General features: G+C 41.6%; 7 protein-coding genes across 15 annotated transcripts in view; 3 read left to right on the forward strand and 4 right to left on the reverse strand.

The window, feature by feature from the left end:
* The window catches only part of chrd (chordin), a 7336-nt gene extending 4827 nt beyond the window's left edge, over window positions 1-2509 (forward strand). The window contains exons 14-21 of the mRNA XM_028962064.1: window positions 7-120; window positions 316-513; window positions 657-750; window positions 841-897; window positions 1003-1106; window positions 1266-1523; window positions 1678-1771; window positions 1948-2509. Of these exons, the coding sequence (XP_028817897.1) occupies window positions 7-120; window positions 316-513; window positions 657-750; window positions 841-897; window positions 1003-1106; window positions 1266-1523; window positions 1678-1771; window positions 1948-2015 (987 nt within the window). The 3' untranslated portion in view covers window positions 2016-2509. The remainder of the gene's footprint in view (window positions 1-6; window positions 121-315; window positions 514-656; window positions 751-840; window positions 898-1002; window positions 1107-1265; window positions 1524-1677; window positions 1772-1947) is intronic.
* Window positions 2510-25567: 23058 nt separating this feature from the next.
* On the forward strand, window positions 25568-69998 carry LOC114769669 (chloride channel protein 2-like). 3 transcript variants are annotated; one of them, XM_028962878.1, is made up of 24 exons: window positions 25568-25799; window positions 46769-46922; window positions 53867-53998; window positions 54109-54237; window positions 54347-54480; window positions 54755-54832; window positions 55173-55184; window positions 56728-56806; window positions 56884-57009; window positions 57288-57372; window positions 57794-57895; window positions 58084-58168; window positions 58702-58857; window positions 59362-59431; window positions 59773-59883; window positions 60658-60871; window positions 61867-62000; window positions 65294-65463; window positions 65561-65666; window positions 65909-65976; window positions 67255-67293; window positions 67369-67473; window positions 67578-67664; window positions 68116-69998. In XM_028962878.1, exons 1-24 carry the CDS (start codon window positions 25749-25751, stop codon window positions 68308-68310), a joined length of 2622 nt encoding a protein of 873 aa, XP_028818711.1. In that variant the 5' UTR covers window positions 25568-25748; the 3' UTR covers window positions 68311-69998. The 3 variants fall into 3 exon arrangements, with proteins under 3 accessions (XP_028818711.1, XP_028818712.1, XP_028818713.1); XM_028962879.1 differs by lacking the exon at window positions 55173-55184; XM_028962880.1 differs by lacking the exons at window positions 25568-25799; window positions 46769-46922 and having other exon boundaries at window positions 53891-54027.
* On the reverse strand, window positions 69176-73054 carry hspb12 (heat shock protein, alpha-crystallin-related, b12). 2 transcript variants are annotated; one of them, XM_028962887.1, is made up of 3 exons: window positions 72085-73054; window positions 71520-71677; window positions 69176-70419 (listed from the first exon to the last, which is right to left on the reverse strand). In XM_028962887.1, exons 1-3 carry the CDS (start codon window positions 72239-72241, stop codon window positions 70180-70182), a joined length of 555 nt encoding a protein of 184 aa, XP_028818720.1. In that variant the 5' UTR covers window positions 72242-73054; the 3' UTR covers window positions 69176-70179. The 2 variants fall into 2 exon arrangements, 1 of the variants encoding a protein (XP_028818720.1); XR_003743241.1 differs by having other exon boundaries at window positions 70303-70419; window positions 70551-72223.
* Window positions 73055-73197: 143 nt separating this feature from the next.
* fam131ab (family with sequence similarity 131 member Ab) lies at window positions 73198-86684 on the reverse strand. Of its 5 annotated transcripts, none has more exons than XM_028962886.1 (8): window positions 86510-86684; window positions 85112-85144; window positions 80554-80702; window positions 77931-77987; window positions 77060-77153; window positions 76794-76976; window positions 75045-75176; window positions 73198-74487 (listed from the first exon to the last, which is right to left on the reverse strand). In XM_028962886.1, exons 2-8 carry the CDS (start codon window positions 85140-85142, stop codon window positions 74069-74071), a joined length of 1065 nt encoding a protein of 354 aa, XP_028818719.1. In that variant the 5' UTR covers window positions 85143-85144; window positions 86510-86684; the 3' UTR covers window positions 73198-74068. The 5 variants fall into 5 exon arrangements, with proteins under 5 accessions (XP_028818719.1, XP_028818714.1, XP_028818715.1 ...); XM_028962881.1 differs by having other exon boundaries at window positions 73198-74574; XM_028962882.1 differs by having other exon boundaries at window positions 73198-74544; window positions 86510-86679.
* Window positions 86685-92515: 5831 nt separating this feature from the next.
* Window positions 92516-127927, reverse strand: eif4g1b (eukaryotic translation initiation factor 4 gamma, 1b). 2 transcript variants are annotated; one of them, XM_028961678.1, is made up of 31 exons: window positions 127833-127927; window positions 126140-126205; window positions 125809-125935; window positions 125072-125155; window positions 124090-124287; window positions 123912-123996; window positions 120697-120836; window positions 118955-119041; window positions 117477-117522; window positions 114614-115420; window positions 114229-114317; window positions 113955-114153; window positions 113694-113827; window positions 113471-113590; window positions 110369-110749; window positions 109205-109351; window positions 108692-108928; window positions 107369-107473; window positions 106745-107002; window positions 102648-102759; window positions 102244-102340; window positions 101921-102150; window positions 100797-100918; window positions 100543-100715; window positions 100330-100455; window positions 100149-100230; window positions 99970-100068; window positions 99555-99692; window positions 99314-99395; window positions 94279-94419; window positions 92516-92697 (listed from the first exon to the last, which is right to left on the reverse strand). In XM_028961678.1, the coding sequence occupies exons 3-31, from the start codon at window positions 125890-125892 to the stop codon at window positions 92516-92518; spliced, it is 4785 nt and encodes a 1594-aa protein (XP_028817511.1). In that variant the 5' UTR covers window positions 125893-125935; window positions 126140-126205; window positions 127833-127927. The 2 variants fall into 2 exon arrangements, with proteins under 2 accessions (XP_028817511.1, XP_028817512.1); XM_028961679.1 differs by lacking the exons at window positions 120697-120836; window positions 123912-123996; window positions 124090-124287; ... (2 more) ...; window positions 126140-126205; window positions 127833-127927 and adding an exon at window positions 119336-120143.
* Window positions 127928-131258: 3331 nt separating this feature from the next.
* On the reverse strand, window positions 131259-140910 carry psmd2 (proteasome 26S subunit ubiquitin receptor, non-ATPase 2). Its single transcript, XM_028961920.1, has 21 exons — window positions 140751-140910; window positions 139522-139578; window positions 138873-139037; window positions 138415-138536; window positions 138107-138331; window positions 137863-138021; window positions 137424-137568; window positions 137254-137314; window positions 137028-137174; window positions 136834-136940; window positions 136624-136751; window positions 136462-136549; window positions 133654-133816; window positions 133335-133436; window positions 133095-133240; window positions 132822-132905; window positions 132570-132738; window positions 132335-132429; window positions 132126-132252; window positions 131839-131957; window positions 131259-131678 (listed from the first exon to the last, which is right to left on the reverse strand). Exons 1-21 carry the CDS (start codon window positions 140853-140855, stop codon window positions 131496-131498), a joined length of 2697 nt encoding a protein of 898 aa, XP_028817753.1. The 5' UTR covers window positions 140856-140910; the 3' UTR covers window positions 131259-131495.
* Window positions 140911-142940: 2030 nt separating this feature from the next.
* prss59 (serine protease 59, putative) overlaps window positions 142941-144179 on the forward strand; it is a 4900-nt gene continuing 3661 nt past the window's right edge. The window contains exons 1-3 of the mRNA XM_028961921.1: window positions 142941-143218; window positions 143292-143473; window positions 144014-144179. The exon at window positions 144014-144179 is cut by the window's right edge and continues 67 nt beyond it. Coding sequence (XP_028817754.1) covers window positions 143003-143218; window positions 143292-143473; window positions 144014-144179 — 564 coding nt within the window. The 5' untranslated portion in view covers window positions 142941-143002. The remainder of the gene's footprint in view (window positions 143219-143291; window positions 143474-144013) is intronic.

The following is a 144179-nucleotide window of genomic DNA, read 5'->3' on the forward strand; positions in this document are numbered from 1 at the left end:
TCTCAGGCTCAAGGAGTGCTGAAAGACTTGAGTGTGGAGTTGCTTAGGCATCTTGATCAGGGCACGGCCTTCATCCAGGTCAGCACCAAACTGAATCCTCGAGGAGAAATTCGTGGACGGGTGAGTAGTGCCATGACATTCCTCACTATACCAAGAAAACAGGCATCCACAATTTATGCATTATTAACAGTATTATACTGATTCCTGCAATAGAAAAATATGTTTTGCCAAATCTTACTCTGGTGAGTCCTAAATAATAAAAATGTAAATGTAAATAACTCACTTTTCATTTCTCTTTCACTCTCTCTCCTTCAGGTTCATGTTCCCAATAGTTGTGAATTTGGCACCCATGGTGCCTTGACAGAAGAGGCAGAATTTGATGATCTAGTATTTGTTCGGGATCCAGAAGAGCTCTGGAAGGATCCTCTAACTTGTTTCTTCGAGGGCGAGCACCACACGCATGGGTCACACTGGACACCACAGTACAACACCTGCTTCAATTGCAGCTGCCAGGTATTGACTTACAGTTGCATTAACACACACTCTAAATCCTGCTAATGCTCACGCATTTACATTTATGGCATTTATCAGACGCCCTTATCCAGAGCGACTTACAATAAGTCATTGCTAATATTCACTCTTCTCTCTCCATGTAGAAACGGACCGTGATCTGTGATCCTGTCATCTGCCCCACCCTCTCCTGCTCTCACACCATTCAGCCAGAGCACAAATGCTGCCCTGTGTGTGATGGTAAGAATGTCATAGGAGCATGTTTGACTGTGCTAGACTGTGTTTGTGTGTCATTAGAAACCTCCTAATCTTGTCTTATTATTTCCTCAGAGAGGAAAGAGTATAAAGATCTCACCATTCCAGAGAAGCTGGATGAACATTCTGAGGGTGATTTCTTTTTTTGCCACGTCTTTTTTCCATCTCCGTTTATTTTGAGTGCATCTGTGTTTTGAACCCAAACAAATTTGAACACACCAAATCTCTGTCTAACAGGATGTTACTTTGAGGGTGATCAGAAGATGCATGCTCCTGGCACATCTTGGCATCCGTTTGTTCCTCCATTTGGCTACATTAAATGTGCTGTCTGCACCTGCAAGGTAAGTTGCTGAATCTGAGCCTTGACATTGACACTGTTGGCAATATGAAACATCTCAAGCATTATTTTCACACAATAATTTGACATAATTATTTTGTGTAGTGCATCGATTAACTAAAGAATGCTGATGTTTTTCTGTAACTTATCTTGCATTCTCCAGGGTGACACGGGGGAAGTGCACTGTGAGAAGGTAACATGCCCACCCCTTACATGCAGCCAACCAATCAGGCGCAATCCATCTGACTGCTGCAAAGAATGTCCTGCAGAAGACATGCCTCTTGCAGAACACGGCGAGATGATGCAAGCAGATGGACCTCGCCACTGCAAGTTTGGCAAGAACTACTACCAGAACAGCGAGAACTGGCACCCTCGTGTGCCACTTGTTGGAGAGATGAAGTGCATAACATGCTGGTGTGATGTATGTGTCCAGTTTCTTTACCAATTTCTTCTACCCACTGTGACCCTTGCAGACTGATGTATCTGCTTTTTAGAGTGTATCCTTGGTTGAAATGGAGACACTTTTTTTGCCTTATGAGCATAGATGCCTGACATAGCTATGTTGTTTGTTGCAGCACGGGGTCACCAAGTGCCAGAGGAAGCAGTGTCCGCTACTTAGCTGCAGCAAAGTCATTCGCCGCGAAGGCAAATGCTGTTCAGAATGTGAAGGTAAGTACACATACACATTAGCACATATACATTATATATACATTACATGTAAATGCAATTTTGCTCTGAAAAAAAAATCAAACATCAAACAAAAAATCAAACTTTCCTTGTATAGGAAAAAATACATAAACATCTAAACATAAATCTTCATAATCTGTATTCTCTTTCTACCTCAGATTCTCTTTCTAAAGAAGAGGAGGAAATGATGAAGATACCAGACAAAAAGAAGACTTGGAGACACTAAATTTTACGCTAATGTTTTCATCCTTCAATCACTATCCCTGCCATGTCCCAAGTTTGGGATTCCAGTGGGATGCAGGGAAGAATGGATAAAAAAGAAACAGTGAGGAAGAGATGATGAAATGGGATAGCACAGAGGCCACCTCTGAGACTAAAGCATTAATGTGAAACTCTGGAGCAAAAGATTGGAGGATTTAAGGAGAAAAATAGACATTACCATGGCTGCTAATTGGATTTTTTCCTTGGATTGGATTAGATTCATTTTTCATTGGTTCCTCTGCTAAATCCATATGCAACCACACAGATTGCAGATATAAAGGCATCTCTTGTATTGACTGTATGGACACCTGAATGTACTGACAGTGACAGTCAATGCTGTCAGCTGCTACACGCCTAGAAGCCCATATCCTTTTGTTACAGTGACTTTAGCAGTTTTCTCAGTTAGGAGTTAATTTAATTACAATGGGCATGGCTTAGAACATGAGTAGAGTTGGAAATGCACACAAAATCACTCTTAACTCAAATAAGCCACTCCAAATGGTTTTGCACCTGTCTGTGTTCTCTATATGTTCAGTATGATTTTATTTTTATTACTGTTTTCATTATTAGTGTTATTATTATATTATTATAGTAACACTAATTATTATATAGTTGTTTGTAATTCATATTTATGAAATGTTTTGGAAAAGTTTTAATAAATTAAAATGAAAATACTAAAAAAACATTTCTGGACAGCCTTGATTTTAATTGTTTTCTTGCACAGTCCCACTATTAGTGTTTGCTCACTCAGACATTGGACACTCTAGGCTGTAACTTCCCAACAAATTTCAGACAATAGAAACCATTTTCTGTAATGTCCTGAGAAACATAAATACACCGGACCTGTGTCAGGAACATATTTCTTCACAGATTTAAATTATTCCCAGATAATGATGTTAGAAGATTAATGGTTCGAATCCCAAAATGCCCAGGTGCCACTGAGCAAAACAACCATCCAAACACACTGCTCCCCAGGCACCTGTCATGGCTGCTCACCAAGGGTGATGGGTTAAAAGCATAGGACACGTTTTTGACGGCAGTGGTTGGCTTAGCGGGAGGAAAGCACAATGACACTGCTTCCCGGGTGCCTTTCATGGCTGCCCTCTGCTCACTAAGGGTGATGGGTTAAATGCAGAAGACACATTTTGTTGTGTGCACCATGTACTTTGCTTGCTGTACTTCACAATGACAATCACTTCACTTTCACTTATAATAATTGTCAGCAGTAACATATACCATTACTATGTGTAACTTTGTGGGCTCATCAATCAAGGGGTGGTGGTGGGTAAGCGGGTAAGGCCATTTAATTGGAAGGTTTCCGCTTTGAATCCCAAACCGCCAAAGTGCCACTGAGCAAAGTACCATCCCCACACACTGTCATTGTGAAACACTGCGTCCGAGGAGCAATCACTTCACTTTCACTTTTAAATGAGTAACAAAAGAACATTCATTAGTTTCATAAACAGACCTTTTTTAAACTCTAGCGTGATGGCTCGCATGCTGCCGCAAGACGGACAGATGTTTGACAAACACAGAGGGCAACGGTTTCAGTCATTGATTGATTTTTTCATCAGTTTTTCCGACACATTCAGTTTTTAGATCAACAAGAATTAGAATGCTTCAACCTCCTTAAAGTGCCTGAATTAGTTAAACAAATCTCATTTAATCAATGTACTTGCATATTAGATCCTACAAGTTTCCTTAAACAAGAAGGACCCAATATTATAAATCCTATACTTAAAATTATTGTGGCAGGTTGTCTGGCAGTGGAGTCTAAAATAGAGGCCCAAAGTATATTAAAAAGTGCTCTTCCTTTATTTTTTTTGTTCTTTTTACCCTTTTCCCCCCCAAAACGTGCAAATATATACAGGTAAAAAACAGAAGTGTGCTACAAAAATAAACCAAACACGAAAAAAACTAATTTCACAGAAAACAAAAGAAACACTAATTAGGGCAGGCTAAACCAAATGGGCCTGCACCAATACCCACTACTAAGCATCAAACGTTTGTTTGTGTCAACGTGGGAGTTCGGTGACACACTTGCAGACATGCTTGGAGCAGGGGGACAAGCCATCGCACGGGGAGTGGACACTGGAAGAGCTGGGGAGGATGAGCGGGGGAGTGGAATACACCCGCAGCGCGGCAGGAGGCAAGGGGATGAGGCTGGGGTGGACCGGGGCAGAGGAGAACAGGAAGATGGCTGGCTTGAGGACGGTCCGGGAGTGTGGGTTGGATGCGAGGCCATTTTGGGCGGCACAGGTGGACAGCAAAAGAGGCAGGAAAACTCAAGGTCGAGGACAGGCAAAGGTTGTAGACAAAGAGGCAGGATCAATCAGGCGTTTATAAAGAAGGCTAGCGTCTCTGAGAATTTAATTTAACAAAGAGCGGGCAGCGTCCCCCCTTGGCCACCTGACTCTTATACTCTTACTTCCGCTTCCGGGTTGCTGTCTCGCCAGCTGATCTTGCTCCCTCTGGTGGGCTGGAGGTGGTAAGTTAGCAGTGACAGTTTGTTTCTCTCTCTCTTCGGCAGCACTGTCTCCCTCCAGTCTCAGCTGCCCTGGCTCATAATCAGGCCTAATACAGGGTTACCTCACATGTAGCCCGTCCACCTGGATCAAACCAAAACAATATACAAATTAAACCTTCAACATTCTTAAACAAAGAAAAAAAACCCAGAAAATATACACCCCAAAATATTTACAAGCATATGCTACAAGATAAACAAACCAAAAAAACCTACACCAAACCTTTAAACACCCCCAGTGATGGTATCCCCCATATTCCCAATCAACTCCAAACCAAAATACCTGGACATTAGACCCACAAAGTAATAAGCAGCCAACATTTAATCATGCCGGTAGAAGGCCACTTGCATACTCTGAGCATCACTCCCTGAAGATTATGAATTTGTCACTTAGCACTGGCCACATACCAAGTTTTGTTTGTTTAACAAAAACTGATCTTGATCGCAGTCAGCATTCAAATTATAGACCAATATCCATTTAGCCACAACTTCAACATTCATGAAGTATAACTGTCAGGGTTTAGACCTCATCATAGTACTGAGACAGCGCTGGTTAAAGTGGTTATTGAACTGCTGTTGGCCTCTGATCAGGGCTGTATCATCGCTTCTTGTCCTGCTTGACCTTAGTGCAGTGTTTGACAGTATTGATCATACTATTTTCCTTGACAGGTTAGAGAATGTTGTTGGGATTAAGGGAATAGCTCTCTCATGGTTCAGATCATATTTGACAGATCGGTATCAGTTCGTGGACATTAATAGTGATTCATCTTCACATAATAAGTTTGACTTTGGTGTTCCACAAGGTTCCGTCTTAGGTCCGTTGCTATTTTCCTTATACATTTTACCTTTAGGTCACACCATTCATAATCACGGTATTCATTTTCACTGCTATACAGGGAGTGCAGAATTATTGGGCAAATTTTGTACACATCATCCTCTTCATGCATGTTGTCTTACTCCAAGCTGTATAGGCTCGAAAGCCTACTACCAATTAAGCATATTAGGTGATGTGCATCTCTGTAATGAGAAGGGGTGTGGTCTAATGACATCAACACCCTATATCAGGTGTGCATAATTATTAGGCAACTTCCTTTCCTTTGGCAAAATGGGTCAAAAGAAGGACTTGACAGGCTCAGAAAAGTCAAAAATAGTGAGATATCTTGCAGAGGGATGCAGCACTCTTAAAATTGCAAAGCTTCTGAAGCGTAATCATCGAACAATCAAGCATTTCATTCAAAATAGTCAACAGGGTCGCAAGAAGCGTGTGGAAAAACCAAGGCGCAAAATAACTGCCCATGAACTGAGAAAAGTCAAGTGTGCAGTTGCCAAGATGCCACTCGCCACCAGTTTGGCCATATTTCAGAGCTGCAACATCACTGGAGTGCCCAAAAGCACAAGGTGTGCAATACTCAGAGACATGGCCAAGGTAAGAAAGGCTGAAAGACGACCACCGCTGAACAAGACACACAAGCTGAAACGTCAAGACTGGGCCAAGAAATATCTCAAGGTTTTTCTAAGGTTTTATGGACTGATGAAATGAGAGTGAGTCTTGATGGGCCAGATGGATGGGCCCGTGGCTGGATTGGTAAAGGGCAGAGAGCTCCAGTCCGACTCAGACGCCAGCAAGGTGGAGGTGGAGTACTGGTTTGGGCTGGTATCATCAAAGATGAGCTTGTGGGGCCTTTTCGGGTTGATGATGGAGTCAAGCTCAACTCCCAGTCCTACTGCCAGTTTCTGGAAGACACCTTCTTCAAGCAGTGGTACAGGAAGAAGTCTGCATCCTTCAAGAAAAACATGATTTTCATGCAGGACAATGCTCCATCACATGCGTCCAAGTACTCCACAGCGTGGCTGGCAAGAAAGGGTATAAAAGAAGAAAAACTAATGACATGGCCTCCTTGTTCACCCCATTGAGAACCTGTGGTCCATCATCAAATGTGAGATTGATAAAGAGGGGAAACAGTACACCTCTCTGAACAGTGTCTGGGAGGCTGTGGTTGCTGCTGCACGCAATATTGATGGTGAACAGATCAAAACACTGACAGAATCCATGGATGGCAGGCTTTTGAGTGTCCTTGCAAAGAAAGGTGCCTTTTTGGTCGCTGATTTGCTTTTGTTTTGAACACACAATATTTTTTTGTCAACATCATTTGATTTGTAAACAAATATCCATTCTGGCCATACTGCAACACAGTCCAAAAAAAGTTGAGACTGTAGAGCATTTACCACTTGGTAAAGTTCCGCTTCAACACTTCAACAACACCATAGGCATTGAAGAAAAGAAGTGACTAAGTGTTGCAGGTGTTAGTTTGTCCCATTCTTCCTGAAAACAATGTTTTAGATGTGCAACAGTACAGGGTCTTCGTTGAATCTGCCTCTCCAGCTCCGGTCGCAGACACGCCTTCCCTCTGCCTGGATGTTCCTCAGCAGAATGGCAGCGCAACACCAGCGCCCCCACCTTCTGCAAAGGATGTCCATCCCTCTCCACGTCACACACCCCCCACCATCTCCAGCCACACCCCCAGCCCCCTGAAGTCAGTGACTTTGAGAAACAAAACATTGGAGGAAAGGAAAGCAAGACTCAACCTTGGATGGGTAATCATTGGAGATGTGTGCCTAGGAAAAACTCACAGAAGGTCTGATGTGGCCATCTTCAGAACAAGCATGCTGATGAGTGCACCAAACCTTGCACCAGCAATCTGAAAGTAAAAGTGAAGTGATTGTCACTTGTGATACACAGCAGCACAGCACACGGTGCACACAGTGAAATTTGTCCTCTGCATTTAACCCATCACCCTGAGTGAGCAGTGGGCAGCCATGACAGATGCCCAGGGAGCAGTGTGTGGGGACGGTGCTTTGCTCAGTGGCACCTCAGTGGCACCTTGGCGGATCGGGATTTGAATCGGCAACCTTCTGATTATGGGGCCGCTTAACCGCTAGGCCGCCACTGCCACTGCTGACTACCAGCAATCTAATTGTCAAGGAGAAAATTGACAGCCTTGAGTCTCCCCACATCTTCTCAAGTGTCTCTGCAATCAACCAAGTCAGGGGCAGTGGTGGCCTAGTGGGGGCACTGGTGGCCTAGTGGTTAAGGAAACGGGTCCGAATCCCGATCTGCCAAGGTAACACTGAGGTGCCACTGAGCAAAGCACCGTCCCCACACACTGCTCCCCGGGCGCCTGTCATGGCTGCCCACTGTTCACTGAGGGCGATGGGTTAAATGCAGAGTACAAATTTCACTGTGTGCACCGTGTGCTGTGCTGCTGTGTATCACATGTGACAATCACTTCACTTTTATAAGTCCTCCATTCATCGATGTAGGTGTTGATGTGTTTGGACCATGGGTCATCAGTGCGAGACAAACCTGAGGTGCTCTTTTTCAGGGAACCAACGTAAGACAGTAATTTTTACTTTCCTATCCTACTTTCCTTTCCTAAGAGCATTGCATTTTGACGTGCTTGAATCTCTGTCAACCTCAAGCTTTGTGAATACAGATGTTTGTGGTACTGTTTGCCTCTTCCAGTTTGACCAAAGAACAAATTTCATTGGGGCGTGCAAAGAGCTTAATATAAACTCTGAAGACCCTTATGCATATGCTGCAGGAAGTAAATGAACAAGCACATTTTCTTAATGTGTGTTGTATGAACAAAAGCCATCTGCCTGTAAGCATTTTGTATTTAGTTCACTTTTTGTATTTAATGGTACCATGTCAATGTACTTAATGTGCATATTGTCTGTATATTTGTTACAGTTTTCAGTAAATTTCAAGTAAAGCTTTGGAGTTTTTTGGGATCCTGTGATCTATCTTCCAAGCTAGACGCATGCCTTTTAGTGGGGGCAGAATGGCCTTATTCCAAAATGGATTTAATTCAGCTTTTTCCTCAGAAAAATTAAAAGAACTGAAAAAGCACATATAAGTATTCACAGGCTGTACCATGACGCTTAAAATTGAGCTGAGGTGCATCCTGTTTCCCCTGATCATCCTTGAGATGTTTCTGCAGCTTAATTAGAGTCCACATGTCTAAAAACAGGTACATACACATGGCATAAACCTGTCTATATAAGGCCCCTCTGAAGTTTGCCAAAAGACACCTAAAGAACTCTCAGACCAAAGTTCAGAAAATTCTTTGGTCTGATGAGAGAAAGAATGAACTGTTTGGTGTGAATGCCAGTCATCACGTTTGGACAAGACCAGGCACCATCACCAGGCCAATACCATCTCTACAGTGAAGCATGGTGCTGGCAGCCTCGTGCTATGGTTATGCTTTTCAGTTGCAGGAACTGGGAGACTAGTCAGGATAGAGTGAAATATTAATGCAGCAATGTACACAGACATCCTGGATGGAAACTTGCTCCAGAGTGCTTATTGAACTGATCACTATTGCCTGGGGCAACGGTTCATCTTTCAGCAGGACAACCACCCTAAGCACACATCCAAAATATGTTTCAGGACAACTCTCTGAATGTCCTTGAGTGGTCCAATCAGAGCCCAGAATCCGATTGAACACCTCTGGAGAGATCTTAAAATGGCTGTGCACTGACGCTTCCCATCCAACCTGATGGAGCCTGAGAGGTTCTGCAAAAAGGGATGGGCCAAACTGGCCAAGGAGTGGCATCATATTCAAAAAGACTTGAGGCTGTAATTGCTGCCAAATGTATAGTATTGAGCTAAGTCTGTGAATACTTATGTTGTTTCTCAGTTTTTTTATTTTTAATAAATTTGCCAAAACCTCAAGTAAACTTTTTTTTTTTTACATTGTCAGCCAGGGGTACTGTCCCTATCACCACTCATTGTAAGTCACTCTGGATAAGGGCATCTGATAAATGCTGTGAATGTAAATGTAGAATGTCTATGTACATGTAACACTCCCACTAAACTTGTTTTTACAATGACAAGAATTTAGAGAACCGACCACCAGATTCACATATGTATCATACAAGGGAGGAGTTTAAGTGGAAGTTACAAAGTACATTTAATTTTGTCTAGGGTTATAGACACAGTGTGTTGAAGAGGCCTGTTGAAATGGTTATAGCTGTATGCAATTCACCTCCCTTGCACTAATTTATAATTCAATTCCCATGTAACCTTATATTTTAGGTCCCAGCTCCTATACCATAATTTAGAAGTGAAACTCACATAAAACAACAACACATGAAATCACAGGTACAATGGAACTATATATCACAACTGAACATTTATTTCCATCCCCAACAATTATAAATAAAATACCCGGGGTTTAAATGTTCACACAGTCTAGGTTCCGTTTACCGTCATTGGCGCGCCTGGTGGAGCTCAAACTGGGGCCAGTTTCAGAAAGCAGGTTTAACAAACTCTAAGTCAAAACCTCAACTTGAAGTTGGCCAACTCTCAGTTGTCAAACTCAGAGTTTTCGGTTTCAGAACAGGTGTTAAGAATTAGTTCAATCAACTCTGAGTCAAAGTTAACCTGAGTTACACTCGTGCATGAGGATATAAAAAGCCCTCATCAATGGAACACAGATAAAGATTCACCATGACAACTATTGAACAAAAGTTAGTCTCCTACTTCTCCCCAATAGAATTGGATGCTTTAATGACTGCATATGTAGAAAATTAGCATATTTTAAGAAGAAAAAGCAATACTGCAGCAGCAGCAAAAGAGAGAGAGCTTGTGTGGCAGAAAATTGCAGACCAAGTCAATGCGTGAGTATTAGTTAGAGGGGGAAAAAAAAAAAAGTTTGGTCTTGAATGTTCCACTCATTCACATTCATATTCCATATGTTTTTTGAGCACACAGGTGCAACCCAACAGGCGCAAAAAGGACATGGCAGCAATTAAAAATGCTAAAAAATATAGTTCAAAAAGGTGAGGTATCACTTACATGTTATTTTTTACATTTGACTTACAAGCAATTGTGATGTTGTTTAGCCTGCTCTCATTAAACTGCATTCAGTGGTTATATTCTACATGTGATAGCTATATTTAGGTACTCAGAGAAATCCCCTAAACAAAGAAAGCCAATTCTTCAGCCATTCCATCACTGCCAATATTTAATATTAGTATTAAATATTAAATATATTAGATATGCATCTCTCAAAATGTGAGTTTTCTGGATCTGTTCAAATATAATGGGGGGTCAGCCCCCATTATAGCCAACAGAAAGAAGGCTGAGGCCCGTAAAACAGGTGGTGGACCACCACCACCACCCCCGCTCACAGAGGCTGAAGAGATAGCCCTCAGTCAAAACAGTGGGCGACCTATTGCTGAGGGCATCCCTGGAGGGAGCTCATCAGATCCAGCCACACCTCAGGACACAAGGGCCTACATAAGAGGTAAGTAATTCAAATGAATGGCATATGTTAGATGTAAAGGCTATCCACTCAATTATAGTCTACAGTTCTCTGTAATTGGCTGCTGATGCTCTCAGATATCAATCTATTCTAAGGTGAATCAGAAAAAAACTGAAAACTGTATTTAAACAAAAGAAAAACTAATTTGGACATTAGATGGGGTACTGTTCTGGGAAATCATCAGCTGACTAATCTTCTTCTACCAATTAGTGATGGTGTAATCTGTCTTGTGGAGCCCTTTACTATAACAGACCTCCATGCTGTTGTAAGTAGCTACACTTTATATTCCAATGTGTTAATAATGGGTGGAATATAAGGGAGAAATTCTGTTTCACTACAGGGGGCTGATGAAGACACCTTATCAGCCACCATAGAAAGGGAAGATGCAGAGAGGCCTGTTGAGGTCTACACTTTTGTAAAATAACTTTGGTATTGTTCTGCAATCCAACTTACAGCTTCTTTCTCTACAACAGAGCAATGCTGGAAATGATATGGGGTCCATTAATGAGGAAGAGAATCCATCAACCTCCACAGCACAGCTTACCTCAGTAGGAATATTGTTCAGCATCCACAACTTACACTACATAGACATGGCACTAAAATTCAACTTCATTTGTGTTCCTATAGCTCCCTGTGAAACAACTATATAAGGTGTACCTACAAAACCAAATTGAGAAGTCTAATTTGGAAATGGAACACATCAAGCTGCAAATTAAAAAAAAAGAGAAATACAACTGCTGGATCATCAGTTAAAGGTGGGTGCTGTTTAATTGTATAAACAACAAAGGATTAACTATACAACATTTGTACTTGCAGGAAATAAAGAAGACACCATAAAATAAGAGGCATTTTGTCTTTCTCTGACTCTGGGGAGGTGACGTTTCAGTCAGAAATGATTGTGGCAGACAATGTCTCTAACAATCCAAGTCATGAAAAATTTGAGTCATGTACAGACCCAGGCCACTTTGCTTCCACATTGCTAATCATGTATTCAGCATCACTTATGATCTTCAAGGGGGAGACAAATAATTAGCTGCAGCAGCTGTATTGTAAAGTATATTTCATTTGGAAAGTTAAATTATTTTATTATTTACGCTTACCTGTACATTTAATGCTGTGGACAGATCTCCTATTCACATAATCTCCTTCATTTATTGAAGGAGCTATGATGGGAATGTGAGTTCCATCAATGCAGCCAATCACACCTGGAAACCCTCAAATGTCACATTGATGAGTGCTTTAAAGCTTTAGAACCCACATTAATTATTGCTTACACTGATACCTGCAATTCTGTGGAACGCTTCCCTGAGATGTCTAGTTGTTCTGTGACCTGGGAACACTGCAAAGGTGCACAGAAGTCTTTTCAGTGCAAGGGTCACATTTCTGACAGCCCGACAGACAGTTGCCTTGGACACATGCTCTGCATCACTGATATTGTAGAAAAAACTGCCATTCGCAAAAAAAACAAAGTGCTATACACAGAATTTGCTCGGTGCGGAGAGCATTTCCACGATGGGTCATATTAGAGATATGTGGACTGAGAGTATTGCTTAAATAAATGATTGAAAACTGAAACGCTCATACAGATACTCATTGGGGAGTGATAAAACATCCACTCGGGGTCTGATCATCCTCTCCTGACAGATTTCTGCATAAGATCTGCGCTTCCAAGTCAACAGGCTCGTCAAGAAATGGACACGCCATGTCTGCTACTGATTTCAGACTGCAGGCTTCAGCTTAAGAGCAGGAGGAACTTCGAGTTGTTTGAAGCAAACCTGCGAGCGAGCAGGTTAGGACCACGGACTGTGTTGCCCGGTAACCAAATCAGAGTTACGCTGAACTGGCTTTGTGAAACCGAAAAACCAGAGTTTCCCTCATCTCAGGCTTAAGTAACTCAGGTTTTTCACTAAACCTGCTTTCTGAAACGGGCCCCTGGTAGACAATATGTGTGTTGAGTCTACTCCAACTTCCTCCAGTACTGAACCCACGATCCGCTGCACTTCTGCCGTCTGCAAAATAAACCTTTTGTCGGTGCAGTTCTTAATGTACCCGTAACGCTCCTCGCACAAGGCCATCCCGCGTCACACTGGTTTCCCGGCCTCCGTCGCGTGCAGAGTTCCAAAAGAAGTCCGTGCACTTCTGTCCTGTATAGCAATTGCTACATTTCCATATTTTAACTTCCGAACTAGTAAAACATATATACTTGAGTATGCACTTGCTCTTTTAACTCAAAGCGTGTAAATTCGCTCATTAAATCACGGGTAAAAACTAAGAAAAAAACGGCGCCACCACGTTGTCTCCTGTCTCTTCTCCCCGACTCCTTTTCCGACTCTTCCTGTCACATACTCTCTATCCCACTGTATGATAAGGACAGCACAAAATAAACTCTGCATACCATTGTACAGTTTAAACAAGGAATAACATATTATGCTGAACATATAATGAAACGAAAAATTTCAACAAAAATAATACAGACATATCAGTTCACATGAGAGGGTGCTACATACAATTCTGAGGAAAGAAATACATTTAATCAATTTCGGAATAAGGATGTAACATAACAAAATGTGGTAAAAGTCATGCGCTGTGAATACTTTCCAGATGCTCTGTATATCAGTGGTTCTGCTTGCACAAGGCGGAAACATCAAAGTACAATCTGATTGGTCTGTAGCAACCTTTTTGGGAGTCAAATGCAGAATATTAAAGAGGTTCTCTTCAGGGCTACTGTCTCTTCTTTACCTCTTCAGAGGATTCTCCACCCTGCTTCTCCTTGTCCAGGCTGGCTTGCTGGAGCGTGGCTCCCTGCTTTCTCTCTCTTTTTCTCCATTTCTTTCTATTTTCTTTCATTTGGGTTTTTCTGTAACATTGGTACCATTTTAAAGACAAATATTGTAACTGCAAAAGTAATCTACCTGTGTTAAAAAATTAGAAACTGTTCCTGTAACATCTGATTCCTGTAACCTATATTGTGTCATGCCTCTGTATGTCCAGGTAACATCAGATAAATTTAAATACATTGCTAATAAATAATGAGTCAGGTTTACAAGGTCAATGCAATTCTTTGATGTTCCATTCCTTCATCACTGGATTTACAGTTTCCTGCGTCTATTTTACAGCACTTTTTCCAACTAGTTCCATATAGCAGATTCCTTGCACACAAAGTTCAGAATCTTGCTCCTGGTCATTGTACGTTTTGGCACCAGCTTCGAAAAGGCCATTTATGCCTTTATCGACCTCTTTGGTGTCTTTACTTTACTTTATTTCTACTTAGCACATGCTTTTATCAAAAGCGACTTACAAGAGGAAGACACCAGCAATTCTCGTTTGATTTCTATAGATTTTGAGTTTACAAAACTAAGAGCCCTGATAAGGCCTAACTTGTCAGAAAAAGAACATGCTCGGAAATTGTTAAGTGCTAGACGAAGAAACAATTATTATTATTATTATTATTTTTTTGTGCAGTGTCTTCCCCTGGCTTCCTGGCTGGATCTGTATCAATCTGTCTGACCAAGACCAAAGGTCCATCCCTTTCCTATCTCTGATTGGTTTATTGGCTAGTAGGCCTATTGTTGTTGTGGTTGAGCGTGAAAGCTGTTCTCTGAGCTCACCTCTCAGAACTAGCGTCCTATCCATGGGCGAACCTGATTTGAATACATTTTTTTTCACAGCCTCGTCGATACACCAGCGATCCGGCATGGCCCATGAATACTATCAATTCTGCGTATATAGATTTGAGATGAGATTTGGTATTGCTTGAGTATCAAGTTCTTACACTTATCTGATCTTTGGTGATTTAACTCCCCCTAGTGGAATACGTCTGACAAGATATAGGTACAATTTGAATCATCATCCCTAAAAACATAAATATGCAAAAGTGTTGATTACAACCATAACCTAGACACAAAGTTAAAATAAATATATTTTGATTAACTAAAATGTTTTTTAAGATCAGCAAGTTATTGTTTGTGTGCCAGATATAAACTATATAAAGTATACTAATAACAAATAAATGTTTATCTCAGTAGTACTTTAGAACTACTTTCATATGAGCACACTAATTTGTGCCAATACATAAATTAATATTTAGTTTATTCATATAAAGCCAGTGTCCAAACTTCTGTTGCAGGTGTTAGTTTGTCCCATACTTCCTGCAAACAATGTTTTAGGTATGCAACAGTAAGGGGTCTTCGTTGACGCATTTTACGTTTCAAAATGTGCCAAACATTCCCTATAGGAGACAAATAAGGGTTGGAGGCAGGCCAGTCAAGCAACTGCACCTTCTTCTTACGCAGCCAGGCCTTTGTTATGCGTGCAGTATGCAGTTTGGCATTGTCTGGCTGAAATAAGCATGGGTGTCCATGGAAAAGACATTGTCTTGAAGGCAGCATTTGTTCCTCCAAAACTGAGATATACTTCTCAGCATTGATGGTGCCATTGCAGAAGTGCAAGTTACCTTTGTTGAAGGCACTACACAACCCCATACCATCACAGACCCTGGCTTTTGGACTTGTCTGGATGGTCCTTTTCTTCTTTGGTCGGCAGCACACGGTGTCCATTTCTTCCAAAAAATAAGTGAAAAAATGATTTGTCTGACCACAATACACGTTTCCACTGCACAATGGACCATCCCAGATGCCTCTGAGCCCAGAGAAGTCGACGGCACTGCTGGACATGTAGGGCTTCCTTTTGGCACAGTACAGTTTTAGCTGGCATTTCCTAATGTAACTACGTACAGTAGTGCTTGAGAGTGACTCCCTGAAGTAGTCCTGAGCCCATGCTGTTATATCAGTTATTGATGAATGACTGTTTTAATGCAGTGCCATCTGAGGTCTCAGAGATCACGGCCATTCAGTTTAAGCTTGCGCCCTTGGCATGGTAATTTCTCCAGATTCCCTGATTCTTTTCACTATGTTATGCACTGTAGAGGGAGGAATGCCCAAATCTCTTCCTACCTTTCTTTGCCCCCTAAACCTAATAAGTGGTTGTGCCACGCTTATGCAACAACTGCAATCAAGCATGGACTTGCTAGTTGTTCTGAATCATTGTTTTGCTGCAGAATCCAAGTGTGCTTCAGCTTGAGGTCACAAACTGACAGTGGTGGAGGAAATACTGAAGCTTAGTACTAAGTAAAAGTACAAGTAACCTGCAAAATATGTACTCAGGTAAAAGTAGAAGTGCTACATCAACAATCTTACTTAAGTAAAAGTCCTAAGTAATTACTTTTAAATTTACTTTAAAGTATTTTTTTACTGACTTATGCCTGTACTGATGTCATTGCTTGTAATAATTACAAGCAATTATACAGTATATGTGTATTGGAAAGTTTGGTGTGCTTATTGTGCGTGCACTCTGCAATACTGTGTGTACCTTAGAATTATGTGGATGACAAGTTATCTACTAGGTATTACCCACTAATATACCATTAAGATAAACCAATCAGGACATGATATATCTTTAAATCATTCAACATTTGTTAAGAGCAGTAAAAGGGAAACACAACAGTAACCAAACACCAGTGGTAACAAAGTAACCAGCACAATCAAGTATATTATTAGGCCTATTTACTGTGTTAAACTATGTATATAAACCTTATAATTACGAGAGATTGCATTTAAGTGAATACAAAACCAAAGTGGAGGGGGTCCTGAAATATGTGAGAAACCCAGGAAATACAGGAGTGTTGTCTATTGTGATCACATCTCTAGTCAGAGATGACTACTGACTGTGAAACAGGCGGAAAGCACCACTTCCAGCCAAGCTGGACCAGTGTTGTGCATGAACGCATTCCATGAACGGTGTTCACTGAACACGTTCCTATTTTTCGTGAACGCTGAACTGAACGAATCAGTTTACAAATTATGAACGTGAATGACGTTTACTCTGGCGAGACTGAACGCCACTCACGTTTTAAAGTTTGCTGGTTACAGGCTAGCATGGCTGGTGCTTCGAGTCCGGACGCCTCTGCAGAAGCAGCATGTTTACATTTTCACGGACTGAAAAAACGGACTGAAAGAAATAAAAACAAAAATAAAGAACGAACGTGAACTAGTTCATTTTTTTGAGCTGTGAACTTGGTTCAAAATAAAAAAAATGAGGTATGGACGTGAACTACTTATTTTTCAGTGTGAACTATGAGGGGCCGTTTAGGAAATATTTCACTTTTGTTACACAAACATGTGTGAAACACACACACGTTCACATATGAAACTGACAAGCATGCATTTATACTACTGAAAACTCGCACACACATATGAAACACTCACACAGATACAGGTGAAAAACACACACACACACACACACACACACATATGAAATGCTCATACAGATACAGGTGAAAAGGTATTTTATGTAACAAACAAAAATTAAACTTAAACTGTGTTAAATGCTGTGGCTGGTAGCGCGCTGTGGCTGGTAGCGCGACCCGGTTTGGACTGCGCACGCGCAAAATACAATTACCGCTTTTTAAATCGGGTCGCCAAAATAGAATCCATAGAACCGACTTCCGGATATAGTGAAAATTTTACATGTGTGTGTGTGTGTGTGTGTGTGTGTGTGTGTGTGTGTGTGTGTGTGCTTTTCACCTGTATCTGTGTGAGCATTTCATATGTGTGTGTGCATGCTTTCACCTGTATCTGTGTGAGTGTTTCATATGTGTGTGTGTGGTTTTCACATGTGTCTGTGTGAGCATTTCATGTGTGTGTGTGTGCTTTCACTTATAAGTAAGGTTATTGCTTGTAATGACATTAATGTAATTATGTAATGTAATGTAATAGGATGGTTGAGCAATATTTTTGCTTTCAGCAGTGACTGTTAAAATCTGATTATAAAATTGAGCAGAGCAACAAAAAAGGGTTTCAAGATGACTATACAGTGAGCATACATATACAGTAACCCTCCTCTCATGTTTAGGGCAGCAGATAAAGCTCCACATTTATACCTACAAACACCACAAGCCCCACCCGTTGACATCACCTACATGTCTTTCTTCTGAATTTATACAATCACCAGTCCCTGCTAATAGCAAATATGATGTAGCTAAACTTTACCTTTTCTCAAACCCTTTGTTCAGAAGTCACTGTGTTTCACCTCATGAAAATGGTTTGCCTTCAATGTAAATCTTTTACCTAAAGTTAGTTGATTAAGCAAGAGTTTGTACATTTGCAAAAACCACCACTGGGCAGAACAGTGCCTGAACCTGTGTGGAGTGCAGAATGAGTCCCTACACTGAACAGAATATAATTTACATGTTGCAACAGCAACAGAAAGCTTTACTGTTGGTTCTAGATACAGGCTTTTAACCACCCAGTAAAACTGGGGTCTTTATCCCTTTCATTTCAGTTACTCTGATGGTGATGTTGCAACTCTGCCACAATAATAAATCACATTTGAAGGCAAAAACTTTTGCACTTTTATTCAAGTGGTACTTTTAATTATATTGGAGTAAAATCTTACATTGTGTGTCTCTACTTTAACTGAAATACACAACTTTGTCCACCACTTTCCTTAGTTCACAGAATTTCACGAAAGTCACTTTTGAAAAAGTGAGATTCTTTTTGATCAGCAATAGTTTTGTAACATTTGAACTACAGTCAGGCCTGCATGTCTGTAGAAAGGAATGAGAAATTATGTTCACCTTTCATTCTCGTATCACTGATCAGAGAAGTCCCAGAATGGCACTCGAAAAGAACTCAGTTAGTAAAATAAGGAATTTAATAGAGATCAGAGTTCAACAAATGAAATTTTAATATGGGACAGCAGACCAGACCATACTTTAAATTTTTGTAATATTTAACAAAGATGAAAACAGTGTGAGTTGCTTACAAATAGTTTGAAAGTAACATGTATGTACCTACTACATTGGGGGCATGTCATGTGGGGCTGAGCAGACGTGGACGTGACATATATCTACATTGTTTTACATTGTTATTTCCAAGTACAATATTGCAACTTTTAACTAGACCCACTTTGTCAAAAACTCTATTTATCTACTATATTTGGTACTAACAGTGAGTAACATTTCCCTGCAAAAGAAAATAAGAATACTAAAATGACTATATATATTTTATGCATATATTAGCCCAACTAAGGATGCATATGCCAGTGTATTTTTTTGTACCAGTCCCAAGCCTGGATATTTGGGAAGAGCATCAGAAAGAGCATCTTGTGTAAAACATTTGCCATAACAATAATGCAGACATCCAGAAAACTTTCCATTCCGGATTGGTCAAGGTCCAGTTTAAAAACTGTCACCTAAAGATGTAACAATGTGAGCAACTCCTCCCAGCGTTGGGTGCAGCTGAACCCTGCCATACTCAGAATCGAACCTGTCACATGCCACCTTCTGTGGATCCCTACGCTGAAATGCATGGGGAGGAGGAAGCTGCAGGGACCTGGTCAGCACGGATGCCCCACTGAACCAAAGTGGACTAAATAAAGGAAAACGCAACCAGAAATACTGGTGTTTTTCTATAGTGTTGTAATGTGTTTCAGGTCTCCTGGGGTGAAGCAGTGACTGTTAAAATCTGATTATAAAATTGAACAAAGCAACAAAAAAGTTTTTCAAGATGACTATACAGCAAGCATACATATACAGTAACCCTCCTCCCATGTTTAGGGCAGCAGATAAAGCTTCACATTTATACCTACAAACACCACAAGCCCCACCCGTTGACATCACCTACATGTCTTTCTTCTGAATGTATACAAACACCAGTTCCTATTATAGCAAATATGCGTTGCCTAGGGATGTAGCTAAAGTTTACCTTTTCTCAAACCCTTTGTTCAGAAGTCACTGTGTTTCACCTCATGAAAATTGTTTGCCTTCAAGTTAGTTGATTAAGCAAGAGTTTGTATGTTTGCAAAAACCACCACTGGGCAGAACAGTGCCTGAACCTGTGTGGAGTGCAGTCCCTACACTGAACAGCCCAGAATATCATTTACATGTTGCAACAGCAACAGAAAGCTTTACTGTTGGTTCTAGATACAGGCTTTTAACCACCCAGTAAAACTGGGGTCTTTATCCCATTCATTTCAGTTATGGCAATGTTGATGGCGATGTTACAACTCTGCCACAATAATAAATCACATTTGAAGGCAAAAACTTTGCCTTGTAATGTGTTTCAGATCTTTTGAATGTTCCTGAAGGCTCTCCTAACCTCTGGTCCACCAGCAGGTACGGGGATTACAGCCACGACTGGCACTGGCCACCTTGCGACGACAGCTAGCAACAGCCGCCTCAACAATTGCACAGTGGAATAAGGTCCATTCGGACTCAATGTTCCCCACTGCTCTCAGGACATGGTCAAAGCTCTGCCAGAGGTGGGAATTGAAGACCATCTTGACAGGATCTTCTGCCAGGCATTCTCAGCAGACACTCACGATACGTCTTGGGTCTGGAAGGTCTACGTGGCATCTTCCCCTGCCATCTGATCCAACTCACCACCAGGTGTTGATTAGTTGACAGCTCCACTGTGTCAAAAACATATGGTCATAAGACTACAAAGTCAATCATCGACCTGCGACCTACACTGCCCTGGTACGTATTGGCATCCTTACATTCGAACATGGTGTTCGTTATGGCCAAACTGTGGCTTGCACAGAAGTCCAATAACGAAATACCACTCGAGTTCAGATCTGGTGGGCCAACCCCTCCAGGTCATGTTGTCATGGCCCACATGAGCGTTGAAGTCCTCCAGCAGGACAATGGAGAACCCAGTCAGAGCACTATCTAGCACTCGTCCCAGGGTCTCCTAAAAGGGAAACAACAGTCAGGACCCATTCCCCGACCCGAAGGCACAGGGAAGCTACCCTCTTTTCCCCCGGGGTAAACCCCAACAAACAGACTGAGAGTCTTGGGGCTCACAAACGCCAACCCCAGCCCGCTGCCTCTCACCTCGGAGTAAGTCTGACTATATCTAGCCAGAACCGTTCAACCTCTTCCACAAACTCCAGCTCCTTCCCCGCCAGAGAGGTGACGTTCCATGTCCCAATAGCCAGTTTCTTTGTCTGGTGATTGGACCGCCAAAGCTCCGGCCTTGGTCTGCCACCTGATCCACATTGCACCAAAACGTTCATGTTCCTCCTGCGGATGGTGGGTCCACAGTTGGATGAGCCCATATATCCAGTTCGGGCTAGGCCCGGCCAGGCCCCATGGGCGAAAGCCCGGCCACCAGGTGCTCGCTCACGGGCCCCAACCCCCTAACCTAGAAATCTCCACTTTCACACAGCCAATAAATTGTGAAAATGCTGAATAATACATGAATAAAATTCTATACAGAAACTCCAGTTGAGTCAAAAGCTATTTAGCGTCTATAATATTGCTTTTATTTTTTTATGATCCATAGTGTGCAGTGTCCTTTGTATATTTTCCTGCCTCAGAACAACATGCGAGTTTATCTTATCTAATGATCTTATCATTAAGTTTTTTGTGTTCATGGACATTTAAATGGTTTTCCTTGTATATTGCTTGGACTTTAACTGCACAAAATACTTGTATCCATGTCATCTAATTGTCTTTTAGGCAGGTCCTTTTGTTAACTTTTGTTAGGCTTTCCTAGGTCGGAGGGTGAGTTAGTACTAGCCATGTTTTCTTCAGATGTTGTGTTTTTCAGTGGCATATCTCTGCCCTGCTTATAAGATCAAGTATTATTAGAGAATCTGTAAATCATCCTAAATAGGTATTTAGGTATTTTTTGGATGATTATGATTGTTTACGACTTTCCTATACAGGAACAAATAATATACCAGTATATTAGCTGTTAAAATGATCCAGTTGAAAGGATGCAATAATTTGCCAATGTATCATAGTATATCTTATTACTGACCTTGATGCGCAGTGATCCACAAACTTGTTTTTAGAAGTCCTGGATCACTGCCTGGCTCTTTGGCAGGGCCAGAAAGTCCAACATAAATAGTCTTGTATAATAGCAAGCCTGCCTTTTGGGATATTAACATTTAAGGAGTTAGTTAGTTAGTTGCTACCATTCAACAACAACAACAACAACATTTATTTCTTATATAGCCCAAAATCACATACAGTATGTCTCAATGGACTTTGACTGGCCCTACAGTTGACACCCCCCACACTTGACCCTTCCGCACACAAGGAAAAACTCCACACAAAAAAAAACTCTAGGAGAGAGAAAGGAAGAAACCTTGGGAAGGAGTGATACAGAGAGGGACCCCCTTCCAGGGTAGAGTGAGCCTGCAAATGGTGTCAGTGCAGGGTTGGATATGATATAATAATAAGTCCTACGTTTGTAGAGTTGGAGAAGTCCAGGATGGATTCAGTGTCATGGTCTAGATTACGTGTTCGTAATGATGTTACTGGTCCATTTGAAGATCCCTGGAGCTGTAGTTGTAATGGTGGTGGTGGCTGTGGTGACCCTCTGGTTTGTTTCATGTTTTGTCCTTGTAAAGCAGTTGTCAGGAACCAGGATTTATTTGCTGGTCTGATCACTGGGGTCTGTCAGTAGTCTGGGTGCTTGATTCCGTGTCTTGGAGAAAAACAAACAGAAGCAGCAGCAGACGATTGCACTGTACGACCGATACTGAAATATGTGGTTATAATGGTATATTGGTGCTACAGTGGCCCGGTACCCTAACTAGGACAGCCTAACTGGTGAATTCCTAGCTGTGTTTAATTTATATTACCATTTATGTCATATTGGCAATATCAAAAACACTAACAAGGAACATTCATATGCATTATGCATACAATTGTATTCAAACTTTTAGAATGTTATAAAAAGTGTATGCTCTGAACAAAAATCATATTCATTGTACTCACCAATTGCATCTGAACACAGGAAGCCCTGCCTTCCCTATACCAGTTGCTGCAGTCCACTGGCATTCTCCTCTCTTCAACTTTTTCATTTAAACATTTGCTTGGTATCTCACTATGGGAAAGATAAGGCCTACTTCCGTATTGCATACTTTCCAAAGCCCTTCCGCCCAAACGGACGCAGAGTCAGACTAGAAAAACGAATTCTCAGAACCAAAATTATGGACAGCTTGCAAACGAATGCACTATAACGTTGCGCCGTTAAATGTGTGCAGCATAGCCCAGTGAGCAGCAGCACAAATATCATGCACAGGAACTCACCTGAATAAAGCCCAAGAAGTAGCCATGTTGGAATGAGCCCAAAGCGGGACAACATGTTTCTGGAGAGGAGGTCCACCCCCAGATTAATCTGAATTGGAACAATTGTCACATGCAAGGTCGTGCAGAGGTGAATGAGTGCAAACCACCCTGGTGGTTAAAATATGCCACAGTGGCATATTATCAGCCATGTTATATACTATGTGGTGATATTGTATCGATACAGGGACATCAACTATTTTTTTGTATATAAATATAGTCCAACGGGTAGTGCTGTTGAGTGTTTTATTAAGTGAGGTCAGCAGAGGTAACAGTCAGCGTGCAACTACAACCTTTACTTTTACTTTACTTTACTTGGCAGACGTTTTTATCCAAAGCGACTTACAAGAGGAAGACACCAGTAACCAGCAACAACATCCACTCCTATAGATGGTGCTGCTTTAAGGCTGGGAGGCTTTGAATTACTATCCCTAGAATTTACCAGCAACCTCCTCTACCCCATTTTGTCATCTGCTTCTCAAACCTTTGAATTGGACACTCTTCACAGCAATCTTCTCAGGTGACTTCAACCTTCCACTTGATTAACTCAAATCATCTTGCCTTCTACCCGTTCTTCACTCTTTCTCCTTGGCCAACAGCTGCAGGTCTTCCACCCTCAAAAGAGGGAATGTCCTGGACCTGGTCTTCAGTCGTCCCTCTCTTCCTACTGACCTTTCTTCCACTCCTCTTGCACAAGAGCAGAACAAAAATCACAGCTTGACTTGGACCTTCTGCATTATCAGAAATTCCTACGCAACTTCTCCTCTAACCTCACTTCTGCTAAATCTACTTTCCACAAAGCAAAACTGGAAACCTATGTCCACAACCTGCCAAACCTCCACAACATATTCTCATCTAAATTGAAGCCTCCAAATCCCCCTGCTCAATCTTCCATAACCGCTGAAGATTTGGTCAACTTCTTCACAGGGAATATTGAGCGAATCTGCCAGATATTCTCCACAACCACAACCTCTACTGTACCCTCTGAAGACTCGTTGACTGCCCTAGAACAATTTTCAAAATTTTCATCAGATGAAATCATCCAGATCATATCTACAGGCAATCCACTGGAACCACAATACTCCAAACAATCTCTCCTGGCCTTATCCCCTTCTTTTCTCACATCATAAATGGTTCAATTACGTCTGGTCATGTACCATCTATCTTTAAAACAGCCAGGGTCCTTCCAATCCAAAAGAAACCCACCACTGATCCTGCAGACATCGAGTGAGGTCATTTCCTCACATGGGGTACGGCAACTTTCATGACTGCCCACTGCTCACCAAGGCTGATGGGTTAAAAGCAGATGACACATTCCATTGTGTGTACCATGCGCTGTGCACTGTTTCACAATGACAATCACTCCACTTTCACTCTCATCATTGATGAGGCAACCAATCCCTTGGTCTGGTGATGCTTTTTACAGCTTTTGGAGTGGGTGCAGCCTTTTTTTTCCAAGGCAGACAGAAATTAATGGCTTCTCCTTCCTTTTTCTTGGAATTGCATATTTGGTGCATAGCCTCTACTGCAGGGCCAAAAAGATTTTTATCGAAATATCAATATTTTCTTGATTGCTGATGCTGTTAAGTTCAAACATCAATTACTATCATAAAATTTGTATAACGTACAGTTTCTTTGCACCACCACATTTAAAATTGAGGTATATCCTACAGCCTGAACCATACAAATGAATCAGAACATGTGTTCTCGTGTAATGAAGGGGGTTTGGGCTCATACCACGAGAACACATGTAGCTGAATCTGAATCACTCAAATGATCAAGTTTAATTTGAAAGTGATTCATTCTTGTCACAAGGCATTTTACTTTCTTTTAAAAGATGATTTCAAACATTTCAGTTGACTCACAGCTGTCGATTTGGTAAAACTGACTCAAGTGACCCACACACCCGGACCAGTTTAGTGTGTGACTCAGGGGGAGCCGAATCCTAAAAAGGAACCGAGTATTACAGCTTAACTCTTCACGGAGAAAAGTGGAATACAGAGGATGTGGCTCCAGCTGCGACTGGTCCATTGGTGCTTCCATGGTCGATGAAGCAGAAGGCGTATCCCATAACGCGATAACATCGAAAGTTTGAAAGAGAGCATTTTCATATGTATTAGATGTTATTCAAACGTATTGCAGTATTTTACAGAAAAGGCCACCTGAAATGACAATCACTCAGTTTAACATTCTGTCACCTGTTGGGAAGAACCATGTTTGCACGAACAGTTTGAAAAGCGTCCAAACTACCACCAGTGGTAAAAACATGTTACACATAGACTATTCCACTGGTGGACGACGTCCAATTTATCATCGAAACGTTAGGTGGAGCAGCCCAAATGACAGGTCTGGGGATTTATTGGAAGCGTGCGGAGTCTGAGCCCGGACTTGTTCTTTAGGAGAACTTCCCGGAGAAGGCACGGAGCGTACCACCACAGGAGCTTCGTGGGGGGGGGGCGCTGCTCGAACTTAAGTCCCGCCTCAGAGGGCGCGCGTCCTGGAACTATCGCCCAGTATAAAATAAAGGAACTTTGTTTCTGCGCCGCATTATGCAACAGCTGCTCGGCGCTAATCGAGGCATCGCGGACCGGTCCATGAGGAGCTGACGGCGTCTGCTGCCTCAGTGCGAGTAAGGCTGCCGCTGCTGCGGACTCGACACAATCTGCAACCGAGACTCCACGGAGCCGGCGGACTGCCACCGCAACCATGGCCGGGGACGGGACAGACCAGCGCGCTCTGCAGTATGAGCAAACTTTGGTGAGTTTGGACTCTTCACACAAACCGAGTGTGAATTCTAGGTCGAGTCGGTGTAACCTTCGCTTTTGAACTTTTCTCTCATTAAATTCCTCCACTGCAGAGCACATAATGCGTTTGACTGCACGTCAAAAGTGACGAAAACGTAAATGACACGTGCATAATATCGACCGTAAGGTCTGCTTCCACTCTCTTCAAAACTACTTTTTGTTAGTTGAGCCTGAAATGCTGTGTGTTATTAGTTATTAATAATGCGCGTGACCGTGGTGAGTGAACGGTCCATTTTCAGCCTACATCAGACCGATCAGACAGATTTCGCCTCTTTAGTTATTTTTAATAGTCCTGTTCTTTTAACAGACCTGTTCTTTTATGCCACTCCGCATACTTTTACATTTACGGCATTTATCTAACTCCCTTATCTAGAGCGCCTTACAATCAGGGACAGTCCCCCTGGAGACACTCAGGGTTAAGTGTCTTGCTCAGGGACACAATGGTAGTAAGTGGGGTTTGAACCTGTGACTTTGTGGCTCATGGTCAAGTGTGTTACCTTCTAGGCCACTACCATCCAGAAATGTGAAAACACTGAAACCTTTCATAACTTTTGCTAAATATTTTCTCATATGATTTGATCAGAACCCTGCATACATATTTTAACATGAATTTGGTCAATGTGAAGTAATATAACAAACATGATCAAATAATTTTGTCCCTACTGTAAAATGATAGCAGTCAGCAAAATTGCCCTAAAGCAACAAATGCTATAACTTCTTCTTTACTGGGATTAATGCCTGTGTTCACTCGTGCCTGTCACCCCAACTACATTTCAGAGCGGATTTGACTGGTCGTTTTTCAGAAGCTGGCTCATTCTTTAGTCCATATGAACTTTCATAAAGTATGTAAACTATGAACAAATGTGGGCTTCAGATTTTCCTGTGCTGATTCAGCTTCAGACGCTCACGCTGTCACAGTCCTCGGGTCACCACTCCACTGCTCCCTCATGCAGTGACTTGGTGTCTTTGTTTGGTTGTCAAAGTTTGTGAGTGGGTGCTAAGCAGAACAACAGTTGAAAGCGGCTGTGGTTCTTAAACGCGCCAGGATTGCATCTGCTCTCCCACGCACAGAGCTACTGGAAAAAAGTTCATTACATTCTGTCATTCACTCACTTTGTCGTATATTCGCTCACTCAGCTTATAAGGTCAGATAGTGGTCAGCCCAAATCTCCATTACAGCCAACAGAAAACAGTAATGGGATTAGGGGCTAACAGGAAGTGCACTTTTGTCCTGTAGTGAATGAGAAAGATGGTGACCGTTCATGCTCTGAAGGTGACATCAGTGAAGCCCTGTTTGTACAGAACCTCCTTCTCTCTCACTTGTGCCACACACTTTCTCTGTGAGGGAGAGCAAGCATAGATCTTTGTTGTATGCATATATGCAGTTTGTTCTTATCAGAGTTTTTTGTCTTTGAACTTCCTTGATCTTCTGCAAGACTCTCCCCTTCTCACCTGATCATCTGTGTTTGTCGTCTCTCTTCATTATTTGTGGTTGGTTTGTTTCTGATGAGAGATGATTCACTCAGTAATGCCTGGAAAGGAACAGTGTGTAAAGATGGACCGACAGAAGAAAGCAAACAAAATCATGTAAATCATTGCTAAGCTGGGCCAGTCGAGGGTTTGCATTCTCATGCACTAACATAGGGACACTAACACACACACTTGACCTCTGTTGCATTCGGTTTTGCTCCGGAATGACAAATATCCCATCAGCTGCAGGAGAAATGAAAAGAGCAGAGAGAACAGACCACAGACAATGAGAGAGCAGAGTGCGCAGCCACAGGAAACGGAGGAATGTACAAATCATTCAAATCAAAGGGATTTCTGTGTGTGTGTGTGTGTGTGTGTGTGTGTGTGTGTGTGTGTGTGTGTGTGTGTGTGTGTGTGTTTCTCCCATGTGGTTTTGGTGTTTGCATCTAGACCATAGTTCTAAATTCTTGGTTCTTTAGGGTTGAATGTCCATCACTCTGGATCGAGAGAGAGGTCATAGAGGTCCTAGAGAGAAGGTCACACAAACACACACGCCCACATGCCCACATGCCCGTAGACTCATGAAACCCAGAGAATGAGAGATATACAATGCCTGTTAGTCATGTATATGCTTCAGGAGTACATGTGGGTGGAATCAAACACACACACACACACATGCACCCAAATGCACTCCCACACAATCTGTCTGAAAAACCTACATTGCTGTGAGTAAGCACATATGCTCACACATTTCACACTGAAGTCAAAATCAGCTGTGCCCAGATCAGACCCCAACACTGCATGTGTGTGAGTCTGTGACATCTGGTGTCAAAAGTCTGTCCTGTCACCAAGTGAACAATGGTTACTTTTCTTCTCATGCACAGACATTGTTCACACCCGCACCCAAATGCACTCTGAAATGGTCAAAATTCCCCAGTTCCACACAACAGTGAACTCCCATCACTTCACGATTCCAATGTTTTTTAACATGAGAAAGTAAATGGAGCATAAAGATTGATGAGATCGCTAAACTCTTACTCCTCCACTCAGTCTGTCCTTCCTCAATGAGAGGGAAATGCCCGCATCTTTCAAAATAACTCGCACCCAGGAATGCACAGAGCAATGCACTTATGTCTAAGTTCTGCTACTGCCACTGTATTTCCCATCATGTACAGTTTCATTGCTCAATGTCAAGTGCTCCTATGCCCAGCATCTCAAATAAAACAAGAGACATAAAAGAGAGAATTATAGTAACATGGAGGACTGGAGCTGCAGGAAGGAAAGGTGTAGGTGTGGAGAAAGGAGTGGGAACAAATAAAAGGAAACAGGAGAAAATCCCATGTCTTAAACAGATGCTAAGACTTGGCTGAGGATCTAATGATGTTGCTATAGCAACCCCAAAGAAACCCCTGTCACAAAGGTACAACATAAATGAAACATAGTAAGAGCATGTGTGGGAGAGGGAGAAGCAGGCATGTTGGAGTCTGAATTGATAGGTTGAGACTGGCATGGTGCCAAATTAGAGCCGTTACCATCCTAGTCACACACTCGCTCGATGAACTCCATTTGAAGCTACGGATGTGTATGTCCTTGTAATGCTAAGTACTGCTGTACTGAAATATGCACAACAATGATTGCAAAATATATATACACAAACATACATACACACACACAATTTTCTTATCCAGATATTATATTATGGTATATATGGTTTTATATATTATAGTTTTAATGGGGAGGGCTGAGCACAACATTAGGGCCATACATAAGGTGCTCAGTTAAACATTGCCTCATTTTCATGTGCATAGTGTCATTGATATTCATACCTTGGAATATAGATGTTTCTTTGGATTGGGTATAATGCATTTTAGTGCACGTGGTGAGGAAAAATCGAATCTAAAAACCTGGTTGGACATTTCTAGATCTCAAAAAGAAGATATGTCTAGGGAAAAGAGGACATCTGGTCATCCTAATCCAAAAAAGCATGAGATTTCACTTATCTTTCACTTTGCTCTCTTCATATACAATGTTTGTCATTGTATGTTCATGTATGTCTAAAACAACAACAACAACACAACATTTATTTCTTATATAGCCCAAAATCACATACAGTATGTCTCAATGGGCTTTGACAGGCCCTACAACATACATTTGTTGATATTTGGTATCAAAATAGACAAATCTTTATGTAAGAGTCATTGAGCTATTTCATAAACTTGAGGATTCATGGTTCAGTTCAATTCTCTTGATTTCACCCACAGCTGCCTTGTATAGTACAGGCCTGATGACCTTCTACCACTGCCAGTCAGAATCTTGCTTCACAAATACATGAGGCCATCAAGTATACTGGCACTCTTGAAGGTTTAGGGCATGATGTTGATTATAAGAACAGGGCCAAGTTCTTATAGGGATCTACCATGAAGAGATGGTGCAGGCAGGAAAAGCCATAAGGTGGGTGAAGTACATGTGATTTTTATATATATGTGCGTGTGTGTGTGTTCCAGATTTCCATCAGTAGCAGGTTTTGTTGAGGGTATAAACTAGCTTACATTGGACACACTGGTTATAAGACAGAGTACACAAAAGCTCAGAAAACAGTTCATTCAACCTGATCCTTAGAGACTCAAGGTGACCGACAAAAAAAAAACTAAAGGCTGGGGGAAAAAAATGTAAATTTAAGATGATGTCTGTAGCTCTAGAGGGATATATAAATAAATGAAGAATAAAGACTTCTGTCCCAACTAACATATATAATTATTCATGGAGATGCAGGAAGTGCAGTTTCAATCCCAGACTGTAATGATGTGAAAGGGTGTGTATGTTTTAATCAAATGAATCAGAGTGAATGCTAGGCGTGTGTTTGAATCTAAGTGTGATTCTGACTGTTGTGTGTTATAGTTGGTTGTTTTGAGGGAATGTTGAATGGTCTTATGCAGTATTAAGGTACTGCCTTGCAAGGGTGTATTTTGAAAGCTCAGTATTGTCAATAGTGTCTCACATTTATAATAATTCACCCTTTTAGTTAATTTGACTGTTTCCCACACACCTTTTGGTTGTGATTTACAATATGTAGTCATATGTGGACTGGTGATGTTTTATCATGGAAATGTTTTCCATACAGAGGTTTTCTGGAACATTTGTACATTTCAAAGTTGGTTGCTGCTCCTTTGCTCTATGCCAGGAAGAGTATATGAATGCAAGGTCAAAATGGAAGTTCCATAGTTGTTGCGCCACATGTTAAACATGATAAAACATGTGATTTGAGTAAATATATCCAAAGCTGATCATTGGAACAAACCTTAATCAGTACTCTGGGGGGGCTATAATATAACATCACCTGATAAGTATCTACCTGTATTTCTCTTATGCCATATAATTAAATTCATCACTCCAGAGCACCTGCTGCCATTTTCCCAATGTTATTTGTTATTCTGTTACATGTACATATTTGTACATATAGTACATTGGCCCTGTTTCCATGATGAATGAATAAATGAATGAATACCACTTTTTTTTTTTCACCCCAAAACAAACAATATTTGAATACTTTATGTTTTTGGCCAGACATGTTTTGTCCTAATTCTCAGGATTTGGTGACTATATTTTCATAACTATTTATAAATGGGTTTCAGCTGAACAAATAATTGGGGTTTGTTACAAGTACATGCTACAGTGAATAATGGGTTCTGCTTTAAACATTTAGGTGATAAAACAGCTTTAATGATCGTAGCAATGTAGTGTTCAAAGGGAGGCAGACAAGATTGGGAATTAAAACTGGTGAGAGTGAGGTAGCATTATTGGAAGTGACTATTGCTGTTTGGTAATAATTAAACGCATAACTGCTCCAGGGTGCACCAAAAATCTGTGAAGCACAACATTTTCCCCTGGTTTCACTGGTGCAACTAACATTTCACAAGTCAATCTTAAATTTTCTGTGTTTTTGTTTTTCCACTCAAACTGACTTATGCAAGTCGTACATCAAGGTCAGACTATTAAGGGACAGGCCTTCACAGTCTTCTGCCTTTAGCGTCTGTATGTGCGTTTCAAATTACTACATGTAGGCAACTCATCAAGGATCAACAACTGAAACTATTCTTCTCCCCAGTTCCTGTTTAAACGATGATGTTCATTCTACTGTGATAGAGAACTCCCTATGTCACTGGTAATCAGAATAATATAGAACAGATTATTTTGGTATTCAATTGAAATAAATTAGCTGAATGAAAGGTGTATTTTAATGAAAGCAAACATTTCACTGAACTTTACATACCAATCAAAGTGTATGAGAAATGACAAGAAATATATTATGCTGGTTTATAAACATTCTGTACTATTCTGTCACTGTATGCAGACATGAGGTTGAAGCAGACTAGCACATATCTTTCTAATAGCGCTAACAGTTTAACCATTAATGTTTATTTATGGCTGTAGTGACAAATTTTTTTTTGCAGATTAACTTGATAAATTAATCACTGATCTATCATCTACCATGCAGCTCCATTCATTCAAGTAACAACCTAAACCATATAATAGAGGAATCTTTTAAGAGATGTTAGGGTTGTGAGATTCTGTCAAGCAATTAATTGCCACTAACTGCGGCATATCTCAGGTTTTACCATTTTTAGTGAGAAAGGGATAACAGCATTTATTGCGTTCAAAGTTTGAAGGCAGTTCAATCTTAATAGTGGTTGATAGTTTCTTTTGCAGTGCTGACTGTGTAGTGCAGAGCCAGTGTAATGTAGTGGGATTCATAAAAAGTTTGTGTTTTTTGGAGGATTGGTGTCTAGTTAATTCACACCAAACACATGCCAGTCATGAGTCTCCAAAACACAGTAACAAGGACACACACACACACACACACACACACACACACATACAAACATAAACCTGCATGTATGTCTGACAACCACAGACAAACAGATCTCCTGTTTTTGGTCGTATAAATGTGTGATGCAAGATAGCTGAAGTCACTGTCTGTGTATGCCTCATAAAACTACATCTGGTGACCCATGAGGCCAAAGTTATTTAATTTGTCAGTATTTGATTTTCTGAATTTGAATAATATATTGGACTAATGTGATATTAAATGGGAAAGTAATAACACTATTAATAATACAATTTTAGTTTAACTGTAAACATTGTATTGTTGAGTGTATACATATAAGTGAATGTGGGTATTCTATTTGTATGTTTGTGATTTTAATATGGGTAATGTGTTTTATCAAATTAGTTATTACATCTATGTAACAACATTTTAACTACATTAACTCTTTAGTACAGTCATAGCCAAAAGTTTTTCACAAAGTTTTCTGCTTCCGTTTCTGTTATGGCAATTTGCATATACTCCAGAATGTTATGAAGAATGAACCGATGAATTGCAAAGTCCCTCTTTGTAAAGAAAGTGAACTTTATCCCCCACAAAAAACATTTCCACGGCATTTCAGCCCTGCCACTAAAGGACCTGCTGAGATGATTTCCGTTATCTTGAACACAGGCAAGTGTTGAAAAGCACGAGGCTGGATATAATTAATTTATGCTGTTTGTTAGAATAGTAGACTGGGTGGTGATACTTGAAATAGTTCTTCCTCTGTTAACACAAAGGGCTTCACAGGCAAGGATATTACATAATTACACAAATTTACGTAAATTATGAAACTGACATCACATGGTGAAGGATGAATTTTGATGAATTTTTGTCATATTGCCCAGCTCTGGGTCTTGCGTTTTTTCACAAAACTGAAGACTCAGAAATGACACATGTAACCGCCACAGTGTGGGTGTGTCCAAACTTTTAACTGGTAGTGTATCTTCATGCATGTATACACACATAGCCTGTAATGCATATTATCCCTATAATCCTACAGAAGATGGATCTTTTTGCTAGTTTGAGTCGTCAATTGGTGTAGTTTACACAATTGTGTAAAGGGTTTTTTTTTTTTTTTTTTTTTTTTTTTTTTTTATAAAAATGCTCTGTTTTCTGGTGTTGCCAGTTTCTCATGTAACTCTCCAGGGATGTCTGATTCTTTGTATTAATCCCTTCAGTCATTAGTCAGTTTTGCTTTGTGTTAGTTTTGTCAAACCCTTTTTGGTTACACCCACACGCACTCGCACATGAAATGCTAGTATATTCTGACAGTAATGATATAAAATTCCCCTTTTTCTGTTCAGAACATCACACTATTTTTTTATTTTCAACCATTTCTTTCCCTTAATCCTCAGGTCTTTGAATTACATTGGTTAGTCCAGTAATCATTAATCTTTCTGATGGTTAGCAGTGGACCTGCTGCATCAGGCCTTTCTTTAGCAACATGTTGAGAAAGCACTGTTCAACACTGTGATGTCAGTGGAGTATGCCTACATTATGAGATTGGATTATTGTGGTTGATCAGACTTTGCTATTAGATCTTTTCATGTAGAGCAGTGAAGAATGTCCTTGCTGCTGTTTTACAAACTTCAGTAACAGGAAGTCATCTTGAAACCACTGCCATTTCATAAGTGCTTAACTCTTTGAATTACATCACTGTCTTTATCATTTCCTGACACAAGTGCACTTTATTATTATTCATATTTTCACAAGATATGGTTGAGACACAGATGTTTGAGTTTTACATACAGGGAGTGCAGAATTATTAGGCAAGTTGTATTTTTGAGGAATAATTTTAATATTGAACAACAACCATGTTCTCAATGAACCCAAAAAACTCAGTTTTTCTTCTTTTATACCCTTTCTTGCCTGCCACGCTGTGGAGTACTTGGACGCGTGTGATGGAGCATTGTCCTGCATGAAAATCATGTTTTTCTTGAAGGATGCAGACTTCTTCCTGTACCACTGCTTGAAGAAGGTGTCTTCCAGAAACTGGCAGTAGGACTGGGAGTTGAGCTTGACTCCATCCTCAACCCGAAAAGGCCCCACAAACTCATCTTTGATGATACCAGCCCAAACCAGTACTCCACCTCCACCTTGCTGGAGTCGGACTGGAGCTCTCTGCCCTTTACCAATCCAGCCACGGGCCCATCCATCTGGCCCATCAAGACTCACTCTCATTTCATCAGTCCATAAAACCTTAGAAAAATCAGTCTTGAGATATTTCTTTGCCCAGTCTTGACGTTTCAGCGTGTGTGTCTTGTTCAGCGGTGGTCGTCTTTCAGCCTTTCTTACCTTGGCCATGTCTCTGAGTATTGCACACCTTGTGCTTTTGGGCACTCCAGTGATGTTGCAGCTCTGAAATATGGCCAAACTGGTGGCGAGTGGCATCTTGGAAGCTGCCCGCTTGACTTTTCTCAGTTCATGGGCAGTTATTTTGCCCCTTGGTTTTTCCACACGCTTCTTGCGACCCTGTTGACTATTTTGAATGAAACACTTGATTGTTCGATGATCACGCTTCAGAAGCTTTGCAATTTTAAGAGTGCTGCATCTCTCTGCAAGATATCTCACTATTTTTGACTTTTCTGAGCCTGTCAAGTCTTTCTTTTGACCCATTTTGCCAAAGGAAAGGAAGTTGCCTAATAATTATGCACACCTGATATAGGGTGTTGATGTCATTAGACCACACCCCTTCTCATTACAGAGATGCACATCACCTAATATGCTTAATTGGTAGTAGGCTTTCGAGCCTATACAGCTTTGAGTAAGACAACATGCATGAAGAGGATGATGTGGACAAAATACTCATTTGCCTAATAATTCTGCACTCCCTGTATTTACATGTCCATAAATTATAAGATTATTGTGATCTAATAAATGCAATGTGTTTTACCTTTTTTTTGTTGCTTAAATAACACATCACAAATGCCCTATATGCATACAGTATATGCCCGCCAGCCTCCACCAGAGCTGTTAATAAGTTTGTTCAATTAGAGTTGCTTTTCAAAATCTGAAGTACTGAAGTAAAGTAAACAATTGTTTGCAATATGTAGTGTTTAATGACTTAAATATGTTGACTGTAAGTAGTGTAGGGTTAGCATAGTGCCTCTATGTTAGTGTGACCAGATCTCGTCTTTTCCCTGATTTACACACATGGACAAAATTGTTGGTACCCTTCAGTCAATGAAAGAAAAACTCACAATGGTCACAGAAATAACTTTAATCTGACAAAAGTAATAATAAATAAAAATTCTATGAAATTTAACCAATGAAAGTCAGACATTGATTTTCAACCATGCTTCAACAGAATTATTTAAAAAAAATAAACTCATGAAACAGGCCTGGACAAAAATTATGGTACCCCTAACTTAATATTTTGTTGCACAACCTTTTGAGGCAATCACTGCAATCAAACGATTCCTGTGGGGAATGAGATTGTGGGGTAAAGATAGCTCCCACAGTTATAACAGTTAGACACCAATCTCTCGGTGCTCCTTCTCCTAGTAGGTTATTTTTTCCCCCAATGAGACTTCTGCACTTCTCAGCAGGTATTTAGGCCCACTTCTCATGAGCAAACTGCTCCAGTTGTCTCAGGTTTGAAGGGTGCCTTTTCCAGACGGCATGTTTCAGCTCTTTCCAAAGATGCTCAATAGGATTGAAGTCAAGGCTCATAGAAGGCCACTTTAGAATAGTCCAATGTTTTCCTCTTAGCCATTCTTGGGTGTTTTTAGCTGTTTGTTTTGGGTCATTGTCCCGTTGCAAGACCCATGACCTGTGACTGAGACCAAGCTTTCGGACACTGGCCAGCACATTTCTCTTTAGAATCCCTTGATAGTCTTGAGATTTCATTGTACCCTGCACAGATTCAAAACGCCCTGTGCCAGATGCTTCATTTTTCCGTCTGTGAACATAGAGCTGATGTGCCTTGGCAAAAGGTTACATTTTTGTCTCATTTGTATGAGGGGCCGTTTAGGAAATATTTCAGACTTTTGTTACACAAACACATGTGAAACACACACACATTCACATATGAAACTGTCAAGCATGCATTTATACTACTGAAAACTCGCACACACACATATGAAACACTCACACAGATACAGGTGAAAACCACACACACACACATATGAAATGCTCACACAGATACAGGTGAAAAGGTCTCTTATGTAACAAACAAAAATTAAACTTAAACTGTGTTAAATGCCCATAAAAAGTGAAGTGAATGTCATTGTGATACACATCAGCACAGCACACGGTGCACACAATCACACTTGGTGAGCAGTGGGCAGCTATAACAGGCGCCCGGGGAGCAGTGTCTGGAGACGGTGCTTTGCTCAGTGGCACGTTGGCGGCTCGGGCTTCGAAAATGGCAACCTTCTGAGTACCTGGCCACTTCCTTAACAGCTAGGCCACCACTGCTCCATGAGCTAAATGAAAAAAATGAAAAAGATTTGAATAATCATAGCAGGCGCGCTGTGGCTGGTAGCGCGGCGGAAGTCATTTCTGGTGTTACTGAAAGCTCAAGGAACATCAGTGTCCGATCTGGGGCCATAAAAAGGGTTGACTCAAGTTTGATTTGCTTAAGACATAAGATCATTCAGTTTAAGGTCTTACATTAGCTTTAGACCAGTTTAACCAAATTTAGATTGAATATTATGACAGACTGTGATTGACATAAACAAACACCAGCCACACTCGCTCAAATGTTTTGGTTCATAATTTCTGGAAGGCAATATTTTCAGTTCTTACAGAGATTTTACGGATTTCATTGAATGCCTCTGGTGTTACTGAAATCCTTGCGGTTGTGCCTGAAGATCTGTCCATCAATCTTGTAGCATTTGCAACTTATAGCAAGAAGACTGGTGCTTTTTAAAATGGAAGGATAGCACCCCTCCAACCTTTCAACAACCTTTCCAACCTTTTTTTGTGTGGAGTTTTCCTTGTGTGAAGAAGGGTCAAGTGTGGGGGGTGTCAACTGTAGGGCTTGTCCATTGAGACATACTGTATGTGATTATGGGCTATATAAGAAATAAATGAAATGATGATGAATAGAGATGTAATGACAATGGAAAAAACTCTTTTGATGATTTTATGGTACCTGGCAGACTTTGTTAAAAGGATGGAACCTGGAAATCTATGCCTGTTTTTTTTGTAAATGTTGCACAATATTGTGTAATAAACCTTTTTCTGAAAAACTGCAAATGATAATTTGAGTAAAACCTTGAGTAAAAATTACATGATGTTGTTACATGTTACTGGTTATACTCCCCAACACTGCAGGCTATTCTGTGAATGTATACCGGGACAAGAAAAAGTATGTGAACCCTTTTGAATATTATAGCATTGTTTGTTAATTTGTCATAAAATGTGATAATCTTGATACTCCACAGCGGTATTGGCAAAATGTTTTGTGGACTGGTGAGACCATATGCAGACCATATGAGACCATATGAGACCATATGAGACTACTACTTCCAAACTGTTATTCCAAGGGTTCATATACTTTTTTCCACCAACAATATATATTTATATTTGTAAATACCCTTTAGTTCTAATGCAAAAAGCAGGAATATTTGAAATTGGATTTTGAAAGTCAGTAGTGGAGCTTGAAACTTACTTGAAAGTAACACAATGAAAATGCAATTTTAAACTCTATCCTCATAATAGCAATTCAGAGCAATGTCAGTAGATGTCACAAATGCAGTCGTATTATCAATTGTTGTGACATAGTGAATCAGACATTTCTGAACTTATTCAATGCTCAACCTATCCATTTTGCTCTTGTTTATTTATATTTGGCATATTTTGCAAAAGTGTCTTCTCTGGTTAATAAATTAATCAACACAATATTGATAGTTTTGTTGATAGTATTGATCGATATAATATAATGACGTAATTTATTGCTACAGCAACCAGAATGTGGTTGATGCAAGCAGTTGTGATATTGTTTTTTGGTTTATTACCGATATTGCTGCATGCCACTCCATTACCCCATGCCCATAGTCTTTAACCCAGTCCCTGTCTACATGGGAGGTGTGTGAACCCATCACTGGCCCCTCTGATCTGATCCAAATATTATTGGATTCATCCCTCCTCCCTCCCTCCCTGCCCGTTTCTTCTGTTTTTCTCTGTATCAGTTCCCACGGCTTTTGACTGATGTAACTAGCGTTTATGAAGGATCTTTTTGTGCAACTCTCTCTCTCCCTCTCTCTCTCTGTCTTGCTCACTCTTGCGGTATTGTCTCAGCTGTGATGTGGACAGATTGTTCTGTACAGGTCACTGCAGGAAAGTAGTGCAACTGAGTGAGAGTAGCACATTGTGTCTGTAGTGCGTGTCAGTACTGCAGTGTTAATGTTTGAGGGGTGCTGTGGTACAGCCTTGTTCTTTTCTCTGACTGGATGTGTACAGAACACGTGCAGAACAACATTTCTTATGTTTACACTCACTTTCCTATCTTCTGCAGCTGGATTCTTGGCCCTCTGTGTGCCCTCTCAGCTCTGTTCTGTGGCTGCTGCTGTTTCTCTGTTCTCCCTCTTTCACGACAAGCACTATGCTGGGGTCCTCTCTGTCCATTTCACTGGAATGTGTCCCTTCTCAGCTCCATGCTGAGGTCCTTCGTCTTCTCTCTTAATTCAATGTTGTGCCCTCTGTCTCCCCTGAGCCCTGTCCTGGGGTTCTCTTGTCTTCCCTCCATGTTGACTCATCTCATCTCATCTCCTTGCTGTGGACCCATCTTTTTCCTGTTTGTTTAAGATCTTTCTCTTTCTTTCTTGCTCATTCTCCCACCTGTGTGTTCAGGCATACCATCATTCACTATTATGAATAAATAAAGTGTTAATCTTGACACCCAAAGGATGTACAGCCGGTTGCCACAGCATCTGTGGCAATTTGCTGAATTTTTAGAAGTCCCTCTGTAGAAAGTGTGTAAATGGCTTATTTATTTATTTTCCCCTCTGGTGCACCTGCAGCATATATGCTGGGACGTGACTCTCATCTAAATACAGTTGGCAACTGATTTGCAAAGAGAAGGGATGAAAGGGAGGCAAGCTAAAAAAGCGAGGACTTCATTATAATGCTCTCAGGGTCTCCCCTGTTTGTTATTTTTTCCTTTTATTATACAACATATTTGTAACAGAAATTAAACAAGCTATATTTATGCTGAATTATTTAATGACCATGTATTCTTTCAATAGATATCCAGTACAGGCCAAAAGTTTGGACACACCTTCTCATTCTCTCATGTGTTTTCTTTATTTTCATGACCATTTACATTGAAGCCATCAAAACTATGAATGAACACATGTGGAGTTATGTACTTAACAAAAAGTGGAGACCTGGCCTCCACAGTCACTGGACCTGAGCCCAATTGAGATGGTGTTGGTTGAGCTGGACTGCAGAGTGAAGGCAAAAGGGCAATCAAGTGCTTAATTCCTCTGGGAACTCCTTCAAGACTGTTGGAAAAGCATTTCTGGTGATGACCTCTTGAAGCTCATCAAGAGAATGCCAAGAGTGTGCAGTAATCAAAGCAAAGGGTGGCTTTTTTGAAGTAACTAGAATATAAAACATGTTTTCAGTTATTTCACCGTTTTTGGTTAAGTACATAACTCCCCATGTATTCATTCATAGTTTTGATGCCTTTAGTGAGAAGAAGAAATGAAAATAAAGAAAAAACATTGAATGAGAAGGTGTGTCCAAACTTTTGGCCTGTACTGTAGATGAGGCACTATAATGAGATACATTGCATCTGGAGTTTGAGCTCAATCATGTAATGAATAGACATTGACACATACATGACTCATTGAGATGAGAAGATTGAGCATGCTGTGAGCTATATTGCATTATCACAGTTTACTGGCCTCTTTCAGTTCAGAACCATTGTTTAATATATGGAGGTTGTGTTCAGTCACCATGCACTTTGTCTGTCCTTTATGTAGGTCTGAATGACAACAACAACATGTATTTCTTATATAGCCCAAAATCACATACAGTAGTCTCAATGGGCTTACAGTATGTCTCAATGGGCTTTTGGTTAAGTACATAACTCCACATGTATTCATTCATAGTTTTGATGCCTTTAGTGAGAAGAGGAAATGAAAATAAAGAAAATACATTGAATGAGAAGGTGTGTCCAAACCTTTGGCCTGTACTGTAGATGGGGCACTATAATGACAATTCAAAAATCTTAATTGGCTTGACATTGGCCTCACATTTCCTTCATGCTCATCAGTCATATATGTCCCAATTTAAAGGAAACTGAAAAAGTCTACTGTGGACGAAATTAACTATGCCTGTGACTAGGGCTGCAACTAACGATTATTTTAATAATTGATTAATCTGTCGATTTGTTTTTTTTTTTTTATTAATCGTAGAATCGGGGAAAGAAAAAAAAACAAAAAAAAAAACAACCCTTTATTCAAAAACAGAACCAAAATCTTTAGAAAGTGCACAAACATGTTGCTCCTTGTGCTGTTATAATAATAATAAAATAAAAATTGACTAACACAAAAACATACACATGTATGCTTTACATCTGCCAAATATAGACTTTTTTTTTTTTTTTAAATAAAGTGCCACCTGAGCTGCCAGAATGATAAATAATTTATAAAAAAATAAAGAACAATACAAATCAGAAAATTTAACAGGATTTGTTTGAATGTCAGAACTTCACACTACACTGCAGATGCACACACTCGCAGACGCACACACTCACCAACTCTCACATTGACACACACACACACTGCAAAAAATGCTTTTCTAACTTAGTAGTTTTGTCCTGATTTCAGTCCAAATCTCTAAAAAATCTTAAATCAAGATACATTTACTAGACACATGAAATAGCATAAGAAATGATGTCTTGTTTTCTGATAAAACTTCTCAAAATTAAGAGATTGTTTAAAACAAGCAACATTATCTACCAATGGGGTAAGAAAACTAATCTTAATGAGATATAATCTCATCACTTAAATTAAGCATCACTTAATTTTCTCATGCCATTTTTCTTGTCTAGAAATCTTGATTTAAGATTTTTTTAGATATTTGAACTGGAAACGAGACAAAATTACTAGGTAAGAAAAGCTTTTTTTGCAGTGTAGCTGTACATGACAACAGATTGAAAAATGAATGGTCCAAAAAAGGCTAGTGAATAAAAACATGTCTTTAGTCTTTTAATGCAAAGTAACTACTGCTTTACTACTGTTATTAATGCGTTAACGCTAACTTGTCATGCTTGTCAAGCTGGATGACTGGTAAACATTTCCATTTCCATTTACAGCATTTATCAGACGCCCTTATCCAGAGCGACAATCAGTAGTTAAAGGGACAGTCCCCCTGGAGACACTTAGGGTTAAGTGTTTTGCTCAGGGACACAATAGGCGAGTCGTCCACGCGGAGACGCAGAGAACAGTCCGAACGATGTTTCATCCCCCCTCCACACCTGTAGGTGGCGCTGTAAGTCCCCGTCTAGTTCTCCTCCGCGGCGAGTTAAACACCAGCACCAGGGACATTACGTTCCTCACTTCAAAACGGAACAAAAGAAGGATTCTGTAGTTACTTACCCTGCTGCTGAACTCCCTTCCTCCTCATTAAACACGCGTTTCAGGTGCTGGATCATTGCCGTGGTGCTCCCGTGCCCTGCCATGTCGCTTTTGCATATTTTTACGCAGATTTCTCTGCCTCCGCCATGTATATGTCCTCTACCTCCGCTCGTTTTTTTTATTTTTGCTCCGCGCTGTCTATGAGGCGCCAAACTCTGCTAGCATCTGTGCGCGAGAGAGACCGAGTGTGTTCACTCCGCGCTCAAATAAAGTTTTTTTTTTTTTTTTTTTTTTAATAATCAAACGTCTCCGCGTCGCACGACATAACGAATCGATTAGGAAATTCGTTGTCAACTCTATTAGTAATCGTTTTTTAACGATTCAATCGATTCGTTGTGGCAGCCCTACCTGTGACAAATACCTTGAATCTTGAAATATATTTCTGCTCGGCACTCTGAATATTATGGATGCATCCTTGACAACCTCAACAGGTTCCATGATTTCATTACATTCTTTCAGCTGTTTGCATACTATTACTATTTCAGTTTGTGAGTCCTTGCTAGTTCTTTCTCAGAAGTTAAAAAATTAAGAGCCTTCTTGAAAGTGAAGTGATTGTCATTGTGAAACCCTGCAGCACAGTACACGGTGTACAAAATGTCCTCTGCTTTTAACCCATCACCCTTAGTGAGCAGTTGGCAGCCATGACAGTCGCCCAGGGAGCAGTGTGTGGGGATGATGCTTTGCTTAGTGGAACCTCAGTGCTACCTTGGTGGATCGGGATTCAAACCGGCAGCCTTCTGATCATGGGGCCGCTTCCTTAACCACTAGGCCACTACTGCCCCCCACTAGGCCACCACAACAGTTCTTCTTGCCAAGAACTCACGTACAGTCTCTACATTCTCAATTTTGTCACAAGACTGACAAAAAGTAGATCAAATTAAGATTATTTCATGAAATAAAATGACTTTTAACAGTATTTAACAGTATTTTTCTAATACCACACTTCACAGCTAGTAAGATGCCAGACAGCACTGGGTTTGACACAGAATATTTTTAAATGACTGCCCAGATTCAGGCCATGTTCTGTCAGTACGTTGTAATCACCAGGCCAGATTAATGATTAAAATAATCATCAAATATAAACATTTAGTTCATTTTAAAATGCTAACAGAAAATAGATACAGATAACTAAAAATGAACATTTAGTTCATTTTAAAATGCTAACAGAAAATAGATACAGATAACGTCTGTTCCCATTAGGGGTTGTCACAGAGGATCAATTGGTCTTGTTGTCCACACATTTCACCCGGTAAAAGTTTCACGCCGGATGCTCCTGACTCAACCCTCCCCATTTACCCTGGCTTGGGAATGCCACCATGAAAACACACAGTCCCATGCCTCCACAGTGGCTGGGTTAACTAGTTTTAACTGGTATGTTTCAGAAAACTAAACAATTGACAAACAAAATAAATACAAATGTAACTTGGTATTTATTCAATGTTATTCCGAATTAAATTAAATTTAGCATGGTTGCCCATTCCTTCCATATTGGTGGTTCATAATCATTGTGACACAAATTGCATATTTTTTATCACTCAATTGCACTGGCAGGTCTTCATTGAAGCTTTTATCAAATTAAATATCAGGGTAAAAATAGTGAAACTGCATCTGAACATGGCTAATTTGAACACTCACATACTGACCCCAGGCAGATAGTGAGACAAAGGCCATTTGTTCTGCTGTGCTTTTTAATATAATTTGAAGTCTAGAAAATGTTAAATGATGGATGATCATGTGCTGTACTGGAAGCTATATGAACATGTGTGTGTGTGTGTTTGTGTATATATATAAACACACACACCTTCTTGTTCAATTATGTACTTAACAAAAAAGGTGAAATAACTGAAAACATGTTTTATATTCTAGTTTCTTCAAAATAGCGACACTTTACTAAGACAGGTCAGAGAAGTTATTGAGAAGTTTAAAGCAGGCTTAGCCTACAAAATGATTTCCCAAGCCTTGAACATCCCACAGAGCACTGTTTGTGCCATCATTAAGAAATGGAAGGAGTAACTGTAAACCTTCCAAGACTAGGCCGTCCACCTAAGCTCACAGGCCGAACAAGGACAGCGCTGAGCAGAAATGCAGCCAAGAGGCCCATGGTGACTGAACAAGCTGCAGAGATCTACAGCTCAGGTGGTGGAATCTGTCCATAGGACAACTATTAGATGTGCACTACACAAAGTTGGCATTTATGGAAGAGTGGCAAGAAGAAAACTGTTAAAAGAAAACTATAAGAAGTCCCGTTTTCAGTGTTCCACAAGCCATGTGGGGCACACAGCATCATTTACATTTACAGCATTTATCAGACGCCCTTATCCAGAGCGACTTACAATCAGTAGTTACAGGGACAGTCCCCCCTGGAGCAACTTAGGGTTAAGTGTCTTGCTCAGGGACACAATGGTAGTAAGCGGGACTTGAACCCGGGTATTCTGGTTCATAGGTGAGTATGTTACCCCTAGGCTACTACCACCCCAAGCAAACGTGAAAGAAGGTGCTCTGGTCCGATGAGACTAAAATGGAACTGCACATCATTCTGAACACACCATTCCCACTGTCAAATATAGTGATGGCAGCATCATGCGCTGGGGGTGCTTCTCTTCAGCAGGGACAGGGAAGCTGGTCAGAGTTGATGGGAAGATGGATGGAGCCAAATACAGGGCAATCTTGGAAGAAAACCTCTTGGAGTCTGCAAAAGGGCGGAGGTTCACCTTCCAGCAGGACAATGACCCTAAACTTAAAGCCAGGGCAACAATGGAATGGTTTAAAACAAAACATATCCATGTGTTAGAATGGCCCAGTCAAAGTCCAGATCTAAATCCAATCGAGAATCTGTGACAGGATCTAAAAACTGCTGTTCACAAATGCTGTCCATCTAATCTGACTGAGCTGGAGCTGTTTTGCAAAGAATTTCAACGTAAGTTGGACATACCCTAAAAGACTGGCAGCTGTAATTCCAGCAAAAGGTGGTTCTACAAAGTATTTACTAAGGGGGCTGAATAAATATGCACACCCACTTTTTCAATTATTTATTAAATGTACACGGGGCAGTGGTGGCCTAGCGGTTAAGGAAGCGGCCCCGTAATCAGAAGGTTGCCGGTTCGAATCCCGATCCGCCAAGGTACCACTGAGGTGCCACTGAGCAAAGCACCGTCCCCACACACTGCTCCCCGGGCGCCGGTCATGGCTGCCCACTGATCACTCAGGGTGATGGGTTAAATGCAGAGGACAAATTTCACTGTGTGCACCGTGTGCTGTGCTGCTGTGTATCACATGTGACAATCACTTCACTTCGTAACCCATCGTATGCATTCCTTGCTTTTTACATTCAGTACATGATTAGCAGGTTAAAGGGTTTGTATGTATGATTGGAAGGTTTGCCATAGCTACATTCATTACACATTTTTATGGCAGAAAGTGTGAGGAAAAATAGATTAGAAAAAAATATTGCCTATACTTCATTAATCTTAATCTTAATTATTACATAAAGTTACTGATTTAATCTGAAATGAGCCAATTATTATTATTATTATTATTGCTATTCAAAGAAAAGTGTGTACACTTTCTACGTATAAAGAAATCTCAAATGATAAACTTTTTGGAATTCTTTTGACCCCTTGGTGCCAGAAGAAAATTGTAAATACTATACAAGGACACATACAAGGAATTTGATTCTGGTTGATAGCGTAGTTGATTAACATTTTAAAAACAACAATATACAATATAGTCTAGTACCTTGTATACAGAAACAATTCCAAAAAGTGCAGTTGCAATGTGTATAATAGTTCAGCTTTTTAGGAGGGTGACAGCGAGGGGAAAAAAAATGTTCCTGTGTAAGCCAGTCCTAGTCTGCAGGCTTCAAGATTGTCTGTATGCCTGCCAGAGGGCAGCAGGTCAACGTGAAAGTGAAGTGATTGTCACTTGTGATGCACAGCACACGGTGCACACAGTGAAAATTGTCCACTGCATTTAACCAATCACCCTGAGTGAGCAGTGGGCAGCCATGACAGGCACCCGGGGAGCAGTGCGTGGGGACGGTACATTGCTCAATGGCACCTCAGTGGTACCTTGGCAGATCGGGATTCAAACCGGCAACCTTCTGATTACATGGGTGTCCAGAGTGTGAGGGATCTGCGAAGATCTTCCATGCCTGTTTCCTGGATCTTGAGAGGAGCATGTCCTGGATTTTTGCCTGTTTCCTGGATCTTGAGAGGAGCATGTCCTGCATGTCCTGCAGGGGGGTATCAATGTATGGACTGCAGAAAAGATCAGTCCATTGCAATCTGTTCTTGTGCTGTATGGTGGCTGCTTCATACCAGTGACTCAATGACTGCAGTATAGAACTGGATCAGCAACTCATGTGGAAGACTGGGCTTCCTTAGTTGTCTCAGGAAGTACATCCTCTGCTGGGTCTTTTTGAGGATTGAGTAGATGTTGGTCTCCCATTTCAGGTCCTGGGAGATTGTCTTACCCAGGACCTTGAAGATCTCCACAGAGGAAAATGTGGTAATTTGGTGAGGGGGAACAATGTTGAGGGAAATCTCCTGTTATCTATAGTCTTGAGTTTAACAGCGGAGTTCCTGGATGTGAAGTCATTGGTGTAGCAGTTCCCCAGAAGAACACTGGGGAGAGGACACATTCTTGAGGGGCACCAGTACAGAGTGACCATGTTTCAGAAGTGGTTATCCCTCAGCCTTACTTCCTGTCTGTCAGGAACCTGGTGATCCACTGACAAGTAGCAAGTGAGCCATTGAGCTGGTAGAGTAGCAAAGGTTTAAAATACTGTTGTAATGAAACCTTTACAAAGTGTTGTCAGACTTTTATTAGGAATATTATGAATCTAAAATACAAACTGTATAAACCCGTGTGACTAGTGTTGTTAAATTTCATGTAGGAAAACAAAGGACCATAGTGGGACCTGTGTGCAGGATGGTGAATCATAAATGAAATTGCTGGTAATTACTATGTGTAACTGACAACCCTCCCTGTCTGCAGATGTATGGGCGCTATACTCAGGAGCTGGGTGTATATGCACGCGAGGAGGCTGCACGTCTGCGTGAGGAGCGTGGTTTCAAACGTTCCATTTCTGAGAGGACCAGATCGCTGGAATTGCTGCAGTATGACCAGGGGCGCTGTGCAAAATGCCGCAGTGAGTGTGCGCACACACACATGCACCCACAAACCAGTATATTTATTTATTTAGCTAACCACCGTGGTTCATCAACAATGTTTATGCTGTAAAGATGCTATAAAATCTTGGATATTTTTTTCTAATAAAACTATTTCTGTGACTGGGGGGGTGGGTAGTAGTGGCCTAGTGGGTAAGACCCTTGTCTATGAACCAGAAGACCCAGGTTCAAATCCCATGTACTATCATTGTGTCCCTGAGCAAGACATTTAACCCTAAGTTGCTCCAGGGGGACTGTCCCTGTAACTACTGATTGTAAGTCAATCTGGATAAGGGTGATTTGTTGAACTTTGAACTTTGACTGCTGCACCATGACTTATTTTCACGCGACCCATAGAATCCATGCGGGGACATGGCGTAACAGTCCCTGAGGTTTCAGGTGTCCTATTGCCTGTGGGATGAAGCTGTTGTAGAGTCTGGCACTTCTGGCCCGAATGCTTCTGTAACTTTTTCCGTATGGTAGGAGGGTGAAGAGTGCATGTGAAGGATGTGTAGAATCCTTCACAATGCTGGTGGCTTTCCAGTTGCAGTGTGTGTGGTAAATGTCTGTTATGGAGGGAAGAGAGACTCAGCTGTCCTTACTATCCACTGTAGAATCTTGAAGTCCGATACGGTGCAGTTCCCAAACCAGACAGTGATGCTGGTTAGAATGCTCTCAATGGTCCCTCTATAGAGCTGGTGTTGAGATTCCAGAAGAAGTTCTCCTCTAGATGAACACTGAGGAACTTTGTGTTCTTGATTTCAAACAGTCAGACTCCACACAAGATCCGTAGATGTTCTGTGGAGAGTGGTCGCTCTGTTGTCTACTGAAGTAAACAATTATCTCTTTCATTTTGTCCACGTTCAGAAACAGATTGACCATACCCCAGTCCGTTAGTCAGTGCGCCTCCTCTCTGTACTCTGACTCATCATTCTTGCTGATGAGACCCACCACGGTTGTCATCGGTGAACTTGATGTGGTTGGAACTGTGCATCGCTGCACAGTCGTGGGTCAGCAGGGTGAACAGCATTGGACTAAGCACACAGCCCTGAGGAGTTCCAGTGCTCAGTGTGGTGGTTCTGGAGATGCTGGAGTTGCACCAAAATACCACTTTAACCACATATTTCAGTATCAGTCGTACAATGCCACCGTCTGCTGCTGCTTCTGTTTGTTCTCTTCGAGACACGGAATCAAGCGCACAGTACACCAGCAGCCTCCAGTGAAGAGACCACAAGATAAATCCTGGTACCTGGCAACTGCTAAACAACGACTCAGCATGAAATGAACCAGAGGGTCACCACAGCAACCACCACCATAAGAACTTAAGCTTCAGGGATTTTCAAATGAACCAGTAGCATCATAATGGCCATGTAACATACACCATGACACTGGAATATACCTACTCTGTTGGACTAAAAACTACTCTGCACTGTCCAGTACCGCCAAACATGGACATGCTCTATACTACATTTTGGACTTCTCCACCTCTACAACTGTAGGACTTTTTCTCTTATTGGACAAATCATCACCAACCCTGCACTGTCTCCAATTGCAGGCTCACTCTACCCTCTCTGTATCACTCCTTCCCAAGGATTCTTCCTTTATTTTTTTTCCTCTCTCCTAGAGTTTTTTTGTGTGGAGTTTTTCCTTGTGTGCAGAACGGTCAAGTGTGTGTGTGTGGGGGGGGTCAACTGTAGGGCCTGTCAAAGCCTATTGAGACATACTGTATGTGATTTGGGCAATATAAGTAATAAATGTTGTTAAGGCCCAGCAGGCTCAGATTCTCGGCCAAGTGCGGAGGAATGATGGTGTTGAACTGAGGTCTATGAACAGCATTTGTGCATATGTGTTCTTATTGTCCAGATGGGTGAGGGTCAGATGCAGGGTGGTGGCAATGACATAGTCCATGAAGTGGTTCGATGATAGGCGAATTGCTGTGGGTCCAGGGTGGAGGGCAGTAGGGTCTTCATATGTATCATGACCAGCCTCTAGAAGCACTTCATCACCACACAAGTGGTGTAAGTGTGTGGACGATAGTCATTGAGACACTACACTGAAGACGTCTTTGGCACGGGCACGATGGTGGTGGCCTTGAGACACATTGGAACAACAGCAGTGCTCAGTGAGATGTTAAAGATGTCTGAGAGAACATCTGCCACCTGGTCTGCACATTCTGAACCGGCAGCCTTTCCTGAGTTAACTGTGAAGAGTTTCTCACGTCTGCCGTGGTTAGACATAGCACCTGATCACTGGAAGGAGGGTTTGATTTCCTTGCAGTGACTTTGTTCTGTGTGTCAAATTGTGTGTAGAAATAATTCAGGTAGGGATCTGGTAGGGAGGGGTCACTATCACAGGCAGAGGTTTTATTCCTGTAGTTTGTGACTGACTGGATGCCCTCTTAGTGAAGAATAACGGAACCAACAAAAAGTAAAAGTAAGTTTTACTGAATTGTAGTGGGAAAAAAAACTGCTTGTAATAAAAACATAAACTGGTGTAACACGAATCCGGTCCAGCCAGAAGTTGTTCTGGTTATTGTGAACTTTACAAAAGTAACCTAACCTCCAAAAAGCAACCTGAAAACTCTGCATGCACAATTGCAGACATGCTGAGAAGGGGTGTGTGATTATAGACCTAGAATTACCTAGATGCCACATTCACTGTGCTTTTCCATTGACTCCATTCCATTCCATGTCCGCCGTATTGTGAAGATCTGGTTTGAAGACCTAGGAGATGCTGTTTTAGTGTACATATTTTAAATATTAATATTAAATATCTTGTAAAGTGTACAAATTTTCTGTCCCCTAAAAATATCTAAACCGCTGGCAAAAAGTACTCCCCTAAGTGAAAATGTCCAAATTGTGCCCAATTAGCCATTGCTCATATGATTTGAAAGTCTTAGAATTTTACTCAAATTTAAGGAACATCCAAAATTAGTGTTGTACAATTATATTGATTTATAGTTTTTACATATATGATAATGCTGGACTGGGTCGGCGCTATGATTGGGCACGAGGGGGCAATGCCCCCTTAAAGAAATGTCCTGCCCCCTTAAATCAAACTGTTCGAATTTGAGAGAGAAAATAATAATTACCCACAAACTCAACATTTACTAAACATCCAGGAGCAGTGTGGGGGGGGTTTGCTATGTGGCACCTAGGCAGGTTGGGATTCGAACCGGCATGCTTTTGATTACGGGTCCATTTCCTTACCCACTAGGCCACCACTACCCCGCTGAAATTTTGAATTTTTTTTACCCTTTGTGAGGTTTGTCCTCACTTTGCAGAACATGGAATCTCTGCTCGTTCAGCTGTGGACGTAAATGACCAAAGCAGCACATTTCGCTTTGTAGGGGTGGTAGTAGCCTAGTGGGTAACACACTCGCCTATGAACCAGAAGACCCAGGTTCAAATCCCACTTACTACCATTGTGTCCCTGAGCAAGACACTTAACCCTAAGTTGCTCCAGGGGGACTGTCCCTGTAACTACTGATTGTAAGTCACTCTGGATAAGGGTGTCTGGTAAATGCTGTAAATGTAAATGTACAGCATGACAACTGATGTGGGTGGTTCTTCTGCTTCTAATATGTTCAGATTGCTTGTGTAGTGTGATCAGTCAGGTCCCATCAGACTGTATAGTGTGCGTTTGAGCTGGGTGTTTGCCCCATGACAGGAAATGACCAGGAAAACTGCACAGTCTAAATGAGAGGAAGGCTTAGAGGAATCAGCAAATCTCTGTATAAATGTGCAGTCAGTGAGGGACTAGTCCATTGTTCTTTTCAGTTTCAGTCTTGTAGAGAAGTGTTTCTTTCTCAATCCCACAAGTACCACTGTCAGCCTGTATGTTTCATAGAACCAACTGGAGGACCGAGACACAAAGTAAAGCACATTCACTTTCCACCCCAGCAGCTGACAAAGGGAAAGTTAATGCTGTCAGATGCAGACCTACAGGAAGCTCTGTTTGGTTCATCGACCAGTTCCCTCCATGTAGTTCTGGGCTGTTTCCTCACTGTTCTCAAGATCATTTGTACACCACGAGGTGAGATCTTGCATAGAACCCTGGGTCGAGGGAGTTCTAATAATTGCTCTAACAGCTGATCTCTTCTCCCCAAGCTGCTGCCTGTTGTAGTTTGAGTCATCCTAGTTTTGTGCAGGTGTACAATCTTCTTCCTGGTGGCCTTAGACCGCTCTCTGGTCTTGTCCATGGTGGAGGTTGGAGTCTGACTGTTTGAAGGTGTGGACGCTGAAATGTGGTCTGCATTTAACCCATCCCCTGAAGGAGCAGTGGGGCTCATATCCCTCCATGTCCAGTCTCTGTTGCATCTTCAGTACAGTAGGGGGCAGAAGTGAATCATCAGTAGTATGAAGTACACAGAAGAAATGATGGGAAATTAGATGGAACTGGTTAATGGGGAGATAAGTGTAAGATAACATGTTTTATGGTTTGTGAATTTGTTGTTGTGTATTTTTTCTGTCTTCTTTACCATAACAGACCTGTCTTAAATCTTGATTCTGTAATCTGTGGGTTTGTGTCTGCATTTCTTTCTGTAATTGACTCGCACTTCTTGTTTCAGATGCATTTCTCTCACGCTGACGTTCTCAATCTTCACACACATACACAACAAAACCTGTGCACTCACATGCACAGACCTCATTTGGAACAGGTTTGATTTTAACAGGTATGCTACAGGTCACCATGGTTATAGGTTGATGCTTGGTGTCCATCTCAACATTTATTCCTCTACCTTCTCTCTCTTGTTATTTTTTTCTCCTCCCTGGGTGGCTATATAGACAGATTGGTTGTCATGGAAACTGCGAGACTCCAAACACATTAAATATTTATCTGCTGTAATAACTTGTGTGTTCATAACTACACACTATTCATAATTACTGCCTTGTTTTTATCAGCATAACTTGTGTTCCGTTCCTCAGCTCACACCTGTGTGGTTCAACAGCACACTGCATAAGAGATAAACTCAGAGATATGTGAGCATGAGTCCTGGCATTTCCTTAATTACTGGACAGCTCAGACAGACTAATTCACAAACAAAATTTATGAATTTAAATAAACAGACATTTTTGGCCTCCTATTTAGAGTGCAACATAGCCATATGAAAACACACCAATCAGTTTCTCCCTAATGCTTTTTTCTCATTACATTTTATGAACATTGTCCAGCATGACAAATATAAACATTGAATTAAATATTAATAATAATAACAACACAGAAATGTGTATATGTGTAAACATGTACAACAAGTAAAATATTTTAGCAAATATTCCAGCTGCTCTATATTCAATGGTCAGTGTTTTTTTTTTTTTTTTTTTTTTTTGATTGTTTGTTTGTTTGTTTGTTTTGCCTAATGGAAATTGTTTGCCTTCAATGTTTTGTGTTTTTGTTTTAAATCCTGCTTTCTACAGTCAGCGGGGTATATTCAAAATGAATTCTGGTAAAAGGCCAGGTGCACTTCTAGCACTATATGTACCCAGATGATTTTGCTCCAAATATCAATTGCATCCTCACCAACGAGAGTACACCCAGTGATTTTTCAGAAACACCCCAGTCATTCCAGTCACCTTTTTACTTGTGTGCTAGTGAATAAGTCTCTGTGGGCTCTGTGAGTTAAAGTTTGCTGCATTGCAGTGGTTGAACACCCATCTATCATTTTTTGGATTTTACCCAGTGCCATTTTATACTGCAAATGTATGTTTTTGAAACATTATACTGCATCCGGTGTCCTTTGTTTTTATCTGTTCAGTCAACGGACAAACACTAACCGATTAAGTTATTGAAGCATATTATATTTGTTCATCTATTATCTCTGGAGAGACACACCCTCACACACAGACAGACAGACTGACTCACTGTAACAATGGTGTGTTTGTTCTCAGAGTTTCCCTATGCCCTGGAAGGTCGTCCTCAGGATTTTCCCTTTGGTGGTAAAAAAAAAAAAAAAATTATTAAAAATGCTTGTTTTTAACCGTTAACAACTGATCTTTAAGTAATATCCTGCAGCACATTAAATAAGTCCAGCCTTATTTGAAGTCACAGAGAGAGGGAAGAATAGTATATTAATTTAACTAAAACCCTCTGGTCTGACATTAATCAGTACATGTGCTTGAAATGGCTGTGTGTGTAAAATGGCAAAATGAATGTGGTGTTTATGGAAGCTACATTACCCGCTGACATTGTGATCAATGAACAGTGTTGTGCTTTGTGTGTATGTGTGTGTGTTTAACTATGCTGCTGAGCAAACCTCATTTTTCATTACTGATGTCTTCATTAACGAGACCTGAGTTTTTCTGGGGAAAACACATTTTGTGTGTTTACACATTGCCATAAATTGCTGACACACATGCACACACACACACACACACACACACACAGAGTGAAATGACTTGCATAATATTGTGTTGACCCTGTCTTGTGATATCAGTCATCAGGGAGGTCATTTTAAGACCTGTTTTGCAGCACTTCCTGCAGATACCCTCATAATTTCACTTTCTCCAACTGTCAGTTTCTAGAGTACTGTTTTGCATTGTGGAACAAAATAGCGAGTGTCTCTGTATTTGTGTGTGGCAAGTCCTAGAATATTTTTTTCTTCTCAAATTAAAATTAGTTTTGAATGCATGTTTTCCTCTTGCCTGATTAGAACCTCGGAGGTTTTGTCTGCCTGTTTTAGATCTGACATCCAGGGTCTGCTTTTTCTTTTTTAGTGTGTAGACCTTCAGAAAAGTCTCTAAGTAATTGTAGGTCGAGATCTGCCAGTAACGCTTTGGTGGGTGTCTGCAATCAGAAAGAGAAGAGCTACATTTGACCAAAATGGAAGGGGTGCAAGGAAAAAGCCATTGCTCTAAAACAGAATGAACACGTTTAACATTATTATGATGTTAATTTCTGGCCTGTGTTTGTGCATGCACATGCGCAGTCTGTATTCTGCAGTGCCAAAAGCTGCTGATCTCACGTATTGGAGAAGACTGGATATTTCTCATCCTGCTGGGATTGGTCATGGCTCTGGTCAGCTGGGCCATGGACTTCTGCATTGCTGTCTGTCTGCAGGGTGAGAGCCAAGCACACTGACCAGAGAGAGTGAGAGAGCCCTTATATCATAAAATGTAATAACACCTGTAAATTTCCAACATGAAATGTGTGTGTGTTTGTGTATTATAGCACAGAAGTGGATGTATGGGGGACTAGAAAGTAACATTTTCCTGCAGTACCTGGCCTGGGTCACCTACCCTGTAGTCCTTATCAGCTTCTCTGCGGGATTCACACACATAGTGGCCCCGCAGGCAGCAGGTAACACACACACATACGGTAAACAGGGATTAAATTTATTTAAAACCAAACAGTACTATGCAAATGGTAACACCCTCTATATCTCTCTCTCTTTTCTTGTCTGTCTCAGGCTCAGGTATCCCTGAAATGAAGACTATTCTGAGGGGAGTTGTCCTGAAGGAATATCTGACGCTCAAGACTTTTGTAGCCAAAGTTGTTGGCCTCACTTGTGCACTGGGCAGTGGAATGCCTTTAGGAAAGGAGGTAGAATGGACACATACACACACATAGACTATGAATTTAATTCTGGTGAGGAGTAAAAAATCTCAATTTTCAGTACCTTGGCACCTATGTGTCTGTTTGAAAATAACGTAAAGTGAATTCAAAAGCTACATCCTCAGACCTGGCTCTAAAACTCCTTTACTATTTCTCTGTAGTTTTTCTCTGACTAGTATTTGTGCCGTAAAAGAAAATATTTATTTTCATTTATTTATTTTAGCACTCATAAAAATAAGCATGCATGTCCTTTATGTTACAGGGGCCATTTGTTCATGTGGCTTCTCTGTGTGCTGCTCTTCTCAGCAAGTTCATGTCACTTTTTGGTGGAATATATGAGGTAGGGTGTATGTGTTTGTGTGGGTGAATGTGAGTATGAGCATGAGCACATTTTCTCAGGCTTTGTGTAGATCTGTTCTGTACCAGTAAGGATAGAACAAAGAGATTAATTTTTCTGTTTCTTGCCTTATCGCTGCTATATTTCATATGCATATGCTGTGCTCATTGATCACCTGAGAATGCCCCTCTGCACAGCCTGTTAGTCTGCTCTGTAGCACCGACAGCTTTATTGCTTTGTGCAGAAAAAAAATGCATTGTAGAACAAACTTACTGTAGTCTGTCTGTCTTTTTCTCTCTTTTTCTCATGCTGATTCACTATATTTTGCGATTGTGTCGTATAGAATACTGATGAGGTGAGTTTTCTCTCTCTCTCTCAAGCTGTTTCTTTAATCTCTATCTCTCATTCTGCTTTGTGGTGGTTGTGTTTGGATCTGTAGTAAAAGATTAAAACCCCAACTCCCACACAATACCTGCAGTATTTGTTTGTATATGAGAATACATTACTTTTGGACATTTGGACAACCTCAAAAACAATTAGTATAGATTTCGATATCGATTAGCACTGTTATCGATACTTAAATTCCAGTTTTGCATCTGCCACCTGTCCATGGAAAATTGCCACCAGACCACAACAATTTTTAGCAGGCCCCAATGTGGCGGGAAGCGAAAGTAGCTCCAGAGTTAATTCTGCAGCGCCAAACTCAGTGCAGTTAAGGAAGCGGCCCCATAATCAAAAGGTTGCCGGTTCAAATCCCAATCCGCCAAGGTGCCACTGAGGTGCCACTTAGCAAAGCACCGTTCCCACACACTGCACCCCGGGTGCTGGTCATGGCTGCCCGCTGCTCACCCTGGGTGGACAGAGGACACATTTCACTTTGTGCACCGTGTGCTGTGTATCACAATGACAATCACTTCACTTTATTATTATTTATTTAAGCTTGCTTGAAAATGTAAAAATCAAGAGCACAGTCTATCAACCAGATGAATGGGGAAAGCAAAAAGCTGTGGACAAGCTCATTAGTGAAAACTAAGTTGTTGCTATCAAACCAAGCAGCACGACAAATTTAGCAAAGCATTTGAAACAACATTGCTCCGAATTTTACATGGTTTGAGAGGGGAGTTAAGTTGTACGTAATATGAATATTTTAATTTCCGCTGTTAAGCAATGCTGTTTAAGAAAGTTAACTATAAGAATGGTGTAATTGCATAACGTGCATTAATTTGTAACTTCCATGGCATAAGAACTGCAGAGTTCTTTTCTTTTTTGTTTGGCTCAAAATGTTTTTCATTTATCTACTTATTTATTCATGTGTTATTTTATTGATTGTTCAGTTTTTTTATTTATTCATTTCTTTGTGGCGTGTGTGTGTGTGTGTGTGTGCGTGTGTGTGTGTGTATATATATATATTGTGTTGTGACATTATTAAAAATATTCTTTTTTATTAAAATGTAATACTTCTCCTGTAGGATCAAATATAGTATTGAGAATCGAATACCATTCTTTGTATCAGCACTGAGTTTGAAATTTCAGTATTGTGAAAGCCTATAACTGAATAATGTTTTCTCATTTTCTATACACGGTCTTGCAGTTAATCACAATTTACTGTGTATGTAGCTGTAGAATGGTCAGCATGGACCACTGTCCATTACTGACAGCACCTTAGACCAATAATCTGGTCAGGCAGGTGATTCATGTTTCCCCATATGTAGATAGTTAGACGTGTATAGATGAGTTTATGGAAGAAAAAAAGATATATTTGCGTTTATGAGAAGAATTAAATTAAGCATTAAATAAAGCATTTGGGATCTGTTCTTATTGAGAAATACTGCTGACTGGATTACAATGCTTAAAATATGCATTGTGTTTTCTAAAAAAAAATGTTTTCTTGTGAACAGAATAAGTCACGCAACATTGAGATGCTGGCTGCTGCCTGTGCTGTGGGAGTTGGATGCTGCTTTGCTGCTCCTATTGGAGGTGTGTGTGTGTGAGTTTGTCTTTTGTGAGTGTTTAGACAGCTTTGTGAATTAAAAACTCATTTGATGTCTGTTCAGGTGTTTTGTTCAGCATTGAGGTAACCTCCACCTTCTTTGCGGTGAGAAACTACTGGAGAGGGTTCTTTGCTGCCACCTTTAGTGCCTTTATCTTCAGAGTTCTAGCAGTTTGGAACAGAGATGAAGGTAAGGATTTCTGTGTGAGAAAGAAATGTGATTTTAAAAGGGCCTTGTATTACAGCTGATCACAATAACCCCATAAAGAATGAACCATTCCACAATCAGCACAAACTATCAAATGGAACCATAGATTGAAACTCCTAAGTAAAATACTAAGAATCTTTGTTCCACTTTATTCCTGCTTTATTCCTAATTATACCTGACCTATCTCAAGCTTCCATCAGTTGACACTTAAAATGTCTTGTCTAAGGAGATGACCATTTTCTTAATTTCCACTCTTTCAGAAACCATCACTGCATTATTTAAAACTCGTTTCCGCCTGGATTTTCCCTTCGACCTGCAGGAGCTTCCTGCTTTTGCAGTTATAGGGTAAGCTTGATCACATTACTTGTTTAACCAATGAAATAGCATCAGCCATTTTATCACTAGTATGAATTAAGTTAATAGTAGAAGTTAAACAATATTGCTTTTTCAGGGCCATTATTGATATTACTACTTAAAGTGGTCTGATAATCGATATTTGGATCGAGTAGGAAGAGTTAAAGTGGAAGTGCAAATAAGATCCCGTTGCAGTATTGTTTGTTGCTGTTTTTTGTTTTTTTTTTCCTTCATAAAAATTTGTATTAAAATGAGGATCTGATTATCTGATTTATTATGAATTATAATTTTTCATTATAATTACTGCATACTGAGCAAGTGGTTATAAGGCAAACAAAAAGGAAAAAAGTTCTGGTCCAGTGCTGCGTACTGCATATCCCAAATGATTTGTTCCTTCCTTTTCACTCTGCAGTATAGCTAGTGGATTTGGTGGAGCTCTGTTTGTCTACTTGAACCGACTGATTGTCCAGTTCATCAGGAAACAGAAAACAATCAACAAGTTCCTCATGAAAAAGTCAGTTTTACATGTATATGTGTTGTGTGAGTTATGAAAGAAAGAAAGTAAAAAGACTTGTCTATTATTTGTTTGACTGTACACTCAGCATGTGCATGAGTGCTAGTACCACTGTGTATGTGTGTGTTTGTGCATGCATGTGTGTTGTGTATGATTATGAATTTGTGTGCTTTTGTCTTCTGTTGCAGACGTCTGCTGTATCCTGCTCTAGTCACTCTTCTGATTTCCACCCTTACCTTCCCTCCTGGGTTTGGCCAGTTCATGGCTGGGAAGGTACAAAAGTGCACACACATGTCACCAAACGCAATTTACGACACCTCCATAAACATTGCTGATAGGAGTTGGCATATGAATAAGTTCATCATTATTAGATTAAATCGGCTTACAGATCTTCAAATATTATAATTAATATTTGAAGGCCAGGTCAGGTCTCAAGTGACACCATGCACATTTTCCAGTTGTGAAACTAATTTACAGGTGAGCCAAAACTTTATGAGCAGTTCTAACCTTAAACACCAATTAAATTTCGTCATTAAATAGCTATGTTATTTAATGAACCTGAGAAATATAATTTCTTATGTACGAGGAACCACATGGCTCAGTGCTACAGTGAATGAAGCAACAGCACATAGGTGATAAGAGTGTGGTGACAACCAAGTGCTGTTATCTTCAGTAGCTTGGTGCTCGTTATTGCTCTCTTTAGACTGTCATTTTATTAAACATTTTCTTAAAGCTGGAAAAACTGAACTTGTACCACTGCGTTCTGGGACAGTCTTGACAGATCTGATGTCACTTCCTGTTGGCAGTTGACTCAGAAAGAGTCATTGGTCACGCTGCTTGACAACCGCACTTGGGCGAAGCAAGGCATTGCTGAGGAGTTTGACTACATCGGACACTCCCACGAATGGAAGCATCCTCAGCTCAATGTGTTTATCACACTGGTCATCTTCATTGTCATGAAGGTAAGTGGTCATATCCATCACCACCATTAGCACCCCAATTAACAGCAACTGTTGGTATGTGTCATGGGTCACACTAGTAAATTTGAGCCTGTTTGCTTGCCTGTGTCTTGTGTACATGTAGTTGAAGAGCAAAATGTCCTTGCGTAGATATGTTTGAGTAATTGTGAGGACATTTTCCTGATTGTGCCAGAAAAACATGCCACCTTGCCTGTAAGAGTGTGTGTCTACACAAATTTGTCACCTTAGTAACCTTGGTGGAACTGAGGGTGACTGGAAATTGTCATATTTGTCTCCATGGGAACTGCTGCACCAAATGTCCTACTGCTGCAGCAGAGAATGATGATGATGACATTCACCTTCTTCATCTTTCTGTGTTGAGTGTGTGTCCAATGCAGGCTTTTCTGACAGAGACAGATATGAAGGACAGGGTTAGACAATACTTCTGCACATGCTTCTCATTGTGTGATGTTGATTAACGCATGCCATCTTTCTTTGGTTTGGCAGTTTTGGATGTCTGCTCTAGCCACCACCATTCCAGTACCCTGTGGAGCATTTATGCCAGTTTTTGTCATTGGTGAGTGAAGGTGTTTTTATTTTTCTATTTTAGGGTAAGTGAGGACATTTATCAGTTTTGTGCTTATTTGATAAGATGATCCTTTATTAGTCCCACAAGTGGGAAATTTACCTTGTCACGGCAAGAGCGGCAAAAGCATAGACAATATGCCAACTTTATAATATGAAAGCTCAATATACAAATAAGAAATCCTAGAAAGAAAAAACGGAAAAATAGAAATACCAGAATATACAGAAAAATATATCTGTGAATGAGATATGTATACACATATTGAACCTAAGAAAATGGAAATGGTGTTACATATATGTTTAACTAGTTGTTAAACTAGGTTTGTTGTTTAGGTGCTGCATTTGGCAGGTTGGTAGGAGAGAGCATGGCTGCATGGTTTCCTGATGGCATACACTCAGATGGCATGATTTATCACATAGTACCTGGAGGCTATGCTGTTGTGGGTAAGAATAGTTTACTTCATTGTTGTCATTCTGGGTCTGCTGCTTTTCATTCTTCATGTCTTTCTGCTAGGTCACATTACTCTAAAATGTCTCGCTCACTATCCACAGCTAATTAATCCAGAGGGCATCCACAATCATCAGGGCAGGGTCCACAAGTCACACCTTTAACACTCAGTCACTGTGCCTTGGGGTGGTTTGGGTGGAAACAAGAGAGGAGAGCATGCAAACCACACTGTCACATTGGCAGGACAGGGCTGGAAAAAGACACAGCTCGAACACCTCACAAAAACTTTCAACAATACAAACACAGACAGGACAAGCTAAAAATGCAATCACCAGATGAGGACTAGATACACTGAGGCAACATTTATACACTTAACGTCAGGTACACACAACCAGGGCCTCAGGAACACACACAATAACAAACTCCGGACTAGAACACCGACAAAGTCAGGTAACAACATGCACACACAAAACTAGGACCTGGATTATTTTATTTGATGATATTTTATGCTGATATATATATCTTTTGCTGATATATTGGGTATGCAGTGTGTTCGTATGGCTCCTGTATCATCTGGTGACATTTAGCTGGTTTAATATTTGAAGTGGTCTAATTGGCTTGTGTAACAGTCTATTTAATTCCTAATAGTGTGATACTAATGTGTACTACTATTGTACAATGGCAAATGAGCAGCATTTGTCTCTTACTAGATTGACTGTGAGACCAGGGCAACAAATCTCTCCATCTCTCTCTTGCTCTTCCTGTGTCAGGTGCGGCTGCATTGTCGGGGGCAGTGACGCACACGGTGTCGACTGCAGTCATTGTGTTTGAGCTGACTGGGCAGATCTCTCACATCCTACCCATTATGATTGCGGTCATCCTGGCCAACGCAGTGGCACAAAGCCTGCAGCCGTCTATCTATGACTCTATCATTCGCATCAAGAAACTGCCCTACCTGCCTGAGCTTGGCTGGGGCCACCAAGAGTGAGTGTTTATGTGTCTGTGTCTGAGAAAGAGAGAGAATGTCCACAGGAGGGCTGACTGCTCTTGTGCATTTACAGTGTTAAAAGTGGCAGAGGAATTCCATAAGACCTGACAACACTGCGTGATGTTAACCTTATGCAGGTCACCTTTGAAGTTTACATTTACTCCCCCATCATCTTGGATAAAAGTCTGGACAGACTCCAAATACTATCCATTTAATATGATCAAGATGCTGAATGAAGTTCATAAATGTTTTTCCAAGGGATTAACAAGTTTGTAGTTTCTTTATTGCTGTGGTATGGTGTAGCGATAGCCAGTGCTCATATATTTAAAGGAAAAATAAAAAAGCCAGCCATTTATTTTTGTGTGTGTTTATGTTTTTACAAAAAGAATAATGGAGACAAATTACTAAAACATCTGTCTTTAATCTTGGCTCATTTTGGTGTGTAATATAATATTTTGAACCGATATTTAGGTCCAGTATGCATACCCCAGATACAAGTCCAAATAGAAATCTGCAGGTGGCAAACATAATGAATTTTGTGTGTATGGGTTTGTTTTAGAGGGATGGACGAAGAATGAATGCTATGGTAGTGATGTGAATTACCATCTGAATGACTTTGCTTTTACGTCCGGACGAGTCCAGGATTGTGTGTGTGTGTGTGTGTGTGTGTGTGTGTGTGTGTGTGTGTGTGTGTGTGTGTGTGTGTTCTCTCACTCTCACTTGCTGACAGTTTCCCCCTCTGCACAGACACCCACACACCCAAACCTAGACTGCAGAAAACTGATTTTGCTGAGGTAGAATGTGTTGTCCAGATACAAAGTGACCTCTTTCAGCAGCAAACATACCATTTAGTCAGAAACTGTGTATGACTCGAGCTGGGTTTGTCTCCTAGTCAGTATAGTATGGAGGAGCCAAAGAAAATATTAAAAGTAATTGGTTTGTGTGTGTGTGTGTGTGTGTGTGTGTGTGTGTGTGTGTGTGATGTGAACAGGAAGTATAATATTCGTGTGGAGGACATCATGGTGAGAGATGTTGGCTATGTCACTCTCAACTGCACATACAGACAGCTACATGATGCACTTATGAGTGGCCACCTGAAAACATTTGCCCTGGTGGAGTCTGCAGGTAATCACACACACATTTACATTACACACATAAACAATGTGAAACTTCTTACTGCTTCTGTACACTCGTCAGTGATTTGGGTCTGACCATAAGATATGATTTAGGTTTGAAAATTGTTCTCAATAAATCAGGGGCAATGACGTGAATTTCCTGTCTGTAGTAATTATCCTTCTTGTGTGATTCGCCTCTTGTAAATTTGTTTCGGTGATTGGCTAAAGTGTTGCAAACAAATATATATATATTTTTTTATTATAAAATGTTAATTTGATTTGCAAATACCAACACTGCCAAAGGTGCAGCGATATGACTGCACAAGTTCCTGGGTAGCATACAAGCAGCAGTTTGAATTAATAGCATCGGTGGCAGGCTCCACAAGAGTGTAGAAACTGTGCAGCTAACCACAGAACTAGAGGGGTCTGCCCTCCAGATGCTAGTAGACCTGGCTGAGCCTTACACAGAAGAAGCCTTACATATCGCAGAGGAGATTGAGGTGGTGTTGGGCGGAGTGCCTCCCTGAATGTTAGTCTGAGCGGTCATGCATGAAGGTCGGAGGGAGGAGGACTATGGAAAAACGTAGGCAACCAGGGCCTTCTGGGATGTGATCTGAAGGCACTTCAAGAGACCAGAGCATATTGCGGTGCACTTCTCTCACCAAAGAAAAGCAGCTGAGACACAGACGCCATTAAAGAGGCTTCACCAACACAGGGAACAACAGCCTTAGCTCCAAGTCCCGTGCCAGTTGGACAGTAAGCTAGTGGTGGCATTGGTTGACACTGACTCTACCATCAGTCTAGTCAAACCAGATCTTATACTGCACTAGAATCAGTGGCGGCCCACCTCCACCCGGGTGCCTGGCCTTGCCCTGATTACGAGCGGATTGGCCTTGACTCCACTCCGTGGCATGAAGAGACCTGTCCAGCTAACAGGACCACAAGAACAGACTGGGGAAGGGAAGCTTACAGGACCAGATGACTGATTGGGTGACCTAGAGCCAGAGCGCAGAGAGGCCCTCTCCTGGCGTAGCTTGGAGTGGCTGGATCCCGGAAGAATTGGCTGGATTGAAGGCCCTTTTATGTGAGTTCAGTCATCTGTTTCCGGTGTATGATAGAGGCTGCACTTCTGTGTGGACTACAGGCGGCTGAATGCAGTGAGGAAGAAGGATTCATAGCCACTTACCCGCATTGATGAGGTCCTAGACAGCATGTCCCGTTCCACCTGGTTCAGCTCTCTTGACCTACGGTAGGCCTACAGTGCCATTGGAAGGTGCTGCCTTTACGGTAGGCCAAGGCCTCTATGAGTTTGTGGTGATGCTCTTTGGCCTTTGTAACAACCTCTACTTTTGAGAGGTTGATTGAGATTGTCCTGGAGGCAGTTCCACCTTCAGTCTGCATTGTGTACCTGGATGACCTCTTGGTGCATGCTCTTCCGGGAAACAGAAATCCTGGGACTAGTTGGCCATGGGGGAATACACACCGACCCATCGAAAGTGGAGACAGTACGGTGTTGGCCGGTACCGACAACCGTGCAGCTTTTTAGAATTAGCCCCCTACTACCGACGCTGGTTTGCCAGCATTGCTCTTCCCCTGCATCGTATCACAGAAAAAGGACAGTGCACTCCCTGACCCAGGATGGGGGGGTCATCCTGGACACGGATGCAATCGAAGCAGGACTGGGTGCAGTATTGTACAATGAGGGGGATCGAGTAATTGCCTACTTCAGTCGTGCCCTCAGCCGCCCTGAGCGGACCTACTGCATAACCTAGTGGGAGCTACTGGACCTGGTGGAGGGGGTAAAACACTTTAGACCATACTTGCTTGGTGTGGACTTTCGGCTGTGGACAGACCATTCGTTGCTACAGTGGCTGCTGTATTTCAAGCAGCCAGAGGGGCAGCTGGCTAGGTGGTTAGAGGTGCTTCAATCCTACCAGTTCAAGGTGGAACACCGGGCCAGGCAGAAGCACTGTAATGCAGATGGCCTTTCCCGGTGGTGCCGATATGGGCTGCCAGCGCTGTGCAGCAGGAAAGTGAAAGGATATAGAGAGGGACGGGGAAAAGAGTGAGGTGAGGGCAACCACTATTCTAGAGCCCACTGCGAGAGGACCCCGTCATCCGGCCAGTGCTGGTACTGAAGGAGATGGATCAGAGACCTAACCATCATGCTCACTGGCCAGCACCAACAGGATTGGGATGAGCATGTGCCATTGTTACTCCTGGCATACTGGAGCGCGGTACAGTAGTCGACAGGGTGCACCCCGGCTGCCCTCATGCTGGACAGGGAGCTGCTGACACCTGATGTGTAGGCGGCCTCTGGATGACACGCTGCCCAGCACCCCAAGCATGGATTTACGTGGTGGCTGTACAGTAGCGGATGGGGGCGGTACATGAGTATGACCTCAGAGCCAAGGGACGCGGGTTCCAGCCGGGGAAGTGAGTGTGGGTGTATTTGCCTGAAGCTTACCTTGAGCTGGGAGGGACCATGTGTGGTGCTGACACGGCTGTCGGATTGGGTCTATCAGGTGAAGACAATGGCAAACAAAAGAATGGTGCTTCACCGGAACATTTACCGCATTTATCAGACGCCCTTATCCAGAGCAACATGGCACCTGGAGGATGTGGTTAAAGTCCAAGGGACAGTGGACTAGACAAGGGGGCTGGGGTGGCGGCGGCAGAAGGAGAGCCGAGAGTAAGGCCGAGGCGACCCCAAGAGCGACCACAGAGCTGCGTTCGGGGAGAAGACGGCGTGCACCTGGGTGGTATGCGGATGTTGAAGTGGGGGACAGGGTCTGAGTTTAGAACGGGTGTACTGTGATCTGATGTGAGTGCTTTCCTCTGTGCTGTGTTGAATAAACAAGCATGACTGCTGAACACTCTTGACTCTCTTTTTTTCCCCCCATCCAGACCCCTCGATAAAGTATTTGTTATTGCAGGGAGCTTATTATTATTCACAGGGTTTTATCCAATTGATATTCCATTTTTGTTTGCCATTCAAAGCCACACCCACCCTGTACAACAGCGCTGCTCTCCACCAGTTCCTATATACTATTATAAGTAGTACATCTTTCTTAAAATGTACCTGATTTTGAAAAAGAAAATTAATGAATTTATTATTATTATGCTGCAGTAACAGTTATCATAGCACAATATTGATCTCAGTAATCGCAATATTCCTTTTTTGTTTGGCACTCAGTGTCTGGCAAGAAAATATAGTTGATGACCCCGATGAAGGGTCTTAAATTTGAAAAAATTTGGTTTCCTTAAACATGCTGAAACCCTGTCTCTCACTCACTCTTATAGAGTCAATGATTCTGCTGGGGTCTATTGAACGCTCACAGCTGCAGGCCTTGCTCACACAACAGTTGGGGCGTCAGCGGCGACTGGAGTTCCTGCGTGAACGTGCACTATCCGAGAAGAAACAGGTTAATGAGGATGGAGGTCAAAAGATTAACCAGGAAGTTCGTTTCCAGGTGAGCAGAGGGTGAGAGGCAGTAATGAGGGAGCAGACTGGTGTGTTTGGAGTGTGTCTGAGTGAGTTATGAATGCCTTTGCTTTTTGTGTGTGTAGATCTCAACTGAGGAATCCTCTTTCAGTCCTCCTCGCACTCTAAGCCCAAAGCCCCTGAAACCTGCTCTGAAGAGACCCTCTGAGCGCAGCACAGAGATACCCACAAGTAATACACTTACTACCACTAACCACTGCGGCATAGAAGCACAGACACATATGATAAAGTGATTGTCATGATCAAGGGGAGATTAACTGAATCCAGAATGCTGAGAGTCCAATAGCACTGGTTATTTTTGTGTACATCACACGCATTTTACCCAATTTACCCCATTGTTCACCCTACATGATATTTTGAAAAATTGACTTTCTGAGCACTTTAAAATAAAGTCTGTCTTTCTTTCTCTTCAGGTCCTCAGGATTCTGGTATTGCCTTAAAGAATCTTTTCTGTGCCCACCCAGGCACAGAGGGGATGGAGGTGAGAAAATATCAGCTATAAGGCAAACACCATTACACCATTCAGCCATAACATTATGATGAGCTACCAAATGTTCAGTAGCTCCCCCCTTTTGCAATCAAAACAGCCCACATGACATTCAGTTTGGTTATGACCCAGCTGTCACACTTGCTGACTTTTCACTTTCACTTTCACCTCCAATCACTCTGGACTCTTTTGCACAAAATCACTTTGCACAAAATCACTCTGCGCTTTTTACTTTACTGCTCTTTTTTTTTATGGCTCTTTTTCTCTCTTTAAACATTGTCTTTAACTCATTTGCACACCTTTACACTACCAGTTACACATATTTTATGTTAAAGACGTAAAAGTGCAATATTTGCATATTGGTTCATTGTATACTTGCAACATTTGAAATACTGTGGTCTGTAGTAGTCGCAAAAAGCATTTCACTGCATATCATACCGTGTATGACTATGTATGTGACAAATAAAATTTGAATTTGAATTCTCTGCTTCCAGCACATCAGCTTAGAGCACGAATAGTTTCTGTTTATGGGACACATGTGTAGTTGTATTGGTTAATTTTTTTATTTGCCTATTAAACGTATAGGTCAGTTAATGGTGATTTACTGTCATTCAGATGTATGGCTGTCACTAGCTGAGAGGGATATCTGTTCAGTTTTATCATCCATCACCTCGTATCCATCTATCCATTTATTATTGCTTGAACATGGCAGGAATCAGAAATTCACTTCCATCTCCCAAAAATGGTCATATCAGCATGGCACTATCTTTTTAAAATTGATAGTACCTCAAGTGAACGATATTCTAGAGCACGGCATGTAGACTTCTTGCCAATCGAGGGATAATTGTGACCCCCCTGTGGCTAGTGTTGTGAGCTTTTGATGCAATCTCAGCTCTTCCATTTGTTGAGTGGTGTTCTTGGATGAGAGCAGTAACGGTGTTCTCTGAATGATCCTAAATCAGACAGACTGCTATTTCTTTGCTTTTTACTGGTGGAAAGGTGGAGGGTGTGACTTTCAGCAGTGCTTCCTCTTCCCCCCCCCCCCCCCCCATTGTCAGTGCATGTAATGGGTTTTGTAAGGGCCATTGCTTAAGATCTAGTGTATGTAAGGTGGGCCCGTACCTATTAATGAATGATTGAGCGCCTGGTCAGAATGTGGCAGTGGTTGTCTTCTCATCAGTGTATCACTCAAATACAGGATGTCTGTGTGTGGAAGAAATGCATGCTGTTATATGCATCTATGTACAGTAACTGAAGGCTTGCCCTTCACAGGAGGAACCATATGGAGAGGATGACATGACTATGAGAGAGGTGAGGATGATGTCAACGTGTATATTCCACAAATGTCAAATGGCACCAATAGTCACTGTTTTTCTTGTATTGCAGATTGCAGAGTGGGAGGAGCAACAGCTTGATGAGCAGGTCAACTTCAACAACTGTAAGATAGACCCTGCCCCTTTCCAACTAGTGGAGCGCACTTCATTGCACAAGGTGCCAGCCACTTACAATATGGAAAATTCATACATTAGCACAGTGTTATTTTCAAATACAAATGTGGCATTGTGTGTGTTTGTGCGTCTACCTCTTGAACACAGACACATACTATCTTCTCCCTCTTGGGACTCGACCATGCCTATGTCACCAGCATCGGCCGGCTGATTGGAGTTGTGTCACTCAAAGAGGTGAGTAATTATATAATTAAGGTCGAAAGATCAAATGTATTTATTTTTTTCATCAGTGGATTACATACTTAATTTAAATGTAAACTTTCTCCAAATGACACCATAAATTATATGAGTAATTTTGTTTGTTTATTCTGTCTGTGGTTGACCATGCTGACAATGTTTTCATTTCAACCTCTTTTGCTTCCAACCTCTTACCTCATTTATCAAGGAATTGATTTTAAAGAAGTAATGGTAGAAATGAAAAGAATACAAAGTTTTGTTGCAGAGGTTGACAAAATATCAGCTATTGTAATCAATCAATCTTTATTTATATGGCGCTTTTTACAATGAACATAGTCTCAAAGTACCTAACAAATAGAACAGTGCTAGAATATTTAATAGAATCAAGCAATCAATATTTATTAGTACACAGAGGTTTGCCCGTATTTCTGTTTGTGTGTCTATTTAGCTGCGGAAGGCGATTGAGGGCTCTGTGACTGTGAAGGGTGTGAAAGTGCGCCCCCCATTGGCCAGTTTTCGTGACAGTGGAACCAGCAGCAGTGAAACAGAAGCAACCGAAATTCACAAGCTGTGGGATCTCCATACCAGCCTGAGCATACCCCGAGAGCATCACCCTTCGGATTCTGATGACAAGTCTCATTAACACACAAACATACACACATTCACAGATGACCGACCATTTCATATAAATAGATGACTTTCATTTCATATAAAAGCCAGACAAACATAGTGCCTTTAGAGCAGCAACCACCAAAAAGGGATTCACTAACTGGAACTGAATAAAACTTCAGCCACTCTCTTTAGCAAGGACCAGAAGTAGTTATGGTTAATAAAAAGCACAGCTCTTCCCTCCCTACAATAAGAGAAGTAAGAATGAATGAGTCAGAGAAAAGAGATAAAGATGCATTATCCTGACTTACCTGTTAAATTTAACTAGATTATTTTATTTGATTTTATTTTGCTGTCTTTTTATCTCTCCTGGTACACAGCTAAAAGCTGACCAGATACAAGGTGGTGAATGGCTGTTTTGGGCCACACACACACACACACACACTCCTTTATGGTGGACCTGGGACCAAAAGAGGCCTTAGCCCTCCTATTTGTAATGAAGTTGCCTTTAAACCCAGAATTCCCCGAATGAAAATGTTCAAGCATAGACGCCTTATTTAAACACATCCACATGGTACACATGAACTTTCTTCTCTACATTCATGTCTTCCTGGGTTACTACTGAACCACGCTCATGCTCAGCTAATAAGCTTTAATTCCTGGTTGCATTATCAGCCTGGGGGAAAAACTTTGCCTTGTTTGTGGTTCACTAAATTTTATATTATTCCACAGACACGTTTGTCATTGTGACTGAACTGGATGATTTTTCTGGTCATTGGACCAGTTAAGCTTTTTGTGTGTTGTCATGACAGCAGCATGACCATTCTGGGACTGGAATGGAGGGGGTGTCATGTGGGTACTGTATTATGTCATCATTGTTGTTTTTGGTCATATACTAACATTTTACTTGTGCGTCCACTACTTTTTTTTTTTTTTATGTCTTCAAACATTTTTCTTTTTGATGTTGTTTTGTTGACTCCAGTTCCTGTTAGAACTTTCACAGAGCAACTTAAAATTTTTGTTTTAATGCTTAATATTTGCTGTAAGCTAATTATATTATTATACTCAACATACTGGCAAAGCTTTAGCTCTTTGCCATCTCTTTCCAGCATTTTAATTTTAATACCGAGCCTTGGGCTGCATCTGTTCCGTTACCCGGATGTTCATGCTGACGACAACCACATGCTCCAAGACTGTGTGAAACAGAGATGATCTTTTCTCCTGCTTCATGGGTAGGCAGACATGGTTCATCTCTATAGCATCAAAACCTTTTTCTAAAGGGACAGAAGATTGTTTGTTTTCTTTTCTTTAAAGTATTTCTTCTGTTTATTAATTGTCTGTTGTCTGTGAGTCTTTCTTAATCAAGCAGTAGTGCAAAAGAGTTTATTTTTAATGATTTAGATTATAAAATTGTGCAATAACAATGTTCATTTCATTGTATTTGTTTGTAACCAGAGATTAATGTATTATTATATATAAGATAACAATATTTTTATATTAAATAGAACTGTAGTGGGGTTGAAGACAGAGCTCCATGTCTGCACTGGTGGAGGATTGATTGAGTTTGTTAAACACTCCTTCAGTAGTGAGGTTTCAGAACATGATTCCCGTAAGACCTTCAGAAATCCTGCTTTATTTTGTCTGAGATCAAATGTATTGGAGGAAAAAAAAAACAGCAAAATGTTTTGTACATCAGGGATAAAATAAAGAGATTTTAATATATCCGTATGGGCCTTTTCACCTATGTGCTCTAATTATTTTGTTCATTTTCCAGTGTTTCTTCTGCAGACTTTTTGCCTACACACTCAGAAAGTACTATTACCATCCTCATTGCTATTTTTTTGGAGACTCCCTCCCTTTCCCCAGTATCATCACTGACATCAGCATTATTAGGATAACTCATCTACACAAATCTCTGCTGGGAAAAGAAATGTGGGAAAGGTGATTTTATCCCTGAATCCCTTTGATTATCTGCCATTCTTTTTGTCAATGATTGAGATGATGTGCAGGTTTTCAGCCGCTGAACACTGATGACCAGCACACCCTCTGGCGTGAGACTGCAGCTTGTGCTTAGAGGGTCCATGTCTGCTGGAAGCAAGGTCTTATGGGAAAGAGTATCCATAATGCTGCCACCTTCCCCCACCTGTCAGAACAAGAAGTGAAATAAACACATCCTCATACAAAAAAGTTGGAAAGGGCTAGAAGCCCTTAAATACATACATATACATATATATATATTAAACAGTTTACTAGTGGTCCAATTTTGTGACTCACATGTGGGACTGTGGTGGAATGATGTTGTTCTGGTTCACTAGGACTCAAACCATGAATACAAATTATTTCATTTGCTTAGTTGTTTTCAGATTTCAGACAGAGGAGTGAAAAGAATGATCAGAAGAGTTGTCCAAGATCAAAGAACAACTTGTGGCGAGCTTCAAAAAGAATAAGCAGGTGCGACTGTTTCAAAGAAAGCTAAATAATTAGCCACCCTTTATCCATGCTCACCACACAATACTCCACAGCTGAAGAATAAGCATCTTAAAGCATGTTTGCTGAACAATGCTTGGATAAGCTTGTGAAATACTGGGAGAAAATGGTCTGGTCAGATGAGACAAAAGAGTTAAGTCTTTGAGTACCTTAATACCATGTTTGGAGGTCAAAGTCACACAAAAAACACCATACCGACAGCAAAGGTTGAAGGTGGGAGTTGAAGGATGAGTAAGATAAAGCTGCTAGAATGGCCTGGCCAATTATCTAACTTTCTAGAAAGAACTAATGCTCAGAGTTCATAAAAGCATACCACGGAACCTTCAGGATTTGAAGATTGTATGGAAGAATGGGCCAAAAATATAAAAAATAAAGTAATGTTTCAACACAAGAGGTGTCTTGAAGCTTTCAACACAAATGTAACACTAATGTAATATAAACGTTTTACATTTAAGTGAGCATGTCTAATTCTCCATGTCATTCCATTTTATAACACAACGTATGGAGATCTATGGTTTGATTTCTTTGCATTTATAGATTTGATGTCTTGTTACTTTCATGTGAAAAGCAACTTTAGATATATTCTAAATGTGAATTTCTAAAGAAAATAGTCACCTGCTGTATATGTTTTCTCACAAAATCTAATACTTGAAGCTATGTGTGTCTCTAACATTGCTGTATTGAGGTTTATATGCCTTATCCTGCATGATGATATTCTGGCTGATGAACACAGTGCAGTTGAGGTTGTCTACACACCTTCTCCGCATGTACAGTAACTCTGTGGTTGTAGGCCATCACCACAATATCATGAGGTTCAAACTGGCTGACATCCACTGACAGGAAATAGGAATCACCATCTGCTTTGACCACACCCATACTGGCCGGCCGACCATGCACTGGTCTGGCATTGGGACCTGGAATGGTGAATTTTTGTATTTTAAAATGTTTTATTCCACATAAAATAATTACAAAATAATGTAATATATAATAATTAGTTTTTTTTTGTGTGTGTGTGTGTGTGAGAAAAAGAGACACACTAGAACACCTCTAAAATGTTCTGGAACTACCACCACTGCCTGACTGTGATGGTGTCAGATTATGGCCATGCAGACCTGTCCAAGTTTTGAACTCTTACATACTTCACAACCTTATTTAGTCATTTTAGGAATTTGCTAAATAGGGTATCACAAACACTTCATTTACAGATTTATAGTCACATTTCTGGAATATCGATCAGATCAGGGCCGGAAAAGATAATGAACATAATAAAACTTTTCACTGACGTGCCTGTAAACATACACACAGGCACAAAACAACTAACCTGAAACTCCCGTGTAACCCTCGGTGTGCTGCAGACAGGGTGGGGGGCATTTTTCCCTCTTCTCTCCAACGTGAAACTGTTCGAAGACTGGATCCATGCTTCGAATAGAGCTGCTGTAGCGCGAAACTGAGGAAGATGTGCGGCTCACACACGCCATGCTGCTGAATTCACACGCACTGCTCAGACTAGGTTCATTTATCTTGTGTCCAGGTGCATTGTGGGTCAGCAGTTATGCGTTCCTTAAGTGGGCAGCAAGTGTGTGTGGTGGGGGTTTTTCTAAACATGGCCAAGCCTCTCAAATCAGAATAACGGTTAAACTGATAAGGAAAGACTATTTCTAGCACACAGTCTGCTTGAGATTCAGAAATCACAAAGGGTCATATGAAGTTTGAATGAATGTCTGTGGGATTAATTTATCATCAACCCTCAATCGTCTACACTTACTGATCCACCCAGCCACATACTCACTCGTCTCTCAAATGTATATTTACAACATTTATCAGACGCCCTTATCCAGAGGGAGAAGGGTTAAGTGACTTGCTCAGGGACACAATGGTAGTTTGAACATGGGTCTTCTGGTTCATAGGTGAGAGCATTACCCACTAGGCTACTACCACCCCCTATTATTTCTCTTTAATAGAGAAATTGTAAAATCATGCAGCACAAAAGCATATAAAAACACCTATTCTAACACCCTCTCCCTTAAAGGGAGTGTTTTACCCACCAAAGTAGAACACTGTAGAACGTTTACCCTCCAAATGCTCCACTTAGCCTGGAGGGATGACAGTGGGGACAAGAGCTAGAGAGAGGGACGGACAGAAGCTGACACAAAGCCGGAAAGGCAGTCAAGGAGAGAAAGGCAGAGGAAAAAAAAAAAAAAAGTCAGATTCAGCCTTTGAGAGCTGATATGAGAACAGGCAGTTAATTGCCTGTCAGCAAAGGTTAACATACAGCTGATTACATAACACTGTGTGGATGAGAAACAGAGCGATTGAAGGGCAGACGGACAGAAGTGGGGGGTGACCTACAACCAAATATACAATATACTCTCAAAGTGCCTCATCATGTACAGACTGAGAATGTGGACAATAAAAAGCCAGAGGGAGGAAGTTCTCGAGTCACAGCGCCATGTTCGCCTCGTGCAGAAACAACAGTTACAGGCAAGTCAAAGCAAGACAACGCTTTACAAAAATAGACCCATTACTTGCATTTTACATTCTCTTCTCAAAGCTGCTTAAAGGGAACATTCAGTTCATTAAGACACCAACAGGCTCAGAATTATGCACTTAAAATTATAGTTATTAACATAATATTCATAAATTGCAAATAACATTTGTGATCATTTACAACAGCTGGAATTACATCATCAATATGGAATGGGCTCCATATTGATCACCATAATAAATCTTTATACTAAAGATCAAGTCAAATTGATTAAAAAAGAATAAAAGCATGTCATAATGTTTAGTTTGGAATACATTGATAGCCCTGTCACTGTACAGACATTCCATTATGAGCTCATATTGAGGAGTGACAGGTCCTGGTCATTTGGTATTCTCAGCAAGCCATGCCCCGGAGGATTCTGGGATAGGGGAGCCGGTGAGGTCACCTGACCTCGGGAGGGGGGTAGTTAATATAATTTAGATTGAAACCCATGCTGAAATCAAATAGATCATGCCATGCAGAAGAGAAGGAGAGGGGTCTCTGTCCATCCGTCTCTCCCCTACATCTCACTTCATGTCCTTCTGTCCAGTGCCTGAGGGAGCAGAGGGAAAGGGAGCCGTGTGTCTGGACCCCTTTATTCTGACCCATCTGTATGTTAGAAATCTCAATTAAATAAATGCATTTGTGTGTGTGTGTGTGTGTGTATATGTGTTTGTTTACGCTTAGAGATTGTTTGGACGCTTAAGGATGCACAAACTGTGTGACAAAGAACATAAAGGAAGGACAGAGAGAGGGGCCAGGAGAAAGTCATGTTTATCAGTCACTGCTCTCTCCTGTCCTCCTTCACTTCCTCCTCCTCCTCCTCTTCATCTAGGGACACCACACCACTGGACACCACATCTGACACCTTCCTCCTGCCAGAATACTCTGGAGGACAACAGTCTTTACAATCATCCTCCTCCTCTCCGGGCGAAAGGTACGTCTCAGAGTAGGTGACCGAGTAACAGGGCGAGTCCTCGCCTCCTCTGCGGAGGCCGCACCTCTGGAGTCGGGCAAGCAGGAGCTCCTCCCCTCCCTCAAGCACGCCCAAGATTTTGGCAGCAAGGTCAGTGGACGCAGTGCCATGGCGGCCCAGGTTGCAGAGCAGTGGGAGATGCTCATCCAGACTGTACAGGCTGGAACAGAGAGTATCGGCTGGCGAGGGAGGTGATGAGGTGTGGCCATGGTGTGGGACACTGGCTGCACAGACGTGAGTGTGTGTCAGATCCCTCAGGTAGCGAGGACATGAGGAAAGATCTAAGTCAGACATACAGAGATGAACATACACTTTACAACGGGGATTAAAATCTGCTGAAAGATAGTTCTATCTATCTAGCTAGCTAGCTATCTAATATACATATTATATATATAATACATTCCAGATACATCTGCTAAAGGCTGTTGAGACATCCCATACTGTGATTTTGGGTTAAACAAGAAATACATTTTAAATTCTTATTACACCTCATTTATACCGTTTTAAAAGTATTCATAGCTGTTGAGGCAACATTGAAGCAAACTTTGCATAAGAAAACATTAAACAGGAGACATGAATGCTGGGATTTCATTTACAACCAGGCTAAACAGCTGAATTTAAAAGAATAAAAAGTAGGGCACTGGTGCAGAGAATGTCTCCTGAGAACAGGGGAGTAAAGATATGGACAGATTGACAGATTGTGTTTTTATACATTTGTTTTGGCGTATGACGTGTGTGTGTGTGTGTGTGTGTGTGTGTGTGTGTGTGTGTGTGTGTGTACCTGTGCTCTGAGTACTGGGCTCATTGGCAGGCAGGAAGTCTTCATCATACGAGTCATCAGTAGAGTCATCCCCATCAATAGAGGACCAGGCTCTGAGCTTCGCCTCTGCTATAGCAAACTGCTCGGCCACCCCTATAAAAACACATTTAGCATTCAGGTGCTTGTCAACAGTTTTACAGTTTTTTTATTAACCTTTCAACCATTGCACATTTTGCTAAAATCCAGCATGTCTTGATCAGCCTGAGCAGTGAGACTCCTTAATTAAAGATGCAATATCTTTAAACTACTTCAGCAGAGCAGATAAGATAAGAGTGCAAACATTCATATCCATCTCAGTTGGTATCCCAACCACATTATGTACATCTGTTAGGGATTTTGGAAGACTGTTACAATTGTAAGACTTTCCTTCAATTAAGTAATCTTGCAAAACCAAGGGATATCAAAACGGACCAATATCATCATGCTCTGCACAGTCCAGTATCTTCAAACATGGACAAATATTGATTCAATTCATCATGTTGGACTATTTAATTTAAACCTTATTGCACCTTTACCTTTTTCCTGAAGCAGGGTACTTTTCTGACCCAATCCATCCCAAAGTTTTTCCCTTCTATATGTTCAGAAAGGGCCTACGTTTAGGGCAGTTGTGGGCAAACTGTTTATTTCAGGGGCGAAATTGACTTTTAATATTTGATATGCATACATATCAGACATAAACATAAAAAGGCATTCCGGTGTTCATATTTACACAATCAGTAACACAGTCAGTGACAGATCTACACTGCAAATGACTTCACCCAAGTAATCATTCTTTTGTACTTAATTTTCATACTGGAATAAAATGTGTGAAATATGTGCATTTTGTGTATTTGAAGTGTGTGTATTTAATGATTTGGTCTTTATATAAAAGGAATAAAAATCCATGTATGAAATACAGCCTCTTTCAATCACATAATAAGTATGTGCCAAATAGTGTGCAGGAAAAGACAGACTCTGATTGGCAGTTGCACAAATTTTGTAATGTCTGGTTTAAGAAAATATGCTGAAACCTGATCATCATAATTACCTGAATTTTATCATGATCGCAATCACAAATATTTTCAACCTTCCAACTGTTCAGGAATAACCCCTAATATGGACCTGGGGGACATTAGATTTTTAAATAAGGTTGAGATCTGCATAGGCCTCACTCAAATATTGCTTCACTTTATATTTACAGCATTTATCAGAAACCCTTATCCAGAGTGACTTACAATCAGTAGTGACCGGGACAGTCCCCTTGGAGACACTCAGGTTATGTGTCTTGCTCAGTGGCAAAATGGTAGTGCTCTTCTGGTTACATTCTCACTGTCTTTTTAAACAGCGGTTCAACAAGTGACTGTAGCCATCTACTGAAGTTGTGCAGTACCATGCGTATTTTATCAGAGCAATCTGTGAGCAATTCTGACTGAAAACTTAACTGCTCTCGCTCCTTTTCTTGATCCCATCTTATAAGTGGGAAAAACTTGAGAAATGTAGGAAATGCTTGTTGTGCCTGTGTGTCTAAAGTGAGCAGTTTTATTGTAGTAGCTCTTGATTTCACTTCTTCACAGGCCATTCCTGTCTGAGGAAGACTGTATATACACACATATCTTCAGTACAATAAATGCTAGCAATAGACCAAATATTCTTACCTTTTTTGCACACACCATTTTTACACACACACACACACACACACACACACACACACACACACACACACACACACACCTGCAGCAAATCGGGCCTCTTGCTCCCCTTCAGTTAGGTGAGAATAGGAGTTGAAATGGTTCTCCACTGTGTTGGGTGAGTCTATAGGTTTACACCAGCCCTTCCACTCAATGAGGTGGGCCACTCGGCCCTGTGCCATGGCTGTAGGCTTAGTCACATGGTCTTTCACCACCTGAGAAATGCCTGCACACACACACATTTCTGAGTGAACACACAGATCAGCAGTTTTGTATATCTTCCGTACCTCATTGTTTGTGTGCGTGTACCGTGCAATGATGATCTAGCAAGTGCAGCAATTTCTTGAATTGTAAGCGCTCTTCTGGGTTTGGGTAACATACTGTCGGCTTTGTCAACATTGACCTGAAAAAAAAACCAATGACACCACAAGGAGAAGAAGAGAACAAAATATGGTTAAAGCAAAATATGTACATACAATACAGTTTGGCAGTTAGTAGCGGCATGGGGACGGAGACAGAATGCGGCATGGATTCAATGGAAAAACTAAACCCACTTTCAAGCGTGTCAGAGTATCTATGTGAAAGCATTATGGGTTCATATATTACAGACAAATCTAACACTTACACACGCACATGCGTACACATTGCACAAACAAATACAAAATGTATAAATACATTATAATTTTTCTTAGTCTAGCACCCAACAATCTCCGAGCATGCTCTTCACTGACAAGTCTAAGCCTTATCAGGGCCCTTAGTTTGTAAACTCGATATCCTATAGAAATCGAACGAGAATTGCTGGTGTCTTCCTATTGTAAGTCGCTTTGGATAAAAGCGTCTGCTAAATAAAGTAAAGTAAAGTAAAGTAAAGTAAAGTAAAGGGTTCAGAAAGCTGCCAACCCTAGTGTCATCTGTTTTATCCCACCTTTTTCACTGAGAGACATTATAAGCCCCCTTTTCCTTTTCACTTTAGTCTAAACCTTTTTCTTTCCAAGCAGTCTAGACAATGGCAAGTTGTGGATTATGGGTTCTGTTTTTAAAGCTACCAACAGTGTGATAACTAGTCAATTGATTCGTATTAATAGTTAAATAAGTTAAGCTGTATATGTAAGTTATCTTTTAAAACCATTATTTTGAGAACAAATGAAAGAAAAAAAGGTAAAGGCTTTGTGTGCTTTACCGCTGAGTGTGTAAAAGCTGCGCACCCCAGCGTTCCTCGCCGTCTGGTGACGAGCCACTGCAGAAGAATTAATACAATCATTATAACTGAGCGGCGGTTCGGACCGCTGTCTGCACAGCGCATGCGCAGTGCCACAAGTTTCACGAGTGCGCTCAATCACGGCCATTTCGCATTTTAACTATTAAAGCTCTGAGTCTTGAAGTCTCGCCGACAGACTTACGACAGCGGTTACCGTGCAGCAGAAACATACACGTTTCCATGTTCAAAACTTGGACCGCGAAATGCATCCACATAACAAGAAATAGCGTCAAATACCGACTGGTGTTATCCGGGGTTGCGCGCGGAATAATGGGCGTCCGCTTCTCCATAGAAAAGACGCGTTAGCACGCGGCTCTGAGTGGTATCGGGCATGCCATGTCGCCTGCCTCCCTCTGCCAGACTCCGCAACCGACGTCCAGCCTCGTTAAAAGAGCATTTCTATAGCAACCGGTCACCATGGAACGCGCTCGCGCGGAATACGCGCATGACGTAACGAGACGAGCGCTGCGTGGATGACTATCTATCGGCAGCCGCACAGCACCTCTATATCTCTACACACACACACACACACGAGCGGGTGTACAATCAAATGGTAGAACGGTACATAATCACAGTGTCACTACTCAGCAAAGTAGTGAAAGGAGTCAGTGCGTGAAAATAAAACGGTGCCATGATGCCAGTGGAAGGTGCAGGGACAGTTTTCAGCTTTTAGAAGATCCTAACGCCAAACCACTTCAACATAAATACATTATGTCAAAATATCTTAAAATCCTCATCGGTAAGGCAAGGGGTCTGTGTGCACTGTGCAGACTAGCAGTAGACGCACACACAACCAAACTCGTTATTTTGTGCAGGGGTTGAGGATACTGGCTTTTCAATCCTCGCATTCATAGAATGACACCAGACATGCCATTTTAAATTTATCTCTACTGCAATGAAAGACTAAAGACAATGCTTCTGAACCATGTTGCATGATAGGACTTTAGATGGCATCTGAAGATGGCACTATGGATTGTGTTCACTGACAGTGGTTTCTGGAAGTATACCTGGGCCCATTTAGTAATGTTATTCACACATTCACATTGTCGTCTGTGGGCCTAAAGATCCAATAAAGATCTTCGGCCTTGTCCCTTGTGTAGACAGAACTCAGATTGAGGGCAGTGTTAAGTGATAGGGAAATGCTAAGGGCATCATCCATCCAGGCTCTACAAATGAAGGAAGAAAAAAAAAAAAAAAAAAAAAAAAAAAAAAGTGTTCCTTAAAACTATTTTGTATTAATGTGTCTTAATATGAAAAAAAGACTTTACATGCATATTCAAGCCTATTAAGTAGTAGCATTAATAATAATGATACATACATTTCCCATGAGGTCACTGTGGCACCGCCCTCCTAACCCCTAGACTATGGCAAGCCAACAGCGGCAAAAATCGGAAGGTTCACTAGGCTTTTTTTAAATGGTTTGTCACTCAAATACTTCGATCAGAGTGCAGCGCATACACCAGTATTTGAGTGACAATTCAAAACTTGACTGCTTTGTGACTAAATCTGAGTATCTGACTTGTAACATCCTCACCATGCATGTTGTTTTAAGATAGTAGAATATATTCATTATGTTTTAGCTTAAACAAAAATAAAAGGGTGCCAAGTGGGTAAGACACTTGCATATGAACCAGAAGACCCAGATTCCAATAACACTTACCACCATTATGTCCCTGAACAAAACACTTAACCCAAAGTGTCTCCAGGGGACTTTCCCTGTAACTAATGACTAAGGCATCTGATTAAAGCTGGAAATTTACATTTGTAAAGAGAGACAAGTGAGTGAGTGATTATGTGGCTGAGTGGACCAGTAGAGAGTGACTCTGGATAAAGGGTGTTAGTAGCCTAGTGGGTAACACACTCGCCGGTGAAGAAGAAGACCCCGCTAACTACCATTGTGTCCCTGAGCAAGACACTTAACCCTAAGTTGCTCCAGGGGAACTGTCCTCTGTAAATACTGACTGTAAGTCGCTCTGGATAAGGGTGTCTGATAAATGCTTTAAATGTAAATGTAAAAAGGGTACACAGTTGGTCTGCCACCATGTGCACTGTCATCAGCACAAAATATGTCTGATAACAATAAAATTCACCATCCCCCGATTTGATTTTACAACTCAACTACTGACTATAGATAATGAAATTTGCAAGGCCTTTTTTATTCCACAGTGTGTTATTTACACACTCTTTCACAGATTGGAGAGCCTCTATCCATTTTTATTTCTGAGAGGCTCTGCCTGTGTAAGGAATACTTGCTTGTTGTAAACAACATTTTGGCAAACGTGATTTAAAACTGATTTATTGTTCAATTTTGTTCAAATCTATGTAAATTCTAGAATTCAGGTTCACTCCTGGAGGTTTAGCCAAAAGCCCTTATGTAAAGTTATCATAGTTTTGGCTAATGAGCTGACCTCAGCTGCACTGCCATGCAGACATTGTGTCATTGTTGTCATTGCACATAATGAAGACTGCTGCAACTTTTCCTGCAAGATCTCCTGGACTTGATTCAGCTAGCCCTGCTGTTGGTGGACAGTGTAGGCCACAGCACCTGGTGGTAGTCCAGGCTTCGGATCCTGTGCGGGGTGTGAGGGATGGTGGGGACCTGTGCTACGTAGGTCCGAGTGTTCCCCAGTAGCACCAGGTCAGACTCAGAGCCGGATGGGCTCCAGTCCACACGCAACGTGTGCTCAGCAGTCACTGTGGGAAAGGGAGATAAGGCTGAGGACAAGAAACCAAGAAACACAAAATGCCGGCTGCCATGGTAACCCAGCATGGTACAGTGAGGACTATTGCAGAGCTCTGGTTCTGGTAAATTATTGCACGTCTTTGATAACTAAACTTGATCAGAAGGGTAGATGTGCTGTGCCTAAATGTAAGATTTGCCTTGTGCCTCTAGATAAGTGGATTTATTTTAAATTCCAATCATCTATTGGATTATTAATTACCACAAAGTGCTATATATCCATCAATATCAAATAAAAAAATATAAGCAAAAAATTGCAATTTTAATATAATTTACTGTTACTTTACAGTGACTTCAGATCTGAAGTCACAAATATGTATTGCATGACTAATGCCATAATAATAATAACGGTACTCACTGTACAGTAAAAGAATATGTACATCCTCCATGCAGGGGGGGGGGACATAATTTAAGCTAGCATGGCTGCCATGACAGCAAACTGAGGACTGTCATGGGTGACATGGGCAGGCTCATTCCACGACATGCAATCAGGATGCAGACCTTTCCGTGGGAAGAGATGTGGCTCTTCAGCTTGTTAGTAAAACTGATGATCAAAGAAGAGCACATTCTCTCTACCCTCCTACTTCTTCAAACGCCTACACGGCAAATCATTTATTCAAAAGCTGGCTGCAACAACCTTTAGTGTGTGACTGTGTTCAGTTATATAACTGACACATTTTTCTACACCCACTAACCCTGCTCATGATAGTGGGGGCTGCAGCCTAAGCCAGCCAGCAGTGTATGGGCACAACCTCAGAAACTCCATTTTCCAGTCTACACCTGCCTAAACAGCATGTAACTATGACAACAGTGTATGGATGTAACTATGACAACAGAGTTCTATATCTGTGTTGTGTGCAGATCACTGCTGACTGGTTAATGGTACTGTTATGAGTCGATCGGCTACATTTAGAGACTGAATCAGGTCTGATTCTGTAGGGGGTCAGAGGACTATGTACTCAGCTTTTGTTTTTCACTAATGAGCTTGAGGCAATTTAACAGCATACAATGTAGTTTAACCTCTTTATGGTGAAAGTATAGCGAGCGAATAAGGTGAATAAGGACTGCCAACACAATGTAGGACATTTTGCTGCAGGCTTGTTTGCTGAGGGTTGCCAAGTCAAAAAAGGGTTGCTGAGTGTTGCCAAAAAACAAATCTCAATGTTGGACACATGCCTGTTGACATTGTAATGGTGAAAACAGCAGCACACATGGATATTTTAATGATGGACATGTGTAGCACCCCATTTTTTTAACTTCAGGAAGTGTTATTTATCACATTCTGAATGCAGCAGTTAGACTGACAGATTCTTATTCTTATTCACACACTAAGGATAAGTAAGTGGACGTCTTCAATTTAAAAAGTACATTTCTTATTTGTATCAATTAAGGGTGTGTTAAATTAACCAATTAAAACTGATAATGTATTGGACATTTTGTTTCCATTAATATTAAGTTTGAGTTATAAACATGTTTTCTTGTCTATCCTATATTAATGAAGATATTCAGGGTCATTGCACCATCATATATTTTTTTTATCAATCTCAAAATATTTCAATATTTAAACTCAAATAATAAAAATGTCACTTACTTTGAGCCCTGTTCTATTTTTTTCTTATACAGTTACAATTGATGTCACATATAATGTCTTCATATGAAGAAACCGTTAAGGTGGTTATGTATCAGTGGCTTGCAACTCCCTGAGTAAAAAGAGCACAGAATCAGGACCAGATCATCCATTTTCTGCTTCCAAGGTACAATTACCTGATGGACCTTTTCATAGCAGTCAAGAATTTATCAAACTATCCAAACGCATGGCCCTGAAGCATAGGGGCCAGTTCCAAGGCTTCAGATATTTAAGTTGTTAATCCTTTTTGGTCTTTGGATCTATGGTATACATTTCATTGTTTATCAAAAGAAAAATATGGAAATTATTATAATTTAAACCTGAGATTCCTTGAGATTTGCTAATTTTCTGTGAGGAATTATTTCATACTGTACTCACCAGACCTGGACAAACACCACACAAGGGCTCAATATTGTATGAATATGGTTTAATTATGATGCTGGTTGCGTTCCTCACAACATTTTAAACAAACTGCACTTTTGATCAAAGGTCTGACAACAATTTCACAACAGTTTCTGTTATTTTATATCAATCCTAGAGGGCTTAGCACACAGGTTCAGAATTAATTTATTTTTTGTCCATATTGTCACAAAAATCCACAGACTTCCTCCTGATTAACACCATCCTTCCTGTGCTTATCTCTATTGCATCGTATTTACTGGTTCACTGTAGCAAAACATCAGTGCTGTAAATGATTATGACAAGAATCCTATACATCTGCCCATGTCTCCATGACATGATCCGGGCCTACACTGAACACAACATTTAAAATCTTTTTATAGCTATTTTATGGCCCAACTCCTGTCACTGCTGACCACAAAAGGTCCATCTGCAGCCTCAAACTGTGCAACAGGAGTGAGAAAACATGGAAAAGCCTGCGGCGACCGGCAGCTCAGGCCATCTGTAGCCCTTGATTTAGCGCATATAAAATCCCACTACCCTCTCTCACCAGTGATGATCAGGCCATGCCCAACTACAGAGAGGTGTCCAGATACGTATCCTTTACATCATGTAAATTACAGGGTGGGTGGTGTTATTCTTTCCAACATTTAACATTGCCTAGAATATTAACTAAATGACACATACACACCCAGGACACATGATCTAAAAGAAAAAAGGTGATTCATCATACCAGGCTGTCATCTTCCACGTCCATCTGGACCAGCACTGACGCTCATGTGCCCTCTTTTGGCAGTGGACATGGGTTAGCATGGTCACTCTTTTATAGATATACAACTCTGCAGCCCTGTACACAGCAAGCTGGGATGTATTTATACAACTTTTAACTTCCAATTGAGTAAGAGTACAACGGTATTTGCCGTCAGAGTTACTTAGGATATCAAAAATAAAAGTAAGGAAATTTATTGTCCTATTTTCTACTTTGTAAATGTCACACAGAAAAATGTCATTTTCAATCACAATCTCCATTAGCTGAAACATATTCACTATGAAATAAAAACAATCTGGTTTATTTTGTATTAAATGCTTTAATAAAAAATTAGAAATAGAGCCTAGATATTGAGAAAATATACACTATATATCTATATAAAAAATTAAAATAAAAAAATATTTGAAGCACTTATGTAACTCGCTCTGAATAAGTGCATCTGCCAAATTATGTAAAAAATGAAATGTTTATTATTATACTGCATCTATAGGTCTCTGCAGAAACAGAAACTGGCCATGCCAAATTTGCTATAATAGGAACTGGTGTTTGCAAAAGTCTTCTTGTGCTACATCTGAACATGGAAGTTACAAAATGCTTGCTGTATAGTTGTTTGGTCTTGAAACCTTTTTTTCATGCCTGTCAATTTTTATGATTATAATTTTCCAAAATACCTTTTTTGGTCCTTCTGCCAATTTCATTCATTTGGCCAAATAGATAGAGATAGAATATAGACAGAGTTGGAGGGCTTATAAAAGTAAGTGTGAAGTGTAGGGGAGTCCTCCTCTTCTAAACTAAACATTACATCACTTCCATTAAAGTGGATTGTTAGTGTTCATCGTGTAATTTGCTTTAAAAACAGAGCCTGCCAAATGATTATTATATAATATTCACCTCACATTTTGGTTGTTCTAATAATTTGGGTCTTTCTGGATCATTTAGAAACACTGTTAACATTAAATGTTGTACATGGTAGCTTGGAAATTGCAGTTAATGAATTTTATATCTGCATACATTTAGAGAGACCCATTATCAGCAACAATTAGGTCAAATACAATATAGTTCAACTCTGTCAATCTGAACAAAAGGTTCATTGATTGTTTGAAAACCTGTTTGCAATGATCTGAGTAGTTCAAACATTTTCACCGATTGAAGAAGCAGTAACAAATGAGTATATTTCTAAACGAACAGAACCGTGTACAGATGCACATGCTGCGTTCAAATGGAATTTGTGTGTCAGTATGAAAGCGATCTAGGCTGTTCCAGAGAAGCAGAGCGCATGATCATATGGATTCGTGAACAGGGTAAAAGCACCAAATACACCCGCTTACCACACGCATGCATTTCATTTTTCAACCAAACAGCCCCCCACGCGCACGACAGACAGGTTCAGCGGGAAACAAGTCACGTGGCCTCTGGCGGATCTGAAAGGAGACCCGGAGCCGGACGGAGGAGTGCTCGGCGCCAGCCCGCAAACCGGAAGCCGTTTACCTGCCGTGGTCCGCAGCGCGCGTTACCATGCAGCGCACGCGCCGCGAGATGCAGCAGCGCGCGCCCGAGAGGAGCCTTACCGACAGGCGATCTGGAGCCGACGCAGCCCATGGCTGCCGAGGGTGAGGTCCGCATTTAGAAATAAATAAAGAAAGAAACAAACGCGTGCGTGACTGTCCAGCGCCTCTGGTGGATCTGCCCTTCTTCTCGTTCACACACTACTCACATGATGCTCGGATTTACATTTACAGCATTTATCAGACCACTGCGGTCTTGAAAACTGCTTATTGGAACGTCAAAAACCTATAATCTTCTATGGTGTAATGGCTTTAAAAAAAAAAAAAAAAAGTCCAGTGGACTTTCTGGCCACGAAAGTATGCAACAGAAAAAAAGACGTGCCGACAAGGTACCAACAAAAATATTTCAAACCATGTCTGTGTACGATTGACATATTTCAATAAAAAAAGCACTGTTTAGGTGCTTTTCCATTATAAAATAACTCATACTGAATGTTGCAGACGTTTTCTCGTAGGATTTTTGGCAAAGTTAATGCCTCTTTTTAACATGCTTTGTCCTCAGTGTTAAGGTTCTGCAGCACCCTGCTGTTCTTTTGCTTTAGTGCAGTCCGATTTGACTTTCCTTTAGAATTTGTAGATGATCTCCTGTTCTGCTTTAGATCATCAAACTACTAACTCCAACCCCAATCCCCAGACAGAAACACTGTCACTTGATTAATGTTTGTCAATTTACACGCTGCAATCCCACAATGTCCACAGATTGAGGAGACCGATGCTTCACATTCTCGCCTTCTTACCTACTGGTCAATCTGTATAACTCTACTTTTTCAGCTGTCCGTCCAAACTGTCTGTGGAACACTGCAGCACAGCACAGCACACTTTGCCATGTGTCCACTGCATTTAACCCATCATCCTTAGTGAGCAGTGGACAGCCATGAAAGACACTCAGGGAGCAGTGTATGGTGACAGAACCTTGATCAAGGGGACCTAAGTGGCGCTTTGGGATTTGAACCCGGAAACCTCCGATTAAGAGTTTGCTTCCTTATGTGCTAGGCCTCCACTGCCCCTATATTTTGGACCAGATCTCACCTTCACATCAGAACAGGAGCCAGGGGTGTCACCTGTCATCCCTCAGTTCCGAAAAACAACTTCCATGTTCACATTCTAAAAGTTGCAAATACAAAGACGCTGATGCTGATGTAACTCAGACGCCATTTTGCTCCGTCCCCCACGAACGTAATAAAATATACATTTTTAGCTTTAGTGAGCTTTATTCGGCCTCGTGATGTTTTCAGTGAAACTTCCTGCTCACTTTCTGACCAGAAATAGTAGAATTGATCCTGACAGAGAATTGCGCGCATTGGAACGCATCAGTTGAAATCGGAATCGGACGAGAAATCAAATGAAACGGACGACAGATGATGCGAAATGTTGAAAAGAGCTTCGTAAAAAGCCGCTTACCACTACGTCACGCGAAGACGGGCGTCGTGGTGGCGGGACAGCGCGCGCGTGCTCCTGCTCCGCGGTGGCGGCATTGGCGTCCCTCGCGGCTCGCTCGCAGTCAGACAGACCGCGGGTGAAGGCGACTCACGCACGCCACCACAGGTGCCTCTGGTGGCCAGGACACTTTATAGCCCCCGGTCCCCACCTCCCCTCCTGCCCTTCTGCAGAGACGGAATGAAGCGCCATTGGACAGAAGAGCGGACAGGCCCCACCCACCAACCAAACACTGCGTCTCCGTGGTCACGTGAGCGATCCAGCCTCTTTCTCAGCGGGGGAGGCAAGAGGGACCAGTCAAATTAAACGTACTTCATAAAAACTGTTTTACATGTACACTTATATAGAGTTACTCAAATGTCCATAATTGAAATCCGTCACTTCTATCTACCCGATCTGTAGATACCACTAACTTAAAAACTCTTAACCCAACACTTTTTAACATAAGAGGCGTTTTAATGAAGTATTTCCTTAATCGGAAGGATTTGTTCGAGATAGTGTTCGAACATCTATTGGAATTTCATTCCACCACTTAGGAGCTATGACAGAGAAGAGTCTAGATGAATGGTGGTACCAGTCAAGCAGTACTGGAGGAGAGGTCGAGATGCAGAGTGAGGAGGTGAGATCTGACGTAGGAGGGTTTGCAGGTAAGCATCAGTATTTTAAATCTAATGTGGACAGCTACAGGAAGCCAGTGGGGCCAGCATGAGGAAGGATGTGATCCCCCTGAAATAAAAACAGTCAAACTCATCCCCTGTCCTATGCACTCCCAAACTCACCCACTGCCCCATGCACTCCCAAACTCACCCACTGCCCCATGCACTCCCAAACTCATCCCCTGTCCCATGCACTCCCAAACTCATCCCCTGTCCCATGCACTCCCAAATTCATCCCCTATCCCATGCACTCCCAAACTCACCCACTGCCCCATGCACTCCCAAACTCACCCACTGTCCCATGCACTCCCAAACTCACCCACTGTCCCATGCACTCCCAAACTCATCCCCTGTCCCATGCACTCCCAAACTCATCCCCTGTCCCATCCACTCCCAAACTCATCCCCTGTCCCATGCACTCCCAAATTCATCCCCTGTCCCATGCACTCCCAAATTCATCCCCTGTCGCATGCCTTGTGCTATTTTAACAATGAATTCACGGGTCTATTTAGGGCTCTATGATTTTTGCGATGCAGAAAACGCGGACGGAAGCGCGCAACAAATAAAACGGATGTAAAACGCGGAATTGTGTGTAATTGGCGTTTCTGGCTGCTGCAGCCCACTACACGTGTTACAGGTGTTACGGGGAACTCAGTTCCCAAGTGTTCCCAAGTGGTAGTAGCCTAGAGGTAACACACTCGCCTATGAACCAGAAGACCCAGGTTCAAATCCCACTTACTACCATTGTGTCCCTGAGCAAGACACTTAACCCTACGTTGCTCCAGGGAGACTGTCCCTGTAACTACTGATTGTAAGTCGCTCTGGATAAGGGCGTCTGATAAATGCTGTAAAATGTAAATGTAAATGTAAAGTGTTCCCCCTGGCGCGCACTGATTTCAAATCATGACGTCACACGCTACTGCAACGTTAGGCGGTTTCTCTTTATTTAGACGTTTTCTCTGCATTTATAATGTCTTTATTAGAAGCGTCTTTGTTTTTTACAGATACTATTCGAAACGATTGAAGTCGCCGGACAGGATATGAAGTCGCCGGAGTAGATATGCGGTAGTCTACTTGTAAAAGTATATTATGAGTGTATTCTGTATCCTGTATTCACGTGTAATTATGTACCTGAGTGATTTCCAGACATGTTATATCTCTAGTTCAGTGGATGGAGAACGGTATACACACACACCAATATAATGTATGTACAGTACAGGCCAAAAGTTTGGACATACCTTCTCATTAAATGTGTTTTCTTTATTTTCATGACCATTTACGTTGGTAGATTCTCACTGAAGGCATCAAAACTGTGAATGAACACATGAGGAGTTATGTACTTTACTTAAGGCCAGGCCTCCACTTTATGTTAAGTACATAACTCCACATGTGTTCATTCACAGTTTTGATGCCTTCAGTGAGAATCTACCAACGTAAATGGTCATGAAAATAAAGAAAACACATTTAATGAGAAGTTGTGTCCAAACGTTTGACCTGTGCTGTATATAGAGATATTTGGAATACTCTCATCCTTTAAGTTTTATCAGGGGGGAACCATATATTCTGGGTACCAGGAAATATTGTTGCCCCCTATTATTTAGGCTAAGAAGTATGGCAGATACTGAAAATCACCCAGGTACATAATTACAGGTTGCTGATGTAGTATTGGTGGAGGGGTGGTTATATCCTGGGAACCTGGCAAAAATGTTCCCCCTAATTTTTAGGTAGGGTGACAAGACATCACCCTACTTGTAAGTCACCCTGATTGTAAGTCGCTCTGGATAAGGGCGTCTGATAAATGCTGTAAATGTAAGACGTCAGATAAGACAAGATTATCATTTATTAGTCCCAAAAGTTGGTAATTTACATTGGCATGGCAGAAAATGACAGTACAAGAGCAGCAAAACATAAATATCATAGAGAATATGCCAACTATGTAATATCAGAAGTTCACTATACAATAAATAGTGGATGAGAGTTTTCAAATGATCTGTATATACATACAATATATTTGTGTGTGTGTGTGTGTGTGTGTGTGTGTATACCATTCTCCGTCCTCTAAGCTAGATATGTGATGTCTGGAAATCACTGAATAATTACACATGAATACAGGAGTCAGTCACTCATAATATACTCTTACAAGTAGACTACTGCAAATCTACTCCAGCGACTTCATATCTTTATGAAGTCTTAATAACGTACATCAACTTCAGTTCTAGGTCTGATCAGCTGTTTCAGTCTGGGGGAAATCTGAGGTTGCTTCCAGAGATTAAGACTGGATGACTATCAGCTCCTTGTCAGGTCCTCATACAAACCCTACGTTGACATATATGCTCTTTATTGTTTATTGTAAATATGTTTGGTGTTTGTATATGTTTTTTTTTTGTTATGCAGGAATTACTGCTGAAAGAGAGCGCTGTGATGAACAAGTTCTATCTGTGTTCTGCAGTTGAATCTCATCTAAATGAGAAAATGGTTGCCACTGTATCTAGTTCCTTGATGTACACACCAGAACTGCTGCAGCGAGCATCTCTGCTAACACGCTATTGAACAAGGCAGTAGATAACAGATTAGTCTACTGTATTGTTACGTTTTTACGTAACAATGTCATCACGTAAAGCCAGTGGCACGCGACAGTACGCACATTGAGATGCCGATAGAACATTGGACATCCACTGACATTCCGGATTCTTATTGCTTATTCAATATGGTGGCAATGTTAACTACTCTAAAACATTTTTGGTATATTATAACGGTGGTGGTTCTGCAGGAGACATTGGAGAACAACAGAGGCTGAGGCTGTCTCCCACCATCCATCCTCACCACCTTCTATAGAGGGCTATTGACAGCAGTCTGCCAAGCTGCGACATTGTCTGGATTGGGGACTGCTCTGTACCAGGCCGCAAGACCCTACTGCGCATAGTGAGGACAGCTGAGAAGATCATCAGAGCATCTCTTCCCTCCATAACGGACATTTACAAAACACGTTGCATCAGGAAATCCCACAAGCATTGTGAAGGACTTTTTTTACTTTGCACATTTATTATTAATTTCACTAGTTTGCTGCTGTCTCTCTCATTGTTTTCAACATGTTTTTGTTAAATGTTACTCTTATACCGTCTCTGTCCCATTTGCAATTTATATAGCCCAGTTTGGCAGTCACACACATGCACTTTGTTTTGCCGATGGGGCCGCTACCCTAGCGGTTAAGGTAGCGGCACCATAATCAGAAGGTTTGGCCGATGGGGCAGTGAAGTGAAGTGATTGTCTCATGTGATACACGGCAGCACAGCACACAGTGCACACAGTGAAATTTGTCCTTTGCATTTAACCCATCACCCTGAGTGAGCAGTGGGCAGCCATGACAGGCGCCCGGGGAGCAGTGTGTGGGGATGGTGCTTTGCTCAGTGGTACCTCAGTAGCACCTTGGCAGATCGGGATTCCAACCGGCAACCTTCTGATTACGGGGCTGCTTCCTTAACCGCTTGGCCACCACTGCCCCACTGTGATGGGTTAAAAGCAGAGGACATATTTCAATGTGTGCACTGTTTGCTGTGCTGCAGTGTTTCACAATGACAATCACTTCACTTTCACTTTAAATGTTACATGTAGCACCAGGTTCCATCTAATATGTATGCAGCTGAAATCACAATAAAGCTCAACTTGAATTCGACTCTTCTTCTGAATGATCTCCTGTACTTAATCGTTCCACCACCAGGTGTCCATGTCCTCTGGTTTTGGAAGTTTGCCCTCTAACAAAGGTATATATCAGTCTATTGGCCCTGGTGGACTATCGAGGACAGCCTACGTGAGATAACCATCATATATGTTTTAATATATGTTTTAAAGGTTATGAAAGGCTTGGCAAAAAAGACGTTTTCTTTGAGTTCCGATCAAGAGAAACACCAATATGCCAGCATTAACACAAGAACTGTGAGCATGGTCACTTACAAGTCATATAGCTAGTTTAAATAGTCATGCAACATTTATTTATGAGTGTTTAGATTTCTTATCACTTTTGCATTCACAATACTATCATTGTACACAGCCCTACCAAATAGTAATGTTGCCATCAGAAGTTAAATGAGCAAATGGACTATAGCAATTGATTTGTGAATGTCACTGCAGTCAATAACCATTGTACAGTATGTTTCAGATGGAGACAAATAATTTCAACAGATTCCCTGAACACACTCCATGGTTCTGGAAATTATGTCACTGTGCACATTAGCATAACCTTGAAGGATAGTGAAGAACCAATTTAAGGATGTTCATGCAACAGGCCTGTTTGAGAGACAAGAATGAAATTGCATAACCTGTTGGAATTCTGCCTTTCATTAATATGAAAGCTTGTTTTGCCAAATAATCCAGTGATGTACACGTTGGTTCTTGCTATATGTTGGGCAATTTAAATCTTTAGGGAAATGTTCTCACTATCAAAGACTGAGACCATTATGCTGTTTAATTGCAATTTTCTTTATTAAATTTCCAGTTCTCTGGTGTGAAAAGAAGCATTACATAAATCTTTATTATATATTTAATGACGTAAAGCAAAGTATTTACAAAAATGTGTTTAATCTGAAATCAAACTGTGGAAGTTAATAACATTCTCTGCTGCTGAGGAGTCAATAGTGTTTATGACACTACCTTCAGAAGGGATGGGAGTAATTACATGGCATGAAGGTTAGCACTTTTGTAGAAGAACATTATTTACATTTACAATTCTCCTGAAATGCAGGTCCACTTTAAACAGCAGACAAGGCTTTTTAAACGGGTTTGTAAATAATTTCAAGTTTTAATAATTATTGTGTTTAAAACCAACAGCATGGTGGCAGACAATCCTCCCTGTTCATTACCTATTCCCTTTTCAGAAGCAAAGGAAAGCTGGCAGGTGGACGCTGGAACTGGTGACATCTGAGAAGAGGCACTAGTGTGACAAATGTCGAAGCAGATTGTTGTGCTATGATACACACACACTCACTCACTCACTCACTCACTAACTCAATCACTCAAATTCTCTTGCTGATACACACACAGTTTGTACTGTTTCTCTGCAAAAATAAATAGCAAATTTTCTATCCCAGGTCCTTTTCCAGTCACCGGTTGTGGAACCCCCACAGCATTTCAGTCTCTGATTCTCTTCTCAATTTCTCAATCACATCCCTATAGTGTCACAAATGTTCATCAGTACAAGGCAAAATACTAAAGAAAAAAAAGAGGGAGAGAATTAATGATTTTCTTTTTTTGCACAGAAATAGTTTCTCTCCCATTAATCCCTTGATTTAACAAGATTTATAAAAAAAAAAAATAATAATCAGCTGTTGTCTGATTCATCTTCAGCCTCCCGTAACCAAGTGAAGAAGGCTGTGACTGATTTGAGGGCCACCCCCTTGCCAACCTGCTCTGCTGGGTCTTTACTGGATTCCCACTTATAAAATCCCTCTTCCTTTATCACATCCTCATCATACAGCATGTCAAAGAACATCCGCAGGAGGCCTACAGAATCAAGACAGAACAAACAGGTACACATAAGGAGAGATGAAAGAGAATATTACATATTTAATACATGAGCACACTACTAAAATGAGCAGATTAAAATTAAGTGTAAAACCAGATTCCAGTCATTAAATAAAAGGTAAACACGTTGAGAAATGCATTTCTTGTATATTTCATACAAAAGTATTCCTTCAGCAGCATTCATATCAATGTCAAGGCAACAATACAGTATAAACATAGCTCAGCCTTCATTCCATCACAGTCACATCAGAGATCAGAAGAAATTGCCAGTTTTGGAAGTGTTTCGGAACCTGGAGGTGTTCCAGGTTAAGTGCAGCAAAGCCAAAGCCAAACATTTACTGTCCTATGCCACCAGGACATGACAGACCCAACTGAAGACCAAAGATGACGTTTTATCAAGTCTCATCACCACAGCAGTGCAGGAGAAGAAAATCTGTAAATAGAAATCCAAACTCCAGGTTTGTCTGTTCAAGTCATTGACTTGTCTAACTGCCCACACTACATCAAGTATTTTTGTCAATAATGCACTAAATTATCACAGACACTGACACTATGTGGAAACAGATGACGTGAACATTATTGCCCCCATTATGAAAGTTTTCTTTTGTTTTTATTTCTGTCACCTAATACTGTATCTGAAGTCTCATTCTGAAATTCTGCCATGGTGCAGAATTACAGCCAGTCCCACAGAGAGAATTCCCCAGGACGCGCCGAAGTGAGTGGGCCTTCGTGGAAATGACAATCAACATCATTCACCAAACGCAATGTTTGGCACAACCAGGAAGTCGTGTCGGCATTTTTAAAAATGAATATTTTTACATCGCCTCACATAACAAAGAAACAAAAAACATTTGTGCTCATTTTTACATCCAATCACCAAGCAACTGCAATGCTTTGAATGTTTGAAAGCAATGACTGTGATGGTCGGTGGAGTTACTTCTTTATGGGAGGGGTGGGAAATTCTCTGGCCAGACAAAGCACCTTTCACCCTTATATCGACATAAGGAGACAAATTCAAGGTCCAACCATCTCTGAACGGTGAAGCAGAATGGCCAATGCACTCTTTACACCTATCGCCATTTCTAGCCATTGCAGGACCATTACAGGCTAGGGGAACTCATATTAATGTTAAATTATCTCACAATGTCAAATTTTCATAATAGGGGACCTTCAATGTCTTCAAATAAGACAACTAAGACAGACTTATACACCATCCACTGCTCATCAGGGTAGCAGTAGCCTAGTGGGTTAGACATATGCCGCTGAAACAGAAGACCGGTCACAGGTTCAAACCCAACTTACATTGTTTTCACCTAGCACAACACTTAACCCTGAGTGTTTCCAGGGGGACTGTCCAGTCACTACTGATTGTAAGGCGCAATAGATAATGGCGTCTGAGAAATATAGTAAATCACAATATGTTCAGCAACAGTGTGAGAGTGCTTAATAGTGTGGGGGACAAAATTATGGATAATATAATTATGTGATAATGATATTATGCGATTTGATAATGAAATTTCAATGCAAAATATGTAGCCTGTTTCTCATCCACACACGTACTGGGTGGCTGCTCCATCTGCACCATGAGGCTCTGTAGTGCATAAAGGGCCTGCAGTTCATTCTGGTCATCCTTAATGTAGCGCTGCAGCAGCTTGGCCCTCTGGGATATGTGCTCTGTGTCCAACTTGTAAGGGTTCTCACCTAGACACAAGAACAGAAAACTTCAAATCTGTGACATGCCTGTTTCTAATGGAAAACGAACACACATTTCAATTATTTATAAGCTGCCAAAATACAGTGGGTATGGAAAATATTAAGACCCCCCTCTAGATTTTTTCCACTCTTTGTTGTATTGCAGGCATTTGCTGAAAAACACACATCACCCGATATTGACAGAAAAACAAATAAAAAATGTATGTCACATACACAGTATGATATGCAGTAAAATGCTTTTAGCGACTACTACAGACCAGAGTATTGCAAATATTGCAAGTATACAATGAACCAATATGCAAACATAACCAAATTACACTTTTATGTCTTTAACCTAAAACATAAAATATGTGTAACAGGTAGGATGAAGGTGTGCAAATAGGTGGAATCAAAGTATAAAGTGACAAATTATAACAAGTTAAATGTGCAAGGTAAAAAAAGTTTATGAATTGAATCCAGAGAGATTGAAAGTGGGAGTGAAAGTGCTGGAGTGTATTGGAGTTCTATGAAGTGATGTGATTGTTGAGAGCTTGTATAGCCTGCAGGAAGAAGCTCCACCCCATTCTCTCTGTGTTGGACTTCAGGAGCGGATGCGCTTCCCTGATCGCAGCAGAGAGAACGGTCCATTGTTGGGGTGGCTGAGGTCATTCACAATGTTCCTGGCCCTGGTCCAGCACCGCTTGCTGTAGATTGATTGAAGGTCAGGGAGCTTGGTACAGATGGTGCCTTCAGCTGATGGAACCACCCTCTGTAGGGCTTGCCTGACCTGCATGGTGCTGTTCCAGAACCAGGTTGAGATGTTTCCCGTCAGGATGCTCTCTATGGTGCAGGATTTGAAGTTCCTGAGCACCTTGGAGGGCAGTCTAAAGTCTCTCAGGCGTCTGAGGTGGTAGAGACGCTGCTGAGCCTTTTTCACCACGGAGTTGATGTGACAGAACCATGACAGGTCCTGCGTGATGTGAACACAGAGATAACGGAAGCTGTCCACTCTCTCCACTGGGCTCCTAGTGGGCTCCTCCTTTGTCTTGCTGACGTTCAGGTGGAGATTGTTCCTCTGGCACCAGTTCATCTCCTACAGGTAGGCAGTCTCATCATTGTCAGAGATCAGGCCCACCACGACGTTGTCGTCAGCAAACTTGATGATGGTGGTGGAGTTTGTATTGGCTGTACAGTCATGGGTGTACAGAGAGTACAGCAAGGGGCTCAAAACACAGCCCTGGGGGGATCCAGTGCTGAGGGTGATGGAGGCTGAGACATGTCCGCCCATCCTTACTGTCTGTGGTCTCCCGGTTAGGAAGTTGGAGATCCACTGACAGAGAGATGAGCTGAGTCCCAGGTGTTCCAGCTTGGTGGAAGGGATTATAGTGTTAAATGCTGAACTATAGTCAATGAAAAGCATTTTAACATAATTTCCCTTCCGAGTGTCCAGGTGGGCAAGTACTGTGTGGAGGAGATGTGAGATGGCGTCATCTGTGGATCGATTGGGACGGTACACAAACTGTAGTGGGTCAAGTGTATCTGGTAATGAAGAAATGATGAAGTCTCTGACCAGCCATTCAAAGTACTTAATCACTACTGAGGTGAGGGCTAGAGGGCGGTAGTCGTTGAGGGAGGCAGGATGGGGTTTCTTGGGGACCGGAACAATGATGGACTCCTTGAAGCATGTGGGGATCACCGACTGAGATAGAGAGAGATTGAATATCTCTGTGAACGCAGGTGCTAGCTGGTCTGCACAGGCTCTGAGGATTCTCCCAGAGATGCCGTCTGGTCCTGCTGCCTTCCTGGTGTTCACTCTCTCCTCATGTCATGAGGAGAGTTCATCCTCTCATCATGTTAGGTGATGATGAACGTGTTTTCGGTGCTGGCAGAGTCTTCCTGTCTGTAACCGGAACGGTTACAAAACATGGTCTAGTCTGCGTCATCCAGTGAGTTCTGTAGAGTGGCCACCGATTGGTCAGTCCAGTGGTCAGTCCACCTACCTCTGAACCTGAACTTCCTGTTTTAGCCTTTGTTCGTATTTAGACATGAGGAAGATGGGGGTGTGGTCGGATTTACCAAACTGTGGACGAGATTGTGCCCTGTAACCATCCCTAATTGTTGTGTAACAGTAGTCCAATGTCCTTTTGCCCCTGGAGGGGCAGGTGGCATGCTGGTGAAAGTTTGGCGCTGCGTGTTTGAGGCAGGCATTATTAAAATCCCCTGCCACAATTAGCGCAGCGTCCCGGTGCAGCTCGCATAAGCTTGCTTTCGGTGGAATGTAAGCGGCGCTGATGACCGATCTGAACTCCCGAGGAAGATAGAAAGGACGATATTTGATGGACAATAGTTCCAGGTTGGTGTGCCTGAGCGTGAGAGAGGGACAACGCTGTCGCACCAGCTGTTGTTTACCATCAAGCACACGCTGCCTCCCCTTGAGATCCCAGAGTCCAGTGTCTTATCCATGCGGTGAACCGAGAAGAACTCAACAGGCTGGATGGCGTGGTCCAGCACCGCTGGGTAAGTTTTTCACACCTGGTTTTGAGGATCCTCGGTCATTCCTCCTGGCAGATCCTCTCCAGTTCTGGCAGGTCGGATGGTACACATTGGTGGACAGCCATTTTAGGTCTCTCCAGATACTCAATTGGGTTTAAGTCAGGGCTCTGGCTGGGCCATTCAAGAACAGTCACAGAGTTGTTGTGAAGCCACACCATTGTTATTTTAGCTGTGTGCTTAGGGTCATTGTTGGAAGGGAAACCTTCGGCCCAGCATGAGATCCTGAGCAGTCTGGAGAAGGTTTTAGGTCCAGGATATCCCTGTACTTGGCTGCATTCATCATTCCCTCGATTGCAACCAGTTGTCCCTGCAGCTGTAAAACACCCCCACTGGGGGGTGGGACTGGGACTGTATTGGACAGGTGATGAGCAATGCCTATTTTTTTCCCACACATACCGCTTAGAACTTTTTGGCCTTAATTCTATCTTTGTCTCATTAGATCAGAGAATCATATTTCTCACCATCTTGGACTCCTTTGGGTGTTTTTAGTAAACTCCATGTAGGTTTTGCCATAAGGCCTTGACTGGTGCAAGATAGGATGTCCAAGTCAATTACATTCTGTTCTCTTGTCTTGCATAGATGTTCCACACCTCTATGTTCCCCATACCTTTGTCAAGCGGCCTCCCCCAGACAGAAGGCATGAAGGGCCAGCCATTTCCTTGTGTCTTTGGGTGGATCTTCAACACCCCCCAAGCAGGCGACGTTAAGGTCCTGCAAATGGCTTTAGGTGTCGCGACGAGAGCGACTATGGGTACTTCTTTTTTCCTCCAAGTTTCTGAGTCTTGCTGACATCCCCTGTCTTTTCAATGGACCAAGTGGCAGTTTATGCAGCTTGGCTCCTGGCCTTTCTCTCTATTCCTCTATCCCTTTCTCTTTTCTTTTATTTTGGGTTTTTCTGTTACATTGGTACCTTTTTACATAAAATATTTGCATGTAACTGCAATAGAAATCTACTGTATACTGGTTTTATATATCTTTTACAAATAGTGACCCCGACTTCATACACTTTACGGATGTGGATCTGTTCCCCATACCTTTGTCAAGCGGCCTCCCCCGGGCATTAGGTGTGAAGGGCCAGCCATTTTCTTGGGGCCCCCCGCCTGTGTCTTTGTCAGGCTGCGACACCTTCCAAGCAGGAGACATCAAGGCCCGGCAAATGGCTTGAGGTGTCGCTACGAGAGTGACAGGGTAGTAACAACAAATTCTGATTGGTCTGTAGCAACTTCCTGGGAGTCAAATGTATAAAATGATACTTCTTTTTCTCTTCCATCTTGCTGAGTCTTGCTGACATCTCAAAGGACCAAGCAAACGTTTCCGTTTTCCAGGAGCCTTTCTATCTCTTCCTCTATCCCCTTCTCTTTTCTTTTCTTTTGGGCTTTTTCTGTAGCATTGGTACTTTTTTTTTTTTTTTTTTTACATACAATATTTACGTATAAATACAATAGAAATAGAATACAATAGAAATCTACTGGTGTTAATACATTTGAAACTGTTCATCCTTTTAACATCTATTGTGCCATGCCTCTTTCTGCCAGGTAACATCAGATGAGAGAGTGTTTTAATAGAGTGCTTGTAGAGAGTTTTATATCTTTGACAATGTCTACAACTTTCTCCCATCTCCCAACTGTATCTCTGGAGCTCATCCACAGGGATCTTTGGGTGGTTCTTCACCTCACTCACAAAGGCTCTTCTCCCACAGTATCTCAGTTTGGCAAGACGGCCAGCTCAAGGAAGGCTTGTGGTTGTCCCAAACATCTTCCATTTAAGGATTATGGAGGCCACTGTGCTCTTAGGTACCTTAAGTGCAGCAGAAATGTTTTTGTAACCTTGGCCAGATCTGTGTCTTGCCACAATTCTGTCTCGGAGCTCTTCACGCAGATCCTTCGACCTCATGATGCTGTGTGATGCAATGTGAACTGTAAGGTCTTATAGACAGGGGCGTGGCTTTCCTAATCAAGTCCAATCAGTATAAAATCAAACACAGCTGGACTCAAATGATGATCAGAAGAAATGGACAGGACATGAGTTAAATATACGAGTGTCACATCAAAGGGTCTGAATACTTAGGACCATGTGATATAGTTTTTCACTTTGCTAATTTTGTGTTTTTCTGTCAATATGGGGTGCTGTGTGTACATTAATGAGGAAAAAAATTCTTAAATGATTTCAGCAAATGACTGCAATATAACAGTGAAATTTAAGGGGGTCTGAATACTTTCTGTACCCACTGTATATCAGCTACTTTTTTAATTTACTCACTTTACATAACTGACTGTGTGAATATTACATAAATAGAAAAAAAAAAAAAAACATTCCATTTGAAAATTTTCTGGTGTATGAAGGGACTTACAAATAATGACAGCCTGGCACACAGATGTCATTAAGGCCCTCACCCACGTGCTAGATGATGTCTGCTGCTCATCCAGGTTTGCCTGGTAAAAGGACACAAAAATAAATGTAGCCTCAATAAAAAAAATAAATAAAATAAAATTATTTATATATATATATATATATATACATACACACACACACACACACACACACACACACACACACACACAATTCAACACACCACACCAACAATGCAGTACCTCCACCCAGTCAAAGATGAGCTGGTTGTCGACTTTGTCCTGCAACATTTGGTCGAGCTGCATACTCAGTTCCTGGGAGTTCCAGATCTTCTTGGAGCTGCCTTTCTTACTCTCTTCCCCAACGGTATATTCCAGCCCCTAATAGGGACAGAGGATTCATGCTGGTAAATTAATCACAACTCAGACATTCTTGATTCAGACCAGAATTTAGTTTTATTCAAGCAGCTGTCAAATAGCTGGTTAAGATTATTCTTGTTTGGACTTTTACAAAACCAGGGCAAAAACTCCTGCAATGCCAAATTATCATAAATAGAAAATTAACATGAACTTTAATATACCAGTGTGTGTACCTAATTAAATACATGTTGCATGTGGTCTGCAACCAGTTAGATGGACTTCATAGCAGTGGTCTCACCTGATCAGTCACAAACTTGTTTACATCTTCATCCTCAGGTAGGAACTCCCTCCAACTAAGACCTGCATCTGTCCACATGGCACAAACCTTCTTGTGGCTCTGCAAAAAAAAAAAAAAAAATCAAGCAGTGCAGACACATGATAAAGAACGAATTCACCAAAAAAAATCATGCTTCACACCATTCCTTGGCAGAGCAGGTGAAAGATTTCAGCCAGTAGGACTCCTGCTTTACCCAGAGGCATCAGAGTCTTGGCCACTTCCCTGTGGGATCGAAGGACAAGAACACCCTCAGGAGGGACATTCAGTTTTGTCACATGCAAAGTCCATGTGTTACCCCAGCTGTGTAGACCAGAAGCTCACCTGAACAACTGGCCCATGGGGATTCCTCCTTCATGGAGCATGGGGCTGATTATCTCAGCCAGGTACCGCCAGATGTGAGGGATGTCTATGGCCATATCTTCAGCCACCTCCAGAATCTCCTGAAGCCTGAGGGTCAGAAAAGAAATTAGCAACCAGCTATGGGAGGATAAAGTCCTCATACTTTGATTCCACCATTTGGGCAGAGTCATTCACCCTTTGTAATACTGCTCTGTGGGCATAGTTCCTGTCATAATCAAGTGCTGAAGTAAAATGCCCATGTGCTCTCTGGTGATCGTGCTCCTCTCAAGAGTCGATTCAACTGCGGTCCTCACAAACACGTGTAGCAGCGGCATGCTGTTCATCTCACTCACACACTGCAGAGCCTCCTACAAAACACAAGAGTAAAAATAAAGTAATGGTCTTTCAAAAAAAAAAAAAAAAAAAAAAAAAAAACTTTGAATATGTACCTTCAGGTCATTAATGTGCAGATACTCCTCTATGATTGCTGTTGACTTCCTCTCCAATTCCTCTTCACTGAGTGCTGGTTTGGAAGTGATTGGTGGAGGCGTGGACTCTGAAACCCGCTTCACTGTAGAACACATTTACAGGGTTAAGTGTCTTGCTCTGGGACATGGTATTTAGTGGCTACTAGGTTACTACCAGATGGAAAAGGTATTGACTCTCACACACACACACACACACACACACACACACACACACACACACACACACACACACACACACACACACACACACACACACACACACACACACACACACACACACACACACACACACACACAAAGGATACAGTACTATTGATGGAGTGATGTCCAGTGATGTCTTTTTAATGCTTTAATGCAAAAACCATGTTCTAAGCCACTCTGGATAAGGACGTCAGCCAAATGCCACAAATGAAATTGAAGTGATATTGAAGTGCACTTGTGATATACAGCAGCACAGCACACTTTGCACACAGTGAAATGTGGTCTCTGCATTTAACCAATCCCCTGAGGGAGCAATGGGCATCCATGAAAGGCGATTACGATTATGAATCCACTTTCCTACCTTCTAGGCCACCTCTAGCAAGTATAATTCGCTATATTATATGGTATAATTCATGAAATGCAGAAAAGGTTGAAAATTCCTTTGTGGATTAACTGAGTTTGGCAGTTTATAAATGGCCACAATAATTTTCAAACGGAACCACAAGGCTGCAGTGTCGCTAAAACACAGGATCAACCCCTGCATCTTGCCCAGTTTGCTCTTACACCTAAAAAAAGTGTAAAGCAGCGACAAGGGAACCAAAAAACACAGATTACTTTGCTACAATGGCACCGGTCAAGGGGTGACACACAATAAGCACCAAGTGTGAAATAAAGTTTGTGGATTGGCCAAGTGTAAGGATTGTGATGCTTAAAGTATCTTGTAGGACATTCCTAGTTTGTAAAGGATATATAAATAGGGGCAGTAAAGCCACAGAGCAGTCAGAGTGAGTATCATAAACTCCATGACTGATTGGTGTATTTGGTGGTATATTTGCCTCAGAACCAAACATAATGACATACTTGTGTGAATAATGTTGTAATACCATTCTCTTTGCTACTGGTTCTGTTTCTGCCATCCCTCTCTCGACCCTGATCTTCGGCAGTACTGGCGATGAGACGGCTGCTTTCGGATTCTCGATCTTCCTTATCACGACTGAAATTGCGCCTGGCAGCTGCTGCCCGTGGACGGTCCATCCGATCAGAGCCCCGGTCGTCATGGCGATCATCTCGCCGATCAAAGCGCTCACCACCTCGTTCACGACTTGAGCTATTCCTGGCATGACACAAATGCAACACAATACACTAAATCAAGATTTGTCTGAAATAAACTAAAAGAATAAAGGGGGAAACCGACATAGAACCTGACCTCTGAGGTGTTCTCCTTTCAGAGTCTGTGTGTGAAGATGAAGGTTGCTGCAATGCTGAAAAACGATTCAGGGTGCTGGTTCGCCCGGAGTCCTGAGCTACACGCACACAGTACACCTAAATCAACACACAAATCAACACAAATACACTCACAAGCCATCAGGCCTGTCATATGATAATACTGGCAAAACCCATATTCTAATATAATGATGTTTTAATTTCCTTTAAATTCAGGTTTTTATAACAAAATCTTTCCAAACTTAAACTTAGCAACCAGTCATATATTAAGACACAGCAACCATACTCTTATAATTGTTTAGTAAAAATAAATATTTCATAAAAGAAAAAAAAAAACAACACAAAAAAAGTCCAACACACAAAACAATGCATGCAAAAAACACAAACCCGTGTCGCTGGTCTTGACTCCACTTCCTCCACTGCTCCCCCTTCCCCAGCTGCCCCAAGTGCCCTTCCCTCCAGGAGCCAACAGCTGGTTAGAAAAGTCCACTGCGCCAGGCTATACACACACACGCGCACATTTATTAGACAAAAGTTCCACAAGAAACCACACAGCATGTTCCCATAACTCCACCTCACAAGAGATGTTCAATTGGATTCAAATCTGGGATCTGACTGGGCCACTCCTTTGATATGTTGGCTGTGTGGTTAGGGTCGTAGTCCTGCTGAAAGATGTAGCCTCGCCCCAGTCTGAGTTCAAGAGGTTTTCATCCAGGATGTCTCTGTACATTGCTGAAGTCATATTTCCCCCTATCCTGACTAGTGTCCATGTTCCTGCAGCAGAACAACATCCTTCCTTCAGGTGGCTTCCATCTGGCCACTCTACTCCAAAATTCATATTGCCATGATGCTCATGGCAATATCAATTTTGAGCATCATGGCAATATGAATTTTGGAAAAAGGCTGTAACATAAGTTGGAAAACGTGATGCACTGAAAATTCTTTCCAAATGCACAGTAAATCTTGCTTGATGCTCAACAGAAGAATGCTGTCTCTAAAACAGGTTTTTGGTTTCTAAAAACATTGTACACAACGGACCGCTATCTGAAATGTTGCCTGGAGATGCAGAGAACAGCCAGAGCACAGTTTTAACCCCTCCCTTCCACACCTGTAAGTGGCGCTGTGACTGCCCGCTCTTCTTCTTTGGAGTCTGCAGCACTCAGTGCAGATACACTCAGCCTAGAAAACCTATATACATTAGACATTTCTTCTTGTCTGCTCATAACAACAACTCATAATAACAACGAGGACTTCTAGGGGCTTGTGATCTGATTGAACTGCTACTGAATGAACATAAATGTATTGGTGAAATTTGTTGGCTGCAAAATCTATGGCAAGCAGTTCCTTCTCAATTTGAGCGTATCTTTGCTCAGTTTCTGTGAGCGCCCTGGAAGCATAACAGATAGGGCAGCCTTCTTGAAGAAGACAGCCTCCCAAGCAATCCTTTGATGAGTCAGTCTGTATTGTGAGTGGCTGCCAGTGATCATAGAACTTCAGGACCACTGCTTGTGTGAGGGCAGCTTTCAGTTTCTCCAGTGCCATGCTGTGATGTGAGCTCCACTGCCACACAGCATCTTTTCTGAGCAGCTGTCTGAGAGGCACAGTCACTGAGGCTTATTGTGGGATGTACTGTGCAAGGACAGTGCACAGAACTCATACCGAAGAGACGTTGTATACCAGCCTTGTCCACTGGGGGTGGCATGTTGGTGATTGCTTTTATCTTTGCTTCATCAGATCGGACCCATGCTGCCGTGATGACGTGACCCATGTCTTTCACACAGTCTACCTTGAATTGGATCTTTTCTCCACTGAACCTCACGTTGGCTTCTTTTGCTCTCTCCATGACTTGGTTAAGTATCTCATTTTGTTCTTGTTCTGATGATGCAGCAATAATCATATCATCTGCAATTATGTGCACACCCGAAATGTAACCAAAAGTTTCACTGTTCTTCTGCTGGAACACTTCGCAGTCTGATTTAATGCCAAATGGGAGTCTCATGAAACAATATCGACCCCATGGTGTGTTGAAAGTGGAGGATAGAATTATACACTGTGTTAGTAAAGAAATCAAAAGTAATGACAGAGACTCTAAGGCAACTCAATGGATCACAGAGTGTTTAACCTAAATCCACCACCCTGGGTCCTCTGAAATGTCTGATCCATGTGGACACAAGGCCCGATTAAGTGTGGTGTGCTGAAAGTGCAAAGCTTAGATGTTGCTTTGTCAAGCTTTCTCATCCAGTATTGTAAAAATAGTTTTTCCAGCCAGGGTGCTCTGCACATCTTCAGGAGTAGGAATGGACTAGTGTTGCAGTTTTATCGCTATATTCAGTGTCCCGTTCTTCTTTTCTGTCACTACCAAACTGTTGACCCACTCTGTCGGTTCTGTAACAGGTGTTATCACTGCTCTTTGAACTCATTCTTGGAACGTCTCTTTTCAGCTTGTCACGAACAGAGGGGGTAATGTTTCGGCACCCACACTAATGGCGTGACTGTTGGATCTATGCGTATGTGATGAACAACTGGAAACTCACCCAGGCCATTAAAACCTCTGGATGCATCTCTACCAGCTCTGCCCTGCTGTCTGCAGATTTCATGGTGATTGTGTATATCTTCTGCACCAGCTTGAGTCATTCACATGCTGCTCTGCCCATGATGGGCATGTCTGTATTAACTGACACATAGAACTGTAAAGTGGCTGTGGCTCTTGTAGTTCTGCACTTCACCATGGTCATGCTTTTCGGGATTAGGCCTGCTCCTCCAAATGCAATCAGTACAGTGGATGTGGGCTTTATGTGCACAGGGCTGAACATATTCTTCACAACAGACAAAGGTAGAATGTCTGCTTCTGCGCCTATATCGACCTTGAATTTCACCATTACACTGCCAATCATGACATCTGTGTACCACGCGTTGTAATCCATTCAATCTTTAACCTTCAATCCAGCCTGTCCCAATGTAAACAGAATTAACTTCATTTTCTATTCTGTGCATTACTTTAGTCTGTTCACTGGCAGCAGTGGCAGCTCTGCATACCTTTGTAAAATGTTTGATCTTTCCGCAGATATGGCACACTGCTCCAAATGTTGGGCACTCACGCAGCTCATGGCAGTGTCCATATCATTGACAGTCTCGGGTGCTCATAATCTTGCTGCTCCTGTAGAAGTTTCCTGCCTTTTTGTGCGCTTGTCCTTTATTTATAGCATTTTTAGGGGCAGTGGTGGCCTAACGATTAAGGAAGTGGCCCTGTAATCAGAAGGTTGTTGGTACGAATCCCAATCCGTCGAGGTGCCACTGAGCAAACAACAGTCCCCTCACACTGCTCCCCGGGCGCCTGTCATGGCTGCCCACTGCTCACCAAGGGTGATGGGTTAAAAGAAGGGGACACATTTCATTGTGTGCACCGTGTGCTCTATTGTGTATCACAATGACAATCACTTCACTTTCAGGGCTTCTTGAGGCGCTTTGTTAGCTTGCATGGCCTCTATGTGCGTTTTGGCCAACTCTGTAGCTCTGCATATCTCTACACCTCAGTGTAGCAACATGTAATTTTCTTTCTTTAAGATGACAGTTTTTAAACACTAAAGACTAAATTTGTCTCTTAGCATGTCCTTTTCACTTTCACCAAATTCAGTGTTTCACTTTTTTCTTTAATTCTGTGACAAATTTGTTCACTGACGTACCTTCCGCCATCTTGTGTGAACTGGTACCGCTTGAAAACCAAGTTTTTCTGCATGCTACAGTAGGCTCAGAATGTTGTGCACACATTCCATAAATTCCTTCTCTTCATATACCAGGCTGACCAGATGCAGTCATATAGAGCCGGAATCACTCTTCCCATCTGCGGCAGTTTTCTGCGAGTTCGCCCGACAAGACTAGTGGTGGAGGTGGCCTGAACTGATCCATCGTCCTCCAGCAGAGAGCGCGTGGCTATGCTAAACTCCCCCCCACTCGGATCCACTTTCTGACACCATGTTATGTTGTCTATTTTATATTATGCTGTGGGTATGCTCCCGAGTGGAGGATAGAATTATACACTGCGTTAGTAAAGAAATCAAAAGTAATGACAGAGACTCTAAGGCAACTCAATGGATTGCAGACTTTTTAACCTAAATCCACCACCCTGGGTCCTCTGAAATGCCTGATCCATGTGGACACAAGCCCCGATTAAGACCAAACAAAAAAAAAATAAAGAATTTGTAATGTGAACGAGGCCTTAGAGTTCTGTACATTTCATTCTCATTTTCCCTTGTGGTTAGTGTTATCTGATGGCAGATGCTGCTATTTCTGAGCCAAAACTTAAGAGGGGATTGTACAGCATGTGCAGTGCAAAAGTTGATCATGTAAATACAGGAGTAACTTGACTAATATGTGGGTGTGTCAGCCTTCAATTTAGTTGGACAAACATGTCCACATCTATTTTATAAGATTGGTTTTAGTCAGACTAACTGACTAAACAGATTGTTATTATCCAGATTTCTCACCATGGTGATCTTGCTGAGTCGAGTGGGGTCAATGGGGCGATTTTTGGAGGAAATGGGGACAGTATTCCAGCCCTCATCAGGAGGCTGACTGGTGCGGGGACCACTCCGGTGCCCTCCAGGTCCAACACCTCGTGCATCCTTTTTGGACATAAGATGCAGGACTTTGACTTGTTCACGATGTTCCTCAAGCTCAGCCTCCTTGTGGATCTGTTCAATGGTTTTAGGACCCTGGTCGCCTCTTCGAGGAACCCAGGTATTCTGCAAATAAAAATATAATGAAAGATTGCATACAAAAAGAATATAGCAGGATAAAAGGACAAGCAATGAGGGAGGGCCAAAGGAATAAAATTTGGGATTGGCATCCATCACACCATCCCCCAGCCTATGGCACAGAGCAGCCTGGTTTTTGGAACTGCTCTGCATTTAAAGCTCTGTTAGCTTGCAGAAATCTCACCCTGGCCAGAGCTGCAGACCAGATTGGGCTGTGAAAAGGCTGTCATATAGACACACACCTAACCAAGAATATGGACTATGTGTCTGCAAGTACATGGGAACAGAATAAGGTCAACTAAATAAAAAAATATTTATATACAAAATACAAATATGTTTTCATGTGCATCTAACCCGTCTGAGGTCCAAAAGATCTTGTAGCATAAATCTGATTCTGGAAGACGTTTTTCTTTCCTTAATGATTTTCTCCATCTGGTTGAAATACTGATCCATGCGGGGCTGAAAAAACAGATTCAATCACAGTTAATCAAAGTCAGAGGGGGAAAATGCTTCTGAAAAGTAAAGTAGTGGTTAATTATTTTGACTTTTCATTATTTGTATGACTTCAACACTAACATATAGAAGTTTAGGTGTCATTAAGAAATATCCTTGTTTAGTTAGAAAACATCAAATAAATCTACAATTGTTTATATTGTGACATTGGTAGCTGGATATTACTTTATGACATCAAATATCTGCATAAATGTAGAGAAGCACATTATCAGCAACAATCAGACCAATCAAGTTCCAATAGAATGCTTTGTTCACTAATGAAAGATTAGGTTAATTGGTCAATTGGAAGGTTAATTGATTATTAGAAAACACTTTTGCAATGATCTTTCCACTGAAAGTTGCACTGATTAATCTGAAGAAGGCCAGTGTAATTATTCTTTAGTCAATCATCTGGTGCATCAGCAATCTTCATTCAAGCTCATTTCATCGAAAACAAATTTATGAACAGTAGTATATATCAGTTTTAGAAGTTACTGTGGATTCATCTGAGGCAAATATGAAACAGTGTAAAGAATGTAAATCCGTACTTTCTGGGTTCTTACACATTTTTACAAAAATATTTTCCATGACATTTCCATGCTCTAAGGCAAATTTTCATGACCACATATCTGATATTTCTATGCAAAAAACACAATTTGCACAAATTATGTGCAAATCATAAATTAAACTTATTACAACCTTCTTCCTTAAAGATTGTGCAGAGTAAAATTAACTCAATGACGTTCAGGTGTAGATCAGCTGTAATATACATGACTTTTAAAAGGAGAAACATAGCTGCAGAGGAGTTGGAATATAGAAGCAATTCACGCAGTAGCATGTGACGTGGTTCACTATGTAAAGCCAGCAAAGACATTATAGACTAGTTTTAAACGTAGTTGTAAACGTAGAAAAAAGCTTCACTCGCATTGTTACGGGAACTATGTACTTCATGTTATACATTGAATGTGTCAGATTTCAATGACTTTACAATAACTTTTCATGTTTATTTCATATTCAAAACTTTTTTGGCATGAAAAACTCTTTTCAAATTTCAGGTTTTTAATGACCGTAGGATCTCTGTACTTTTACTACCATGCAAAAGTACTAGAAAGTTTGAAGTGAGAGTCAAATAATGGTTAATGGTTCATGATCACTAATCTGTATTAGACATATGTGCACACCCACCTTTGCTTTCTCAAAATCCAAATCTTTGCCGATGGTGGAAAGCAGCCTACAAAGACACTCCAAACTCTCCTCGTCATGGTTCTTCAGCAATTTGACCACACAGTCATGCATTATGGCCTCAGTCAGCATCTTCAGCTTAAACAACTCGCCAATGAACTTGATGTTGCCAAGGGAACGTCGACGTGCTTTGTCCTTGGCCTCCTCCAACTCCTCTTTTAGCCGCTGACTCTCCTCGTCCTGAAACACAGAAAAAAAATCATGGTTCAAGATTTGATACAGCTGCACTCAAAAGCTTCACCTCAATTTGTAGGCTGCTTCCTTCCTTCAATTCATGGAATGTAGTTGATGACCAAATGTGTTACAGTAGCATGAAAGGCTGTGCCAATTTCTAGGCTCTTGCTTATGTGGCCCACACTAGTGACAGTTTCACTGGTCTTAGGTTCTTAGTTATGTCTTACGCTAAGTGAAACATCTACTGAGATAAAGAACAAGTGAGTGACTAACTGGTCTTACCCCAGAGGCAGCTTCAAGCTCTTTCTGCTTTTTCTCAAAAATCTCATCATCATCTTTGTCCTTCTCAAATTCCTTCTGGCAGTGGTTAAGCAGAAGCTTCCGAAAGTTGACCCAGATTCCAGGCTTATCCACAGTGGGCACTTTCAACTAAAAGGAAAAGCATGAGGGGAAAAATGGTTTGATGTAACTGCTCTCAGAATATTTAGTGTAATACATTATGTTATTGATTATAAAAAACCTGAATATTGGTTTTGAATTAATCAGAATTTAAGACAAAAAGTATAACCAATGAAGAAAGTCTATGTAAAATATGATTTTAATTTTATGATTATTTTAATTGTGTTCCAAAACAGAACAGTCATTTAAGATTAAATATCCAACTGTAGACTTTAGGTGAGAAACAACTATTTGACTCAACAATAGACAATTAAAATAGTTGCCAACAAATGTGATGGATGACTATCGTCGCCAGACATTTTGAGGTGTAGGGTGTCAATGGGATATTTAGAGAGGCAGACCACTTATCAATCTTAGATGTTTAAAGGTTGAACAGGGGGGGGCACATTAATCACAGTAACCCCTGTATTATGGAAGATTAGCACAAAAAAATTCTAATGCAATTCAGTGCCTTGTAATTCTACTTATTATTCCAAAAAAATATATATTAACTAAGGATTGCATCAGCACTTTGAATATTGAATTGTCAATTGGGTAATTTTAAGCAATTAATTTAGTAATTGGCAAATCAATATGTAATTTGATATAATATTTTGCAATTGACAATTCAATGTACAAAGGGCTGATGCAATCCTTAGTTAATATATTTTTGGATATATTAGAATTACAAGGCACTGAATTGCCATTAGAATTTTTGTGCTTATAAAATTACCCACACTGCACTCTCTCCATCATACAAATCACCAGCCTATCACCTGAACTATTACAAACTATTAAATATGTGTCTCTTTTATACAGGCTGATCAGTCCAAATTCTGAAAATGTTTTACCACAAAAGATTTGAGTATTATTTTCCTCAGGTGCAGTTCTCAATTTAAAATAAATGCTAGCACAAAACATGTCTCTGAAAGGCTGAACATCAAATGCTACAAGCAGGACAGCAATCACTGGTTACAAGGCCAAACTATCAAACAATCACACACTCACCCCCATCAGGCAGCGGCACATGTTGGCATAAGCAACAGAGAAGTTTGGCTCAGAGATAGCCTTCTCAAAGATCAGGTCAATTACGCCCTTCAAGCGCTCTTCATTGTCAATGGTCAATTCAGTCACTTGCTTCATGAGTGGCTGGAACATCTGAGGCGTGAGCTTGTTCAGCACGCTCCGCACACGTCGGAACAGGTCCTGAGTCTTCGCCACTTCATGGTCATCTTCCTCTGCTGTCCGGCACTTAGCCTGTGGCTTCCAGGCCTTCTCCGCTTTATTGAGCTGCACATCGTCACTGAGAGACATGGTGGTGATTATCTTACGTGGCTCTCTGCGGGAACCTTGACCTGAGCGCCGTGGACCACCAAGGCCAGAGGAAGGCTACACAGAAGAAGAAACAGCATGCTGAAACACATTGAGCTGCTGAAAGTGTTCTTCTTTACCATAGTCAATCCAATTCCTTCAGCAACATATTTAACATCACTCAATGTTTCAAAGGGTCAGAAGTTTTATTATAGGGAGAAAAAAAAAAAAAAAACTACCATACATCAAAATTAACTATGCAGTAACTAGCATACCACGAGTTGAGAGCGAGAGTTCTTGCCTGTATTTAAGTGGGCGGGGCTTTAACACGGGACTCATCTGATTTGTGAGCATGACTGTACCACACAGGCACATGAGCGCAATGTAATTGGAATTGGAGTTGGGATGTGGGCCTCGCCAGCAGGCGAACTATGCATTGTCTGCGCTTTTCTCTGAAACCCATTCGTTTCTATAGAAGCGGTTATCAGTGCCAAATCTAAAACATTTGTCCAACAGGTAGGGTTTCGTGCTGTGGTCAAGGCAGAAATTTGTTGAACTTTGACTGCAGTGCACCATGTCGCATCAAAGCTGGCAGTGTTCAATCTTCCTGTTTGAAAGAAACATGGACGAGTCTCCACATGATGCATGGGACGATACAAATATATGAAACTAAAATGACAAAGATGTTGAGATGCACAGCACGTCAACCTCAGGACAACAATGTCAGTGGTCTAAAAGCTACACAAGTGCTGTTAAGTTAAACACATGATAGCCAGTTAAAATGTGGTTCATTATATGAATATATTAATTAAGTCAATATTATATATATATATATATATATATATATATATGTGCGTGTGTGTGTGTGTGTGTGTGTGAACTTTGAATGTTTGTCTTATGATAATTTCATTGAAATTAATAAACATTTTACATCACGAGTGGTAACCATTGAAATTAAATGATGTACCCATCATAAATATTAGGACAAGTGCAAATCTTAAATTTTCTTTTTACATTTTGGTTTAATTTTCTAGATAATCAATGCTGATCTTATCAGTCTCTGAGTGACCAGACATTATTGTCTTTGTTTACTCTGCTGCACTCCCCTTTGGACAGACAGCACATCATCTGCCCATGTTATGCCCATTCAGCTGCATTCGCCCATTCTCCCCACCATGCCAGCGCTGCAGCTGCCTCACTTCTGGCTGCATCCCCAACGCTCCAGTCTCTCAATCACTGTCTACAGCCAACCCAGTGCATGAGTCTTCCCCCAGCAACCCTGACATTAAATGATGGTGCAGAGTCTGGGGTTGCAAAATTGTAGTCTTTGCTAATGATTAAAGAGCATTTATTCAAATTGCTATTTTGATATATCGTTTTGATATATACCATAGTCAGAAGAAGTAAATTAAAAAGATAGAAAGTGGCGGCAGCAGCAGGTCAAGATCTGAAAAAAATTCCAAAGGCAGATTTACAGTCTTCTGCCAAATGAAATCTATGGGTGCACAGTCTCAGGGTTACCCCTCGTAGGGGAATTACAATTAATTTTAATTACGATTTTGGCGCACAAAAATGCTCTCCATTTCCTGTGAATATGAATATAGATATATAAGAGAAATACAGGAATAAACCTGAACACATTCATAATGAAAATAGCACTGCAACATATCATTCACATCATCATTTGGTGGTACTTCTATTTTTAAAACAGAAATTACATCTAAAGATAGACCCATTAAATTTAGGGTTAAATGGATTAAACTGTTTGACAATTAACCGCAGTGTGAAACAATGCAGTTAAACCACCACCAAGACTCCACCAACATCACAAATGTTGGGCAAGCACCCGCACGGAACACACGCAAAACATCCCAAACAGATCATGGAAGGACAACCAGAAACAACAAAGAACAGGACTACTCCCTCTGAAGTGCTTGAAGTCTCCTGTGTGTGAATATTATGGATACCCAAAAGATGCTTAAAGGATAAATCTAGGACCACAGGTCACCCATTTGCAGAGTTTGCAGAAAACAATTTGCGACCAAAGGGGAGTGGATGTTAAAAAGTGCTAAAGCTGCCACAAATTGCCACTTAAAAGGCATGTTTTCAAAAACAGATATTGTAGTGGTGGCCTAGCAAGTAAGGATGCAGACTCATAATTGGAAGGTTGCCGGTTCGAATCCAGAGCCGCCAAGGTGGCACTAAGCAAAGCACAGTCCCCACACACTGCTCCCCAAGCACCTTATATGGCTGCCCACTATCACTAAGGGTGATTGGTTAAAAGCAGGACACATTTTGTTGTGTGCACCGTGTGCTGCGCTTGCTGTGCTTCACAATGACAATAACTTTCAATGACTAGAAATTTTGGAACGATTATAATCAGATTTCAAGCTTATCTCTATAAAACATCATAGAAGGCGGCATTCACAATCTAGCCATGTAGTGTTGTGGGCTACTGTTTGAACTTCGCTTCCTATTTGTCTATAAAAAAAATTTTTAACTTTTAAAGTCCATTAAAACACTGTATGTTTCAAATGTCAATAAATATCATTTGAAATAACTGTGATGTAAATTTGGGCCAAATGAACATTATTAATGCATTTTGACCAAAAACCAAGCAGCCTTAGTTTACATATCTGACTCCAGTAGTTTTCCAGTAGTTTTTCAAGGTCTTGAAAAATGGGCATCATCCCATATTCTGGCAAATATGGTAATAACCACAGAGACACAGTCTTCAAAAGCGAGTAAGTTACAGCTGAGACAGACAGGTGGCAGTTGCACTAAAATTTTGCTACACACCGGGCCACGTCCTACAACTGGCTGTCGGCCCAGATTGGCAAACGAGGGGGTGAAGTCAGGGCCAGAGTTCATCCCTGGCAACCGGCTGGGGTCCAGCTGCCTCAGTGGGGTCTTGTTAGCCTGTTTGAGGTTACAGTGCATGATCAGCAGTATTGTTATAGCAAGTAGTTTCGATACACAAAACAAGTGCAGTGATTTAAAGGATGGATTGATTTATTTTTACCTTGTCCAGCACCACATCGCTGATCTGGGGGAGACCCTCAGGCTTGTGCATGCTGGCTCCAATAAACTGAAAGCCTAACAGGAATTCACGATCATACTTCTTCTTCTCCTCTGGATTTAAAGGCTTCCACTGTTCTATATCCCCAACACAACATCACACAGTCAAAAACAGCATTAGGAGCCAAATGAGAGAACCATTGGTTTAAGGGCAAAATTTCTTCATTTCAGGATGATTGAGCTGCAAGCCCTGTGCGTTTTCTACCTGCTTTGTACTGGTATTTCTGTTCTGTGGGTGAGGCTGCCTCTGGCCTTTGTGGTTTAATGTTTTCAGCATCAAGTTTGTCCTCTTTCTCTTCCCATGTCTCCTCTACGTCCTCTACAGGTGGGGCAATAGGACAGGGCTCCTCTGGGAGGGACAAGCCAGCAGACTGGGCATGAACAGGCTCAGGTGTCGGCACTGTCTGCACGTGAGGAGACAGCAAACTTGCACACAAGTCTAACCAAGAATGGGGCAAGATTCTGACTTCCTCACTGACCTCTTTAAAGGCATCAAGGAGGTCTCCTACCACCTCCCTCTTATTCAGTTCCTTCATCTTCCTTTTCTTCTTTGGCACAGTAATAGAAGCTACCGGAAAAAAAAAAAAAAAACATGAATTAAACCTTCCTCACTGAACTCCTGATGACAGCAATGCTATATAGCATTATTTGCAGAAATGATCAACTGTCTGGGGTGCAAATGGTATTGCCATGTCTGGCATTCCGCAGAGATCAGCTATTCTGTAGCTGTCATTCGAGTAACAGAAGTGAAAAATGAACTATGCTTCTCCGGTTTGACATCTGTTTAACCCAAAGTTTTCTATTTCAGCCAAAGACTAAATCAATACCAATTTACATCTAAAATCTATGAATCTATGGTGTCACCTTGCATAGTACTTTCAGGGAGCTTGGCAGCAGGAGCGGGTGCATGTTCCCCCTCCTCAACAGGTGTGTGGGTTTCTGTGGTAGTGGGCGGAGCTTCTGACACCAGAGGGACAGTCTCCGTAACAGGCACAGGGTTCACCTCTGAAATTAGGCCACTGGTTGCCTGGACAGGGTTTAGCAGAGCAACAGTTGAAGGACTTGAAACCTCGTGGCATTCAGCAGTGACCTCAGGTGCAGCAGCAGATTTGATAATTGTTGCAACGGTGTCCATAACTAAAGGCTCTATCTCAGTAACCTGCGCAGCTGCTGTTCTGACGACAGGCATTGGTGCTTCTCTGTGAACATCAGGTTCAGCAATGGGGCTAATGTCACACTCGATCAAATCTTGAGTGGCTTCGTGGTCATAGGTGCCTGGCCCTGAGGGGACATTATAAAGCGGCAGCTCCTCCGGCTGGGCAATCGGTGAATCTAGAGGGGTGATGTCTGCTGCTTGAAAAACAGATTCCTCCCTTTTCTGTTCCTCTGTGACTTGGGGTGGGAGCACAGAAGATGGCTCTGTCTGCACTGGTGACCTCACAAGCTCCTCCAGGTCTATGCCCTGTGGCAGGGTTGTGTCCAAGGAGACACAAGATTCAATGGCAAGAGGTGGTGCAGTAGGTAGAACGCAAACAGCATCACTAATGGGACTGACAGGTGGGGGCGGGGACTCGGATATAGGGTCCTCTCCAGGAGGGATGGGCATCGCCATTGGGGGAGGCATGGAAGGCGGCACAGGGTCTGTTACCACAGGACACTTCTCTGTATAGTCTACAGACAGAAAAAAAAAGAATAAATCATTTAGGTCTTTGGGGATAAGATGACTGCTATGCATGACTGCTATGCAGGAGAAAGTGACTACCAACACCACACATTTTTACATCCTTAAATGGAATAACCCAGAAGGCCAACTTAATAATGATTTTATAAATAGATTGACAGGCAAACTGAGAGGAAATCTACTGGACAAGTAAACTCTCCACATACACTATGTGTATACTATAAAGTGATGGGGAAAATATATAAGATAGAAATAGATTAACTATTTGCCCTAGTACATAAGGAAAAGGAAACCCTTTATTCTAATTCATTTGTTCCTTATTGACCTCTGAAAGGAATATATGGACAGACAGTATCTTACAAAAGTATCTTACACAACTCACATTTCTGTAAATATTGTATTATATCTTTCCTTCGGACAACACTGAAGATATGACACTTTGATAAAAAAGTAGTCAGTTTACAACTTGCACACTGGGTGGTAGTAGCCTAGTGGGTAACACACTCACTGTGAACCGGAAGAACCAGGTTCTAACCCCACTTACTACCATTGCATCCCTGTGCAAAACTGGGAATGACCCTGTAAATAAGCCGCTCTGGATAAGGGCGAAAATGTCCAAATCATGCCCCAAGGGTACATTTTTTGTGTGGCCACCATTATTTTCCAGCCTTGACTATTGAGCATGAAGTTCACTAGAGCTTCACAGGTTGCCAATGGAATCCTCTTCCACTTCTCCATAATGACATGACAGAGCAGGCTGATGGTAGAGACCTTGTGCTCCTCCGCCTTATGTTTGAGGATGACCCACAGATACTCTGTAGGTTTAGGTCTGGAGATATGCTAGGCCAGTCCAGGACCTTTATCCTCAGGTTTTTTTTGTCACAGTGCATGTTGGCCTTAATGTTCAGCACACATACAGCCACAACCTACGGATCTCCTACCACCATGTCTGATGGTAGGGAAGACATACTTGTCTTTGTGCTCCTCACCTGGTTGCCACCACACATAATTGACACCATCAAAAAAAGTTCACCTTGCCCTCATCAGACCACAGGACATAGTTCCAGTATCCATATCTATTTTCTGTCCTCAGAGTAGTGTTTGCATTGGAATCTTTGGAAGACACTTCCTTCTGGGACTACAAATTTGATGCAGTGTGTGGTTTCTGGGCTGAGCTCTGACAGACTGACCCTTTCAACCTCTGCAGCAGGACCGGCAGCACTCATATGTGGATTTTTCAAAAGAAACATCTGGATATAACACTAAGCACATGCTCTCAGCTTGTCCATGGGCCGTAGCGAGGCCTGTTCTGAGTGGATCCTGTCCTGTTAAAACACTGTATGGTCTTAAACACCATGGTACAGCTCAGTTTCAGGGTGTTGGCACCCTCTACTTCCAGTCTCTGCCATCTGTATGTATGGCAACAAAGTATCATATCTTCAGTGTTGCCCCAAGGAAAGATATAATTTTAAAAAAAAAGCAAAGAAAGATGTGAGGGGTGTACTCACTTTTATGCACACAACAAGCAGTCTTAAAAATAAAACCACCAAAACACTGAGTGTAAAAGTGAGTGTATCTGTACACCACTGTTCAAAAGATTAGGGTCATTTAGAAATTTCATTGTATTTCCATGGGAAATGTACTGCGTTGAATAGAAAAAAAATAATAATTATGTAATTGGCATTGTTTGAAAAAATACTGCAGTTTAATTGTATAAATATTGATATAGTTGGTGTCAGTTTTACTGCTTCATAAATCATTTTTTCAGATATACTAAAATAATTATATATAAAAAGGTTTTTTTTAAATAATCATTCAAGTGACAGACCTGTTAATGAACACCGTATTCAATATAAATGTTCCTCTCTACATGTATTCAGATACATTCATCAACAGCCATTTCCCACTGCCATAGGCACTTACATCAACAAGTCTGGACTGCAGTGTTGATGTCATTTCCCAATCAAAAATTAAGACATTTCTAAATAACAAACTTTAGTCTGAGTCACTTCAAACTGTTATTGCAGCAGATAATAAGCCGCTTACCACTGATATGAACTGAAAAGGTTTCTTCTGGGACTGACGTGATTGACTGAGGAGGAAAAGGAAACCAGGCATTCTGTTAAATTACTTCACAATTAGTCCATTTAAGCATTTAAAAACCACACACATTACTGGAAGTTTGAGGAAGTCCCTCCTTTTAGATGCTTTATGAATCAATTTTCAAAACTGTAAATGGGGGTGGTGAAAGTGAAGTGATTGTCATTACATTTACAGCATTTATCAGACGCCTTTATACAGAGGGACTTACAATCAGTAGTTACATGGACAGTTCCCCCCTGGAGCAACATAGGGTCAAGTGTCTTGCTCAGGGACACAATGGTAGTAAGTGGGATTTGAACCTGGGTCTTCTGGTTCATAGACAAGGGTCTTACCCACTAGGCTACTACCAGCCATCATTATCAATACACTGCAACACAGCACACGCTTTTAACCAGTCACCCTTAGTGAGCAACATTTGCTAAAATATTCTTTGTTTTGTTGGGGTTCTGGTGGGCTCACCCTGTTCTTGTAGGTGATAAAAGGTGGATGACATTACATTGAAATTCATATACTTTGAAATGTGGCTGGTTCGTACTTTACAGATCCAACAGCTTTCACCCTTCCTAGAAGTATTTCCACAAGATGTGTGCATGTCTGAGAGCATTCTATACAGCATTTATCAGACGCCCTTATCCAGAGTGGCTTAGAACAGGGACAGTCTCCCTGGAGACACTAAGGGTTAGGTGTCTTCTTTCTGCTCATGCTTGAACTTACTTTCAAGGTATTAGATAGGGTGGCAGTAGCCTAGTGGGTAACACACTTGCCTACGAACCAGAAGACCCAGATTCAAATCCCACTGTCTACCATTGTGTCCCTGAGCAAGACACTTAACCCTAAGTTGCTCCAGGGGGACTGTCCCTTGTAACTACTAATTGTAAGTCGCTCTGGATAAGGGCATCTGATAAATGCCGTAAATGTAGATACTTGGCACCCAATTAGTTTTTCATAAAAGCATGCACGTGCCAAAATTTTCAAGATGCTGGTGGTCAGATTAATTCTCCTATTGTAGCTGACAAAGAATTGGCTGGAATTTAGGTTCTCATCCGTTTACAAAATTTTACCTGGCCTAAACATTTGAAATATACTATTTATTTTATATTTGAAGGGAGACTAGGGAAACAGAGTAATCAGATCTAGATTAAGTAACATTAGCTGTTTAGGAGTCATGCTGATTGCACCTTCTGACTCAATACTTGACAGATAGCATGGCTAAATTATTGATTTCATGCTCCTGTTAGAAACTGGTGGGGCTGAAATCATTATGGCTGTCTATGTTTGACAGACGATTTTTATGATTTAAAAGTTTTTTTTGTTTTTTTTTTAGGCAACTGCGTATATAATTTGCAGCTGAACTGAATTCTTCAAAGTGGTGAAAGCAATGCATTCTGGTACCCCCTGGTGTCAAGAAAGATGTATGGTACCTGAGGGGGTGTGGAGGAAGACCGTCCTCCCGACATAATTTCCTCTGTGATGTCTCTTCCTCCTTGGTTTGGGTCTCTGATCCTAATCTGCAAAAAACAGAAGAAAGTTCGCAATAACCAAACAAGACAAGAAAACATGGTTGAAAACCGCTCAAAATCCACCGATGTTTATCAGATCCAAATATTTTTCCATTTGAGGGCAAAACGTTGTTCTGCACACCAACCAACTCAAAGCACAGAAGTACAGTAACAGAATTAACAGATGAGACCTGACAGATTATCAAACTGCTACACGACTTTGTATTGCAGAAGAGACGACTGCAACTCTTTACTCGTTCTCACTCTCACACTCACAAAACACACAAAGCCTGCATTACTAACCTGTCAGTTTGTGCTTAGCAGTCCCTCCTCATCCTGGGACTGGATTTCAGCCCCTGCCCAGTGTAAGCTGGGGCAGAGTTCTCCCAAAAAAAAAAAACGCCCAACAAGGGCGAAAAAGAGAGCAAGTTGTGAGAGTGAGAAAAGCCAGCGTTGTGAAACGCCAGCACAGGAATGCAAACCCGCCCACCATGAGACAGGGGCCAGGAGAGGGGGAGGGAGAGGAGAAGTGGACTGGCTTCACCAATGCAAACAGCCCCGCCTCTCTGTGCTCATAACACGCACTTCACAAAACGTTCTGTTTCCGGGGCAAGGGGAGGAGAGCTACAGCCACGTGGAGAGGAGGAAAAAATAGCCAAAAGCTTTCCTCCTCCACAGCACAGGGAGGAAGAGAAAGTGGCAGAGGCTAGAAAAACCACAGATATGAGCTTTCCAGAAAAATACTCAGCTAATGAAACGCACACACTTTTACTTCCAACTCTTGCTCCTCTTGCTGGTTGTTTGTCAGATTGTGGGTGCAGATGGACCTTGGGCAAGTAAGCTGCGTGGGACGAGAACTGGCCAAAGTCCTCCCTGAACACCACTGACTGTCTAACAAACCATGAAAACAACCAAACCCCAACCATTCGCTAATAAGGCCTTTAAATCCCTCGCTTGTAGTCAACAATATATATGCCCAACAAAATTAGAACAGAGTATATCTGGGAGTCCTGTGAGGCAGTGGTGGCCTAGCAGTTAAGGACGCAGCCCTGTAATCAGAAGGTTGGCGGTTCGAATCCCAGTCCACCAAGGTGCCACTGAGCAAAGCAGCGTCCCTGTCATACCTGTCATGGCAGCCCACTGCTCACCAAGGATGATGTGTTAAAAGCAGAGGACACATTTCGTTGTATGCACCATGTGCTGTGCTGCAGTGTATCACAATGACAATCACTTCACTTCACACACCCAACACAGCAGCAGAGAAGAGATCAGAACAGACAAAAAGAAAGCTGCGTGGATTAAAGTAGTAAAAAAACAGGTAGAATAAGGCCCTGACAGCATCACCCTGCTATGAGCGTAGTCTAGGTAAGTTTTGAGCATTCTGCAAAACATAACTAATGAGAGCCTAAATAGCTGCCATGGCACCATGGACATCCAGGCTTCATTCATAAAACTGCTGTAACATCATGCAACACGTTGCTGCATGATAGTAAGAAACTATTTAATCATGGAGGAATATAAAGTTTCTTAGTTATGTGTAGTATACTATCACTTTCTAATATTATACAGTTTCCAATGATGTTCAATGATTAGGGTAAATGTGAGGCTTCTCACAGTCTGAGCTTTGATTAAACCTAAAAATAAATTCAATAGACCACCCATACCTGTTTGCGTTCCCTTTTAGGTGGTGCTTGTGGTGTTTGTGAGGGCGGAGCCTGAGGCTGTTGGGGGGTGGGGTTCATAATGACAGGTGCAGCAGGAACAGGAGCAGAATACTGAGGCTGAGCGGGGTAATAGGTACCTGCTAAGAGGGAGAGAAAAAAAAATTAACTTTAAAGAATAGGACCAATGTTTCTGTCTGGTTTTAAAACACAAACAGACTTTTCCCACTCCTCTCAGCCTATTACACCTTCAACAAACTTGAAGCAAAAATATCAAGAAATAGTGTCAAATAAGACAGTGACCTGAAAACGATTTTTGCTATTTATCAATGACTGAAATGGAGAAGGGCTGATCTATACTTGTATTATTACGCTGAGACAGAACATTCAATCAAAATAGACATGACAAAAGATAACTGACATGTCTGGTGTGATTATACATTATTTAGGACCAAAACACAGTATCTTATGAATAATTAAGACTACTGATGTCACAAAAGTAACTAAGACTTAAGAAAATGGTCAAGCCTATAACTGCTAAATACATTTACAGTATTCATCAGACACCCTTATCCAGAGCGACTTACAATCAGTAGTTACCGGGGACAGTCCCCTCCTGGAGCAACTTAGGGTTAAGTGTCTTGCTCAGGGACACAATGGTAGACAGTGGGATTTGAACCTGGGTCTTCTGGTTGATAGGCGAGTGTGTTACCACTACGCTACAACCAGCCCATAAATAAAGCTTTTAGCTCTTAATAACTCATGGAAGTAAAATCTATAATGAGGTTCTCTGAGCTGTGACATGTTTCAGCCACAGGCCAGATGTGCTGTGAGCTGCAGTTTCTGACTAAATGGATGGTCATAAATTTATATTTAATGTATACCTATTCCAATGTTCAAAATCTTGCATTCCTGTAGATAAATTTAAAAATGAACAAATCAGAGAGGGTTTAGGTCTTATGAAAAACACCCAATGTGATTCATTCCACAGTGATTAAGGTCACATGCACACACAATAAAGCCATTTAAAGGTATGTCTTGAGTCCCCATATTTCTCAAGGGAGAGGACACTCATACCATGACGCAGCAGCAAACTATGTTGCTTAAATTAAATTAGCAAACTCACCACACTGCAGAGATCCTGCAGTCTAGATACAGCCAGAACCTAAACAGGAGTTTCAAAGCAATGAAGAACTGCTATTCAGTACCCTCAGAGCCAAAAGCAAGCTCACTGTTGAGCTCACATCAATTTAATGATAAAACTGGCAGGGTGGAGTATTGACCAAGAAAACTAGAGGCTAAATAACATGGTCTTGCAGTGGCTAGAAATTTCAATAGGTGTAAAGAGTGCTTTGGCCATTCTGCTTCACAATTCAGAGAGCAACAGCTCAGACGGGTGGATGTGGATTTTTTTCCAATTTATGTAGTCACAAGTGGATTTTTTTTTCTGTAAAAGCACTGACACTACTTCCTGACAAACTTTGTGGTTGGTAAATGGTGTTGATTATGTAATTTCCACAAATGCCCCCACAACTTCTATCTCCTCATTAGCATTTAAAGCTACAGACACTGAAATGGCAGATTCTGGGGAAATCTCATTGTGGGACTGGCTAAAAGTGACAGTAATGGAAACAAACCCGTAATCAGAAGGTTGCCAGTTCGAATACAGAACCACCTAGGTGCCACTGAACGTGGGTTATGGGTTAAAAGCAGAGGTGCTGTATTTCACAATGATAATCACTTCACTTTCACTTCAATATAGTATAAGGGGACTTCTAAAACATATATAAAGGCAAAAAAAGAGGACCTTTGATAACTAAGTTCATGGATAATAATGTTTCCATGGCAAAACATTAAATTTAACCATTACTGATGCAATGAGTAACTGCTGGAAGACATGACAGAAGACACATTCTGAGGTTAAAAAAAAAAAAGATGTTAATCTGTTTCAGAAGTGGTCATATTATTGGCATGAATCAAAGAAAACATCTAAAAAGCTAATCTTGAAAATCATAATTGGCACTGACAATCAATCATTCTGCTTTTAACCATGACCCCTAGTGAGCAGTGCGCAGCCATGAAAGGTGCCTGGGGAGCTGTGTGTGGGGAGGGTACTTTGCTCAGTGACACCTCAGATGGCACCTTGGCAGCTTGGGCTTCGAACAAGCAACCTTTTACGGGTTTCCTTACCCGGTTCAAATTGTGAGAGTGGTTTAGGGAGCATAACAGGTCATTTTCAGACATGGATTCGTCCACCCGAGTCCACCCCTAACCCCACTAAGAATCTTTGGGACATGCTGGAGAAGAAGGTGCATTATACATGGGCTCAGAAGTATCTCATTTACCAGTTCACCAACTAAAAATGTGCATGTTTGGTTTGGTAGGGTACATTGTCCTGAGATGATTGAGATCATGATTTGTGATGGCGGCCTGAAAAACGTGGTCATGATATAAAGATGCTTTTTACAGTGAGAGGCTATGAAAGGTTGTTATGTCTGCTTTCCGTGTTCACACAATCTTGCATAAAGAAACCTCGAACCTGGGTCCTTGTGCTGAGGACACGGACTGCTATGCCACTATTCCATGTGGAGATGGACAGGTGAGAGACATGATTTTCACATCGTCAGAGCAAATCAGGAATTAAGTCTCCACTCATTGTCAAAGTCGCAGGTAAGTGCAACCCGGTTGCATTCAGCAGGACTGCAGGAGGACAAGAACCACCAAACACTGTTCTGGGCTTTGACATGTTGCTTTGATATAATTTAATGAGAGATTGCCAATATGTCTGCTGTAATGTTGTACTTTTATTCACTGGGACAAGGGACTGTGCCTTTAAAGAGAGCAGGTGCACCTTTTGCAGAGTGGGGGATCACAAGAGCACTTTTTGTCTTGCTGCTGCCACCCGAACCTGGCACTTCCAGTTCCCACCATTACCACTCACCTTTGGGCGTGGACTCCAGCCAACGTTGGGAGGTGTAGAGGCTTATGTGGGGCCCTGACCAGTCAGTCTGTCTTGCATTCATCTCATGTTATTTATGTTTTATCCTTTTTTCATCTTAGTATTATTTGTAAATAAATATTTCAAATCTCCACCATAGTTGGAGTAGTGTAAGAGAATGTTCATCATATATTTTTCTGTACCATGTTGCATCATAGCTGACAATTCAATTGGAGTCATAGTTGAAAATACCTGTTTTGCAAGTTTACTAGAGCCATACCATATTCTCCTGGGCTGGTTCCAGGGTAGAACCCTGGAGAACCGGCAACCTGGTACTGCTGTGGAGGGACATATGGGGAACGGTACTGTGAAAAAAACAAAACCAATCATTCAGAAACCTACATTCATCATAAAAAACAACTATGTAGGGATTATGTCAGAGCACTGCTGAATCTCACCTGTCCAGGTATGAAATAGGCAGGGCCCTGAGAGTTGAATGACATTGGCTGTTGGGGCATGACCATCATCGGAGACCCTGACTGGAATATGTGTGTCTGGTGTGGCCCATGGGGTGGAGGGATTGGCTGAGGCGCAGAACTGGGCTGCACCCGGACAGGATTACTGGGCAAACTGGGCCGACCAGGCTGGTAATAAGGCTGTCAAGAAACAGGGGAAGGAAACAAAAATCAGCAGAACTGAAGATTTTCTGAGTACAAAGTAAATAAAAATACCAATGTCATTAAACCAAGTAGAAGTCAGAGCAAGTAAGGCCTGGGAAAAAAACATACCAGAGAAAATGTGAAAGTTACCTGCAGAGACCTGAATGCTGCCTTCATTCAGCAACACACAGAAAAACAGTGAGAGAGAGCAAGCAAGCAAGGGGAAAGAGAGTGGAGAGTGTACATTACCAATCAGCGGTCAAAAACAGCAGTATGCAGCGTTCTGTGTGTGGGTGTGTGTGTGAGAATTTAATTTGGATTTCTTAGATGGAAAAACATCCAGGAAAGATGACATTTCTTCTCATTGAGTGTATAAAATGGTTATTTAATGTTTATTCTAATTTAGAGTTTACAAAAAGAGCTTGCTAATTTGCGTCATTTAACCAGGATTGGCAACTATGACAAACAATTCCATGTGTATTATTGCTTAAAAATCTGGTCAGTATTACTGTAGGCTATAACAATTACGTAAGTGTGTGTGTGTTCCGATATAAGCATGTTAGTACCTGTTGGTGTACAGTTCGGGGCCCTGGTGCGAACTAGGAAGGAAAGCCATACAAAAGTCTAAGTTCAAAGCCACAATAACGAAGCATGCACACAAACACAACACAAACACAGCATACAGGACAGCAGTGGGCCTGAGGAAGACACAGGAGGTGGTAAATCATGTCACTTGCTGCATAAACGTAAAGGACTAGCGTATTTGGAGCAGCACTCCTACCGGTTGAGGGGGCTGTTGTGTTGGGTTCATTTGAGGAGGTGGAGTTGCAAATGCCACAGGGGGCTGCTGCGGTGGGAAGCTGGGCTGGGAAAATGAAAAGGAATGAAAGGCATATGGCTAGAGTCTTTATCAGAACTCACAGCATGGAAATTGATCTGAAGAAGGTCTAAATTCCCAAAACTCATTTAACTATTTGAGACAGAAACAATGCAAGTTCTGTACCTGAAACACCCATGCCCCTTTGACTTTTTCCACTAAACAAAGGTATAGCTGGTATGTTTTTTCCATGCAAACTGAAGTGATGTAAAATTTTCACTACTGATTGGTCTTTTTGACCAATCACTGTTCGATAATAGGGCAAGATAGTGACAAAAACGCTAACATTAGGTATTACGTAAAAGTGCACAACATGTAGGCAGTCACTGATTTTCGAGTCAAGCAATGGTCACAAGTGGGCATGTGGCAGCAACCAATTATTCTCTCATTAAAGACAAAGAAATGTTCTTAATTTTTGTTAAATAGTTCAAATTGTTCAATTTTACAGCACAAATGCAGGGGAGCAATGACTAATAGAGGAACCAAAAAATTATTATCAGATTAAACTACCATTAACAATAATCATTAGCTGCCATATCGCTCAGGCCTAGCCTCATTTAATATTTTTAGCAGTGATGAAACATTTCTAAAAACCCAGATCATCGTGCACGGTGCATGTGTGAAGTGCAGTGTGTGCTCACCTGAGATATGGGGGAGGGAGCAGGGTGTGGAGGAGGCAGGGCAGAAGGGTGGGGGACTGTCAGGGGCTGAGGTGTTTTATTCATTTCTTCAGAAGCCACATGAAGCCACACTTTCACACTCACAGGCCTGTGAAACAGAACACATGACACACATGCAAAGTTTATACACCAGCGTGAGTGAACATGAGTGACCGTAAGGATCAAGGTGCCAAGTGTTCAATGTCAGTGTGGAGGGTGCAACAGAATCATTTAAATGACAGTGATCTTAACTGTTATGAAACCAAGTAAATTATCTATTTTCTCTCAATAAGAAATAAAAAAAAAAACTCACTCCTTTAAAATGTGTTCAGTCACTGCTAAGGGACAAAGTATCAGCAAGCTTGGACAAGATGTATACCTACAAAAGAAACAAAAAAGCAGAAGGGTTATAGAAGTATTGCGTGACTACAAATCAAAACTGTATCATGATATGAACACATATCCCTCGACAATTACAGTCTGGAGAAAAAAAATTATAATTTGGGTCGCTGAGGGGTTTTGAACTATGGGATTACGGGTCTCAGAGACTAGACTGCAACTGGATGGAGTTCCTCAATTATATCAAAATGAGTCATTTTGCAGTGATTTTAGTGTAGTTCTAAAGGACCTACACACTTTCAACCCCAGCTACACATTCTCTGTTGGTTGCTCAGTAGTCACACTCAGCAAAACCTGCTGGAACCATGGTTTCTAAGCCTCAGGGAAGGCTCAGGGACACCAAATCTCCCTCTTGTTTATGTCCTGGTCCATTGTGCAGACCTGCATTTCCACTGACTCGACGCACAGTCACAAACCACAGCTACAACACAAAGTAACTCAGACACACAACAAAGCAGCAAATACACAACTGAAAAGGAACCTGGCTCCGGCTGCCAAACTTCTGTTTTGGTGGTGGGAATATTGGGAACCAGCGGCAGAACAAAACCAATGCAGAAAATAAAGAGCTGACATCTGACTTCACATTTGCTTGGTTTATCATTTCTAAAATCAATATTATGTGAATGCATTATTTTATATTCATTCATTTGGTCACTTTCCTTTGGCTGGGAAGGGGGAGATGGTTACACTGTGGTCTGGGGTATGGACTTTTTTTTTTTTTTTTTTTTACACTGGTACGGCTTGAACGTACATCACGTAAGAAGCTTAAACATCTGCACAAAAAAGCAAGCGCCAAAAAGACCTTGAAACCCCAGTGAATCACACTGGTGCAAGACTTCACACTGACCAGCACAACCCACACGGACACCTCAAGACGTACAAAACGCTGTTCTCGAGCTGGGACTGGGGGCATTCTGCAGACTCAGGGGAGCAGCACGGTGTCAGTTTCGCAGTGAAACCCCAGCTGACCGGCCCGAGTCCATTTTAAACCCCTCTAGTGACGTGACACACCATGAAGGCATGTATACAGATTAGGGTAGATGTCGAAAATACACACAGACCTGTGTGTGGCCCTACTGGATACTTCCAAGCACTACAGTGAAATGATGAGCTTTTGCAAGAAAAAAAAAAAAAAAAAAAAAAAAAAAAGTGTAGAAAGGGGTGCCACTACATTTAAATATATATCATATATTCAGAAAAGGCCACTGATAAACTTACACTAAACTTAGCTGAATATATTTTTAAAAAGTGTCACACACACACACACACCAAGAACCAAGTCAGAGCCGCAATGGCACGATAAAGAGCTACAACGTGAGAGGCTGCCGCCATCATGGAGCCCGGCCGCTTCAGGCGTCCTGTCAGCCGCAGCTCCCCTGGCAGGCCGGGTCAGAGTCCAGAAAGCCCCGGAGAGCTGGGACAAGTGCGCCAGCGGCTCTCTGAACCCGGTATATCCTCCAATCACGCCCCCGATTTCACTGGCAAGCCGACCGGTGACATCTGGAAACGTGACATTCCGTAAAAAGGCCGGCGCTGTTACCGGGGCGAACCGCGCCCGGCACACATGCTCACCGGGGGACCAACACCCAGGCGGGCACGTCGCTTACCTGCCTCTCCTCGGTCCGCAGAGCCGGAGAGAAACTCCCGGAAACACGCCGCGCGTTTCCGGCTTAATGACTAAAACCACTTCCTCGTTCCCACGTCATGTGACAAACACGCGAACCGGGGACACTGGCGCGTGGGTTCAAACCCATCGTCCACCCCGCGCCCCCCACGTATACCCGCAACATGCATGGATGTGTATAGATATTGGAAATTGATCATATTGGATGAAACTGTATCCCAACACACCAATCGCACTGTACAAAAAGTATTAATTGTTATTTTAAATAAATGAATATGAAAGCGAAATATGATCTCTAACAGAAGAATTTTCCAATTTAGAAGTGCAAAATGCCAAAAAAAAGGAAACGACTGGTCAACAGAATGGTCAGCAAGCGACACAAGATTTTATTATTTTGTTGCTCTTTCAAAAGTGATTGTGCCATAAATAGACAGAGCTGCCAGCATGTTGTGAGGGATGAAAGAGGGTATAATCGCACAGTCCCATGACAAACCAAACATTAATACTGAATGAGGAAGAGTTGTACAGTATTACTGAGTCTTATAAGATGGTCTTCCTGCGGCGCTCGGTTCTGCATTTAAAGGCGATGAATCTTTTGCCGCATGTGCTCTGATGGTCCATCAGGGAGGAGTGCATAGGGTGAGATGGGTTGTCCATTGTTCTGAGAATTTTTATTTTTATTTTTTTGCATTCTACTCTAACACACTTCCACCAGATTTTGATCAGCTTGTTGGCATCAGCTGTCTTCACCACACTGAACACCACACTGTCTAATCCATTTACAGCATTTATCCATTTACAATAGGTAGTACAATCAGCAATTTAGGGTTAAGTGTCTTGCTCCAGGACACAATGGTTGTAAGTGGGATTTGAATCTGGGTCTTCTGTTTCATAGGTGAGTGTGTTACCCAATAGGCTACTACCACCCTATAATCCCTAGATCATCCCAATCTTACCATATAGCAGGATAGTTAAGAACGTCTTTATTTTCCCCTAAATGCACATTTTGGCTATTTTACATTTAGTTTCCAATCATTTGGAAAGCAAATCATTTTCATGAAATAGTAAAATGACTCACTTTTAACATGTTCTATTGTAACTGCCTTAGTTCACAAATTGTACCTACATTTCACAAAGGGAGTAGCCACTTTAATGGGCCAGTGGTGGCCTAGCAGGGAAGGAAGCCATCTCGTAGCTGTAAGGTTGCATGTTCAAATCCCAAACAGTCAAGATACCGTCCCCACACACTGCTCCCGGGCCGCATGTCATGGCTGCTCACTAAGGGTGATTGGTTAAATGAAGAGGACACATTTTGGTGTGTGCAACCATTACATTTCATATTATAAATTAATAACAGTACAGACTAACAGAGTAGGAGGAAAACCAACATATTAAATAGGTGTTAGGCTGAGTCAACAGAAAGAAGCACTGGCACTGCCCAGACAGGGTAGATAGGGTCCAAAGCCATAGGCACGGCTGCCAACTCTCATGCAATGGCCGTGAGACACATGCATCTGGCTGTCTTCACACGTTGTCACGCCATACCTTCGATTTCTCACGCTGAAAATCTATTTTATCTGATCTAGCTGCCTATTGCGTCGGGCCAAACACCACGGCTGAACAGGCAGCGTGTTCCCTCCTCTATGGTAGGTGGCATGGCTAATAATGCTGCACTAGTCAGCAGCTGAAGAAGCAGGATCAATTGCCAGCTTAGAAGAAAAGGAGGGAGAAAAACATGTCCGAGGTGTTGAAAATTAGTATTCCAAACAGATGCAGGCCAATAGGTGGCGTAAATATTTTCTCAAAACAATTAAGAAAAAAGTTCCTTAATTGTTATAGCCTAATCTGAGAATGTTCTGGGGTCTCAAGTGTCACACATTGAGCATGAGTTACTCTTTTTACTCTTTTCTCACACACTCCCGCCACACATTGTATTTGCCTATGAAACAAAATTATCTCACTAATATACCTATGAACAAGCGCATCTTCACTGGGGTCCTAGAGCCTACCGGCCAATCAAAAAAAGGATCGGCCCAACACAGTCAGAAAATAGCAGCATTGTATCTGGGTGAAACTCAACACAACCAATGAATTATTCTGCTGTTGTAACGAAATCTATTGAAAATTTCTTTGACCCAATCCATAGTAGCTCAGAGTATCACTTCAAGCACAGAGTAACGCATCTTAATCTTACAATGTTATGGTAGGGTGGTAGTGGCCAAGTGGGTAACACTCGCATATGAACCAGAAGACACAGGTTCAAATCCCACTTACTACCATCGGGTCCCTGAGCAAGACACTTAACCCTAAGTTGCTCCAGGGTGACTGTCCCTGTAACTACTGATTGTAAGTCGCTCTGGATAAGGGCATCTGATAAATGCCGTAAATGTAAATGTTACAACAATTTCACATTGTGGAATGTTATACTCACCTATCTTCAAAGCTTGGGATACTTGAATATTTATGCAATGTCAAGAGCTGTGTAACGATACTAGACATGTTCAATTTGACTTTGAAATTTTATTAGCCTATTTTTTTTTTTAATATTGAAACAATGTTTCTGAATATTTTGAGTCTACAATTTCCCTGTAAATAATTTGCATATGTGCAATGTGGATATTTTTAAATGCTATTAAATTCACAGTAAAAGATTCAAGGACCAAAATTGCACATTATATTATTCAGCATGCTCAAATTCAGAATCATGATCATCTGGCAAACTAAGCATAAGGGATCGATTAGCAATCCCCTAACCCCCAAACCCTGCCTTGCTCCTGACACTGTTAGGGTCTTAGCAATGATATGTTGTGGAAAATTATTCTGAAATAGTTTCATGATTTGTAGATTCTTTTTTTTTTTTATGGGATTGTAGTGGCCTAGTGGTTTAGACACTTACCAGTCAAAGGCACAAACCCCACTTACTATAATTGAGTTCCTGACCAAGACACTTAACCCTGAGTTTCTCTAGGGGGACTGTCCCTGTCACTACCGATTGTAAGTTGCTCTAGATAAATACTCTTCCAGCAGTTTCTTTCTTTTATTAAGTTCCTTTTGGAGCTTTTGATTGCCCCTTTGCTGGTAAAATGAATCAATCAAACATGGGATTATGAGATGTGCAAATCATTGAACAAAATCTGACCCAGTAACAAAATGCCATTGACAAGCACTGCCACACTGCTCTGTTTTAATATCACCAAAAGTAGTGATTAGTCACTTTCACGTTAGTGTGTTTCTACCACCATGTGACTGTACGCACATGGGGGTAACAATATGCAGAGGTTTCTATTACATTATCATTAATTCTATCAAGATTCTAAAATGCTTCTCAGATTAAGAACTTGATATTCCTAAAATGTCTTCAACCCTCTTTCTGGATGGACAAAAGACTTTAAAAATAATAAAACCATAATTGGCTCTCATAATAATTTTTTATTTCAACCTTTCACGTTAAACGTAACAAAACAAACACAAAAGAAAAATATATCTAATCAAACTACATGGTAACATGTCGAGTTCTTGATTTTTTTTCTTCCATGCTCTACTTGTAGAATTAGAAGGTCAGACAAGAGAGAGAACTGAAAGAAAGAGGGAAGGGTTGCTGTCAAGTCCAAAAAAAGGAGGTCCCAGCATGTGTGTGAATGTGCGTCTAGGCGTCATAGTTGGGGTTCTTGCGCAGTATGACAAAGCCCTCAAGGATTGGTGTAACAGGCAGGTACTCCTCAGTTGCCAACTCTGCCCGCTCCCCATGTGCCAGCAGCACTGGGGTGGTGTGTGTCTGGAAGCCTGTAATAGCTTTAGGCTTCCCAGCCTGGCCAACCACGTCAACCGCCTATTAAAGAGGGAAACCGTGAGACTGAAATGCATGCAGAATCATACGCACAATTAACTATAATAATGAAAATAAACATGTGTTTAGGATATTAAACTGCTGGGGTGTAATCCAGTTCAGCATCAGCTCAAGTTAGGCATGTATGCAGGAACACGCATACCTGTCCAACTCTGACAGACACTGGAAGTGGGCGGAGCTCCTCATCAAATGTGACCAGCATCCTGGGCTGCATTGCTGCCACCAAACCATAGAGCACATAGTGGGACTTGCCCAGAATTACTTTAAAGAGAAAGAAAAAGAGTATAAAACGTATCTGAAACAGTCCACCAATCACCCTGATCTGAGGAGCTGTACATTAGCTGTACAGATAACCAGGAAAGTAAAAAAAAAAGTAGCACCGGGCATACAGAGATGTTTCCAATGCAACGTATGAAAATGCTGACTCACTGTTTTTGACGTCAAGGAATGAAACAAGAACTGTAAGAAGTCCAGCCACTGCAACCTGGCTCATCAGCTGCCTGTCACTATGATACGGGCACAGGGTAAGTGTACCTTTTCCCAGGTGAGTGAGGCCCTGGAAGAGAGAAATACTAGCATAAAACAAATGGCCCCAAATGATGCGTTGCGTTTTGATCTTACACACGCATAGAACACACCTGAGCAAGTCGGACCATAAAAAGGTTGTTGGGATCTTTAGCATGGTACTGCGCAAGCTGCCTCAACATGGCCGCCAGCCGGGCATTGTTGGTGCCTGGAGGATGAGTCCACAAAAACACACATACACACGCACACAATTATGCATGGTGAGAAAAGAACCAAATAAGAACAGCCAGTCACAGAAGGTTTATTATTCAACCCTGTAACACTAAGTCAGTGCCATTGTCCACTCACCACTGCCCACCATGCCCATGGCAAAGATTGAATTATGGGACACCTCTGCATCTGCATCATGGGAGAACTTGCTTAGTGTGTCCAGGATGTTGAGGCGTGGATTTGAGACTGAGATCAGAGCCAGAGCCAGTGGCACCGCACGTCTGAGAGTGGGTTCACCATAACGCAACTAGAAACACACACACAGTGACAATGATTTTTAAAAAAAGAGAACAAGTGTGAATAAGGGAGGTTCCTTATTGAGTGACTGACCAGGTGACCAAATGTTCTGAGTGCCATCTCTGAGCCAATTTCCTCTCCCATAGCAATGAGTGCAATCCCCAATACTGCCACTCCCTACAGGGGACACCAGAGAGAATTAATTATTTTCAGCAGACATGTGATGGGAATGCTCTGCTTGCCATCCCCACACCTAATATTAATGGGTACACCAGTTCTGTGTACCGAGATTTAGACATATGGCTGCATTTCACTGCAAAGCTTTAAATGAAATACATTTCAAATATGTTTGAAGCGCATAGCCACCTGGTGGGATCCCATATCCGATGCACTCTCCTTCTTCTCCTTGTCTTTCTTCTCTTTTTTCTCTTTGTCATCTTCCTTTTCTTTAGTGTCATAATGCTCACTACAGATGTGCAGCAACTGCTGGACCTTCAACACGTTACCAGAGCCTTGGAGAGACAGACAGAGAGATAGAACTAGAAGGTTCCTTCCACTGGTGTTTAAATTTGAAAGCGGGTCTTCACGGCATTATGAGATTTTCACCTGCATAAGCACAAATGTCCACCAGTGTGTTGGCAAAGCTGCGGAATGGTTCAGGGACCACCTGCAGTGCTGCCAGCGTTGTGTCAATAGCCTCTCCTTTACCTGTAACACATGCACAAGTATGCACAATCAGCCTCACCATCCAGACAAACATATTCCACTTAAATGTTTTTTTTGCTCAGAATTTGGTAGGACATTTTGTCCATCCTACCACCATTTAGACACTGTCCCCTCTACTGGTCACTATACTTTTCTGTTCTGTGCAAAAACAGAACAGAAAAAACAGACAGGCAGTATGGAAACAGCATGTATGTCTCACCTAAGTGGTTGAGGCCAAGCCCCAGGGGTAGCCAGCGAGCGTATGTGTCTTTCAACTCCTGTTCACTCTTCTCCATGATTGTCTGGACTATTGTAGAGGTGACATCACCATTACACGAACCGACAGCAATCATACCACATGCCAGAGCAGTCACACCCGCCACCTACAGAGACAAGGCACACATATGCAGCAGGAAAAGATTAGATTACATGGTCAGCCCAGACACTGGGGATGGACATTACAGTGTATTTGTTGGTGCCGGTCCCCGGTTAATGAGTAGGGTTGCACCAGGAAGGGTATCATAAAAATGTGAACAAACAGACTGTCTGAACAGCTGTGGCGACCCCTAATGAAAGCAGACAAAGGAGGAGGAAGAAGAAAAAGTATCTGGCTATGATGAATTTGACATCTATGTGTTCGGTCAGAACAGACACAGGACGTAAACAAAATATAGCAAATATATAGTAACAACTGCATTTATTTGAACAAATGAGTTATTTGTCACAGTATTCATGCTGACTATATATGAGAATGCAGGGAAAGGTAGTAAAATTAACTGGACCTTATAAGAGAAGCAGCAATAATGTGCTGTGCAAAAGGCTCAGCTTGGAAATGAGCCCTTGGAAAGTATTTAAAAGGCAGATAAATATATTCCAAAGTCAATTAGACCACCACTTTAAATATAGACCGTCTGACACACAGTTACACCCATAGTCATATATCAACAGCACTGTAAGTCAATGTCACCACCACATTGTGGATGGCTTGTCTGAGAAAAAAAGTATTGAAATTAAGCAGACAAGCAAGATTCCTAATTTTTTCATGGCTTGGAGCTGTGCTAACCGCTAGCAGTCGGTCAGGGGTGCACAATTATATCTGTGCTGAGCTTACCAAAATTATAATTATGTAAACATTAACACCCAAAAAGATAATCAAAACATTGTATAATCCTTTATGCTATAGAGACTAGAGTTGTAAATCTTGGCCTATCATTTTAGACTTTTAATATTTAAAACCTATCCTTTCCACAGGATAGGTCACTGCTTGGTAAAAGTTTTGCATGTTGTAAATTCATTTTATGAAAAGTTAGTTTAGTTTTTTTCATTAAATGTTAATTTGATTATAGTGAGAGAGATGCAAAAATGGATGCTGAGGAGGTGAAACAGCTAGCCTTGCATTTTAAATCTGCCCATTTATCATGGCCCGACTTTTCAAAAACTGTACATTACAAGAGCTCATGTGCTCATGGCCATATGGAAATGGAGCAGTAAACATTGAATGGTTGACTGTCTTTGTTTAAATGCACCACACAGCATACTGGGCACATACTAACTTTGTAAAGATGATTACAGCTCTAATATAGACTCTATGTAGCCTGCAGTCTAAAACAAAAGTGAAAGTGAAGTGATTGCAATTGTGAAACACTGCAGCACAGCACACGGTGTACACAATGAAATGTGTCTTCTGCTTTTAGCCAATCACCCTTGGTGAGCAGTGGGCAGCCATGACAATGTGCAGTGTGTGCGAATGGTGCTTTGCTCAGTGGCTCCTTGGCAGATTATGTATTGAAACAGCAACCTTCTTATTATGGGGCCGCTTCCTTAACCACTAGGTCCCCACTAAGAACAAAAAGCTACAAATGCTAATTTTTTGGCAAATAAAAGTTTGTAATGAATCATTTTATTCTTTTAATGTGTGTATACTAGGGGTGTTAAAATTAATCGTATAATCGATGCATCGAGATGCAGACATGGACGATTGTGCATCGATGCAGTGCAAAACATAATCAATAATATCATGATGACGTCGAATTCAATTTCAGCCTGATCTGGGAACAGCGCCACTGCGGGTAGGAGTTTTACTCTGCACGTATTTTCAAGTGACCAATTTGGACATTACACATACCAAATATTAGTGCTTTTATGTAATACAAAATGAAATAATACAAGGTACTCGGTTCCTCTGCTTGGTGGAGATGTCGATCTGCATCAGGACCGGGGCAGACGATTAACTCCGCCCACAACATAGTGCCGTGTGCATTTAAAGGAGATCTACCAGTATATATAACTGTTACAGGGTGAGTGCGGACATAAGTTTTTCTGCTCTGGAGCAAATCAGAGCATCCACACAGGCATACGAGACCTTAACTCTGGTATTTGGAAACATCATGTGACCATGTAGAAAATGGCTGGGATGCATTGCGATGCATCGATATCGAGGTACTGCTAATCGTAATCGAATCGAATCGAGAGTCCAGTGAAGGTTCACACCTCTAGTGTATACGGGAAGGAATTGGGGTGCCAAAGTGTCATTTCAGGAGACTAGAGTTATTAGAGTTATGTTCACTCTTAGAGTTATTAAGAGTGAACATTCATATGCATTTGGTGACAAAATAAATGACCAATATCGTTTACTATGTACACTACTGTTTTTGATCAACTTTTTTCCTGACAATATTACACAAAACACATCAAACTGTTCAAAAACACTGTCCAGACATTGAGACAATGACAATGGCACCTTGAATAGACAGTTATTAAATTTAAAATGTTACATATTTGCATGTGTAGAAAACATGTAGTAAGCCCCATTATCAGAAACAATTAGGTCTTGATTTCCAAAAGAATGTTGTATTCACCAATACAAGTTTGTCATGGATTCATTATACATATTTAGTTTTTCCTTAAAAACAAGAACAGGACCCTACATTTTTGAACAGTGGTATATACGGTCATCCATGGGTTCTTAAAAGGTAGATAACACAATGAATGTGAAGCCTAGTAATTCTTTGTCTATTGTCACACTGACCTCCATGCTGGATTTAGAGTCTCCCATAACAGGCAGCAGCAAAGAGAGGACGTCTTCCCGATTGGAGCCAGCATACGCCAACCCCAGCCTAGATACACACACAGAAAAATGAGCCCAGCCTCAGAGGTGTAGCAGTAAAAGGTTGACAGTCAAGGTGCTCACCCAAATATGGCGCCGATCCGCATGACATTGCTGTTATGCAGAACGTAGTCCGAGAGTAGGGCAAGGGCAGGGTCACACTCATTCCTAACCCCAGAATTCACGATTCCACACGCCAGCAATGCTCCAGACTACAGATTATGGATGAAGGAAAATGGGTTAAACTAAAATCTGGGTCATGTTTATTCAGCAGACGTGCTGGGTCCATCTCACCTTAATATAGTCCTCAGACGAGTAGAGATATTTGTCAATCTGAGTTAGACCCCCATCCACATCCCACAGCAAGATCATACCCAAGGATGCGGCGGCACTCAGCATACCTACAACACACAGCTCAATTGACAAATGCCACTCAGTAATGGCTACAACATACAGTGGGTCTATTTGAGGTATTTTCTGCCTCTCACCATGGTCCTTGTTCTTGTACAGCCATTTGTTTCCATCCTCTGTGAGGAGTTTGTCCTGACCAAACGCGGCATTAACAAAGCCATTCACAAACGAGGAAGCAAGATTCATACGTGCAGAGTCAACCTGAGATCCACTGCCCCCAAACCCTGAGTTAGAAAGAATTTTCAAATAATAAGGACAGTAAAACAATGATCACAAATGAAAATGTGGGCATATAAAACATACTGTTGTTCTCCAGATGGGTTTTATAAATGTCATCTGGAACTTTAGGCTCCATAATGTCCAACTGAAAAAGATAAGAGTGAGTGACAGTGGTCATAATTTCATACAGTCTGTGTTTTTACACACGGAACATCGTTTGATTCACCAGGTCAGGTAAACTTCCCCACACAAACCTCTCTGGCGAGAGCCAGGAAATTGCTGTTGAGCTGTACATTGGACATGATCTCGGTCAGGTCTTCGTACTCCTCTACCTCCTCATTCAGCTCTAAGAACATCCCATGTCTGCCTAGCATGAAGGCCATCTGCTTCTGAATCACGCTGGAGACAGACAGAACAATAAACAATTAACAACATTGTCTTGAGATTAGACAAGTGTTAAGAGCAGTGTTTCTTTACAGAACAAATGTAGATCTTCCCTAAAGAATATTTAGACAATCAATTATGTGATTGATTATTTCTACTCCTTTCTGTGCTCATCAATCTGCTTTCTATTGTCATTATCTTTTAGAAACAGTGCATAAATAATGTATCTCAACATAACACAAAAGAGAAATGCCCTCCCATGTGAGCAACAGTAAATCTCATGATCACGTGAGTGAGATCATGACATACATGTCCTTGCAGGAAGTGAAAATGTTCTCAACCAGCTCCACATCATTCAGCATCAGTGCAAGCCTGAGAGCTTCTGGGTGACGGTTGAATTTGCGAAAGATGTTCAGAGCGCATTTGAGGAGAGCAGAGTTCTCTGGCTCAGGAACATAACTCACACAGCTAGAGAGATAGACAGAGTACCATTACATAAAGACATGTTTGCTGAAGGCGGAATCATTAGACTGTGTTATGAATGATTATGTACCTGGTGAGATACAGACACACTTTGGCATAGGCATTCTCATCAATGTAAAGCTCCAGCATGTTGAGGCGCTCGATCTCCATCAGCAGATCACAGGCCTCATGCTCAGCATTGTGAGCCATGTTGTACGGAACTATCTCCTTCACCAGTTGAAGCAGGCACTCCTGCTGAGCCTTATCCCCTTCCTCCACCTCCTGCCATTCTTTGGCCACCTCTCCTGCGAGGTGCCTGGAAAACATATACACACGTAAGACTTGTCTTATTCAAACCCATCTAAGTCATATGGATGTGTGTGTTCACAGTGATGTCACCTGACGTATTCATGTCCCCATGATGCCAGTTCTTCCTGGGAACCCAGCAGACGGAACTTCAGACACTCTCTCTCCCCACTCATTGTCATGGCCAGCACCGACACCACATCAGCACAAAACCGCTGAGAAAGAAGACCGGTCAAGTGTGGGAATATTTTTTGTTAATATGCTGACATAGGGACAGACTCTACATGCTCCTGAAACAATAGGAATCAAAATGATGAAAACGCCCAGTCCAATTGTGCTTGGTTTTGATGAGGTTAATGAGGTTTAAGACCGTTTTAAATTTGCATGTAGCATTTAGGGAGCATCTGGTTAGCTGGTCAGCTTTAAGCAATCACTTGTCTATTTAGCTTGGTCTGGTGCATGAGACTATCACACAGAATAAAAAAACTCCATCAAGTGACACTTATCACCATATTTTCTTAAGAAAAAAAAAACTACTTTAGAACACACACCTTGTTCTCCCCCTGGGGCATTCCTTCATATATCTCTTTGAGTTTGCTGTAGTGTGGACGCAGAAACTTCAGAGGTTTGGGCACAGACGTCATAGAGGTTGTGGAGGAGCGGATCTGACGTCTCAGCTCCTCTAAAGCAGGCCGGTGCAGAGAGGAGTCAGTCTCCTGAAAGAGAAAAATGTTATTAATTCTTACACATACATATGGTCATTCTATCTACATTTTTACAATTAGATTGGTAATAACAATACATTTTAAAAAGTAAATCGTTTTAATAACTGTTTTCCAAAATGATAACTATAGCTAGTTTTTTAATTATGTGTTCAGATTTATTGCATAAGTTAGTGTGCACATATGGGCTATAGAAATGTAATGTTCTGTGATGTTTTTGACAGAAACAGACAGAAAATCACAGAGACAGACATCAGCACAAATTATGATGATGATATGAATATTCAAATAAATTAGTTGTCACAGTGAACTTTTAAAGTTATAAGGAGGGGGTATTAAGAGCACATACACCACACTGACAAACAATTTAATAGCACAGGGAGTGCAAGGGGGGGGGGGGGGGGGGGGGGGGGGGTTATTGCTGTTCTCAGCAGCAATAACCAAAAGAAATCCCAGGCAATCACAGCAGTGTACTCACACTCAGCCTCTCCACCAGCAGCTCCAGCTCCTCCTGAAGCTGCTTGTCCTCTTCTGACTGCAGAATGAATAAAAAGCACACACATAACGCACAGTCTGCATGCACCAGTCCACTAAATGTCCTCCCTAAATGTAGCAATAATTTTTTCACCCAAAATATGGTGAGAAGCTTAAGATCAGAGGCTAAATTGGATTCATATGAATGCATAAACAAAGAAAATAATATGACAATAATATGACACGGTTGTGTATGATTTTATGGAATCCAGCGTGGAACACCACTAACTTCAGTCAAACTTGTGTTGATAAACACTATCTACACGTCATGGTCATTTAGAAATGTCCTCATTTTTTATATTAAACAATTGTTTGGTCCATTCAAAAGATTTCAGAGAGTTCCAAATGCAGACATTGATGTTGACGTAAATGCCAGTTAATGAAGGAAAATCTGGACATTGCTGTGTTTGTTAACCCAAGTCTGTCACTTAAAAGCCTCACTGATTATTAGAAAACCCTTCATTTTATGCCACATCTGATAACACACTGATTAAAGAAGCCATAAAACTGGTCCTCTTCACACTAGTAGAGCATCTAGTGCATCAACAGTTGTGGGTTCAACTAAATGATTTCACACTCTCAATGAGTTAATTATTACTTTAGTTTTTTTTTTCCTCATGGAAAAACGAGAACATTTCTAAATGACCCTAAACTGTATTTTACATACGAACGCTAGAGCATTGCAAGGTGAACTTTGTCTAATACGTATACAAAAGTTGGTTTAATTTAGGGAAATGTTTGCCCGAGGCCACGCAGGACCTGTCGCCTGTCAAAAGCCGATCGTGACAACTCAGCGGGATGTCGCGTTAAATCACCACCAATCCCGAAACTGGACAAAGTCTGGTGTTTAGAGGCGGAAGAGAATAAACGTACAGCTGATGAACGCCAACCCTCCGAATGAGCTTGAAAGAGAAGAGAATGGCAAGCGGGATGTCCTGGTCGTGGGCCTGGATACGCGCAGTCGCTGCGTTTTTATATCGGTTTGCTTTGAACGTTTCCACAACACATAGTTGGTATATCGGTACTGTCCTCATCCCGCTGGTTTTTAGATCGGAGGCCGCGGCGCTCCGGCCTGTTCCCCGTCAGCCATGCTGCTGTGCAGGCAGTGACTCAGGCAAAATAAGCCGGGGCGCATTCAAAATAAAAAAACGTGGAAACAAACAGCGTTCTCACCAGCTCTTGCTCCTCTTTCTTTTCCTTCTCCTTCCCAACGGGCTGCGCGCCCTTCTCCTCTATCTTCTCCGACTGCTTTTTCTCTTTGTTTTTCTGGTCCTCCATTGCTGTGCTACCCACTGTTCTCTCAGTGATTCTGCGCGTCTGGTGGCTTGTTCTTCTGTGGTTTTGTATGAGAAAGAATCAGAAGAGACCAGCGCAGCAGCGCCACCCTCGGCCGGAACGCGTGGTCGCTTCGAATAAAAGCTTGTGAATACAATTCAGAAAGCTAAACAGTAAACATTACAAATAAAAGTAATTTGTAATTTGTCTTTTTTTGGTACTCTTACAAAAGTTTAACTTAACACTGCAATATGAATCATTGCTCTACACAGTGCATCCAGAACGTATCCACAGCACATCACTTTTTCCACATTTTGGTATGTTATAGCCTTGTTCCATAATGGATTAAATTCATTTTTTTTCTTCAGAATTCTATCCACAACTTTCTTTCTCCTTTCTTTTGTTTCTTTCTTCCCTTAGGGGATTGGAATTTCATGTTCATTATTTCTCATTTGAGAAATTCGCTTTGCTTTGAACGTTTCCACAATACATAGTTGGAATTATTTATCATTTATTAAAAATAAAAAACATGAGAAACCACATGTACACAACTATTCACAGCCTTTGGTCAATACTTTGTCAATGCACCTTTGGAAGAAACGAGAGCCTCAAGGTTTTTTGAATAAAGAAGCTTGGCACACCAATCCTTGGTCAGTTTCCCCCATTCCTCTTTGCAGAACCTCTCAAGCTCCATCAGGTTGGATGGGAAGCATTGGTGCACTGCCATTTTAAGATCCGAGATGTTCAATCGGATTCAAGTCTGGGCTGGATCAGGGTGGTAGTAGCCTAGTGGGTAACACACTGAACCAGAAGACCCAGATTGAAATCCCGCTTACTACCATCGTGTCCATGAGCAAGACACTTAACCCTAAGTTGCTCCAGGGAGACTGTCCCTGTAACTACTGATTGTAAGTCGCTCTGGATAAGGGCGCCTGATAAATGCTGCAAATGTAATGGACCACTCAGGGACATTCACAGAGTTGTCCTGAAACCAATCCTTTGATATCTTGGCTGTGTGATTAGGGTCATTGTCCTGCAGAAAGAGGAACTGTCGCCCCAGTCTCCCAGTTCCTGCAGGTGAAAAACATCCCCACAGCATGGTACTGCCACCACCATGATTCACTGAAGGGATTGTATTGGCCTGGTGATGAGCGGTGCCTGGTGGTGCCAAATGTGACACCTGTCATTCACACCAAAGAGTTCAATCTTTATCTTATCAGACCAGAGAATTTTGTTGTTGTTTTTTTTTTACCAGAGACTCCAAAAGGCACCTCTACCATACAGGCCTGATTAGTGGATTGCTGCAGAGAAGGTTCTAGAAGGTTCTCCTCTGTCCACAGAGGACCTCTGGAGCTCTGACAGTGACCATGGGGCTCAGTCATCTAGATGAATTTGTCTGAAAGTTGAGTCATGGCAACTGGACTTTGTTCCCTTAATGTAGAGAACTTTGATTGACAGACTTCCCCAGATATGTGCCTCGAGACAATCCTGTCTTGGAGGTCTACAGACAATTTTTTTGCAAATATGCAAGTTAACTCTACAAAGGTGAGGTAGTATCAAGTCCAAAAGTATGACCTAATTTGCTTGAGAATTTTGAGTCAATCATTTTCCATGGCTTTTCTAAGTAAAGTCAACTTATTACTTTTTTACAGTGTAGTGATGTAGTCAGTTGGAGTGGAAAAGAAAACTGAATGTCTGGTGAAAAATATGGAACAAATTAGAGCATCTGGAATAGATGTAGAGTATTTTTGTGCATATAGGTAACTTTAACTATAATATAATAAGATATCCTTGTTTTACTTATGATGTGGGTTTGACCTAAAAGAAATTATTGTTTTTGTCTGTTCTACTCAATACTTCTCAAGTACTATGTTGACTGGGTTAAACAGAATTGCATTACTAAAACATTAATTAAAATACAATTACTAGACTAGACTAAAATATTAATGGATAATTCTGATTAAAAAAAAAACTGAAGGTCCAAGTCGTTCATCAGGTTTAAACCGTTATATATTTTTTAATAGCTGCGTCCCATAGCAATAGATGGCGACAAAGTCCAACACGAGAACGCGAAGAGGAAGAAGAGAAGAAGCGAAAAGTTCATCATCACATGAGCGAGGTCACATGACCCAAAGTGAGTTTAGGGAAACATGTTGGCTCCGGACTGTCGTATTTTATCGTTGCTTTTCCTGGTGGCTCTTTTGTTCTGTACGTCCAGCGCTTGGCGCTTTAAAGGGTTCCGCAGGTTCGGCACTTTGGGCGCAGATGGGCGGCATGGGGGGGAGATCGGAGCCGGGGTAGAGGAGCTGTGGTTCAGCCAGAGGCTGGACCATTTCAACGGAGCCGACGCGCGCGTGTGGAAACAGGTACAAAGCGCGCACACATCATTGCCAAAGGACAGTCATTCTGACTAGTGCTTCTCTGTGTGTGTGTGTATAGAGGTACTTTGTCAACGACAGCTTCCACGCCCCGGGAGGACCCGTCTTTTTAATGATCGGCGGAGAGGGAGCCGCTAATCCCGCATGGATGCAGTACGGAAGCTGGCTCTCGTACGCCCGGAAGTTCGGAGCCTTGTGTTTGATGCTGGAACACCGCTTCTACGGCAAGAGCCGCCCGACAGAGTGAGGCTGAGCCCGACCCTGACGCATGCGCAGTTGGAGAGCAGAACTCCCGACATGAGCGCTGCGGCGCAACCTGCCTTTAGCCGACACCTTCAGTCGGTGTACAAATCGAATTGAAAGTGCATGCGCAGAATCGTTTACCTAGCAATCGTTTACGTTACAATAAATAGACATTTAAATTAGGAAAGTAAAATGAGGAAACTACAACGTTCACATGCACAACATCTATAACGCTGTCTTGCAAAAGAGTGCGCTTCATTATGTACATGTAGCTTAGTAAAGTGACTTTTTGAAGAGAGTGAGATCAATGCTGCTCAAAAATATTCTAATAAGAATTATGTATGTTATTATTGTATGTAATAATTGTTTTCGTATTAACTAAAAACTTTCCTCACGCTATCCAACAGCAGGTATACAAGGTGAATTGAATGTGTGAGTGAGTGGGGTGTGTTTGCACCTGTTTGTACTGAGCATCCTTTTTATTTATTTTATGGGCAAATTCATCCTGAATAATGTGTGTGTGTGTGTGTGTGTTTGTAGGGATCTCAGTGTCAAGAATCTGCACTTTCTCAGTAGTCGGCAGGCCCTTGCCGATCTTGCTCATTTTCGCACAGCCTTTGCAAGGACCCAGGGCCTGACCAACAACAAGTGGGTGGCATTTGGTGGGTCATACCCTGGGTCACTGGCTGCCTGGTTTCGTCTGAAG

Source organism: Denticeps clupeoides, chromosome 19, assembly GCF_900700375.1.
Source record: "Denticeps clupeoides chromosome 19, fDenClu1.1, whole genome shotgun sequence".
Classification (NCBI taxonomy): domain Eukaryota; kingdom Metazoa; phylum Chordata; class Actinopteri; order Clupeiformes; family Denticipitidae; genus Denticeps; species Denticeps clupeoides.

Coding starts and splice junctions, on each gene's coding strand:
- LOC114769669 (XM_028962878.1), top strand. CDS start 25,749: ATGGCCGGGGACGGGACAGACCAGCGCGCTCTGCAGTATGAGCAAACT. Junction 58,858..59,361: donor TCATCTTCATTGTCATGAAG/GTAAGTGGTCAT, acceptor TTGGTTTGGCAG/TTTTGGATGTCTGCTCTAGC. Junction 67,474..67,577: donor AGCGCACTTCATTGCACAAG/GTGCCAGCCACT, acceptor TCTTGAACACAG/ACACATACTATCTTCTCCCT.
- hspb12 (XM_028962887.1), bottom strand. CDS start 72,241: ATGGCGTGTGTGAGCCGCACATCTTCCTCAGTTTCGCGCTACAGCAGC. Junction 71,678..72,084: donor GGGTTACACGGGAGTTTCAG/GTTAGTTGTTTT, acceptor TCACCATTCCAG/GTCCCAATGCCAGACCAGTG. Junction 70,420..71,519: donor TTACTGTACATGCGGAGAAG/GTGTGTAGACAA, acceptor TTGTTCTGACAG/GTGGGGGAAGGTGGCAGCAT.
- fam131ab (XM_028962881.1), bottom strand. CDS start 85,142: ATGGGCTGCGTCGGCTCCAGATCGCCTGTCG. Junction 80,703..85,111: donor CGGCTCCAGATCGCCTGTCG/GTAAGGCTCCTC, acceptor CCTTTCCCACAG/TGACTGCTGAGCACACGTTG. Junction 76,977..77,059: donor TGCTAGATCATCATTGCACG/GTACACGCACAC, acceptor GTGTGTGTGCAG/GCATTTCTCAGGTGGTGAAA.
- eif4g1b (XM_028961678.1), bottom strand. CDS start 125,892: ATGAATAAAACACCTCAGCCCCTGACAGTCCCCCACCCTTCTGCCCTG. Junction 119,042..120,696: donor CTAAAAGGGAACGCAAACAG/GTATGGGTGGTC, acceptor TGTTTTTTGCAG/ATTAGGATCAGAGACCCAAA. Junction 113,828..113,954: donor GAAATACCAGTACAAAGCAG/GTAGAAAACGCA, acceptor TTGGGGATATAG/AACAGTGGAAGCCTTTAAAT.
- psmd2 (XM_028961920.1), bottom strand. CDS start 140,855: ATGGAGGACCAGAAAAACAAAGAGAAAAAGCAGTCGGAGAAGATAGAG. Junction 136,941..137,027: donor GTACAAGAACAAGGACCATG/GTGAGAGGCAGA, acceptor TGTGTGTTGTAG/GTATGCTGAGTGCCGCCGCA. Junction 133,437..133,653: donor GCTTGGCCTCAACCACTTAG/GTGAGACATACA, acceptor CATGTGTTACAG/GTAAAGGAGAGGCTATTGAC.